This window comes from Anastrepha obliqua, chromosome 5 (genome assembly GCF_027943255.1).
Source record: "Anastrepha obliqua isolate idAnaObli1 chromosome 5, idAnaObli1_1.0, whole genome shotgun sequence".
Classification (NCBI taxonomy): Eukaryota; Metazoa; Arthropoda; class Insecta; order Diptera; family Tephritidae; genus Anastrepha; species Anastrepha obliqua.
Genome location: NC_072896.1, coordinates 56,470,842 through 56,612,386, shown reverse-complemented (window position 1 = coordinate 56,612,386; position 141,545 = coordinate 56,470,842). Strand labels below are relative to the sequence as shown.

Sequence of the window (141,545 nt, the reverse complement as noted above, 5' to 3'; positions counted from 1 at the left end):
GAACAAGGACTGTCACTTCAGCAGCATTCCCTACATAATATATATGTATTGGGAATTTGTATGCTGCTGTAGTTGTTGTTGCCACCGATTTAATAAGGTCACAATACTTGATCGGTATCCAATAACGCATTTGCGAAATTTTACATTCCAGCCACACGCTTCCTCAGTATTCACAACACTCGACCTTAATCGCGCGTACTACCAGATTCCAGTCGCACCAGAAGATCGACCAAAATTTCTAACCGCAAGGGCTCCATACAATTACCATAAGCTCAACAAAACAGAGAAGAACTATAGCGCATACAACTGCGAGCTTCTTGCCATATACAAAAGCATACAATTTTTTAGACATCTGCTAACGTCGAAAAATTACAATTACCACCACCAGAAATGGCAATTGCAGTTCCTTAGCCAGTGTACGACCCAAATAAGTTATGAAACTAAAATATCGTCGACGATGCTTTCTCCAGAGTCAACTAAATCAGGCTACCAGAGGATATATCCCCGAAAGAAACCGCCGAAGATCGGTCTGCAAATGAAGCGTTGCAACACCTCCTTCAATTAGCTACCATATCAGTAGCGCTAAGACAATTGGACCAAGGTACAAAAATAGTTTGTGGCACCCCAACCGGTGCCTTCAGGACTACGCCGCATGATTTTCGACCAACTGCACAACGTTTTCCACTTAAATGGACGCAAAGATCCCTATTACTCTCTACATCGGCATTACATTAACATCCCAAGCAAGCGATTCAAATACGTTGATATCATTGTCATGCCCAAATGCGATGAGTAGAGATATTGACCATTATATACGATGGTCGAAAGTAATACCATTGAGAAACAAATAACCGAAACTGTAGTCAAGCATTTTTCAACGGCTGGGTAAGTAGGTTCGGAGCAGCAGCCACTTTAATCAACGACCGGAGAACGTAATTTGAGTCCAAAGTCTGCCCAGCATTTACAAAACTTATTGGGTGCAACTGAATAAGAACAACGTCGTGTGGTCCAGCTTCAAAAGGTTTAGTGGAACCGTGGTATCGATCAGTTAAATCTGCTATTATGTGTCATTCTACACCACACTGGATTAACACACTCCTGACCGTTCTTCTCGAGCTACGAACCAGTTTTAAAGAGGGCATAAAAGCTAACGCGGCTGAAATGCGGTATGACACAAAATTACATACGTCTTCACTTTGTCGATGATGAAAAACTTCAAGCGCACCATCCGCTCTGCAGCTATCCATATCATAACAAATTCCGAACATTCACTTGCAAGGCATTCAATACCTCGACACACGTTTTCGTGAAAACGGGCGAAATAAAGAAGCTATTTTCCAAAAAAGGGCCATACAGACCATATGAACGTTGAAAGATGTCCGATTACAATCTCGACTGAACGCTTTCACCAAAACCCCGCAAGCAAACAATAGTTTTCCAAAGCCGGACGATTCCCTACCGCGTAAGCGCCAGGAACGTAATCAGTAGCTTGAAATATAACTCTAACCCCCTTCCAAGGGAATGCTGATGCAACCTCAAAAACAGCTGACACGATGTTGCTGAATTTATACTGAATTCGTTCTGATCTAGAATAAATTTTGTAAAAGAAAAAACTAACCTCTCTCTCTAATTTTTGACATCGACACGAAGCAACAGAACTTATAGATTTTCAATAAAATTTTTGTAGCCATTAGACATAAGATAATGAAAAATATTTATATCATTTTACCATTAACTTTTATTCGTCCGCCACAGATGTTTGTAGTTTAAGAACTTCGGCTGTTGAAAATATGGAGAGAAGTGCTTGTTATAATAATTTAAAATTTTTGAACATAAGTTAGGAAAATATGTTCTGCTGAAGAAGAAGGAAAAACAATAAAACAAGTTGGACTCTAGGTTCAGAGGCCAAATTGTCGTGACAAAAGTTTTAGATGAAGACAGTTATGTTTTGAAATCGTTTCCAAATAAGAGGGCATACAAAATAGTTGAGCGTAAAACCAACAAGCATCCTCATAACATCATTTCTTTTCTAAAGGATGCAATTAATATCGTTATGGTCATATGAATGAGGATAATTTGATTTGTGCATGCAATCGTTTCCGGACCCTGATCAAGGAGGTTATTGCAGCTGAAGCAAATTAAGTTGATGTGTAAAAAATTCATGAAGTTTCATTACATTTAAATAAAAGCTAATTAGTTTTACTCTGAAGTTGGCTTCAAATAACGTACTGTAAAGAAAAAACTAACCTCTCTCTCTAATTTTTGACATCGACACGAAGCAACAGAACTTATAGATTTTCAATAAAATTTTTGTAGCCATTAGACATAAGATAATGAAAAATATTTATATCATTTTACCATTAACTTTTATTCGTCCGCCACAGATGTTTGTAGTTTAAGAACTTCGGCTGTTGAAAATATGGAGAGAAGTGCTTGTTATAATAATTTAAAATTTTTGAACATAAGTTAGGAAAATATGTTCTGCTGAAGAAGAAGGAAAAACAATAAAACAAGTTGGACTCTAGGTTCAGAGGCCAAATTGTCGTGACAAAAGTTTTAGATGAAGACAGTTATGTTTTGAAATCGTTTCCAAATAAGAGGGCATACAAAATAGTTGAGCGTAAAACCAACAAGCATCCTCATAACATCATTTCTTTTCTAAAGGATGCAATTAATATCGTTATGGTCATATGAATGAGGATAATTTGATTTGTGCATGCAATCGTTTCCGGACCCTGATCAAGGAGGTTATTGCAGCTGAAGCAAATTAAGTTGATGTGTAAAAAATTCATGAAGTTTCATTACATTTAAATAAAAGCTAATTAGTTTTACTCTGAAGTTGTCTTCAAATAACGTACTGTAATATGTAAATATATGTATGTGATCTCTTTAGTTTGAGATATTTTACAAACATACTTTTGTTAACTACATACTTTTAAGTTACAAAGTTACAAGTTATTTCTTTATAATTTGTTTTTTTCTTTTTTTGTGTTTCATTTTTATTAATCTCATTTAAATCTTAATTGTTGAAGTGTGTTTTTATTTATGTATTTTATACTGATTGTGCTTATTTTTATTGTATGAACTATATGTGTATATGGGTAATATATGTACATGGTGAAATGATTTTTAAAGGTGTGCCTGACCCTTATTGGGCTCTGAGAGAATTTGACAGAATCAGATGTCACTTGGGATGTGTTTACAAAAAACCTGAGATTGTATTGATGATATACGAAAATCATTAAACAATGACACTTCGTTGCCGTCTGAACATCGACTGATTGGACAAGTGTGTGAACACATGGGAAATTAGTTCGGAGAGTTCGGCTGCCGAATCTCCCAAGTGACGTCTAAAGTTCCCCTAACAATTTTCTTTTTCACCACAGCTAAATAGCAAACCTGGTTCCTTGGGTGATATGAACGGAGCTCTCAATACTAACTTCAACTGATGTGGAAACTGAAAATTCCCAATTTTTCCCCATTTAATATTTATTTGTTTCCATTTGTGGAACGCACACCACAAGCACCCAATGAAGGATTTTAGCATCAATTATATGTATCTATACATATATAATGTAGGCGCCAACAAAGTAACATGGAGAAAGCTAGCGTTGACTTTTTTCGTATATCACCAACGCAATCTCAGCTTTTTCGTAAACAAACCACTGTCATAACGGCGATTACGTCAGAAAATTAGATGATTTCGCTGTCATAATCCCGGTTACGTCAGCCAATCAATTGATTCCTACAAAACCGCTGAGAACCGGTTAACGGTCTGATGTTAGCCACACCTCTACATTCTGTTCATCGCGCAGCCTAATACCACACAAATATTTATATTCTTACATTTCAGATGATGGAGCCCGCTGATGGTAAGGTACGTGGGTGATATTGAGCACATTTGGATCTCCATAAGCGCGCAAAAATATCATATGAAGGTATATTTTTGTGTTATGACGAGCAAAACAGCCCAACAACAAAGTTGTTAACACCGGCGTAGGCAACGTCATTAACAACAAAAAGCGGATGGTCGTGTACAGTGCGATGAAAATTGTGGAACTTTGTGCACATGTTATATTGGGAAGTGACGTAGTGGGCTTTACCGGCAACTCGAATGGCAGAGCAAGGTGGCAGCATGTACAGAGGTATGCGTTTGCCAATAGAAACCACAATAGCAATCAATTTTAATCTATTTTGCATATACTATCAGTATACACTTTCGTGACGATCCATGAAAAAATGGAACAACCTAGTAAGGCCAAGCCCTGAAAAAATACCGGAATGACCCAGATTTATATGGGAGGTTCATGCTACTACAAAAACAACAACAGCAGGGCAGGAGAATAATGATGTTAATTTGAGAGAATAGCAATCAGATCCAATTATTGAGGCAGTGTGCCTATTTTAATACGAGTATGAACTATTTTCATGTAAAACTACTTACTCTAAGATTTATGGTATGTTAATATGTACAAGTATATTGTGTACAAAAAGAGTTTATGATTTTTGATACCGCAAATTTATATATAAATAATGGTTAATGGTAGTAAAGGGTTAAGGTATGGGCCTTTAGCACTGCGACCATATTGATATATTGTGCACCCTATGCTGTCTATTGACTGTTAAGTATGCTTACGAATTGTACCAGCTCCTTCTGAGGTATGATTGAAGGTCTTCATCTATAAGCATGAACTTGTTTAAAAACTTTTTCATTCTATGCGTCAACCCCGGACATTCGATGATGAGATGTTCTATAGACTCCTCATCTTCGCGGCAAAATCTGCAGGTGCTGGTGTTAGTTAGTTATGCCTAATTTATGTAAGTGTTTGTTGCAGGTGAAGTGACCCGTGAGGGCGCCTGTGAGAGTGTGAATGCTCTTTTTGTTTAACGTGAGGGCCATGTTAGCTCTTTTAGCATTGAAACTTAGAAACTTTTTGGAGTGTCTAAGACCCTCTACGTTGGTCCAATGCTGATTTATTAGAGTTTTGGCCCAGTATTTTACTTTTTGTTTTAGGCTGTTTTTGTTAAATCCAAACATGGGACTAGGTCCGATGAAATTTACATCTGCCCCTTTTTTGGCTTGAAAGTCTGCCTTTTCGTATCCCTCATGTCCTGGTACCCAAATTAATGAGACATTGTTTTTGGATGCCAAGTTATTGGGTGCCTTGTGGCATTCTAAGATAGTTTTTGAGTTGTAGGTATAGCTATATAAAGCTTTTAGAACTGATTGGCTATCCGACAGTATTTACTCTCTTGTGGTTTCTACGTTGCATGATGTTTGCTGCTTCCATTATTGCGTATAATTCCGCTTGGAAGATGGTGGTGTCCCTGGTGAGAGTGAATAATTTGTGGATTCTGGGCCCCACTACTCCTGCCTTTTGTACTTTTCCCACTTAGGTTATCACTGTTTTTTGAATATATTTGCTCCACCATACTAGTGCCCCATACAGTATGATTGGTCTAACCATTTGGGTGTGTATCCAGAGGGCTATACTAGGGCTGAGGCCCCAGGATCTCCCTAGTAATTGTTTGGTTGTCCACAAAGATTTCGTGGCTTTTTTTGTTATATTATTTATATGTGATTCCCAAGTGAGTTTTTTATCTAAGGTTAAACCTAGATACTTGACCTCTTCCTTTAGTTCTATCACTGTTTCATTTATTTTCAGTATAGGAAACTCCAACTTTCTTTTTCTTGTCGACAGCCCCTCCTTTTTCCACCATTCCCATGTTGCGTTCAAGGCATTTTGCATTAAGTCTGTTAGTGTCCTTTCATGATTGCCTTTTATTATAACAGATATGTCATCTGCATAACCAATGGTTATAAATCCCTTATTGTTTAGGTGCTGCACCAAGTCATCAACTAGTAGGGAACATAGCAGTGGAGAAAAAACTCCTCCTTGCGGACATCCCTTTATTGTTGTTACATTAAGTTCAGCTTGGCCTAACGAGGCTTTAATAGTCCTCTGATTGAGCATTTGGCTTATCCAATGTGTTAGTATAAGGTTTGCACCTCTTTTCTCGAGCGCTGTTTCCATGGATTTGCAATTTGCGTTGTCGAAGGCTCCCTCTATGTCCATAAAGGAACAGAGGGCTACTTCTTTTTCATTTAGAGCCTTTTCTATATTGACAACGAGTGTGTGCAGTGCTGTGACTGTGGATTTCCCTTTTGGTAAGCAAATTGCAGCTTATGGAGGAGTTTTTTGAAGATTACTTCTTCTCTTAGATGGTATTCAAGTAGTTTTTCCATTGTCTTTAACATAAACGACGATAGACTGATTGGTCTGTAAGATTTTGGAGAATCAGGGGGTTTGTTACCTCCCCTATGAAAAAATATTACCTTCACTTTCCTTCATATCTCTGGAATGTATTCCAATATTAGACTAGCCCTGAAGATTTTCACCATAACTCGGATCAGTTTCACAGTGCCTTTGGATATAATTGCTGGGAATATTCCATCCGGGCCTGGTGATTTAAAGGGTTTAAAGGAGTTAATTGCCCACTCCACCCTTTCAAAATTTATGATTTTGTTGACAAATGAGACCGTCGATCTCCTTTGGTGGTGAGTTACCAGTCTAGACTATTGTCGATTGATAAGTCATGACTTTTACAATCTGGGAAGTGAGTCTTTAGAAGAAGCTCTAGTGTTTTTAAGAATGTGTTGGTAATAGTTGCGTTTGGACCTTTTAGTGTGCCTATGGGACTTGAGTCACCTTTGGATAGTGATTTTTGAATTCTGGCTGTTGCTGGAGTATCTTTTAGATCCTCGCAGAAGTTTTTCCAAGAGTTTCGTTTGGACTTCCTTAGTTCTTTGTTATAGTTAGTCAGAGATTTCCTATACTCGTCCTTATTAGTTTGAGGCATGGTCGCCTCTTCCTGTTGAGGTATGACCGCCTCTGTTTTTTGAGGTTTATTGTTAGCCTCTTGGTTGAAGCCTTCTTGACCGCTTCCGCCATTTTTTGTTTTATTGGTATTCATTTTTGTTCCCACGAGTAAAGGGGTATATCGGTCACCTACACCAGTGCCCCGGTAGCGCAGGAAGGCATTTTTGAAATGGGGCCTCGCCAGGGCGCCACAAGTCCGCATACTAGCGACTCACCCTCTAGCCAATCATCCCTTGGCGTATGCTGTTCCACCTTTGATTGGGGATTTATACTTACCCAAGGAAGTTTACTCTTCCCGCCCGACTATATTAGCCAGGACCCCAACAGAGACGTGACCGTGCTGGGGTATCCTGTTTCCAGTGGCCACCACGAGGAGGAATAGTCGCACTTCCGACAGTCTTGCAGTTACGACACAAAGTCCACGAAGGCCTCTGCGTTGTTCCCCCTAGAAAGACTGCCAGCAATGACCCCCCATATATATAAATATCTATATTTCTTAAATAAAAGGCATATTATTAAAGCCAAGGTAACTGGTTGAGATGGGTAGAGTTATCGACACAGACGGTCAAAGGAACAAAAAGGTAACGAGGACGGTAGTCACTTTCTACAGGTGATGTAGCCGGTATGCCGGTTTGTAGAAACCAGCAAGTAGCCGGGAGGATAATTATGAAATCTATTAGTATAAGAGCGAAAGAACCAACTTTATATATAGGATAGAGTGAGTAAGATGTATTTGTGAGCACATGAACCCACACATGTACGTGTGTAGGTGAGTACATGTAGGTGTAGCAAGGCGGGGAAACAAGTGATTTTTTCCCACGGCCAAAGCAAAAGCAACGTGTAAAATAACATCCAAACCAAGACAAGATGACTAGTTGAACACACGTTTACTAACGGGTTCCTGTCTTACAGGGTTGTTTCATTTATCGTTATTATAGGCCTCTTTGTTTCGCCAAGCGTTAGCAAGTGGCGAATAGATCAAGTAACTGGTATAAATAAAAGCGTGGAAAAAAGCTGCCAAAAATTACATTTGTTTGTGAAAATAATAAAAAAAATACCAGTTTTATGAGACATACGGCCTTTTCTTTTCGCCCAGCGTTAGCTAGTGGCAAATAGATGAAGCAACGGTGTAAATAAAAATATCGTAGAAATGAGTTATACCAGTTTTATGAGGTATAAGCCGAATTCGCATTGCCGTAAAAGCCCATGAATAAACAAACAAAAGGAAGGGGAATTACTTATTTCTGAAGAAGAAGCGTAGACGAAAGCAATGGAAACAACCAAACACAAGAAACTATATGTACACACACACACACACTTCCTTGCCACGGCGTCTTCCGCATAAAAAACGCAAAGCAACTATATTTAATGGCTTTATATTAATTTTTGCTTTCACTATTTAACACACAGCACTTCGCTTTCAATAATTTGATTAGTTGAAATTTTACAAATCATAATGCTCCAAGTTATTTCCTGAATTTTCACAAGCATATTATTTCTCCTCCTTTTGTTTGTTTTGTTCATTTGTTTTGTATTGCGAAGGGAGTTAACGTCAGACGAGAAGTGGCGAATAGACGAGGAATATTAATATTAAAAGCGTTAATACAAACTTTACTACAATAAAAAGTACAATCAATATGTATTGCATGTATGTATGTATGTAGTACATATTACACGTGTGTACAATATTAATTATTCTTTATATTAAGTCTTCCGTAGTATTTTGAGCAGTCTCGAGGAATTTAAGAGTCGAAATTCTTTCATTGTTTTTCGAGTTGCGTACCAAACGCAAAGCATCGGTTGGTTTGGCTTGTCCTAACAGAACATCGTTTATGGTCTAAAGGAGATAGATGCATTTCTTTGACTATGATTCATCAAAATAAATACAATATAGGTATATATTTTTGTATTTACATCATACGCACATATTCTATTCAACATATCGAGGGCTATTTGTGAGAGAGTTGCATAAACATTGGAATGCGAAGCCAAAAAAGAGCAATCAATTTCGATACCCTGCAGCGAAAAGTGAAACTAAAAGTATAGAAACATTCTAATTTAATAGAAGGAGTCATCTGGTGCGTCAATGATTACAATTGGCAACAATTATATATGCAATTTATATGTAGCCTCGCACCATAAGTCAGGTTAGTGAAACGGATTTAAATGTATTGTTACACCTGCTCAGTTTTAAGTTTAAAACGTTAAAAGAAAAACTATTTCAGGCTGTACATAGTATTTACGTATAAATTATTTCCAGGCACTTACGTAATAAGTATTCGTATTCGTAGGTTTTCTACGACGGATTCTATGATAGGGCCGAATACTTTGTTTGATTGTGGGATATATAGCTCACAAAATTCAAAGTGAAAGCACTTGTTCCTTTCAACGCAGTGTAGGATTTCCTCTACAACCACTTGTTGGCATCTACTACCACATCTTTTAGGGTATGTGGGCTTGTGTCCCTCCCTGACCTAGTCCGCGAAGCCGCTGAATCTTAATTCTCTTCACTTTGTCCATGTCTATGCACCTCTCATACAGCTCATCATTACATCTCCTTGTTGTTTTTGTTGTAGCAGTAACTTTGCCCTGTCAGTGTAGTGTAATCACAGGTTGTTCGTCTAGCTCATCTACCGGTAGGCCCAGGAAACTTGCTGTTTCGACAGGTTGTGTCCAGAGGGAGCGGGGTGTTAGATAGGTGGGTTTGATGGGGCATGTGAAAAGGTGGTTAGTGTCGTGCGGGGTGCCTTCACAGGAGAGTAACCTGTCTGTCTGTACACTTTCCGATCCAGTAGTTGTCGGTCTGTTTTGTCCTGAATCTCGTCCGCGTAATTAAGGAAGTGCCTCCTGACATGCCTGGGATCTCGCAAGAACTGCTTGCTGAGCAGTTTATTATGCTCCTTCATAAGTAGCATATGGGCCTCGTAATGAAGATGTTGTATTGGGGACAACACTAGACATCCTGTCGCAGTGTTTTGACAGGTCTGTAGCTTCGTCCACTGCAAATCACTGGTTCCATGTTACCAGACAGGCACAGCATAGTTTAGAACCTGTCGGCCTATTGCCTTGAAAGTCGAAAGCAACATTTCTTCGTCTTTGCTCCAAGTGCTGCCGGAAAACGATTTGAGGACCTTGTTGCGATTCTGTAGTTTAGTGGCAATGCGCTGGGAAGGAGAGCAAACTGTCGAAGGTAACTCCCAATATTCTGGGTTTGTTTACAGTCGAATTTGGCGTGTCATCGACTTTTACCTTAAGTTGCAGCTGGACCTTCTTTGTTCGGGGGTGAAGACGGTCGCCGTGGATTTAGTGGGGAAAGTTGTAGGTTCCTCGCAGTGAAGAAGCGAGAAAGACGCCAGAGTGTAGACCCCATACCAGACTCCGGGCGGGAGTGTCGACCGTAAAATGTCATTTAGTAGCGTGGCATGGCTAACTCTGTCGAAAGGCTTTTTTAGGTCCAACGCTACTAGGACAGTCCTCTCGCAGGGGCGATTTTTGTTGAGCCCGCGGCTTACCTGAGTGTTAATGACGGTGAGTGCCATGGTGGTGCTGCGTACTCTTCGGAAGTCATACTGGCGAAAGGAGAGTTATCGGACGATAAGAATCCCCTTAGTTGGCGGGTTTTCAAGGTTTCAGTAGTGAGAACCCTCTCCCTGTTTTCCACTTGTCGGAAATAATGAAATTTGGTAGGCTTGAGTTCCAAAGATCGTGATGCGCATTAAAGTCACCTACTACCAATCGGTTTTCACCACTAATGAGTGCACCTATATCAGGGTGATACCTTGCTGGGCAGCAGGTGACAGGAGTATGTATATATTGAAAATTTCGAGCTCGGCATCGCCTGACCGAACAGCTATACCTTGACATTCTAGGGTAATGTCCCTGCGGTCGATGCCTTCGTCGATGAGACGATTCTGCACTGTATGGTGGACTATGAACGCTAGGATCCTTTCCCTGTACGTTGTAGCCATCCCTGGTGATCAAGGAGGAGTTAGTTTGCAGTTTTGTCTTTTGGACCGCCGCTATCTTGATTACGTGACGGCTCATGAACGCGACTATTTTGTCTATCTTGCTCATGAGTCCGTTGCAATTCAGTTGGAGGAGCCTGAAACTCCTCGGGAGTATGATCGTAACACGGGGGGTTAGGGTCGCGTGATGTTGTGTGCGTTGGTCCTGCTATGCGTTCCGCAATAGTTGTTGCGGCCTAATATTGACGAGCGGCCGCGCCAGGGGGAGCGGTTGCGAGAGCAGAGCTCTGCAGCAGGGGGCAACGTATTCGCGTGTCCACTCACGGGTGGTGCGCAGGCCAGAGCACCTCCAAAAGGACCATTGCAAGAATTGCACTTGAAGGTTGTCAAGTTCCGAGGAACTCTGGTCTGACACTCGGAACAGACTATACGCGGGACCAAGAGCTGCTGGTTTGTCCCCGCACTGGGATAGGAGCAAGAGGGTTGTGGGTCGATGAGAGACAGGGCTAGTTTACTGGGGCGGCACCCCTTGGTCGGGCAAAAAACCCGAGTCATTCCGGTATCGTAGAATAGGCTGCCATGGGAATAATTCCATCTCCTTCGATATACGCCGTTATTAACACGCAAAGGCCCGCATACTCTTTCGCTCAAGCACTACAAGGGCCGTTGTTGCTGTTGCAGCAGTTAAGTGGGCCCTGCCGGCGCAGTGTAATCACCGATCGCCATCATTTAACATTAGGTCCAGGAAACGCTCCGCCACATCAGTTATTGTCTAAACTTCTAGACCATGCAATAGGATTACGAGGGACTTATAAAGTGTGATTTTTGTGTGTCGAGAGAGATCTTTACGACTAAATTGCCTACCTTGTTCTAAGTAGCATTTGTAAGCAAAAGATATTCTCTGTTGGATTTCATTGTTAGCATTGTTGGTGCTGGTTGCCAAGTCGATGAAGTCCTCTACAATTCTAAATTTATAACTGCCAACAGTGACGTGATTGTTAAGATTTTAAAGCGATGACAAGATATACTTCCCACTATACCCACTCGTCCCGTTTTTGTATTTTTTTTTTTTTTGTTTTTAGTGAAACTGCTGTAAATTATTGTACCGTGTTGTCACACTAAATATGTCACCAACACAGTAAAGCTCGGAAGTGCCAAAGTAAACTGTGGGGCTCCTTCTGCTACTACTACGTACTGTTCCATTATATTAGATAAAAGAAAATATGGAAGGCACCGAGATAATGCTACGCAGTGCTGTTGTTGTTGTAGCAGCATTAACATTCCCCATACTTACATACGGGGAATGCTGCTAGAGAGACAGTCCTTGGCCGCATATAAATGCGGGTTGTTTCAGTAACGTAGAACCGGTCGTCGTGGAAACGCTTAACAGTGCTCGTCAACAAGAGCTGAAATGATATCCGGCCAAGGGTTGTTTATGGAAAATGCTAATAACAGCGATTATACTACTCTCGCGTGTTTGTGTAGGCATTTATTCGCGTATATACCAAAATAAACAAAAAACTTCCAAAAAATTGAAAATTTATTTCATCAAGTTCATATCGCAATTTTTATTAAATAAATTTCATACCATTAATACAGGATATGAGAAACGTTATAACCTCTGATGCTGTCTTCCTTTTATTATCTGGATCAAAGAAACAAATAAAGAAAGATATAAATTTCAAAAACACAAATAAAACTATACCTGTTTGTTATGTAAATTGAATCAACTACATGCAGTGTGAATTGTTTTTTGAGGTTTTTGAATTGGTAAAAATAGCTTAAATTCCGGTGGAAGTTCCTCTTCTGAATACAGTCTATCAGAAAAATAAACTCGTCTTATTCGGCAATTCGCATGTATTTGTACTCGCAAGGTTTCCACATAATTTGTTCCATATGCACGTCGTGTAAAATCGGACAGGTTAAATTGTATTTGATTCCAACCTTCATCAAGCCGCATTGGCATGGTGCAAATAAAAGGTTTAACACGGGTTGTCGATTGGTAATTACTTGCTCGGAACCGACGGCGCACATTTTTATCGTCCAAAACCTAGTTTCGAAATTGAAATAATAAAGTTCTCTACATGTTTAAATGTTTATCAGTACTTACTTGCACTTCGAAGGTGAAATACTTCTTTAAATTTTTTATTATCATAACCAAAAAAGGAAGTTTTATCCCCAAAGTCTTTTTAGGATCAGCCGGGCATGTCACAAAAGTTGTGCTTACATTTGTCCCTACAATTTCTAATACCAAGCTCTGAATATCATTATCTGTAATACGCTTTATGTGCCCATTCCGAACTTTTTTATCCCATATCTGCAACGGCTTACTACCGATGCTGTACAAAATCGAAAGAAAACCCGATTGAAATGTATTTTTGAACATTTTCTTAATATATAATATAATTTAAAGTACAAATTTCTCTATTATTATTTTATCTAAGTACTAAGTCAAGAAAGGCCGTAAACAAATTTAAAACAAAAAAATTAGAGATGCAACATATATCTACACAGGCGAGAGCACAACAACAAAAACTATCGATATTTATCAACCCACGAAAGTCTCCAAACCTAAAAGTATGTTTACATTGTTGGAGAAGTACATGCAACCATTACATGTGGCAGCTCAGCAATGTACTCAGAAGCATAGAATTCATCTTAAATTAACGCATCAATGTACAACAAGCAAACACCAATCCTGTTAATTTTTCCTTAGTTTTAAGTTGTAAGTTTTGATTGAATGAAACTCTAATGTGGGCTTTGGTTACCCCACAACATACATATAAGCAACTTTATTTTTACACGCCAATTAATATATCATGTATAAGAAGTCGAAGCTAAAAAGTGCAACAGTACATTTTGTTACACAGCTTGGGGCTGAAAATTAACACTTGATGAAAATTCGGAAGAAGCAACAGCTGAGACCAATACAAATCCTCATGCTGACCCGCTTGTGAAATGCATTTCGTAATGTAATCATATACAATAATTTTTTTAGAGCAAATGCTGGCGGCCGTCGTAAGCGAATGTTTTGGTGCGTGACGACCATTCGTAATACACAGAGATAACGTCGGTTTGAATCTCGGTGAAACACCAAAATTAAGAAAAACATTTTTCTAATAGGGGTCGCCCCTCGGCAGGCAATGACAAACCTCCAAGTGTATATCTGCCATGAGAAAGCTCCTCATAAGGAGGAGCTCGGCCAAACACCCAAAAGGGGTATATATATATATATATTATTATTATTACAATTATATATATACATATATTCTAACGCTTTTCTCTAAACAAAAGTTCCCAAATTAAAGGCAGCACCTGGACAGCCTACAACGATGGAGGATGCCATCAAGCGAATAATTCTAGAGCCTTTATTTCAACCTGCACGTCCCACAAACTTGGATATTAAGTGGTACAGCTGCGACATATTGCACGCAATTGTAGTAAACCAAACAGTCAACCGGACACGAACCTGGAACGAAGCGAGGAGTTGAGACTAACAAAGGCACTCCCGATACGCAATAGCCATTGAACTTAAACGAACCAGCTCTAAGGCGTGAATATTGGTTCCTACAACTGAATGCCCCAGACACTCCGTCTTCCAAGTTGGACGCAAACCAAAAAACTTGACAGTAAGGGGAACTGTATATCGTAGATCATAGCTGCTTAATCTAGAAACCGGTGTAACGAACTCGATCATGCGGTCAGACTTGGTAAACGGTAACGTGAGACCATTAATTGGCGACAAACTTCAAACAGATACAGGAGAGAGAGCTACGATTTCCAGAAAGGAAGTTTGCAAGGTTGTTATTGCAGCTTTGTCAGTAGTTCACATATCTTAACTGGTTGAAATCAAACGCGAAGTTATAATTGATGTGGACTTCATGCATCGATTTACCCTGGATTTGTGTAAAATAGTTCTGCCGAGTCAGAATATGGATATACCTCTGAGTACCGAGTATGAATATAGCGTACAGTTCAAAAATGTTATCCTAAGTCACTGTCAACAGATTCTGTCAAACTCAGAGGCAGTCATATGGGCTAATGTCGAATCAGGCTGTATGACAGTTGACGTGTGGGTTCCAAAGGACTTGAGGCTTTGCTTCGACCGTATCTATTCAATATTTTACTTTGATAACTTTCCCAAATTTTTCACTGCACACCGTCGAATATATAACCGTATTTCTCCAACAATTTTATAGCTTTCGTCTTCTCTAGCCCTCTTACTTCATTCAACCGACTCCACTTGAAGTCAGGTGCTTTTCTTCTTTTTTCTGTAATTTTTCTCTTCTATTTTGAGCCGTTTACTATGGCTTCTACAGCTCGGCATTTTTCAATCACAGGTCCTTTATCGAAAATATAATAACTGGTGACTTGAAATCATTTAGAACCCCTATTGGAACCCTTTTGTCTTCTCCCATTTTTAACTAGTGTTCCTCCAGAGATTATATTTGCCGTCTCTGCAGAAGATTCTATATGCCACGCTTCAATTGTCCCAAAGCCACCTTCCACAGACCATATGACTGTTCCAGGCTTTGACGGAATCCGTTGACGGTGACTTATGAATACCATACTGAGCTGTAGATTGTATCTCCATATTTTTACACAAATCAAAGCTAAATCTGTGCAGCTACATGAAATCCACACTAATTATTACTTCATCTATGATTTTAACCAGTAAAAATTTGTGAACAAAGTTCCAATAAAGACCTAACAAACTTCTTTCCGGATGATAGAACTTTCTTTCCTGTGCCCGTCTGAAGCTTGTAGACAGCCAATGGTTTCACAATACCGTTTACAAAGTCTGACCGGACGATCGAGTTTTCAACACCTGTTTCCAGAGTAAGCACCTGGGATATGCTGTTTACAGTTCCTCTTATCGTCAAGTTGTTGCTTTTCCGTCCAATTTGCGAGACGGAAACTGTAGGGCATTCAGTTGTGGGAACCTCTTTATCAAAGTCTGCAGTTTGTTTCCAGTTTCCTTCACATTTTCCAGTCCTCTATCTGCGATTTTTCAGTTCCATATGGAACATCTGCTGCCTGTGGTCACCCCTGCCATCAGATTGTCATGTCTACCCCGATAGGCTTCTGGAACTGCCTGCAGTACTTCGGCAGTGGAGCCATTAAGTGAGACAACCAATGCAGCAACTTTATCTGCGGTGCTCCAGTGATTTGTTGTTGGTGGTGTTTTGAACCGGAGCTTGAAGACTAGTTCTTGGGAGAAGGCAGAACTCTTTCTTCCACTTTGGTCGAGGACTTATCAGTTTCCAGTTGGATCACATATTCGTCTGTATCGACGTCTACTATTATATTATCTGAGAAGATCGTATCTAATGAGTTGATGGATTTCATGGCGAAGTGAAGGGACAATGAATGACTCCACGTCAGGATCTTCTGTATTTCAAGCCTATACGATTTTGTAATCATAGATTTAATAATAGAAAAATATGTTTAGTTTTGTATGATAAACTTGAAAACTATCCTGCGTATTAGAATTTAATTTTCGAAGTCTTCAGTTCCTTTGCGACGTGTAAATTTAGCCTAATCCAGATTGTAAATATCGATACGGAGTGGCAATACTTAGCTCAATATAGATTCCACATGTTCCATTAAGACAGTGCGCAGAAGACGTGCTTTTGTTATTGCATATAATTTGTATATTTTTTTATATCTATTTGATGTTTTTATAGGCGTTGATAAAATAGTTCTGCTTAATAATAATATTTATTTTTGAAATAATTTCGCCTCTATACATGTGTGTACAAATTGGTACGTATATAACTTGTTTTGAGTTTAACCCACTGGTCTATCTGGCGAATCGGATATCTGGATGTGTAAAAGATATTTTAGCATAATTCATAATTTTGTTATAAAATTAATTATAGATCAACTTTTACAAAGTATAAAGGAATAACCTTTTGATTCGTGCTTACGCATTTTCTAGCAAGAATAATTACTCTTTTTTAAACAGATGGTTGTATTCAGATTATTTATTACCAAATTGTAAATAATGGTGATTTTTTTAATGTATTTATAATGAAACGCCATTGAGTATCATAAACTTTTCCCAAATACTGCCGATTGATATATACGAATATTTTTCATCTACTTTGAGGATTCAGAAATAAGTAAAGTAATTCCTACGTGTGGAAAATGTTATGCACATATACGAGTTACGTTACTTGTACCTGATTGTATGATCGAATAAAAAAATCATATACAGAATCAACTTATTACTCTTCCTCTAAAGAAGTATTACAATGTAGTGTCAACTAATTGGCACAAAATATGTTAATCCCCTAAATCCTGACTTTTTATGTTCTTTGGGACCGAGTAAAGTTTGAATTAAAAAAGTAAATTGTTCAAGCAAGAGATATTCCGACAAAATTATGTGAAAAAAATCCTTCCAAAGACAACGAATAGTTCCGAGTTTTAACAATTAAGTTCCGGGAATTTAGTTTTAATTCTAGAACTGGAAACACTGTGGTTCGTAAACGTAAACATATGCGATGGCTTTAGAAATACATTTTTGTGGCGTCGTTAAAATAAGTGACGCGATTGATTAAATACAAGATAACGCAGATTGAAGTGGTAAAATTAATGTAACTGCGCGACGTAATTCAAGATGTATGGGAGAGAATTAAGAAGTGCGACGGTTTATTAACAAAGATGGAAAGTAAGGTTATATTAATATAAACAAAGAAGATAATACAAAGGAGAAATAAGATGTTTGTAAAAAAAAAATGTAGATCTACATGTGTCAGCTCAGCATCCGAATCTATCAATGATCAATCGTTCCCACGACAGTCGGTTCTGCGTTACCGGAACGACCCGTATTTATATCCGGCCAAGGACTGTCACTTCAGCAACATTCCCCATATATGTACATATGTATGGGGAATGTTTATGCTGCTACAACAACAACAACAATGATCAATGGATAATTCAGTCCCTAAGTCAGTCTCAACATATTCATAGGAATATGTGGTCCTTTCTCAAACTGTTGTGTTTTGAACGGGCGAGTGGGTGGAAATTTCAACCCGTTTACAACAAGATTATTAGATGGCATATATCTCGTTTAGTTTCATATGATTTTAGTTCATCTTTGTAAACAAATTCATGAATTGGTTGTGTAAAGACTTTAACTGTTACAAGAAATGGAGGTAAAACGTTATATTTTATTATATTCAGTATATAAATATAATATATGTATATATATCCGTGACTACCATTCGGGGCTCGAACGCCAAAATGATACAAACTTTCTTTTTCAAGTGGGTCGCCCCTCGGCAGGCAATGGCAAGTCTCCGAGTGTATCTCTGCCATGAAAAAACTCCTCATAACAATTAACTGCCGTTCGTAGTCGGCTTAAAACTATTATACAGCCATAGTCATATAAATAGCACATTTAGACTTTGAAAGCAAAGAGTTGAATATGTTTTTAAATAATTATTTTTTATTGAAATAAGCAAAATAAAAACAAAAAAAATTAAAAAACTTATTTACTTTCACTTTAAAACAAAAAAAATGGTAGAAAAGAATTTCAGTTCTGATTAATTTTCGAGAACGTTGATGATAACAAATCAGATAGTTAAGTAACAATATTGTTTTACCAGATTAGTCTTTTGTACTATATCCACCTTTTTTGATAACTTCTTCAAGCCGTCGCTCCATGCTTTCTATAAGCCTGTGGCATCTTTCCTTTGGAATCGAGTATCAAGCCTCCTTAACTGCGGCTCACAAATCATCAAAATTTCAAGTTACAATGTTGTAAAGGAAGCTGTCGTCATTTCTCGCTTCTTTAATGAATTTTTTGGTGCTCAGTTAACTTGTGCGGAATGAAACGTGCACAGACCTTTTGTAAGCCCAAATGATCAGGTAAAATGCGATAAATTGATGTTTTGGAGATATTCAACTCCGTTTCCATGAATTTCAACGATGATTTCGGTTCATTTTTCATAAATTTATGAGCAATTTCGATGGAGTTTTCGGGATCATTACTGATTTTGGGCGGCCCGTATGTTCATTGTCATTTATGTCCTCACAACCATCTCTGAAACGTGCAAACCACTCATGAAATCTGGCACGAGAGAGATAATGATCGCCATAAATTGTTTCATCAATTCAAATTTTTCGGTAAACGTTTTACCGTTTTTAAAACAAAATTTGATATTAGCTCTTTGTTCGAAACTCATTTTTGTACCGATGACACAAACATACTGACACTTTAGACTGACTGGCTTCCACTGAACCGAATGTCACCAAGCTTTCACTGGAAATCAGCTAGGTATGTAACTTCCAACGCACGAACTCATTAAAAAGATAGCGCCATCAAAAACATTTGTATGCCCCCAGTCTTGTTTATTTTGGACTTCACCTTGTACATTGTTTGTCAATACTGGCGTTTTTCATAACGTAATCAATAATATTGCCCGGCGAAACTGTTCGCAGAAAGGATAATATACAGAGGCCCAAACGCTTATGCTGAAAACAGTGACCGACGTACGTAGTCCCTTACCGCAGCCCCTAACGAGCACAAAACTGAGCGAAACTCATCCCGTGGGGAACAACTTTTCGACTCTAAGCTGAATTTCACCATCCATGTTAACCACGTCATAAGACGATCATATGCGATGCTAGCATTCGTACGCCGAAATTGTTCTCCATTTACTAACCCATACACTCTCAAAACATTGTATTGTGCTTTTGTTAGATCAAGATTAGAGTATGCCGCTATTATTTGGAGACCGTACCAAATAGGTCTGTCTAATCGGATTGAGAGAGTTCAGAAAGTCTTTCTTCGTTTTGCGCTCCGATCTTTAAACTTTTCTGAACCTGTACCATCGTACCGCTCTCGATGTTTATTGATTGACTTAAAACCACTTGATAGCAGACGATCTAATCTATCGTGCTCATTTATTATTCGTATCATTTCTGGATCTATTGATTGTCCTTCCCTTTTAAGTAAAATTCAATTTAATATACCCAATATGAGGCTCCGACAGTACGAAACCTTTAAAATTGGCTTCTCGAGAACCAACTATGGGGTGAATGCTCCGATTCCTAGGGCATGTGCAGATTTAAATATGTTTTTCAATTCTTCCGGTGCTGATTTTACATGGCCGTATGGCATCTTAGTCAATCATCTTAAATCGTTCTTTTCTTAGTAACTACTAAACTATTGTACATTAGCTTAATATAGTCTGTAAGAATGTATCCATTTAAAGACAATAAATAAATAAATAAAAATAAATACTCTCGTCTATACCTATAACTATCCCCTGGAAGTCTTTTTGTGTCAGCTCAGCTGGCTCAAACCGTGTTGCCGTTAATGTAAATGTACTTGTTTTGAAACCTCTTGTTGGACAATGGCTTTCATCGAATTTGAAAGAATCAGATGATTGGCTGACGTAATCGGGGTTATGACAACGGTTTTTTATGAATAAACTGAGATTGGACGGGTGTGTGAGGTAACCGAGATTATTCACTCAATTTCGTTTTTCACCGTAGCTGAAGGCCCAAACACGGTCTATCATCTTTGGGCACGATGTTCGGGATGCAGGGGTGTGACAGAGTAAGAACGTTAAACGTTTCACAGCGATTTTGAAGGAATCAGCTGAATTGCTTACGTAACCGAGGTTATGACAGTAGCTTGTTTTAGATGCCAGTTTAGTATTTAGCATTGTCACTGGCGCGGAATTGCTAGGTACTAACATTTTACCCAATATAACAGGCGACTTATTTGTTGTCATTTGTGCTACTATGGAGTCCTTTCACTTTTAGCTTAAACCATATTCTATAAGCTCTGTATTATATTGCAATATTTACTACTAAAATAAATAAATAAAAACTTTTGTTCTTCTCTTCTAGGTTAAAATGTCAAAACCTATAGACGTAAATTCAGATGACGGTGTAGTTCTATCTGGATACCAAAAAAAATTAAATACGATGAAAAAAAAGTTTTTTGTGTTATATAAGGACACATCGCGAGGATGTGCTCGTTTGGAATACTTCGATAGCATGAAAAAGTTTAAATCTGGCACATCTCCAAAACGTGTTGTGAAATTGGAAAATTGCTTTAATATAAATCGAAGATTAGACACAAAGTATGACTATGTCATAGCACTTGCAACAAAAGATGGCGGTTTTGGAATAGTACTAGAAACCGAAAATGAGATGCTAAATTGGTTACAAACTTTACTTTCACTTCAACGTAGCATTACTAATAAAGAAGATTCCTATCCTCTTAATTTTGGTAAGTATAAACCAAAGACAGTGTGTAAGATGCAATCAGTTTATAACAATATTAATTAATAATGCCAAATAATTTTTTATAACGCTGTGTGAAATAGCTTGTTAACAAACAAGAGTTGAATTCAAAGTTCTGTTTTAAATTAGGATAGAAATGTCCTAATCTAATTCTAAGTTTAATTCCTACAGAACATTATTAGGCTTTACTTGGCCTGTGCATGTTATTGTTACAAAAATATTATCGTATTAGAAATTCTAAAAAAAAAGTTGTATTGATATTTTTCCTTTACCTTTGGTAAAGGTCTTCGTGTGTTACGGAAAATTAAATATACAATTTTTGCAATGCTCCTTCCGTCATAAAGTCTTCCACCTACTTTTTGTTACCTGCCTCAACAAAATATATAAAAGTTGCAGTGTGGGAATAACTATGATGAAATTCCTATTGCTGATATAATAATATGGGTTGAATTTGGTGTAACATCATAAAATATTCCTCATACACTATTAGGGAATGCTGCTGAAGTGACACCTTGGTCGGATATAAATCTGGTTCAGAACGATAATAATCGGGATCTAATGCTCTCTGTTGTTACGTACCATCAGAAATAAACTTAAACTTGGATTCTTTTGAGATCATAATTTTTATTCAATCCATTGTAGTTGAATTCTTGTGTCTTTTGGAGACCTTTTTAACATATTTTCATTGCAAAATTTGGTTTCGTGATAAACGAAATGCACTTTTGTTTATATGTATATTGGTGAATCTTATACTCACTAGACTAGAGAGGGCTCCGACAAAATGCCCATACTGAGAAGACGTCAGTCCATTTGGAAACAATTTGTTCTAGCAGCGTACTAAACCCTGTCAGTGCAATGTAGTTACCGGTCGTCATTGTCTAGCTCATCTAACGGTAGACCCAGGAAACTTGCTATTCGACAGGTTGGGTCCAGAGGGAAAGGGGTGTTAGGTGAGTCGGTTATAGAGGGCATGTGAAAAGGTGTTTAGCATCGTGCGGAGTGCCTTCTGTGTACCAGTAATAGGTGGTACATACTCTTAAGCGCAAAAAATTTTTTCCAAATATTTATGTAGCTTTGCGCAAATCTAAAGTACGAGTATATTAAAGAAAGTATTATATAGCATTAAAATTAATACAGCATCGTTGTGTGTCTTATGCATGGTCACTTATGTACATGTGTCACTAATTTAAACTTTTTTGAATAGTTAGGCGTTTTTAAGAGATATATGTTTGTTAGAAGTATTTTGAGCTTTCGGCAGACAAGGGCAAACCTCCTAGTATATTTCTGGCATGAAAGAGCTCGCCAAAAAACCTCTGGTGTTCGGAGGCGGCGTAAAAGTGTAGGTCCCTCCATTTGTGGAAAACACCACCACAAATAGGAGGAGGAGCTCGGGCAATTACTCGAAGAGGGTGTAAGCATCAAATATATAGTATACTAGCTTATACCCGTGGGTTTCACCCCACATTTCTATCAAAAAGTATGCAATGTAAATAAAACAACTTTAACTTTTTTAAGTCAGTTAAAAAAAAAAAAGGATCGGATATACGACATTTTTTGTTATATTATTGTATTTTGAGTATAAATAAAAAGGTTTTTCGGTGCGCCAACTCTGGAGCAGGCTACATATAATTGGCCATGGGTAAAACATGAGTTGGTTAAATTGACTCCTGCTACAGCTAATGATTGCCCCTGAGCTTTATTTATGGACATTGCGAAAGCCAGTCTAATAGGAAATTGGAAGCGTTTAAAATTGGAAGGTATATCCGTCGGTATAATTGGAATTCTTGGTATGAAAACTTTGTGGTTTTCAAAATTTCCTGATAAAACCATAGCTTCTATAACATACGATAAAAGTTTCGTGATGATTAGCCTTGTGCCATTGCATAAACGTGGAGGATCCAAATTACGCAGCATAATTATCATGACCCTCTTTCTAAAAGCTTTTTGCGAATATAGATATTACAATGCATAGAATGCATCAGCTGTTTTTTGTTTACATATTTACAGTGATGGCAATTAAACGATGATTTTATAACTTGTGGTGTACACTGTCAATATTTTCCGCTAGTTAAACTTGCACTTCAATTTAATATGTGTTGTTTGCTATTTTATTAATTCGGATTATTTCATATTTAATTTCAAAATAAAACTATTTTAGCTTACATACGTAATCATATAGCTTTGAGTGTAATATTTATGTAGCTAAACCGGCATTATTGTTTAGGCATGGCGTAGTTTTTAAAGCATTTTTTTTAAATAAAATTGATATTTCGCTTAGATTGCTGGACTGTTTACTTACCGATAAAGCTTTCCCAATAAGAGAATGCATTCAATTCATCAATACCTCTATCGTTGATAATATAAATTCGTATCTATATCAAATGGTCTAACCCCCATTTTTCTCTAAGCTCATATTTTTTCTAGGAGTACTAAATACTAACTTCATTAAACTTTTTACCAATTTTTGGTATTCTACCATAAATGCGTCCAGTAATATGCAGTATGAAAAACCCCATTTGTATAGGAGGTGTCACGCCCCATTTCTAGCTATCACCAGTTTTCATGCAGGTGTTAGGTATTAACCTTATATAATCTCATGCCAAATTTCAGTTGTCTAGCCCAAATACTTCCGGAGATATAGACAATGAAAAATTGCATTTATATGGGAGGTGCCAAGCCCCCTTTTTCGTTTCTCTCAGTTTTCTTGGAGGTGTTAGGAATTAACCTCATATAACCCCTTCCCAAATTTCATTGGTCTAGCCTAAATACTTCCAGAGATATGGACTATAAAAAATTCCAGTTGTATGGGAGGTGCCATGCCCCCTTTTTCGTTATACGCAATTTTTCTGGATGTGGTAAGGATTAATGTCATATAACCCCTTAACAAATTTCAGTAGTCTAACGTAAATACTTCCAGAAATACGGACTGGTAAAAATTCCATTTGTATGGGCGGTGCCACGCCCCCTATATATATCAAAATATTTTTTAGCCTATGACCATCCCGGTAAGGTATCCAGTTCGTGTTTCAAATTTGGTTACGATCGGTTTATGCGTTTAGGACGCAAGTCGATCTATAGATACATACATAATTTGAATTTTATATATATAGTATATACATATGTACATATGTTATATGTATATACATAAGTAAATGGCAGGCCTTGCAAATAAAGTTTATTAAGATATTGCCATGCATACATATATATAATACTTTCATTCGTCATCTACATACGTATATAACATATATTAGCTAACTCACGGAATTCCCGTAACTTCACTTTTCGATCATTCAAAATGATTTTGTGAATTTTTTTGGTGTTATGGTTGCGGTGGTGACCTCCACTGCGTTGTGCATCATCGGTGTCTCTACGACCACATTTGAAGTCAGCAAATTATCGTTTTATTGTTGTTTCTGATGGAGCGGAGTCCCCGTAACACTTTTCAAGCCATTGCCTCGCTTGAACAGTATTTTTTCCCATCAAGAGGGAGTGTAAAATTAAAACACGATTTTTTTTGTCCATTGATTTGAAAATAACAAAAGTAGCGTCTCTTAGCACAATAACTCACGAACTAATGAATAGAATATCATGAAATTTTAACAGCTGTCTGTTTAAGGTTAGTACTAACTGAAAAAGAGGTGAATGCAATAAAAATGGTGCCATCTATGTGTTAGGCCCTGGACTTTTCAGTCCACATGTTATTTATAGCAGTATATATGTAGAGATATGTCACAGGATATAAGATATGTCATTCAGGCAAGATACGACTATTTAAAGAATCCAGAGGCATTACCAAATCTTTATGTATGCGTACGGCATGTCTTACTTGCAGAGGAATATGCAATAGAATAGGTAACTTTACTCTAACAACCTTGGTTATTATGACCTAAAATTGGAGTAAATTTTGTTAAGGTTATCCACGTATCAAAAGATAAGAATGTTAGCAATGAAAGATGTGTTGACTTTGCCAACGCTTTTGAGAGTGTGTTTCACAGCACGCTTCTCCATTGTCTATCACGATTGTATTTTATTAATGGTATAACAAGTATTATACACTGAATTCTTCGATTTTCAACAAATATTGTAGTAATAAGAATGTACCATACTTTCACTTTTACTTTTTTAGATCATGTTTGGCAAGTGGTTGTGCAAAAGAAAAACTTAGCAGAGGAAAGAAGAATTATTGGAAACTATCACGTGTGCTTATCTCCGAAGTCCGTCACATTTATAAGGATTGGTCCTGAAAGAGCATCATCAGGCTTTTTAAGAGCAACGGATATTCAAATTCTCTTAAACTCTATCAGAAGGTACGAGAAGTAAAATAAATACGCTTTGTTCATATTAGATTTGTTATTGTCAGATTTATTATTATTAGATTTTATGTTACAATATGAATATATAATTTATATATTTATTTAGCAACTCGAAAATACCCCCAACAACCGAACTTTTTATAGATAGAAACAACCATGGGTCCAATTATGTGTTCCGTGAACGATACGCCAATCGAAACCAAAATTTTTAAGTGACTGATCGTATGCATCATAATATTGGAATTACAACATACATTTACAGATGTATCGTAATTTATTACAGTGTGTAATAGATTCAAAGCGAATTGTAATAGAAATTTTAACAAGTAAGCCCAAACAAGTGACTGCTGATCTAGTTCAACGTCGATTTATTATCTATGACCTCGTGAACTTCAAAAAATGTTACAGGTCACATCCACTATTTTTGCGTAAATTTTTTTTTTTCTTTTATGACCGATTTTAAGCTCCTGGGCGATGCTACAACGACTCACATGCCAGTCAACATCGATTATTTCTGTGATTTTATCGACATTTTCTTTAACATTAGAAATACCTCAACGGAATCGACGAAACCAAAATTACACGTTATTAGCTGTTATAGAATCGGCTCAATAAACACTATTCGCAATTTCAGCGGCTTGGCTTGAATCTTCGCCTTTATCAAAGAAAAACTGTAAATTGTACCGAGTTTTCTCTTTGTTGACTTACAAATTCACAACTGAATGGAACAAACAAAAAATAGCGAAATATTTTTTTTTAATGTGAAATGTCACCTTGACAACGAGCATAAGATTTAAATTGTTTGATCGATACTTTACGAAATAACGACCACTACGGCCATCTACCGAGCAAATAATAATCAAATTATTTTGGAGTATTTGTATTAGATTACACACATTAAACATAAAATTTAAAGGGTCTTTCATAAAACGGGCCTAGATATTGCTTTAAAATACAAAAATGTATAAATTTGGGTTCTTTCGGGTTTCACTACTTTTATATTGCTTTAAATATGGCTCTTAACAATTATATATGAATAGTGACATCATTTAAAAGCCAACGATGAGGAGGTGTACAGGTAAAATCGACAGTCGATTCATGAATGTCTAATTGTTGAAAACGTCGAGATATCAATGTCCAGTTTTTGATCTGCCAGTCATTTTCTATCCTCGACAGAGCCAGTTTTTTGAAAAGTGTTCACCACCCTTTCAATTGTCGGATCATTATTTCCAACAATTACAAATTTTGTGATATGTTGTTTTTAAATATCGGCCATTTTCATAATAAGTTTCAATAATTTCTACATGTTCTAATCGTGTAAATAAATGTTGTATCTGTCTAGTTGACACATGTCAAGGATGGCATAAAAAAGATACCGTCTAGGAATTATTCACTACTGACATCTGGGGCGTCACTTTTGAACGACCCTTTATATTTTTGGAACAAGATGTTCAAGTTGTCAAAGTAAAATTTGTCCATACTTGCGGACAAGCACTGCTTATTTATGAGTATCTTTCAAGAAATTAATGTGCTACTGGCTATCGGAAGTAAATGCAGATTAGAAGTAGAAGTTGCATGATAGACTATTTAAAAAGTATGGTAACAAAGAGTTCTTAAAGTCCAATTATAATATGGAATGATGGGTGCTGTTACCATAATAGGAATTCGATTAAGGCTCCAAATATAGTACAAATTTATCGAATGTCCTGATACTTAGATGGAGGTGCATAGTTATAGACCTTAATGGAATGACTGCATTGTAAGAAAATAGGTATAACATATATATACATATACATAAATACCGGCAATGATGTAGGGGGAGTTAACTACAATTATTAATAAACGCATTTCTATGCTGTGCAAAAAGTCACAAAAGAAATTGTTAAAAGGCATGGTCCCAACAGTACGTTGATATAACAAGGAACTCGAGAAGGGATTCACATGAGGTAAAAGTACTCGAATACTATTACGAAGAAATACAGTATGAAAATGTCAGATCTAGAAAGAAAAAAGGCGAATCGTGCGATAATTCCTATACGTTTTTGTCTCCCAGACCAAAACATTATTCATTTCCTGTAGCAGACGTTCATAAATAATTGGGTGCATGGGTATGCCGAAAATTGTAAAGGTTTTAAATAAGCGTTTGACAGAATCAATCGAAAACATATTGAACATCATCTTAAGATGTTAGGCATACTTTTAAACTGGTATGTCTGATCAGCATAACTTTAACAAACATTTGGGCAAAAGTGAGAATTCAAGATAATGACACCAATCGTTTCGAAGTGATCTCAGGTGTAAAACCGGGAAATGCGTTCTCATTCTTACTTTTCAATCTAGTACTCCACGCTGTTATAACTAGTATAGATTCAGCAGGCACGATTTGTACAAATCTACACAAATTTGTGTCTATGCGGATGACATCATAATATAGCCAGAAACAAACCAGCTTTGAAAGCAACATTTATGCTCCTATAATCATCTGCTAAGATTGTAGAACTTGCTATCAATGAAGAAAACACCAAATATATGGAAGGTAGTGCACGCAACGCACCACATATCTTACAAATCAGCGGTTAGATTTATAGTTTTGAGAAATGCAATAAATTTAAGTACCTTGGAGTACTGAGTGCGCAGAAAGATACATCAATTACCATACAAGACAGGAACAAGCGTAAATAAGTCAAATTTCATGCATACAAAACTGATGAAGTCGAAACTATTTTCCAGAAACCTCAAGCTTTGAATATAGAAAACCGTCATAAGACCTGGTGACGTGAAGGCAAATTGTAACGAACAAACATTGGAAAGCGGCTTTGTTCAGTCTATAGTAACTTTTCAACCTGCAAAGATGTAAAATTAATGGCCACTTTAATATAATATACGAGGGGTGCTTTTTATATTTTGCATCCAATAATGAAAGCACCGTAAAATAATAATGGAAATGGCTTTATTGTTTTTTTTTTTTAATACTCTCCTTGGAAGCCACCTTTTATGATGAAGATTAATTAAACTATAAAACTAAAATGCAATTACCAGTAGTATTTTGCTTAAGAGGCAATGTTCTACTTGAATTTATTGATTAAATTTCTACATATGTTTAGTTATATATTGATTAATTGTTGTTTTATGTAATCACTTACATTTAGTTTGGATTATTTTTAGATGCGGTGATTCACATTGCCTTTTCTACATGGAAGTGGGTCGGAAGTGTACCATTGGTCCTGGAGAACTGTGGATGGAAACAGAAGACCCATTAGTAGCTCAGAGTATGCATAAGATGATTTCAAGGTAAGAGGGGTGGTTTTTCAATAGAGGGGTACAAATAACTAATTGCTAAATCTTTTTATCTCTTAACTCTGCCGGGGGAAGCAAAAGGAGAATGAAATAGTCTCTCACGCTCGAAATATTTAAAAATGTGTTTAAAATATGTGTTTTTAACTAAACAAGGTTTTTGAAATATAAAATTTTCTGATATCGCCATTAACATACACATAGCCCAAAAAGTCTGCGTCCACCTTACAAAATATTTTTAAGTTCTTTAAAAACACAATATAAATTTGTACTTGAAAACATATATTACTTTACTTATTTATTTCTTCACTACATTCTCTAGTTACAAAATCAAAAGAAAATAACGAGATTCGACAGTTTTTTTTTATATAAAGGTAAGTAATTGCAGTAAAATGCAAATAAAGTAACCAAAAAGTGTGCGTTCAGTTTTAAAACATGGAGGAAAAGCTTTGTAAATAATTTCAAAAACGAAAATTAATATTTTATTGGAAAGCTACGATGTTTTAAGATTTTTCTCAACCACTTTGGCATTGAGTTTTTACTTCTCTGTTTCCTCAGTTGTAATCTTCGCCCATTTTGACCGCATAACACTTCGCAAAGCCACCTTACTTGTTATTACATGCTGTCGAATTCTTTTTTCTACAGATACTCAATGAGATTGAGATGGAGTGGCTGTGAGAGTGTTTTGAGCAGTTTTGGAGCGTTGTACAAGCGCTAAAGCTTAGCGATCTTGGCTGTGTCTTTTTGGTCGTCTTTTTGGAACCAAAACGTTCTTAATAAACCAAGATTTTCGGCACTGTTTCAAATTCCTTTTTAAAATGTTCAAAATTCTAACTGACCCACACCATAACTTCACCACCGACGTGTACATTCAAATTGATCTTGTGTTTTTAATCAACCTAAAATATTTGTAAGGCAAACGTTTTATAGGCTATGCGAGTTGAAGAGCAAATCTGGAACAATTACTTAGTCTTGCTATAAATTTTGTGACAAATTTTACTATGCATATGGCGAGAACAAATTCGCAGAAAAATGATCCGTTATTTTTGCTTTTGTTCGTATAAATTATACTCAGTTTCGTGGCAAATTTCGCTTATTAACAATGGAGTGGGGAGCTAAGGAAAATCACAGTGATTGCATTACATAAGTGTGGTAAAAGTGCAAGTGAGATTTACGAATTGCTGAAAAAACTTAATGCAGAGTCCGGCACTCGAAGTGTAACCAATTAAAAAATCCATAAATTTAGTTTGAAAAATTGCTTTTATTCAATTCTAAGTAAAAAAATTATGAAAACAACACAAAATTAAGAATCAATTTACTTTTGCTCGATATGACCACCTTTTGCCTTGACTGTGGTCTTGAGACGGTCCAGAATCGAATCGTAAGCTGAATGTGACTTGCAGGTATTTTGACCCATTCGCGGATAATGGCTTTTTTCAGCGCCTCGAGGTTGGTGAATCTTTTAGTTCGGACCTTGCTCTCCAAAATGGCCCAAAGAGAATAATCCATCGGATTCGCGTCTGGCGAATTTGAGAGCCATTGTGGGGACGTTATGAAGTTCGGAACGTTGTTTTTTTAGCCATTCTAGGATCACTTTGTGAGACGGTGCCGAGTCCTGTTGAAACGTCCATGGTCTGCCACGGAAATGTTTGTCTACTCACGGCTTCAAAGCAACCTCCAGAATACTTTCCCAATAATATTTCGCATTTACCTCTGCGGTTACAGTGGCCCAAACAATTACCTGTGGCGGGTGTTGCCTCCTGGTGTCCAATTAACGACTCAAATTCTCGTATGAACGGTCGGTCAAATAAACCCTATCGGTTTAGGAGTTCACGAATTGCTCAATTTGAAAAATTTTCTCGGCAGAAAACACAATGTTTGTAAATTGACTGCTTTTGGCCAAGCGAAGCAACTCCTTCGCTCTCTCAAGTCTGACTTGTTGCTGCTTTGGTATGAGATCATGCACCTTTTGGATCTTGTAAGGCTTGACTTTAAGATCATTTTTCAGTATGCGGCTAATCTTACGGTCAGATATTTTCAGTGCTTTCACCATTTGTTTCGCACTTCGTCGGGGATTTCGCTCAAGTCGCTTCTTAACTCTTTGAACCATTTCACGTGACATTGCAGTCTTTTTTGGTGACCACCTCCATGACGTTTCGCGATGCTTCCCAGTATCATTGTAACGAGTAATGGTGGGATAAACAAAAACACAATTTACTTTAAGGTGCTCGATCTCACGAACAATCGCTGGTTGTGATTTTCAAGCCAAATGCAATCATACTATTATGTTTGAAATCCATTACTGGTTTTCTTTTTTCGCGTTTACTCTCGGCAAAATGCTTCCGCTTGTGTGCTTGTAAACGATACTCTGGACTGTCATTTAGCTAACTAACAGACATCCGATGCCCGTACATGAGCTGCGCGAGCGGTCTGAAATTGGTTACACTTCGAGTGCCGGACCCTGTATTGCGGAAATGTGTGTTTACCGCACGATCAATCGTTTTTCCCAAATGTCTGAAGTGACAGACAGAAAAAGAAGTGATCGTCTTCGCGTGGTTCGAACCAGTGCAGCCATAAAAGATCTCCAGATGATCTTCACATGAAAGCCTTCCGTCGCTAAACTGGCCATCTTTTGACAACGCGCTTGAAGAAAATTAGACTCGACCGATGCAAACAGCTTCTTCGATGGCACGTGGTCAATGGCCATGAAAATATTCTTTTCACAGATGAGAAAATTTTCTCTATTGAAGTTTTTATAAGCAAAAAGATGAAATCTATGCTAAAAGTTCTAAAGACGCAAAAAATGTTGTTCCAAGGGTTCAGCGTGACCACCATCCAACCTCCGTAATTGTTTGGATGGGAGTGACTTGTAAAGGCGTTACACCCCTTCATTTCAGCAGGACATGGGTTAAGGCCGGGGCAACAGTGTACCAGGAGGATGTTTTAGAAGGGGTGATGAAACAGTTAAGCAGTACTCGCTTCTCTCTGCATTGTTGGATCCCATAAGGCAAAAACCACCCAGCAGTGGCTAAAAAACGATATTCGTGGGTTCGTAGCCGAAGAAGATTGGCTTTCTGGAAGTCTAGATGTGAATCCATTGGGCCTACAATTTGTGTTCAGAATTAGTGAACATGGCCTTTCAAGCTCTTTAAGTCGGCGGTGCATGCTTTGATAAATTTTTTTTAATGAAATGTGTGTTATTTAGTGCCAATCTTCTTGACCACGTTCCCAAAGCTCTTGGATGCCTTTAGATGGATTAGCGTAATTTGCCAATTACCATTTCAAAAGACTCGAAGAGTTTTCAATCAGATACATTCGCATTAATTTTGACTACTGTTTTTTCTTATTGCCCTACTGAAAAATAACCCGATCTTCTCCCATGCGGCGCATATCCACGGCAATGGGCAAACCCGTTTGCAAAATACTTTGATACTGGTCCTTGTACATTTTGTCGTGTTGCTATCGTCTAAGTTTCTGCGTCACACAATAGGCTGATGAAATCCACAAAGAGGTAGTTTGTGTCGAGTCTTTCGTCGCGGATTTTTTTCCAAAATTTGGCACCCTGAGAATATTTCGTCAATAGTTGATTTACCAGGTTTAAAATTGCACTGATCAGGTTTAATCACTTCACAGGTCTTTCACACAGTACGGTTGATAGAACCGTATATACCGTAAGAAGACTGATCCTTCGGTAGTTGGCGCATATTGCAGGATCACCGTTTTTGTGGATTGGGCATAATACACTTAATCAGCAGGCATGCTGTCATCCCAACAAATTTAGCAAATGAGGTCCGCATGCAACTTACCAGCTCAACACTGCCGTGCTTGAATAGCTCAACTCGTCTAAGCCGCCGGCGTCGGCTCTAGCTGCTTTGTTATTTTCTAATCGTAAAGCTGCCTCGAAACCTGGAAAATTAAATGAAATTTCAATTTCTGTGTGTGCTCAGAGTATTTAAGTTGTGATTTTGATTAAAACAAGAGTGAATATGTACTATTTTGAAGAAATAGATATATTATAATTGATACACGAGTATTAAAATTCCTAACATATAATATATAGGGATTGATTTGATCCGTTCGATTTAGAGGAAGAAGACTTCAATAACAACGCTTATAGGCTAGACAAAGTCATCGAAAAAATATGTCTGTACATTGGACTATACCACCTTACAAAAGAATAGTACTACAACGGGGTAATTAATGTCAATGAACTTTGAAACAAACAAAAATTGATAATCGATGTATCATGTTTTAAGATCTGTCTGTAAATGCCATATCTTCGGTATATCTTCTACTGGTATAACCGAAAAACTTCCTTAGTAAAAGATTAATGATTGGTAGTCCGGATCGAAATTAGCCTTCCTTAAACATTTTTTTAGGAGTTATACATAATCCCAAAGGTAGTGAAAGATGAAATTTATTCCTTTGTGAAAGCAAAGATTGATCAGCATCAACACGGCTTTGTATGTGGGCGTTCTACGGTGGCTGAATTCTCGCAATTACCGGCATCTCGGATATTTTGTTTACAAATTGAGATTAAAACAATACATATATCCAAATTTAGTAACAGAAACAAATTATCGCTTAATATGTTATCAGTAAATCTTTCCACATGATCTTCGCCAAAGCTTTAAATCCTGTTGTATCTACTTATAGCAATTCTAATGCTCGGCTTTCAGTTGAAATTATAGTAAACTAGCACACCCGGCCCGCTTCGCTGGGCACACTAAAATAGAATAGATATGGTTTAGAACAGAAAAGATATGGTTTTCATATTATTTATTTCTTTATTCTTTATTCAAGCGCTTTGGCATAAACAATATTTTTTGATTTTCTATTTGTTTTTGAGTAAATATAAAATATAAATTGAAAATCAGGAAAAAAGAAGATTGTTTTTGAATTTCAAATCAACGCAAATGAATAACTAAGAAACAATCGTCTTTTTTCCCGATCATCCATGAATTTTTCGTTTCAATTTATATGTTTTATTAAGCATTGGAGCTTTTTTAACCATTTAACCATTTCAAAAAAAAAAAACGAAAAAATTTTTTTTTTCCACGAACACATAATTTCATTTGAACATTCGAATTTCAAATTAAATTCTCAAATTTCGTAAGAAATTTTTCACTGTTCCAAAATCCAATCCAAAAAAATTCACAAAGAATTTTTACACTTTGCACTTACGTCTTCTCCTTATGGCATCCAAATCAAACAGAAATATTGACACATTGTAACTCACGCTGTCAATTTGACAGTTCAGTTCCGCCCCAAGCGTTAAAAAAGTAAACGACATTATGGCTGGTTCAAAAGAACGCTGTACCCGTTGCCAGTGTTCCGAATTACAACCAAACTTTACGAAACCAATTTTCAATACTTATTTAACAATGTGTGTAACTTTGATTTAATTCGGTGCAAAGACACAGCGGGTCCACGTTTTGGCATATATTTCGAGACCCTAGTCATCAATAGGTATGAAAATTACCCCGTATTAAAGCACTTATCAACAGCTTTCATTTGATACCCATATTGTACATACACAACCAAAGGTTGCCCGGGTCCACGTTTTGTCCTATATCTCGAGACCCCAGTCACGGAGCGGCATGAAAAATACTCTGTACTAAAGCATTCATCAACAGCTTCAATTTGATATCCATATTGTACAAACACACTCTAGGGTCCACGTTTTGGTCTCTATCTCGAGACCCTAGTCACGGAGCGGCATGAAAAATACTCTGAACTAAAGCATTAACTAACAGCTTTCATTTGATACCCATATTGTACATACACATCCGAAAGTTACCCGGGTCCACGTTTTGACCTGTATCTCGAGACCCTATCTACCAATTGATATCCAAACTATACGGAAACCATTTTCAATACCTACTTAACAATGTGTGTAAGTTTAGTTTAATTCGGTTCGAAGGCACGGCGGGTCCACGTTGTGGCATATATTTCGAGACCCCAGTCATCAATAGGTATCAAAATTACCCCGTATTAAAGCACTTATCAACAGCTTTCATTTGATAACCATATTGTACATACACAACCAAAGGTTACCCGGGTCCACGTTTTGACCTATATCTTGAGACCCCAGTCACGGAGCGGCATGAAAAATACTCTGTACTAAAGCATTCACCAACAGCTTCAATTTGATATCCATATTGTACAAACACATTCTAGGGTCCACGTTTTGGTCTCTATCTCGAGACCCTAGTCACGGAGCGGCATGAAGAATACTCTGAACTAAAGCATTCACCAACAGCTTCCATTTGATACCCATATTGTACATACACATCCGAAGGTTACCTGGGTCCACGTTTTGACCTATATCTCAAACCCTATCCACCAATAGGTACCCTATGTTACTTCTATCCAAAAACATGTGTACAAAGTTTCGTAATAATCGGTTAAGTAGTTTTGGCGTGAAAGCGTAACAAACAAACTTACATTCACATTTATAATATTAATATAGTAGCGATAAATGATAGTCACAGTTATAAATGTGAATCACATTAGCTTCATTATTCCTAAGTACTGTTCTCTCTTGGGTTTTCTGCAACGTTATGCGCGAGACTTGAAAAATTTTTGCACTAGGAAAGCACTTTATAATTCTCTAATGCGATCAAAGTTGAAGTACGCCTCAGTAGTTTGGAATCCAATTTATGCTGTTTATTCCCAAAGAATCGAAAAGGTTCAACGGAGTTTTGTCACTCATCAATCATTGATTGTTGAGATATACTGTAGCAGATAAACTTCAATATTCCCCAAAGAGTTTTGCACTTTCCTTTGCATGTTAAAATTTTAAAATCAAATTATATAAATTGCGCACCCATTACTGTGTCTCTTAATGAAATTAAAATATGGTAATTTTTAATAGTATCGATCTCTCGAAAAAATAAATTAGGAAATAATCACATGCGATTGGACTATAATTTATTCACAACAATCAAAATTCTCTTTATATTCCCTTATATTATATAATTAGAAGCAGTGATTATGTTTCTTAAAGTCTCTTCTGCTTGCTTAATTTATCTTCATTCAATCGGACCCGTTTCTTCGTAAAGCAGCGCTCTGCTGCTTAAGAGAGCAGAGAATTGGATACAGCTATTGCAATCTATAAGGCAGCTGAATGCCGTTTCTCTGTATAATTGCACCATAGTTAAAACCGAAAATATGTTTAGATTGTTTCTTTTGTTAACCTGTCCTATGCAGATATAATATAATTTGCTAAATTTTCAAAATATTTATTTTCAGTGCTATGTCAGTCAGAAGTACAGTTAATGAGGGTAGCATGAGAAAGAGATCTTCTTCGGTAACAGAAACATCTAAACCAATTAGCTTCATGGATATAGGAAGCATGCGTCCGGAGAACAAAAATTATAACATAAATCAGTCAGGTAAATTTAATGTTATTCAGCTGCATATGTATCAAAACCTTTCTACAGTATATAAATAGTACAAATTGTTTACTAAAAAGTTAGTATCTGGGTATTCGCCTAGGCATGGTGTATCGGCTATTAGTAGGATAAACCCTAATTTAGGTAGTAAAACCAAAACGGTAGAAGACGTTAATTTTTAAGGAGTTAGGGGTAGTCAGAGGCCCGAAAAAATGATGATTTTCAATAATTTTTTTTGCTAGTCAATTGCTTTATTTTACAAAAATAGCAAACTTTAGCAAAATTTCAAACAAAAAAATGTATAATTGTTGTTTTTGTTATTGTTGTTTTAACAGTAATAGAAGCCCCGTCAGTGTAGGGTGTATCACCGGTCGTCTTTCGTCTGGCTCATCTAAAGGTAGGCCCAGGAAACATGCTGTTTCGACAGGTTGAGTGCAGAGGGAGGAGGTGTATTAGATGAGTAGGTTTTAAAGGGCATGTGAAAAGGTGTTTAGTGTCGTGCGGGGTGCCTTCACATGCCGGACATATGCTTGGTATGTCGGGGTCGATTCTGGATCCGTATTTGGACAATCCAGTTTTTATAAATATAAATTAGTTTTTAAAAATATATTTTCTTAAAAATAACTTCTGATAATGTGAAAATGTTAAAAATTAAAAATGCTATATTTGAAATTTTTAATAACTCAGCAAATTCTTGACATATTTAGACTTCTATAATAAGATATCATTGCAAAGGTATTTTCTCGCCATTTTCATACCATTATTATAATTTATAATGATAAGAAAGTGTAAGTGTTACGTAAATTGAAAATAACAAGTTGCCCATGTAAACCCCAACTTACTTATCAAGTACGATATCTTTATTAATTTTAATTTGCAGCAAACAATAATCTTGGACGAGGCAGATGTGACAGTTTCCCTACGAGAAGTCGAGAATCAAGTGATCGCTTGAATCAGACTTTCAAATCGTCACATATTCTAAATATTCCAAACTGTTCAATGCCAATGACACCCCGTCCTTTACCACTTCCGCAACACAGTACAAGTCCGCCATTAGCTTCGCCATACATTTGTACTGAAAGAAAAGAGTCAATCAAACTAGACGACCAAGAAGATACCGGGAGCTACTTACCTTTTCGTTTCAAGTAAGTGTTTAATGATAAACTACTATTTAACTTATAGATACATACGATATATATGTATTAGTTTATATATATAATATATATAGATGAGAGTAAATTTTTGTAACGCGCCTTTAAAACTCTTGCATTGGTATGCAGCCGTTTAAACTGCTGCATGAATTTTTAAGTTTATCTTTTAATTGCCTTCGTAAGCGCTAGAACATGATCGTTTGAATATACGCATTCAATAGCAAAGTCAATTTTTTCTCGTTTTAGTAGCAACTTTTTTCTATTCTGTGGCTTTATTTACTAAATCGCTTAGGAGTAAAGTTAAGCTTGACAATAAGTTTTTGGATCTTAGTTTAACTGCTTGTTAGTCTATTGGTTGAGCTCGTTTTTGGATACGTATCTCCAACTGATTGAGTGTGCGATATGAATAAGCCACAAAACGTAATTAAACAAAACTTGAGATATAATGCAGAATAATTAATTCTTCCGGCAATACTCAAATTGCGCAATCCTTTTTAGTGAAGAAAAATTATTTTTATTTCAAGGTAACAACGACCAAATGATCGCGCATATGTATGTATGTAGTACGTGTGGACGATATCCTCACATATAAAATAGCAGGGAAACGGTATCACCCGTTATGGTAAGGGACTATTTAACAAAACGGCAAGCTTCCTCTCCTTTTATTGAAAAAGGCGTTAAAATCAAAGTTATTAAGTATTTGCCTATACTAATATTATAAAGAGGAAAACTTTGTTTGTTTGTTTGTTTGTTTGTTTGTTTGTTTGTTTGTTTGTTTGTAAGAAGTATAAGTAGAATTGGCGAGTAGCACGAAGGTGTTTGATAATGCGTGATTTTACCCCCAGCGAAATTCCGTTCCTGCTCATAAACAAAAAATTGTTCATAGTTATTGTAAAATTTGTATGTGTGATCGCAAACCTTATAAAAACATAGTAATAAATACCGGATTTATCTGATTTATTTGTCATCAATGCAATCAATCACTGAAAAAAAACTATCGTAATTAACCCTCCGTTAGACATTTTTTTTAAAACCTTCGGTTGGGCACCCGGGTCTGGCTTTTTTCTGTCCTATTCAAGGTTCCTTTTTAAAAGATTATTCAATAAGTAGTTAGTCAGCTATAATAGTAATATGTTAAATTCACGTCCAAAGTTGAAAAGTCTGGCCAGAAAAGTGTGGAAGCCACTCTTTGGATCTGGTCGAATCTTCTGGCGCGAATAGTATATGTTGTGAATCCAACTAAGTAGTCTGCAATAAAACTTTTTTTTTTTTGTTTATATCTCCCCTTTATTTATTAGAGTCTGTTATATACTAACAATATGTAATTTTTGTACAATTAGGGTCTATTATGTTCTTTTACCAATGTAAGAAGAATCTGTTATTATTATTATGGTTTTTTGTAACTACACTGTAAATCTTATAGTTAGATCAGTCGGTGTGAGTCGCTTTAATCTTCGTTTGATATTTTCTGCCGGTACTATTTTACGCATTTCTTCGTTTTGGTGGACTGACAGTCGCTGTATATGCTTAGTGCTACATTTTGTGATTGTTTCATGGATAGTGTCTACGTTTAAGTCACGATGTATGGCATAATTGGAAATAAACCGACCAGCATTTGTTATATTTCGTAATATTTTGGATTGTGTTCGCTGTATGAGCTGAATATTTGTGTTTTTAGCCGTTCCCCATATTTATATTCCGTATCTCCAGATAGGAGTATTAATTGTTTTGTATATAGTCACCTTATTATAAAGTGATAGTTTTGATGCTCGTCCGATTAGCCAACTTAATTGCCGGTACTTATTCTTAATTTGGTTTCTTTTGTTAATGATATGCTGCTTCCATGTTAGTTTTTCGTCAATAGTTATTCCAATATATTTTGCTGCTGGGCAGATTTTTATTTTGTTGTTTTTTAAGGTAAGATTATATTTTGATGTCTTTTTGTTTGTATATACAACTTGTATAGTTTTGTCTTTATTAACTTCTATACCCCATTCGTCAAACCTATTTACTGTATTGTCTATTAATTTTTGAAGTATAAAGGTCACCAGTTTTTCGTCATTGTTTGATGCCATTAATACAGTATCATCCGCGAACGTTGCTATCATTGTATTATCTGTTGTCGGAGTTGGCACATCTGCGGTGTATATTAGATATAAAACAGGACCTAATACACTGCCTTGTGGTACTCCAGCTGTCATTGGTAGAATATCGGAATATTCGTCTTCATATCTAATATCAAATTTTCGATCAGTTATGTAGCTCTTCAAAAGTTCAAAGTAGTTTTGTGGAAAGATTCGTTTGAGCTTATGCAAAAGTCCTTTATGCCAAACTTTATCAAAGGCTTTTGCAATGTCCAGGTATACAGCTACACAGTATTTTTTGTCATTCATATCGTTAAGTATTTTGTTAGCAACCCTGTGGATTTGTTGGACTGTTGAGTGTTGCCGTCTAAATCCGAATTGATGGCTTGGTATCACTTTTTTTGCTGCCAAAACTGGTTCTAGTCGGTCGAACAATATTTTTTCAAACACTTTTGAAAGAATTGGCAATAGGCTGATGGGTCGATATGAGTCAGTTTTGGTGACATCTTTTCCTGGTTTTGGTATGGCGGTAATTTGAGCAATTTTCCATAGTCGTGAGAAGTATTTAGTCTCTAACATGCAATTAAATATATTTCTTATGTATTGCAATGCTATTTCAGGTAACTCTTAAAATTTTTCCATTTATTTGATCATATCCTGGAGCTTTTTTATCGTTTAGCGGTCTTATTTGATTTTTAATTTCGCTTATGGTGGTCTTTCTTGTTTTGATTTGCGGAACGTTTATTATGTTATCAGATTTAATGTTAATGTTTTGATTATCCATTTTGCATGTAAATGTGTCTAAGAAGTGTCTGGCTAGGGTGTTGGCTTTTTCTTTGCTTGTTTTTGCACGGCTTCTGTTTTGATGGGAGGTTTATGTATTACAACGCCATTAATGTGTTTTGTTGCTTTCCATAAAGAGTAATTTGTAGATGCTGCTGTTCCCAGGTTTGCCATATAATTTCGAAGTTTACTCTCCTTGTGTTTTGTAAGTAGTGCTTTTAGCTCATTTGTCGCGTTATTAAGTTTGGTTTTATCTGCTGGATGTCTGGTGGTTTGCCATGTTTTGCGGAGTTTTCTTTTTTCGCCGATTTTCTCTTTAATGTAAGTTGGGATATTTTCTTTATTTGTCATTTTCGGTGTGGGTGTAGAGGAAGCAACTGCTTGTATTACGCTATCATTGAAATATACAATAGCGGAGTCAATTTCATCTTAAGTTTTCAGTGATATATTTATTTTGAGTTTTTGCTCTAATATATATTTGGCAAGCATTAGTCCAATTCGTTCTAGAACTATATAGGCCCAGATATTGTTTTATTTCAATAGGTCCAAGTAAGGTCATAATTAATGGTGAATGGTCTGAGGATAGCTCTAAACATGATTTTATTGTCAGATTTTCATATGGCATATTTTTAATTATGCAGAAGTCAATTAAGTCCGGTTGTTTTTTCGTATCTGTTGGCCAGTAGGTTGGCTCACCTGTGCTAATAAACCGACTATTATTTTTTCTAATGGATTCAATTAATTGCCTCCCTTTTTTATTTGTTAACCCTGACCCCCAAAGTACATTTTTAGCATTGTAGTCTCCTCCGGCTAAGTATCGATTCCCTAGCGATTTTAGATAATGCAGGTATTGTTCTTTTGAGTTGTTATATTTGGGGGGACAGTAGACTGCAGATATTGCTAATTGCCCTTTTGTGTCTTCTATGGCTATTGTGGTGGCTTGGATGTTTTTTTCTCTGTATACCTCCAGTTCAATGTATTTAATATTTCATTTGATAATAATTGCTGTCCCACCGTGGGCTTTGTTGTCGGGTTCATTTGTGTAATGTATATTATAGTTCGGTATGTTAACAAAAGTTTTGTCAGTGGCATGAGATTCAGAGATCAACATTATATCGATTGATTTATTTATTAAGAATAATTTAAGTTCCAGAACGTGGCGAGCAAGTCCATTCGCATTCCATATAGCTAAATTAATTCTATTCCTTTCGTTCATCTAGTTTGGTAACGAGCAGTGTTAATATGTTCATCATACTTGTCATTTGGGTTATTAATTGTCTCATCATTTCTTTTAGTTCGATCATATCGTCGTTATTTTTTGGAACATGTTCGATGTTATTTTTTGTTTGATTCTGTTCTTTTGGTTTTGTGTTGATTGTTGTTTCCTGGGCGTATGTTATGCCTGGCACCACTCGTGTTGTATTTGCGTTTGTTTCGATTGCCTCGTTATTCATTTGTTCTTTTTCGTTTTGTATACTTTTTTTGCGTAGTGCCGGGTATCTCTGGACTTGTATTGCTTTATATATCGCACATCCGCGGTAATTTGCTGTGTGATTTTCCCCACAATGTATGCTATTTTTATTATTGTCTTTAATTGGATATATAATTGTTTTGTGTTTACCTGCACATTTTACGCACGCTGGGTCTATTTGGCAATAATTTTTCGTATGGCTGTATCTTTGGCAGTTTGTACATTGTGGTACTATTCTTTTTTGTCGGGGTGGTTCAAAACTAATTTTGCAATGTAGAAGATTAGTTATACTATATATTTCTTTGTTATTATCCTTTGTTTTTAATTCAAGTGAACATAGGGAAAGTGGTTGTTTTTTGCGTTCTGAGTTGGTTATTTGTATGCTATGAATGTTTGTTATTTCGTGACCTAACTCAGCTAGCTCTTGTTTAATTTCTTCGGTGTCAGTTGAATAGTGCATATTACGTAGTATTACTTTAAATCCTCGTTCATCGTTTGGTCTAAACGTGTAGTATTTTGTTAGCTTTTGTTCAAGTAGTTCTATCATTTTTTTATAGTGTAAAGACTCTTTTGCTTGTAATTTTATTTCGTTTTTGCTAAGTACTTTAATTTCGTAAAATATATTTGGTATCGAATTCAACGCGTCAGCTAGAGATTTTATATTTTCGACATTCTGAACGTATATAGGTGGAGGTTTTTGCATGCGTGGAGTTCGTTGGCTGGTATTCGGAACTATCCCACTGTCGCTTTGTTCTTCTAGTATATCGTCGTCCGCTAGGAGAGCAAACTTGTTTGAAGACGCTGGATTGCCCAGCCAGTACTCTTTTAGTGTTGTCTGTGTTGTATTTTGTGCTTTGGTTTTATGTTTTTTGCTGCTCTTTAGCTCTTCTGTTTGAGCAGTCCAAGGGAGCGCATCTGCCGGGTTCACAGATGATGCGGCGTTTTTCGTTTGTTGACTGCCTATTAGAGCGGTAAGAGAGGAGTAATTTTTACTCTCACTTGATATTTTTTGACTACGCGCACTGAGCAAACACGTTTGAGAGAGTGCAATGAGATTATTTTTATCCGGTGGGAGTTTGTTGTCACTACGAGCATAACTCGGTGTAGGTGGTGTTCGCTCTACTGGCATAACAGGATAGACTTTACTTATTTTTTGTTTTTGTTTTTATTATTATTTGTTTTTTGTTTTATTTATTTCTTTAGTTTAATTGTTTTTGTTGATCCAAACTGTATTGCGATCTGCAATATTTTGGTTAAAGCGTCTATTTCGCTGGTTTTTGTATTTTGATTATTTCTTTAAACACAGATATTTGATATATATTGGAGCGTAAGAAAAAACACGTCCGCACTGATGAAGAAACACAACATCATATTTAATTTATTTGAAAAACTTCATTTCTTATATGCTTACGCTTAGTTCGGTATAGCCAAAGGATTGCTTCTATCTCTAAGCTGCCTCCGTACTACTTTTGCGTCCTCCTCACTTTCACTGGAGCTCATAAAATAATAAATTCGGATCCATATTTAAAGTTGGGATAAACATTTTGGACACAATTTTTAATATTTTGACAGTTCCACAACTCTTGTGACTTAAAAATATGATCCAAAACAAACTTAAAAACTATTGTGCACTGAAAATTAATTACGATCCCTTCACTTTCGTATTGTTTTCGATCCGTGAACGCATGTTACGAATGTCTAGCCAATTTTACGTTTGAGAGAAAGACGGATCTACAGTTTCGCATACATGCAATCAAAAATATAACTTTTTACATAAATATTAGTAGAAAGAGGGCATCTGAATTAGTCTAAAATAATTAATAAATTCATAGACACAAAAGCACACATTAATTTCTCTGTTTGACTTCGAAAGCAGATACTTATATTTTAAATCAGGATAGCAGCATATCTCTCTAACTTTTCCTTTACACAATTTAAGCTGGACCATTTTTTAAAATTTTGATCCCTTTATATCACCCAAAATACTATATTACTTAATTAACTTTAATTGTTTTGCTTTACATTCAATCTAATTATAGATCTGCCGAAAGAGCAATACCAGAGGAGAACTCAGAGGACTTGATGATTTCAGATAGTGAGTACAGAGTAAAAATATATTATTTTATTCGAACAGTTATTAAAACTTAAAACGTTCCCATAGGCATCAGTTTTCAAAAAGAAGCGTATATTTCTATGGCGCCAGTTGTTAAACTTTTGGATTCAACTGAGAACAATAATGCGCAACAAGCTAAGCCAATCACTTTGGATGATGCGGCTTTTTTGCCTTCCGTAAATATTAAAAATTGCGTGGGGACATCGGATTTAGCTTCTCAGACGCATTCTATTATTATTTCAACAGCGCAGCCCTCTGATTTGGAAAAGTAAGTAAATACATATGTATTTTTTGAATTTCTGTTTATTACTCCTAAATGTCTACGAAACGGTTTCTTATAAAGCTAGTGACAAAGTGAGTTGTTAAATTGATATTTTCAGATATTCCATTAGCTCGTTATTCATGCTGGTTATTTAGTCACTATGTCGCAGGTGACGGGTGCGTTCGCGAAACGTATTTCAATTCGTGATTCGTGTGCAACTGCTCATCGTAGGTTTTGTTCACGTTACAATATTGGACGTTTACGTGATGTCCCAAGTGAAGATTTGATTCTTTCATGGGTGCGAAAGTGCCGGGCAATAAATTCACAAACAGCTCCCGGCCATGGTCCACCCGGGCATGGAGAGCAAATGAAAATATTGAACTCGTCGCTACAAGTTCGCACGTTCAAGGTTAGGTTAGGTTATGGTGGTTGCCGCTCTCCATGAGGGCGTAGAAGGGCTTACTTCGGTCTGGAAGCCCAATGTGATGCCTGTAGATTGGGCTCGAATTAATCCTCTAATTCGCAATATGGAACTCCTTCGTCTCCCTAATAAATGGTGAAATATTACGGATGGCTGCAGATTCTAAAGATATGCCAGATATCCAAAGAAGTAAGAATTTATACAGGAAGTCGCGTTCTGGAAATAGGAGGTGTACAACCCTCTCCACCTTCTACTCATTCCCGCAGCTACTACAGAAGTCATTTAAGAGAAGCCACATACGTTTTCCATATTTAGAGTAGGTAGTGTCCCAATTACTGTACAAATAAAAGTCAAGATTTATGATTGATCTAGTTCTGTGTTCATTCCTTTCTGTCTAGTTACCACTAAAAAGATGCCCACGTAATGAGCAGAATTGACTGATTTTAGATAAGTTCCCCTTCTAGTCAGTTTATAGTGTAAAATAATCCCGAAGTGTAAATGCCACTCGATTTACTGAGTCTGATGGGCCTTTGAAAGCAGATATTTTATATTTTTTTGTGAATTTCGACATTTAGTCCACTCTTCCTTTACCAGTATCCATACTGTAGAGAGCGTCTTGTAATAGTTCAATCAGAATTTGAAGATGCTTTCCTGTCACTGTAAATGCAATATTGTCCACATAAGTTATGACATTACAACCAGACTTTGCTATTTGAAGAGCATAGTATTTACATTGAGATTTACATGCGTGCCTAGTAGTTAGTTTTCAGAAGAAAAAATTCTACCAATAGCTTATCCATACCCGTCTGACGGGAGGGCCAGCATCTGGACAGATCTTGTTGAAAAACCTTTCTATATCAAGAAATATACCTAGCGTAAATTTTGTGTAGAGCTGTGTTCACGGACTTGCCTTTGCAATTTGCGTGCTGATACGGTGGGGTGTGATTTGGGTGAAATTGTCTTCGAATATGGCCAGCAATCTTCTAAATTTAGCTAAGGAGGTGAGACTTATTGATCTAAAATTCTTCATGATAGAAAAAATTCTTCCCTTATAGATATTTGTAATTTAGCAGGACAGCTGTCATCTAGTCCTAGAGATTTATACAGTTAGAAGCACTTAATTGCTCATTTCGTCTTCTTATAACTTATCATGCTGCCGCAGAAGCTCTAGGTCCACAATTTGAGGGTTCTCGAACAAGGGAGTCCCACGCACCCGAGAAAATAGGAAATTAGTACATCTCGCACGAATAGTTCTAGTCACCATTTGTCTTCTGGACGTAATTTGGAGAAATCGGATTTTTTGATAAATTTTCCGTAATCAATTTCCTTTAAAGCTTTTTTCAATGCTTTCGCAGAAATCTTTCCAGAATCCTTCTGATCTATTTTGTTTTTGTTAATTTGAGGGTATCCTTAAAGGGTTGTTAAGATCAAATGTTTGCTAAGTCGAATATCTTCCTGGTGCCCATCCTCACGGCAGAGATCTTCTTCTTCCCCCATGGTACCCTTTTCTTACCATTAGCATGCGATGAGAGAGATACATATTTTATTTACCGCTTGAGCAAATTAAGACGATGGATCAACCTCATTGAGAGAAACAGATTTTGCTTAGAAGCCAATGCGAAATGTTGTACATGTGGACATTGCAGGCAAAACTTTCACTGAACGTACCGTAGTCAAACTGAGAGGCTCGCTCTACAGACTTGACATCACTTACGGTCATTCAAGTATCATCAGAAACTTTGATCTTATCCCCCTGGTGACTGATCAATGCACAACGCCTTGTTTCCGCACTGCCCTTGAGGGAAAGCTCCAAAATACCGGTTAGAATTTTAAAGTGATCGCAATTACTGTTTCACCAAAGATGGGCGCCTTGAACTTTGTCCTTTGATCACCTCTACTACATGCTTGCTAGGCAGGTGAAAGCTTATTGCAGATTTTTCCTCCGATGTGTGTACCCAGCAATCGCTTTGGATCTTTTAGCCGCCCTTATGGCATACTTAAATCTGCTTGGTCAGAGCGGAAAGGGTTGCTGAAATTTATTCCGAGATTAAACTGAAAATGCCGCTTCATTGTGTTGATCATTTTGAAAGCGTGTCTAAAATGATATTTGTACATATTTTATTTATATATATATATGAAATATTTGCAAATTATAAAAAATGTAACTAAATAATCATAAATTTAGTTTGAAAATTACTTTTATTCAATTCTAAGTAAAAAATGTTTGAAAATAATACAAAATTAAGAATCAATTTACTTTTGCTTGATATTACCACCTTTTGCCTCGACTATTTCCTTGCGACGGTCCAGAAACGAATCACAAGCTGAATGTGGCTTGCAGGTATTTTGACCCACTCGCGGATAATGGCTTTTTTCGGCGCCTCGAGATTGGTGAATCTTTTAGTTCGGACCTTGCTCTCCAAAATGGCCCAAAGAGAATAATTCATCGGATTCGTGTTTGGTGAATTTGAGAGCTATTGTGTGAACGTTATGAAGTTCGGAACATGGTTTTTTAGCCGTTCTTGGTTTACTCGAGTTTTGTGGGAATGTGCCAAGTTCTGTCACCGAAATCTTTGTCTGCCCACGGCTTCAAAGCAACGTCCAGAATACTTTCCCAATAATATTTCGCATTTACCTTGAAGCCAAGTGCGATGAAAACAATTTGAGAGCGCCTATCCGCGGTTACAACGGCCCAAACCATTACCTGTGGCGGGTGTTGCCTCCTGGTGTCCAATCGGCGACTCAAATTCTCGTATGAACGGTCGGTCAAATAAAACCTATCGGTTTGGGAGTTCACGAATTGTTCAATTTGAAAAATTTTCTCGGCAGAAAACACAATGTTCGGAAATTGACCACTTCGTCGGGGATTTCGCTGAAGTCGCTTCTTAATTCTTTGAACCATTTCACGTGACGTTGCAGTCTTTTTTGATGACCACCTCCATGACGTTTCGCGATGCTACCAGTATCATTGTAACGAGTAATGGTGGGATAAACAAAAACATAATTTACTTTAAGGTGCTCGAGCTTACGAACAATCGCTGGTTGTGATTTTCCAGCCAAATATAATGTAATCACACTATTAGGTCTCAAATCCATTACTGATTTTCTTTTTTCGCGTTTACTCTTGGCAAAATGCTTCCGTGCGCTTGTAAACAATACTCTGGATTGTCATTTAGTCAACTAACGGACAGCTGATGTCCGTGCAGGTTCTTGGTAGCTATGTATAGCAGTAAAACTATTTGTCTATATTGAATTAAAGTAAGTGATTCAAGGCTGATAGTATAATCGGTGCTTATGATAAACAAAGTTCCTTATTATAGAATACTGCTCCTTAAAAATTTAATATTATATTAAATAAAATCAATATTTTAATTTTATTTGAAATTTAATTTTTTTTTATAAGTTTAAGCCAGTATTTCTGATCACAAACATTTTGGAAATTGGAAAACAACTCCTAATTATATCAAATTATTCTTACATATTCTCATCTCCCAAAATAATTATTTTTTATTGTATATTGCAGGGAAGAACGCCCTAAACGGTCATACTCAATTGGAAGTAAAATAGACAAGAACAAAGTTAAACGTTTAGGTAATTCGAATGAGATTTTACATGACACGAATGCAGTCCGAGTCCGAGCATTTTCTGTTGGATCCCGAGCGAAAATTCCAAAATGTGACCTACAACGCGCTGTTTTATTTCCCAGATCGCGCTTCAATCAAAGTTGTATTAGCAATAACAGTTTGAATTTTGGTACTGACGAAGCTGGATATAAATCGGACTTAAACACTAATTGTGATAAAAAGTCTACGAGTGCTCCTATTTTGATTCAAAATGGTCAAGTTCCAATGGATTGTATGAGCGATTTAATGGAGATAGATTTTTCAAAAAGTTCAAGCCATAAAACACATGGTAAAGCTGTACCTGAAAGAGATACCAACAGCTGTTTAAATGATTCGGCTTCAAAATCCGAATTTGATTATACCCGGCCTTTTTCTTCTAAAATAACAGACCATGGGGAAAGTGGGTATTTGGAAATGAAGCCAGTGGATTGTTTAATCAATAAACCAACGTCGCCTGTTTCTAACGAATGCTTTGTAAAAATACCAAAGACGAATGATAGTTTAACAGCGACAAATGTAAAAATAAAAGAAGTTAAAAATGCAGCCCAAGGAAAATACATTCCTGTAGAAAATGTCTTGAAAAAACAAAAAGATCCTCTTTGTCTTCGCCCTAAAGAGCTGGATCATACATTTAATGAAGGAAATTGTGCTAATCAGATAACAACACACTTGGAAGAGCCTGATTACTTACAGTGTGAAAACATTGCATACCTTTCGTCCATTTACTCCAACCTTTCAATGCAAACATCTTCAAATAGTAGTGCCGAAGAGAAATTGAGTTTTTCTATTTTAGATGCCGAAAAAAGTATCAAACCCTCAAAGAAGTCTCAGATCTGCAATAAGGAATATAATTTGAAAAACACATTATCAGAAAGCCTTCCGGTTAAAAGTGAAGAATCTACGGAAGCAGTATCTTCGTCAGATAAAGAACAAAAGTTGCCATCGCCTGGAATTAGCGAAAAGTGTCCTGTGTTTTCAAATGCGTCTTCGTTGTCATCTGATCCGGTACCAAGCCGATGTAAATCCTTGGCAAACACGCGATTTAATGAGCCACAAACATTAACGAGTTTCGGTAACAGAGCAAACGAAAGTTTACTTGGGAACTGTAAGGCACAGCAAACTAACACACCTATAGCTTCATCAGTTTGTTCTAGTTATGAATTGTATTACGCGAAGTTAGATTTGCCTCAAAGCAGTACCAAAGAAAACATAAACTTCCATAAAACCGAAGCTGATCTTTCAACAATTATAAATACGGTAAATAATTCATATGCTAAAATAGATTTTGAGCATTCTTCCGATTCGTCGTCATCTTCTAAAACCTTAAATAATTGAAGCATCGAAGAAAAATATGTAAATAAATTATTCACAAGTCTCAGTTGTATTTCTTTTTTAATTTCAAAAATTTTGGCGAAAATCGTTCCAGAAGATATACGCCAATATACGGAAAGAAAAAATATTTAACCTTATTTACCTACCTATTGTTGCAGATAAAGTGGGCAGGGACAGCTGGAAAAAAGTGGGTAGGGGGATGTAAACTAGAATAATACACTGGCAGGTGTCCAATTCCCTACTATCGCGTAGTACTTACAGCACGGTTCCATGCTCTTGAGTAAGAGGCAAGTTTTAAAAATATAGCCAAGTTCAGAACCTCGCGGTAATTCGACTGAAAGTGGCCAAAGATAAATTGCCAAAGTTTCCGAACCGGTTGAGTTCGCATTACCGACCAAAACTTTCACCAAAGTGTTTGCAATACCCTACCTTCAAGAGAGGAGCTGAAAAGAGACGCCGAATTTATAAATGTATCCACCGATGCATAGAGGGAGATTTTTTACATCTAGCTGGAATTAATTTATGAAATCTACAATGATTATATTTTGATTGGGTTGTCTTACATTTTATTCAAATATTAGGATTTCGCTACAAAATCCTTATTAATATTTTATTTAATTTTTTACGTCGTCTCACTCTCAGCTCGGCAGTAGAGTGACCGTGCTTATTACAGGTACGCAGCATATCTTGCAATCTACTTATATATATTATTTAGGCATCGGATAATTGAAGTAATATTTAGTTAAATCGCGACCAACCTACTAAATCTATTGAACTGGTGGGGATGACTAAATGAGATGATTGCGTTCGTCAGTAGATGAAAGTCATTTCCAAATTTGTATAGTTTTAACAATGCCATCGTAAGGCAAATGTGTCAACTATCAATGATATATGTCCCTATTTAAGTAGCGGTTGCTTGGTAGGTTTTTACGTGTTACATACATTCGGCATTTTTGCATGAGATTTGTTCTAGCCGAGGTATCGACATGTTTAATCACCACAAATTCACCTAATGAGTACATGTTGGCAGGCACATTATTCTCGAGGAAGTATTGTAGACTATATTCTTTTGACTTTTTTATATTCCTCAAAGCGCTGTCCAGCATTCCAACTAAGACTCTAGGTATCTCATCTTCCAGAAATTCGGTAGGTTCGTATACTATACTCCCCTTTTAATTACACCAAAAATTAGTTCGGTGGGACTGAAAAGTAATGAGCCTTCCCGCGCGGAGCGTCTGCCAAGCGATCAACCGAATCGGCTGGTGGGGGAAAATGATCGTTGGACCTTCCACTAGAAACCGGTCCCAGTTCGCTGGCAACAGCGGTGCAGTCAACATCGCTCCGCGCGTGAAAGCTGTTTTAAAAGTGTGTTAGGATTTTGCAGCGGCGAAAATGCAGCGATCGTTGGAGTAACGTTACTCGATCAAAATTTGCGTAAAGCTAAACAAAACGAGTACCGAAAACATTGGGCTACTCAAGGAGGCTTACGGGGACCAATCTGTGTCCAGTGCCCAGGTAAAACGGTGACACAAGTCGTTGAAGGAAGGCCGGGAGGACGTCGAAGACAAACAGCGATCTGGAAGGCCTTCGACGCCGCAAACAGACGAAGATGTGAACCGGGTTCGTGAATTTTTGAACATTGACCGTCGTACTAGTCTACGTGAGATCAGTGAGGAATTAAATTTAACTTATTACAATGTGAGGGAAATCGTGACCGGAAAACTTGAAATGCGCAAAGTGTGTGCGAAATTGGTTCCAAAGATTTTGACTGATAAACAAAAGCAATTGCGTGTGGAAAAGAGTCGTGAAGTATTGGAAAGTGACGAACAGGATAATACTTTAGACAATTGTCCCCTCCGGACTTCTTGTTCCCGCGCCTGAAAAGAAAGCTGAAGGGGAGGCGTTTCGACTCCATCGAGCCGATCCAAAAAACTGTGACAGCCGAATTGAACGCGATTCCGACGGATGAGTTTAAAAAATGTTTCCTGCAGTAGAAGGACCGCTACCAGCGGTGTATTGACGCTCAAGGGTCCTATTTTGAATAATATTAGTTGTATAAGCCAAAAATTTTAATAAAACTGCTTAAAAAATTAAGGCTTATTACTTTTCAATCAAACCCTGTAATTCTACTTGTGTAAGTTTAGTCTAGTCTGAATGTTCTATTGATTCGATTAACTTCCTTAGGACGCTCTTTACACTCTAGACTTGGTAATACCACTGCAACGTGGCTTATACTTTTTTTTAAGAAAAAAATGTTAAAGACGAGAGAAGTAAAGCACGTACCTCTGTGATAATACGGTAGCTGGGTAGCTGTAGTAACCAAAGTACTTCTCTAACGCACAAAAAACTTCTCGTAGAATTGAGCGGGTGCAGCTTACGGATTTCGTGAAGACATCCACAATATTACCACTCGCATATGCTTACGTTGACCCAAAAGCACGTGTCGCAAACAAAACAAAGAAAATCTCGATCAGTTCAGATCTAACAAGCAAGCTTGGTCTGATTTCAGATTTTTTCTCTTGAAAATATTGTAATTTTCTGGGATGTTTTGCGCGTAAGTGGTGTATACAATTCGAACTTACGCGGAGCGACCCTTTAACTTTCTTAAAGCATACTTGGCAGACAGCGATTATACCAATCATTTTGGTTTGGTATGGAGTCGTAGTATATAAGTAGATGATCCACTTTTCGTGCTTAACTCCCAATCTGTAATTAAAAAGCGAGATTTCCCACACAAATTTTCTCTCCCAAACTCTTTTTTTCTGTGTAATAGATCATTATTTTTAAGAGTGTAAAGAAAACCGTCAAAGTAAAATAAAATGGATGCCGGCAAAGAAAACAGGTTTGCAGACATAATTCTAACAAAATTTTTGTTAGATATTATTAACTATGAATTCATATTACAGAAAAAAGCGTGTATCCATAAACGTGTGCCCTCTTATTACTTATTATAAAATATAATATCGAATTTCGGTAAACGTCGTTTGCGGATTTCCTCCAACTATTTATTATTAGCAGCCAATTGCGCAATTAAATTAGCTATTCCTTCTCCTTGTCTTTTCTTCATATCGTTAATAATAATTAAACAAACCAAAAACACCGAAATAGTCCACCAAAATAATTTCTATGAAGAAAAACCTTTCAAAGCAGTATTGACAGCTGATTATCAACTTTGGAAATAATCTGCCATATGTGAACCAGTGGAATAATTTTGTGGATTTATTCCTAATTGCTGCATATGTGAACGAACTGTAAGAGTGAACAATTAGCTGAAGCCAAATTTTGTGAAATCTGCCATATGTGAACCAGTGGAATAATTTTGTGGATTTATTCCTAATTGCTGCATATGTGAACGAACTGTAAGAGTGAACAATTAGCTGAAGCCACGTATCAAATGTTCAACGGTTTCATCTAATTTCTGCTAGACTTTCGTTCACAATAATTTAATCTTCAGAAGGATAAGATTCTAGTTTAGCTTTTCTAATACTAAAGGGTGATCAATTTAGAGGTATCAGATTTTAAATTAAATTAATTGGGCAATCTTTATTATTTTTACAACAAATCTATTTTTCAATGATAATCCCTTTCAAATGTTGGCAGACTATGTCGTAATTTGGCCATCCGAAATCACCACTTTTCAATGACTCGTTGGAGGACTTCGGTCGGTATCTTGTGAATAACTTGTGCTTCCAATGCCTCAATCAAAGATGGTTTATCCACAATTTAGACTTAACATACCCCCCCCAAATAAAAGTCTAAAGGTGTGATATCACACGACTTTGGTAACCAATCTCCTGGTCCAAAACGAGAGATAAATTGCTCACCGAAACGACGACACCGTAAGTCCATTGTTTCACGGTCTGTATGGCAGGTAGCGCCCTCTGTCGTCTTGGTGGAACCAAATGTTGTGAAGATCACGGGTTTCAATTTCCGGCATTAAAACGTGATACATTAGCTCCAGCCCCGTCTTTGAAGAAATATGGACCTATGATTCCTCCATCCTATAGGCTGGACCAAACGGTTATTTTGAATGCATGTAATGGCTGTTTTTGAATAGCTCCGGGTTGCTCTTCAGCCCGAATACTGCAATTTTGCTATCTTATCACTTTTTCGGACTGTCACTAATACTTTTGATAACTTAAGCTAGATGCCTATGTTCAGATATTCGATGGCTGAATCAAAAGTGACGTAAATGGCAGCTAGATCGGTAGTACATAGATTCACTCTCTGTATTTTTGTATGTCCCAAGCATCTTGCTTTGTTTTCGTTTTCCCAATTATTGCAACGTCTTTCAAGCTGAACTAGGCGACCGAACTGTAACCAGCTGTGATGCGATGGCCGGTAACAGTTAAAGCTTTTGTACAACTTTGACAAACTTGTGTACATAAACAATAATTAGCTGAACACCCCTTGCCCTCACTTTTTGTAGAGACTAGAAAATTCCACACATTCCACTGGTCAGAGTACAACAGTTTAAAAAACTTTATTTGACAGCGCTGGCCCAGGGCGGAATAAATGCGATATTATTGCGAGAAAATAAAACACCATTAGTGTGCCCATAACAGGATAACCAAATAGTTGAATTAAGTTGAGAGGAATATACGTGTAATAAAGGGCGTTGCATCGAAGTTCAAAATATTTATTTGAAAATACTCACTATACTCTTACATTTTTTGTATAAATTCAAGCAAATTTAGCTAGCAGAAAAGTTGACTCGCTTGATAGTTGCGACTTGTGTACAATGTTGCTAAGAATGTTTGAATAGTACTGTGTTTTTTTTGTAGTGAATTTACTAACCAAATGTTTAACATTACATGCCTCTACCCATGCGGTATAAAATCGTTTATTTGTATTCCCTATTACGTCTACATGTATAAAAAACATAAATACATCGTTATTTATATCGTAACATAATTTTGTTAGATCAATTGATTTTTTGAATTTAAACTTCTTAGGCGTCCATGGACGAGCGAGAATGGAGAGTAAAATTGTAAGGCCATAAAACGTTTTGGGCATTTCCGCGAGAGAGAAAAAAGATATAGCGTAGAGGAAAAGGAGAGAGAGAGAGAGCTATACCTGAAATATATCTAATAAATATAGCTAAGGCTCTAGTCAAATCGTACGACATTACTCGTATTGTAGGAGCTAGAGAGCCACGTATCCATTATATACAAGGCGTTAGAATATAACAGAGAGAAAGAGAGTGACGCGTAAACGTACAGCACTAACGCCATATTACTATAGTAGAGCGAAAGAGAGCAACATATTTTTGTGAATTTTGTATTTGCATTCTCTGAAAGTGTTGTGAATTTATTTAGATATATATTCTTTCTCTTCTCCCTCTCTCATTCCCTCTCGGGTCCCACTCTCTTTCTTTGTCTGCCTTGAAAGTTTCACTTCTGTTATGTGTACAACGCTACACGCTAATACATTCACGCAATAGGAATGTATATATAATAAATATGTAAGTGATTTTTAGTAATAAAATTACAAAGGTTTCCAATTTTTAACTTTTTTGTTTATTTTAGATAAAGTTAAAATACTTTTATTGGGATAAAATAAAAGTATAATTCCTATTTCCTACATTGTACTTTTAAATTTATTGTACCGAAATATACACAGGTAAGTCTAGTTCTTGCCCCATAAAAGGGCAAATTGGTTTAAGTTATTACAAACTTCTTTGTAATTATTAAGTATCGTATATAATATTTTTTTATAGCCATTTACTTTTAAATTGTATTGAAATTGATAAAATGTATTTAATTTTCACAAAATGGTTTGCATAATAATGCTTAGTTATATTTAAGTAAAAAATATTTAATACATAGATGCTACCTACATAGTTATGATCAAATTAATTTCCACTCTTTCAGTCAGTGAACGATCATGGTTCAACACCTTTATGAAAGATGTGATTAACAACGCAACACTGTGTATTGCAATTGGAGGCAACTTAAAAACTCAGAAAACTATAGTAAAGCACTTAAGTTAAGAAAACTACAATATTATTAATATATTAATATTAGCATCAGTTCATTATGGCGGTTAGTTCAAAGCAGACGTGGATAAGAATTCATGAGATCGGGACTGTCTACAAAAAACATTCTGTCTCTGATTCAGTTAATGTAAATGTGTTAAATGAGTAATTTATATAATACAATACGTTTGCCGAATTCTATGAGTAATACAAGTTGTGACAGTAAATGTTCTAATACAAATGTTGTGATGTTCAGTTTTTGTTTCAAATATGTCGATGATCAAATCGAATGCGGATAAACTAAATACTCCATTTATCCAAAGATTCTCAAATAATTACTACCAAAAATCTTACCAAATCTTATAATACGTTCACATATAAGTAGATGATCTATTTTTTCATGACCGACTTTGACGTGTTTTTTTGGGTTTCAGCTCATGTGGATAGCGCCATTCAGTCGCTTGTCGACTGGTTTGTATGTTAAACTCATATACCCACGTCTGATCACCTGATAGATGCGCTGGATAAACATTGGGTCCGAATGCACTTGCTCAAGCATCTCTTCAGCCACCTTGTTCCGATGAATTTTTTGGAAGAAATTCAACTCTCTTGGAACGAGTCGAGTAACCACGCGTCTCATGCCCAATTGATGGTGTAAAATGTTGCGAATTGATTCGTGAGACACGCTAAGATCACGAGCTACATCCCTCAAACTTAAATGATGGTTTGATGGTTTTCGAGCACCATTTCCATGACTTTGTCGACGTTTTCATCCGTTGAAGACGTTGATGGGCGACCAAATCGGGGCAAATCTTCCAGGACTTCTCGGCCCTCTGCAAAAGCCTTATACCACTCGTAGACCCGTGTTTTTTATAAAACACACTCGCCATAAGTTTTCTGCAACATTTTCAACGATTCGGCATACGAAATTCCGTTCAAAACACAAAATTTAAGAAAAATTCTTTGTTCGATATTTTTATCCATAGTGAAAATCGCAGAGCACATCAGGGGTTGACTGATATAATTAAATGCCAAAAACAAGCTGATTGACAGATCACATTCAAACTCTGCGACACTATAGAGAACAGTTGCGCCAACGTTCCAACAAAAAAAAATTTAGTAAATACATATATGTCCACATTTTGTCTTGAGCTTTTTAAATGAACGATTCCCGATATTTTTTTGACAGAGTATAAATTAAGAGAAGTATTATACTATTTATTAATTATTTATAAGTACTTATGAAAGTTCTGTTAGCGAGTTGGTTTGATGGGAATATGTCCAGTTCACAAAACTGCAGATGTGCCTAGTCTATTAGACGAATGTTTAGTGATCCAGGGTTAATAGAACTTTGGATTGGAGTAACCTGATTTTTAGCGCTATCGGAAAATTATTTGTATGCTCTGAAATTTATAGATTACTCAACACTTTACACCAATTAAAAATCGACAGCTTCTAGCTAAAAGCTGAGCTGTATAGTAATTGTGATAGTGTGTGTCGTAGTAAACTTAAACAAACCTCATGGCCACATTTCTGTGTTAACGAGGAAAATTGTGTCTGTATCAGACTACTGTGAAGGCCAAACCTATTTTGCTGTTTCCAGTCTAAACATTTTTGACTTCGATGTTTTGGATCGTTGTCTTCTTGTAAAATCCAAGGTTGGACAGTTCTTCCAAACATCTTCGCTCAAAACTGCATTCAAATTGAAGGTCAACACAAATAAATGGTAAAATTCTTTTACAGAGAAACAGTCCCAAAAAAGAACCTTAACTGGATGCTTCACAGTTCGTTAAAGTTGTCGATTATCAGCATTACACCAGTACCGCTATATGCAAGTATTCTCCCAAAAAGAAGATTTACCCGTTAATATTACATTTACCCAGTTTGGTTTTGAATTTGCCTTAACTCATATAAGTATTTTTTCAATGTGCTTCGGAATTTGAGGTCTTCTGTACACAAACGTTTACGAATCGTGTCTTTGGATACATTAACACCACTTTCCCTTAAAACTGCAGCAGCTTTACGCAATGATCAGTCTTCAGGTATTTTTGGGTCTCATCTGAGGTAGTCGTCAACATTTTTAACTTCGGTATACTGTTGCACCCATTTATTTATAAACGTCTTTGACTTCTTCAACTACTTTGCTGCAGATGCAGGGGACATTTAGGGTGTGTACGTGGGAACACTGCTTCAAATTGTTTTTCATACGCGGAACTCCTTATTTAAAAACACCAACACTTCCTAAATTTTTTATAACTGTACTTGCTTATGCCTACATGTTTTAATTGTAATTCTTTATTATGTTTTTAATACGAGGGGTGTCTTTTATATGTCGGGATTAGAGAACAAAAACAAATTTTAATCATCTAAAATCACTTTATTGTTTTTCAAAATATTCTCCATGAAGATCTATACACTTTTGCATGCGTTTGAACCAATTGTCGAGGCACTTTTGCCACTCTAAATGAGGTACCTCCAAAACATGCATTCTGAATGCCGCAACCGCTTCTTCAGGTGTCGAAAAACGTTGACCTCTCAGTTTGTTTTTTACGTACGGGAATAAAAAGAAGTCATTCAGTGCCAAGTCAGGACTATGCGGCGGATGATCCATTAATTCGATGTTTTGGGTGCTCAAATTTGCAGTTGTTTGGGCCGATGTGTGAGAGTTCGCATTGTCCTGGTGAAGAGTAATCCGTCTTTGGCGATTGGTTTTCCTAATTTCTTGGAAGACAACTGGCAAACAAATGGCAACTGGCGAACAACTTTTGTTGGATTTGGCTCATCTTGAAATACCCATACAGTCGACTGCTGTTTACTTTCGGGCTCATACGCGTAAATCCATGATTCATCACCTGTCACGATGTCATAGACGTGTTTCGAAGCCCCGCGATCGTATTTTTCGAGCATTTCCTTCGACCAATCGGCACGAGCCTTTTTTTGAGCGATTGACAAATTGTGTGGGATCCAACGCGAAGAAATTTTTTTGACAGTGAAATATTTATGCAATATTTAATGTATGCTGGTCCCACTAATGCCTAAGATTGTCTCAACCTCACGATAGGTCACATGACGATCTTGAAATATCAGTTCGCGCACAGCATCAATGGTTTTCGGAACAACAACTGATTTTGCACGACCTTCACGAAATTCGTCTTGGAGTGAACTACGACCACGATTGATCCATGTCGAAAGTTGTAAAAAATAATCGCACGAAAATGTTCACGATTTAATTCCATTTTTGGACCGAGATGAATCTTTTAAGTTACTGTAAACAACACAAATAGCGCTGGTATTTCAAAACTTTCTGAGCACGTAAAAGCTAAAAAATGTCAAACTTTGCGATACAGCTGTCAGTTGCCAGATTGCAACACCAGGGTTGCCAAATTCCGACATATAAAAGGCACCCCTCGTATAATGCATTTATATCATTTTATTCAACATAATTTCAAATAGTTAACAATTCAATAATATTGTTACGTTTTCAAAGTCAGGTTACTTTAATTAATTTCAACACATAATCGCTTGACTTTACGTTTCCACATTCACACGTTTAACTTACGACTGAATACCCTATTCGTGCGCATCTCTGCTTATATACATGTGCTTAATAACTATGGTAATTTCTAGATGTGGCTACTGGTATCTTCTGGAAACTTGTGTTTTGTCATGTGGTGTCAAGGCGAGTTCATGTTTTTGTTTTAGTATCACATTCGCTCAGTTCTTGTTGACAGTCGGAGACGAAAAAATAAGTTGGCTCAATAATACCACCCCCTCGACAGGCCTGTATGTATGTATTTTTTTCAGATATTATACTTACAAATAATGAAATGGAAAAGGGGGTTAATCTAGGGAAAAATTCCTATTTACTCAAATGTATAAGGATGTGCGTAAGTATATGTATTTAAAAATCATGCAAATAGAAAACTCAGAAGTATCATGTTTTATTTTCTATGGTCCTTGCTTTTGCAATTAGGTGCAATCATTGTTGCGTTTACTATACGAGTATACGTTTCGGGTGTAATTAAACGATCTACCAATGACAGTCAAAGAGTGAAACAGCAATGGTTTTGTCTGCACTCTTTTGCTTAAACAACAATTCATCAATTTGATCGTAAGTTTTGTGTTTTTGGATGCACCAGGTGCTACACTGAAATCATCCCGCCACATTATTGGTAGCTATATATATAAGTACATATGTATATAATGTAAATATAATTGGCGCAAACATCCATTGTTAGGTTAGGATTTTTTGTATGATAAGCTTTTTCATGATGGAAATATGTATATTCAGAGGGGTAATCTCCAAAAGAAAAACCCTTTATAATTTCGAACTTGGATTAGCCGAATGGTCATCAGGCAGAACTTATTCGGTTACGGTGGCCGACGATATTAAAATGCTACTTATTACCGATTTGGATTCTTAGAATAATCGGATATTCATGATTTTTAAAAGTTACAAAATTTATTAAACAAGTGCTAATTTTTATATTATATTCTTGATTGGCGGATTAAAAAAATAATTGAAACTTGAATTGTAGTTGGTAGTTTTTAAGGTAAAACTGTACAACCACTACTGTCCATTTGGTAGATTTGTGAAACTTAAAGCTCGAGTATTAAGTATTATAACAGGTGTATAAGTATTATAACATGTAAAAAGTTCCGAAAAATTTGTTTGCTTTATTTCGAACGATGAAATTAAAATAGTTAGTATTACCCTATTCAAATAATATATATGCTTTTATTTAATAACTTTAGCTTATTTTCCACGATTGAAGAAGTCCTGTCCGTATTGGTAAAAAAAAAACTTGACCAGGTCATTATCGCCAGCCTCTCTTGAAGTAAATTTGGTACCATTAAAAAAATGCAAATGATTAAAAATTTGGAAAACGTTCATAATTTTTTTAATTGTAATTTCTTTCAGTTCATAGAAAAAATGTGTGTTAAAACCTAAGTGAGAATTCGAAAAAATAAGGAAAAGTATACATATAATAAAGATCTAAAATTATATAAGATTTACTAAGAACTTGTTAGGACATGAGTGGTGTTTACCCCACCACTATTATTGACTTCCTTAGCTATTTCAGCCAATATGTTAAATAGTTCCACTTCAGATTTTGCAGTCGACTTCCGAAGGTTATCCGTACAACGGTTTGAGGCCTGAAAAAGTAAAGTAAAATAACACATTGGGTGTTAATAAATTATTATAGAAGCAAAAGGTACTACTAGCGAATTTTAAACAAGCGAAAAGAGTGAATGAAATACAATATAATAGAGAAAAAATACAATTATTTGGTTTTTGCTCGGAATTGATTGAGCCTACATCCTTCACTTTGAAGTGAAAATATGTAGATACATTATATATAGTGGCGCCTTTTGTTGGGTTTTGGTCGAGGTTCTGCTCAATTTTGTGGTGTAGGGCTTAAGGTTTTCTCACAAATGGAGCGATGTTCTCGTTACCGATTATTTTTCTTGCAATGGGTTTTTCATCATTTAACAGAATATACATATGAATGGCTTTTATCGAGCATATAACATAAGCAATATTTACAATTTCTCTTTTAAGATTTCTATTTTGTATTTAAATTGTAGAAAAGATTCAACACACACAAGTATCACTTCCAAGGATTTTAACTATATTATTTGTTACATATGAATATCCATAAGTTCATAAATGATTCTGCTCATGGCTGTTCTCTATTATTTTTATCTATTTTAAAATTATTCAAATGTGCTTTAATCTGCTATATTGTTAGGGATATGCAAGGAAAATGTGAATTTATACCAAACTTTCGTGTCCGAGTAATCATTTCAATTTTTGCTAACGTTTATTTCGTGTATTGTTTTAAAATTTTCTGTCTCTAATCTTGCGGTTGCTTTTCCTATTGTTTCCAGTTGAGAGTTTGAGTAGTTCGAAATTCGTCCGTCCACGATACGATGTGATGTGTGGTATGAAAAATTATGTAATAGTTAATACCGAATTCTACTTTAATGTACTACTTGGCCCTTTCAGTTAATATAGCTATTTTTGTTTTCCTTAACTACTTTCACACAATATTGAAATAATTTATTATATTAAATAAGACTTAATAACGCTTTGTTACGATATTCAATATCCTTTCTCTGTTTTCCGCTGGTTCGATTAAATTACTTCGTTATGTTTTCTCGAATACTATTTAAAATAAACTAATAAATAAATATTATTGTATTTATTTTATAATTTTACACTCGTTTGCAAATTTGTCTATCATTTGGATAATTATTGCATTTGTATATGACTTTGACATTTCTTTACCTCCTATTGGTACCGTTTCGTTTCTGACCTCACATCAAGTTTCAGGGCGCAATACGCAATACTTCATCTGAGGTCTATTCTATCATTCTACAAGGTGAAGTCCAAAATAAACAAGACTGAGCTAAAATGGAAACGGCAGGAGCTTTGTTCTGATAACTTCGAGATAATTTTTTCAAAATAATCCCCTCTGACGATCTGTGTTGCACGATCTAAAAGCTTTTCAAAAAAGTGTTTCGGGTCATTGACCGGAATATCCTTCAGGATGTCGGTACAAGCTTTTTGGATGACCTCTACGGACGTAAAATTTTCCCTTCATTGCCAATGCAATTTTCCGAATAGGTAGAAGTCACAGCCCTATCAGGCGAATACGGAGAGTTATTGATGGTTAAAATGCGATATCTAGTCAAAAAATCAGTTACAAGAATGGACCGGTGAGATGGTGCATTATCATGCAATAAGCGCCAGCTTCCTCCTTCGCGGTATTCAGGGCGAATTCGACGAATACGATGGAACAAACGCTTCAAAACGCCAAAATAGAAAATTGCATTGACGGGTTGGCCCACTGGCACAAACTCCATGTGGACAATCCCCTTGGAATCATAAAAACAAATGAGTATCAACTTGATTTTTGACTGCTCCAAACGCGATTTTTTGGGTGGTGGCTCATCTGGGGCCTTCTATTCGGCACTTTGACGCTTTCAGGTTCATGTTGTAAACACCACGTTTCATCACCAGTTACAATATTGTAAAGAAAGTTCTCGTATTTTCTCACTTCTTTAATGAAGTCTTTCGAATGTTAAATTATGATCAATTTTTTATCCTTAGTTAACTTGTGCGGAATGAAACGTGCACAGATTTTTCGTAAGCCCAAATGATCAGTTAAAATGTGATAAATCGATGTTTTGGAGATATTCAACTTCGATTTCATGAATTTCAACGATGAGACAGATAATCATCGCCATAAACTTTTTTCATCAATTCAAATGTTTCGGTAAACGTTTTACCGATTTTAAAACAAAATTTGATGTTAGCTCTTTGTTCGAAACTCATTTTTGTACCGATGACACAAACATCCTGACACTTTAGACGCAATAGCTTGGCTTCCACTGAACCGAATGTCACCAAGCTTTTACTGGAAATCAGCTAGGTATGTAACTTCCAACGCACTAACTCATTAACACTAGATTTACCAGCTATTTAAATATACCTATTTCTACCAAAACCAGTCAAAATGACTGGTGTATAAGAAAAACTGCTTATTGTGACTTCCGGTCTTTCTCCACTCGTAAAAAAATACAAAAAAAGTTGAACAATATTAGTTGTAATAGATAATTGAATTTATAGACATCGTCAAATAGCAAAATACAAGTTTGTCGGTCACAATTTCTACATACGTAGATTTTCATGTGTGTACACTCTCCGCATATATTTGTTTTGCATGTATTACAAATATATGTAGTCTGATCATTATTGCAATACTCTATTTGGCATCATTTGCGTAAAGAAACCGTGAGACTTGTAATTGGAAAATTATATTCGTGTAGTTTTTGCCGTGACGTCTGAAATTTTGAAGCAAGTTCTTTTACTAATCTAAATACGTGCCCCCGACAGTCGGTTCTACGTTACGGGAACGACCCAGATTTACTATATATCCGGTCAAGGACTGTCACTTCAGCAGCACTCCTCGTATATGTATGGTGAATGTTTTTGCTGCCACAACAACAACAACTAATCTAAACAGATAGTTTATGAGAATGTGAAATATTTTCTCCTGTTATGTTTTTGTACAATATATTCAGCTGTTTATTCCGGCTACATTATAAAACGATACAGTTTCAGGTAATTTCTTAGCAGCTTTATCAATTTTCATGTGTTTAAGCTTTGTACTTAGTATAAGCACTTTTTTATTTGGTATGTTTTTATAAACGGTTAGCGTGCATCTATCGGATTGGTACAACAAGGTTGAGAAATGTGGAAGTTTTCGAAAATTCCCTTTTGTTTGCATGTATTGTTCCAAGCAACGAAGTATTTTTACAACTTAATTTTGACGCCAAAGGAATACTTTGGTATACGTTTCAAGAAGTTTCTTTACGACAAACTTGCTTAGGAGGTTGGTGCATTTCGAGACTCGTCTTTTTCTAAATACGGCAATATGAGCTCCCGGTTTGAAGCAGTTTTGACTGTTTTCAATAACTTTGTCCCGAACTGCTGAAACTAGAGCATCCGTATGTTTGCAAACGTTGACTCCTCTGACTTCTTTTGTCGAAACGAGTGTATCGCAGAATCCGAATAAAATCTCGTATACACATGGTTGGTTGGTTTAAGTGGTGATTTTTCCATAATTCAACTAGCGCTTCCGCATCATTTTTTTATCAGTTATTTACAGCATGACTATATCCAGTCTGTGCGGTTCAGGAACCTTATCAGGTCGTTGACATCTAAGCCAGACAGCTGTTCTAGACTCTCGAACAGCGGTTTACCCAGGGTTAACATTCTGTCCTTCCATAGGGCAGGGCATTCGCAGAGGAAGTGGAAGATTGTTTCCTTTTTTTCTGGTTGTTTACAACTGTGACAGTATGTGTTGTGAGGGATGCCCATTCTCCCACAGACCAAAAGCCAGTTATGACTGCCGTTAGTCTCCAGGCGTCCCGTCGTTTCATGTTTATCAATGTTGACGATTGCTTAAGGTTGTAGGTGGGCCATAACGTTCTGCTAATTTTGCATTTTGTCTGGTCTCTCCATCTACAATCTGCGATTCGGAGGTATTTTAGGGAAATTGCAATCTTGTCTGCACCTAGTGGTATAAATACCGATTCTGCAAGAGCGTTATTCATGGCAGATCCCCTTCTGGCCAGTTCCCCGCTTTTTCATTACCTTCAATGCTCCGATGTCCTGGGACCCAGATTAAGGTAACTTTATGGTTTTCGCTCAAGGTGGTAAGGCTAGTCCAGCTTTGTTCCACCACTTTAGAGGTTGTTGTAGCTGAACCCAGTGCCTGGATTGCAGCTTTGCTATCCGAAAAATTAGCGATATTATACATGGATTTGGAGAAAAATGATGGTCCCCACTTGTTGTTCTACAAATATTGAAGCCAGAAAGTATTTCCTCCGGACGCCCCACGTGCGAACAATATTGCAATAAATACCTTCAATTTTGCTTGCGTAATTAGCCAGTTTTCCCCAAAACTCGAGAGGCTTCTAACTCAGTATAAATACTTATATGTCCCAAAATATGGTTGTAATAGGAACACAATAGCAACGGCTCAATGCTGATAACGAAACGAACGAAGCCACTTGGCGATATATTCCTCATGATTCCTCCGAAATCACACGTTTCTGCATAGAAGCATGCACCAGTCATTTTGTCTGGTATACCAGTATCAAATATCAATAGCAAAAAAAAAATATCTTTGCTATTAATATACTATATAGGTATAAAGTAACATTAAGGTCATAAAATGTATTATCCACTTAGAGCTAACAAAAGTAATAGCATCATTTCGAAAAGCAAATGTTATATGTAGTAGGAATTTTGAATTGAAATCGCACAACCAGTCAAAATGACTGCTCTGGTAAATCTAGTGTTAAAAAGATGTCGCCATCAAAAATATTTTTATGACGCCAGTCTTGTTTATTTTGGACTTCACTTTGTAGATTCTATTCTATTTATTTTACTCTCGAAACATGAATAACGAATATCGACTCCATAGGTGGTTCGTGGACAAACTCTTTCGGCGAGAGGGTCGACCGTTGAATAGCGTTCGATACGTCCAACGCTACTTAAGACAGTCCTCTCGCAGAGATAGTTTTGGTTAAGCCCACCATTTATCCGTGTATTTATGGCGGTAAGGTCTGTAGTCGTACTGTGGTCAGGTATTTCGAGAAGTCTTGCATTCGTCACTTTAGCTCAGATTTCACTGATCTCTATATGTTTAAACTACTGTTCACTTCCGAGAGGAATTAGAATAAGCCCTCTTCATATGGAGACCGTATTTTTTCTGTCATATAAAACGGCTTTAGAATGTTCAAAGAACTTCTATGCACTTTGATCTTCGGTCGCTACGATTTCAACAACCGGTACCTTCCTATATTGCTAAGCGTGTGTTAATTAATTTAAAATCTCTAAATAGTAGAAGAACTACGAGTATTCTATCATTGACATTTATTTTTGATATAATACGTGGTGCGTTTGATTCGCCATATTTACTTTAATATTTCATCTAGCAACCTCCGAAAGCATGATATTTATTAGATCGAACAAGATATATGCTTCTTATTCACCAATTGCTAGAGTGAAAATGAAATATAAGAAGAAGAAATTAATTTTACGATGGCTTACTGAAACAAGTTAGCATTCCTTATTTAAATGTATAGAAAAATGAATGTTATGATGGTTTACTGCAACAAGCTAGCATAAAAATCGATTCTACTAAGCTACCAGCTTACTAAAAGAATTTAAAAAATCAATGAGATCGATATAATTTTATTCACAGGGGATTCGCCTCTAACACTTTTAAGCTGAAAATTTAAAAGGTTTTACACCATTGTATTTAGTGTCCTAGAACTGAAAGGTACAAATATCTATGTATATATAATATAAGGTTGTCAAAAAAGTCTTGCGGTATTTCCGCAAGCTTGTCTTTGCAAGCGCGTAGTTCTAGTTGTATTCGTCGCATCGGTTCACGCTAGAGCTTTTTGGAAAGCTCTTTTCACGTGCTAACACGTGTTTGATTAATTGTTGTTTGCTTTTAGTCGTTCGTGAGTTATAGCGTCGCAATCATGGAGCAAAATAAAGAGAAAATACGGCATATTTTACAGTACTACTACGATAAAGGCAAAAATGCATCTCATGCTGCCAATAAAATTTGTGCAGTTTATGGACCCGATACAGTTTCCATTTCCACCGCACAACGATGGTTTCAACGTTTTCGTTCTGGTGCAGAGGTGATCGAAGATGCGCCACGGTCCGCAAGGCCTGTCGTCAAAAATTGCGATAAAATCGCTGAATTGATCGAAAGAGACCGGCATAGTAGCAGCCGTAGCATCGACCAAGAGCTGGGCATGAGTCATCAAACCGTTATAAACCATTTGAAGAAGCTTGGATTGAAAAAGAAGCTCGATGTATGGGTGCCACAAGACTTGACGCAAAAAAACATTTTTGCCCGTATGGATGCATGCGAATCGCTTCTGAATCGCAACAAAATCGACCCGTTTTTGAAGCGGATGGTGACTGGCGATGAAAAGTGGGTCACTTACGACAACGTGAAGCGCAAACGGTCATGGTCGAAAAGCGGTGAAGCTGCCCAGACGGTGACCAAGCCTGGATTGACGGCCAGGAAGGTTCTTCTGTGTGTTTGGTGGGATTGGCAGGGAATCATCCACTATGAGCTGCTCCCCTATGGCCAAACGCTCAATTCGGACCTGTACTGCCAACAACTGGACCGCTTGAATGCAGCACTCATGCAGAAGAGGCCATCTTTGATCAACAGAGACCGAATTGTCTTCCATCAGGACAACGCCAGGCCACACACATCTTTGGTGACGCGCCAGAAGCTCCGGGAGCTCGGATGGGAGGTTCTTTTGCATCCACCGTATAGTCCGGATCTCGCATCAAGTGATTACCACCTATTTCTGTCCATGGCGAACGAGCTTGGTAGTCGGAAGTTGTCCTCAAGAGAGTCCTGTGACAATTGGCTCTCCGAGTTTTTTGACAATAGGGAAGCGAGCTTCTATAAGAGGGGCATTATGAAGTTGGCATCTCGTTGGGAACTCGTCATCGAACAAAACGGCGCATATTTGACTTAAATCGCATTATTATAACCAATTTTATGAACAATTGAAAATTCAATAAAAATACCGCAAGACTTTTTTGACAACCTTATATTATTGGCTCGTACATCGTTTGCTGGGTGTTTGGCCGAGCTACTTCTCCAATTTGTGCTATGTATTGTTCCACAAATGGAGGGACCCACATTTTTATACCCCGAACGTCATAACGGTTTTGACGTGATAACGTCTTATAACTCGATTTAGCCGGCTGCACGCACGAAAAAATGTGTCGTTATCTTGCTCATGCGCCATTACCTTGCTTAAAATATCTATCAAACAAAAAAAAATTTTTGTTTTGAAAATTGCAACCATTACGTCAGTATTTTCTTATGACGTTATCACGTTAAACTATCGTCAGTAAACCGACTTTACAGACAACCTCTTTTTTTAAAAGGAGTTTTTTCTTGGCAGAAATACCCTCGGGTGGCGACCTCTACTAGAAACCCATTCGGTGCAAAGCTTATCGCAACAAAGTCTTATAATCAAGCACATATAAATGTATAAAATAATGAAAAGAATAACACAAATTTTTTTAAAGCCAATATTCTTAAAGTAAAAATAATACTACTTCGACATATTTACCTGCATGCATATTGCCTTAGTTAGTTTAATTTCGTGTAGGGCCGTGGGTAGGTTTAATTGCAATGCACGGGATGAACGAGATAAAGTGACTACCATTAAGTATATATCGATGGCCGCATTTGATAACCGAGTCAAGATATACTGTTCATGGACAATATTTTTACCATATTTCAACAGAAGTTCTTCAACAGTTTTCCCAAACATTTCAATGCACTGAGCGGTTTTTTGAGCATGAGTATGTAATTCTGGCGCTACAAAAGGTGTTAAGTCAACTACACTAAATCCGATCGTTGATGAAACTCTCTTCGATATCTCACTCGATAAAATTCCAAAATTAGCGGCAGGATTTTTAAAAGCTTTCTGCAGAAGTTTTAGATTGGATGCGGCATACTGAATGCCTGTGAGCGATACGAAAAGTCTCAAAATATCGTTAGTACCTTCAAATATACGGAAAATTCTGAGATCTCGTAGTACGCGTTCTAATCCGGTCTCCTTCATGTAGCCCATACCTCCTAATATTTGAATAGCTTCGTCGCAAACATACCAAGCAGACTCAGATGCAAAAATTTTCGATATCGCAGCTTCCAAATGATATTCTTTACTTCCTCTATCCATATTTTGCGATATAGCATAAGCCATTGACTCGGTTGCATATTGAAGCATTGTCATTTGGGACAATTTTTCCTGTATTGAACCATATTCTTTTATTTTATTTCCAAACTGCACCCGATTATTTGCATGTTCGACAGCTTTTTGTATGCAAAATTTCATTGTACCGGCTAATGTTGCGCCCATTCCAAATCTGCCGTTGTTCAATATGGTCATGGCCACTTTAAAACCTTCGCCTTCCTCTCCCAAAACATTCTCGACAGGAACTTTAACATTCTCAAAATATACTTCCGTTGTATTCGACGCTTTTATACCCATTTTCTTTTCTGGTGGTCCACTAGTTACACCTCCAAATGATCTCTCTACGATAAAAGCTGTCACCTGAAAACCAGATTCATAGATTTTTAAACTCTGTTCATAAACTAATTTTCAAATACGCCTTAAATATGGATCAAACATATTGATAGTAATGAAAATTTAAAGTTTTATTATATTAATAAATGTAACATTTTTCAGATATTTATATAACCATTGAATTGATAATTCAAACTTTTTAGACAGGCAGAATCCATCTATTTTATTGCATCTGCTGGAAAGAAAGTCACTGCATTTTAGTAATGATTTGTTGTCTTTTTCATTATTTCACTGCATTCATTGCGGTTTAATAATAAAGAAAAGCTACAAAAATTAAATGCCTTGCTGCTGATTGAAGATTAAAGTTGCGCTTCTGAATATGAAGTATTTGTAAACGGATTACATTTTACAGCGATTACCTTCGACCGAAGTATCTCGAAAATAATTTATAAATCAAAAAGTACTGAGTTGTCCCTTCGAATAACAACCAAACCAACCTGAAAAAATACCCCTTTAAAGATAACTGCGAATTTCCTTACTGACTGCATTTTTTTAAATCTTGAATTACATACTTATAAATACATTCAGTCAAATGGGAGTGCATGCTGTAAATATGGCATAATACACTTCGTACCGAAAACAACTACTCTAAAGTATTCTCTCCCCTGCTGTCCAATCATACAATATTTTTCAATAAATTTTGTTCACTCTTTTCCATACCGTTTTAGAAGCTAATGGCAGTAGAGTAGTCAAGAATGAATAGGAGATTTGGCCATTCAAGGCAGAATTGTGAGTGACTTTGACTGCTACGTAACAGAGGAGTTGACTTGAATTTCCCCATTCACACGTATTGTTACGCTCACACCATGGATAACTAAATGCGGGACTCTCTCTCTTTCTATGTGAGAGCGCTCAGGAACTTGATTGAGTATATAGCAACATTCCCTGGGCTAATAAACAGCTGATGCACGAAATAGCGAGCTTTCAGAAAGGCGCCAAAAATAACTGACGTCAATTGTCCATTTATGCGTTAATAACTCGATGCACATATTTTACATGATTTTATATTCAAATAACAGAGAAAAATGAAATGGATGAAATCAAATATTAAAATTAGTGAAAGGTTGATATTTTAAGCTAATAAAATAGTTTAAAGCGTTACCATAATTAAAAAACTACCATTTTTCATATTTAAAATCATTTGTTTTCAAATAAACTCAATTAAAACAAAATAAATTAAGCCCTTATTTTTAGAATTTTCACAAAGTATCTTATATTCTTTTCGGATTCTACTTTTAATTAATTTACATACATATTCTCGTGTCACCTGTGTACTGCGAAAATTTGTGGCTCCTTGAATAACATTGCATTATAAAAATTTCGATTAGAACTAGTTGTCTGCAAATGCGTATTTGATTAGTAATTAAAAGCCAATAATGATTTTTTAAGTCCATAACCCACAAAGCAGCCTCTTTTATATTCATGAGTTCATCTTCAAAGACACAGTGGTCAGATAGCCCTAGACTGAGATTTAGTTCTCTATGTAATCCAGGAACAGTTTTCAGAATTGATTTGTTTATTTTCATAAGCCGAATTTATCGTTGCGTAAAGCAGAAGCAATTATAAGGAAATATGGTGTTAATTTATCCAAAGACACGATTTGAGGACGTGCAGAAGCCCTCAAATTCGGAGCACATTAAAAAAGCCGCTGCTCTCATTATCACACAATTGAAAAAGACTTGCATTGGCTAAAGCGAATTCACAGAGTTCATGTTTGGGTCTGCTTCTCCGAAAAATAATTTGGTCGTTTATTTGAGTTTACCGCTAATTTGAATGCTGTTTTGATGAATAAAGTTTACCAAAAATCATTATTACTGTCAGCTGCGAAGAGGTTTAGAGCAAGTGGCCAACCTTGGATTTTACAAGAAGACAACGATCACAAGCATCGAATCCTAAGGTGTATAGAGTGGAAACAGAAAAATGGGATTGAAATGTTGGAGTGTTCTTCAGAGTCGCCTGATGTCAACTCTATTGAAAATGTTTGGGCAAAAGTTAAGCCAAAATTCAGAGGAAAACAAATATGAACGGTCAAACAGTTATCAAGGCATATTCGGCTGATTTGCGCAGAAATTAACACAAAGTATGACTCGAAAATGTGAAGTCATTATTGGTAATATTGGTGAATATACATTTTATCGAATATACATATAGCGTATAATAAATATTATCAGCCCATGCAATGCAGTTTGTTAGAATCGAATTGGTGAAATAGTTTCTAAGTTATGACGGTTACGTTTCTATTAGACAAACTGTATAAGCTCCAGATATATATATATATATAATTGGCGCGTACACCCTTTTTGGGTGTTTGGCCGAGCTCCTCCTCCTATTTGTGGTGTGCGTCTTGATGTTGTTCCACTAATGGAGGGACCTACAGTTTCAAGCCGACTCCGAACGGCAGATATTTTTATGAGGAGCTTTTTCATGGCAGAAATACACCGGAGGTTTGCCATTGCCTGCCGAGGGGCGACCGCTATTAGAAAAATATTATTATTAATTTTGGTTTCACCGAGATTCGAACCAACGTCCTCTTTGTGAATTCCCAATGGTACTCACGCACCAACCTATTCGACTACGGCGATCGCCCCTTCACTAAAAAGAGTTATTACATTACTATGGAAACTAATGGTAACGCAAGTTATGGAAAAAAAAACCAACTAAACCTTTCCCTGTTTCGGATAAATTTATGCTCAGTTTTTAAATGTAAGTTAATGCTTTTCTTTATTAAGGTCAAGTTTAAGGTTTAAGCAGTCAACGTACCTTATCTTTTTTTTCTCCAGTTTTCGAATCGACTTGCTCTGTTTGTGCAAATACTGTCATAACTTCAGCAATTCCCCCATTTGATATCCAGATTTTAGACCCATTTAAGATAAAATGTTTCCCGTCCTCACTTTTTACAGCACGTGTCTTTATCGAACCAGCATCAGAACCAGAACTGGGTTCAGTAAGAGCGAATGCTGCATACACTTTTCCGGCCGCTAATTTGGATAGGTATTTATCTTTCTGTTGCTGAGTACCAAATAATAAGATTCCTTTATATCCAATACTTTGATGAGCCCCAATAGTTATTCCAACGCCAAGATCAGAAGCACCCAATATCTCACACAGACGTCCATATTGTGTATTACAAAGTCCCAAGCCACCATATTCTTCGGGAACTTGAATGCCAAATGCTCCAAGTTCCCATAATTGATCAAGTACGGATTCATCTATCGATGAGTTTTCGTCATTTCGTGCAGCGTTATTCACTTCCTGAAAGGAAAATGATATTTTGTTTATTATAGTATCGAAAAATGACATTAAGTAGTAACGAACTTAAATTTTGGCCTTTTTTACAAAATAAGTAGGTAATGTCTCTGGTGGGCCAGCGACTTGAGGAGCTTGTTGAGGTTTTCGAACTCAGTGACAAGCGGTTATATGCGCGGAGATGGAGAGCAAAAACTATCGAAATGAACACCCAGTAGCTTGGCATTGTTTACTTCCAATGATAGTTTAACCTCCTTCGTCAGTGTTTACCACCTTCGCCCAGGTCATCGTAGATTTAGTGGGGTGCAGTAAAAAAGTAATCAAGGTCTATTTTAGGCAATTGCGTACATAAGACTACATTAAGACTCACACCACAAATGGTGAAAATCTTCTCCAAACACTTAACAAATATATGTACTTTTCAATTATACGAATATATATTTCGCAAGCGGTTCTTTTTTATTTCTGTTAAGGATTCTGATTAGCAAAAAAAATTGGTTTAAATGTTTCTTAAAAATGGAAATATAGGACTTTAAAAATCTTATAGAAAGTGCCGTTGCTAGCAAACGCGCATCTAACTTATACTCACACATTTATGTTGTCTCTATTGTTCTTGGATGAGAGGTTATCAAAAGTGATACGGTCATTGCGTTAGTCCGTTCAAGTGAGTTGCTCTGCAAAAGTCGTCCAATAGGAGATTGAGCGAATTCAAACAAAAGTTGCTACTTGGCGGGCACTATACAACAAAATAATTTGCAACGAAGTTTATGTTTTTGTTATTCCGTTGTACGGTTGGGCGATAAATCTTTGTGTGCATACAAAAATATTCAAATGAAACACAAGCATTTTAAAAAATGTGTTGTTTCGAATTCGGTACGTTAAATTCCAAATAAATGTCTCACAATAATTCCTTTGAGTGCGATCACTAGATTGTCCAATAAAAGTCAAAAATTAATGGCAACATAATTTGCTTTACTTTACATGTATACGTTCAAGTATAGTGCCCAATCTGAAATCTTCCCAGGATAGGTATGCATAAGTCTGATTGCGTTGCCACTAGCCCGAAATTTGTAAATTCTTTTTCAACGTTAGCCACCGTTAGAAAAAGAGGGTGGACCTTACAACCAATTTATTATGGACGGTTTTAAACCCCATCTTTTACATACAGCTATTTTGCATCCATATAGGGCAGTGACCGTTTTTTGATTTCTCTTGATTTAACGATATGCAGAATATAAAACTTGTAGAATTTTCTTTTGCGCTTCACCCACATAAATTTTATTTTATTTATTATAAGCTCGAATTTACAAACTTTCAATAAAGACGTCCTCATTAAGCGGAATTCCCATGAACACGCCTTAGAATATGCATTACATTCGCGACTCCATTTTTGTCAACACATTTCTTTTTATTATTTAATGTGTTCCTAGTATGAAGTAAAACAAACCATAATTCGATTAACTTCGGTGTTAAGGCTTATTTATTATATTGTTACATTTTTATCCAAATAAACCGTCTCACAATAATTCCTCTGAGTTCGATCACGGGATTGCTAAATAGAAGTCACAAAATAATGGCAACTCAACTTGCTTTATTTAATTTCAACACTTATTCGCTTTACTTTACGTTTACACATTCGCACGTTTAACTTACGATTGAATGATTTGTGCGCATGCACCTCTGCTGATATACATATGCCTAATAACTATCATAATTTTTAGATGTGACAACTCGTATTTTCTGGAAACTTTTTTTCGTGTAGCATTCATGTTATTGCTTTAGTATCTCATTTCTTCGATATTGGTGCCAGTTGTTTCGCGAATATTCGTGATTGGCCACAACGTATATGATTGGTGTCTACATCCGTTGTTTATTGCTCCGCTGAGCTCTTCCTGCAATTTGCGGAGGACGGCTTGATGGAGCTGTAGCAAGGCAACTATTTGTTTGTATTTCGCTTCCACAGTGGGTTTCTAACCCGTGCACTACCTAAAGATAACGACACACCAATCCATTTGGCTGCGGCATCCGCCGTTACACTTATTATTACTCTTAAAATTAATTAATTGGAAAACTACAATATTCAATGATGTTATTACCGCTCAGAAATTAGAAAACAAAACGAAGTCAAAATACCCTGTTGACAGCTAATATGTATGATAATAAAATATATACATATGTGCCGGCAGTGCTACCACGGTACTATCCTTTCAGGATTGTGTGTGGAGTATACGAAGTCATCCCTCCTGTCTGGGATTATGTTTATTTTTACTGTCAACACTTTAACACTGGAACGATCTATAACGCCATAAGAACCAGTGTAAGATGCTTCCCTAAGCTGACGGACTGTGGCTGTCCTTACGAGTGCATGTAAACAATTTTTAATAAAATGCTCGACGCAACCCAAGAAATATTTATAAGAGGATGAAGTGATATTGTGAAATGTTGTTACATTTCAAATATATAAGTCTACTAGCGTACCCTCGCCCGCTTCGCTACTCGATAAATTCAATGATTTGCTAAAAGAGAATAAAATTACTACGAAACAAAGCAAATTCTTTAATACAATTTCATTCGAACTTTATTGTAACACTTTTTGGTAGACAACGTTTTTGGTTTTTCCATCTTTCGCGTAAATGCATAATGACCATGGTTTGCCTACTCGTGAGCAAGCTACATACATACAATTGTCCATGAGAAAAAATTGGGTATTCTAAATTAATACCGCACATTTGTAGAGACTGCCCTTGCGCCTTATTAATTGTCATAGCGAAGGCAAGGCGAATAGGGAACTGCAAACGTTTGAAATCAAATGGTAAATCCGTCGGAATCAGTGGAATTCTGGGAATCAAAACGTCTCCTCCTTTGTACTTTCCTTTCAAAATTGTTGCTTCGATAACGTTACCCATTAGCTTCTTCACAGCGAGTCTGGTACCGTTGCATCGTGGCACATTAATGTTGCGCAGCATAATAATCGGTGCTCCAATTTTTAATCGTAAATTATGAGGTGGTAGGCCTGGCAAATGGAGTGAGTTTAAGAATTCAGTTGGATAATTTACGACATCATCTTGATCAGTAATAGTGTCCATTGACTTACTTATATGCAACTATGTCACCAGGTATTTGATCCAAAATAGCTACATTTATATCATTGATGTCCTTATTTTTCCCAGCTAAAATTGCTCTTTCGCTGAGCCAATCATGGTTTTTGTAATGTTGAACTATGTTTGGAAATACACTCTGTATCAATGCCTCTTTGGACTGTGCAAAGTGCAGAATTTGTTAGGCAATGTAATCATTCCTGTTGGACCGACAGACATTTGGCCATTTCCGATTTTCAGTAATTGGTGTAAAAATTCAGCTGCTGACGGATCGTTCTGTAGTTGAACACGTACGTTTGTAGCAAGTGTAAGCGTGTTTGCATGTCTCCATAAATACGATGGTTTTAAGCATGCATTGATTTCATCTGCAGCCGTAGATTTTGGGATCACAGGTAAGGTTTACCTGAAATCTCCAGCCAATAAAATCATGGCACCTCCAAAGACTGTTTGACTTCCTCGTAGATCTTTCAAAGTTCTATCAAGTGCTTCCAATATTTTCTTGTGTGCCATAGTACACTCGTCCCATACGATGAGCTTACATACTTTAAGAACTTTTGCCATTCCAGATGTTTTCGAAATATTACATGTTGGTATTTCATTTACCTGCATATTCAAAGGCAACTTTAATGCAGAATGTGCTGTGCGACCGCCTTCCAGTAATGTAGCCGCAATTCCGGAAATAGCGAGTGCCAATGCAACGTTATTATCTGATCCAATTGTTGCTAATATCAATGAAATCAAAAAGGTCTTTCCTGTTCCCCCAGGAGCATCCAAGAAAAACAATCCACCAGTTCCATGGCTAACATTATTCATGATTGTTTCACCAACAACAACATGGGTCATTAAATTTCGTTAAATTTGATGTTACAAATGTGTTTAGTTCATTACAATCATAATGGTATTCACGCTCCAGTTCTCGATTGAGAACTTCGGATTGTGTTTTCGTTTCGTGATGAACAATTTCCGTCTTTGACTCGTTGTTCGTTGAATTTTCGTCTGAAACAACAATCACATTGTCCTCATCGATCTGAATTCCCATGTCTTCAAACACGCTCATATCGTTGGAGTTATCTGAACTTTGTGTATTCATGTGTTCATCCTCTTCGGTAAATAAATCCACAACTTTATTTAAATCTGCCATTCCGAAAATGTAATGTTATTATTTTTCAATTCGTATCAATCCGGGAACAATGTATTCTATTGTAATCTTATCGATGTGAATACCCAAAGAAAACTGTCAACACACAAGGCCTATAGATTTACCAGGTCTGCTTGAAACTGCAAAAACAAAAAAAAAAACAAATTTTTTCTGCCACATCACATGGGGAAATGTATAAAGTGGTGGTCTCTGGTGTGCGGTATTCGTAAACAAACCGTTTGAACATTTCCTTTGTTCTTACAAAATGTATATCTCGTTTGACGTAAACCCAAAAAAACTTCTGTCAAATTCTCTGAGAGCCGAATAACTGTTTCTTGTCTGGCAAACCTTGGTAAATCTATTATCCTTGGTCAACACACTTGTTGCTCTCACAAATGAACTGCACACAAAACACAAATCAGTAGTTCGGCGTTCGTGTATGTGTACTAAAGCATTTCTCTTCATAAAGAGCCTACAAACCTCTGTGTTTATGTTTACTCTCCGTCGAAAAAAATTTGGAACTTAGCAAAACGACACAAATCGTTTCACAATAACGAAAAATTCGTATATTTATTCAAAAAAAGTTGTACACATAAAATTAATGTTAATTCGAAACTCAATTTGTACAATATTTTGATTTTTTCTTTTTTTTATATGAAGAAAATATTAAAAAAAAAAAAAAAATTTTTTTTTGTTAAAAACCTTCCCCTAGTGGATCCCTATAATATGAAAAAAGAACGAATAAAATTGGCCTCGTATCGGCCCAAAAAAATGCGTACAAACGAACATCATTTCATTTTTATATATGTATGTATATAGATAGATATATGCTACATTGTGCACTAACCAATGGTAAACAAATCTTCTAAAAATGGTTCGTCAGATGGTTGATTGAACAGAATAAAGATGCATTATTGCCCGTGTTAGAAGCGGCGTTCAAACAAAACCTGCAAGATTTACGCGTAAGTGTTTTAAAAATTGTTTATCCAAGATTCTTGTCTTAGGTGCTTAAATTTATATTTCAACTACTGCATCCTACACGAAAAGTTCCCTTTGAGTACCAATAAATGTTCACACACGTCCTCCAATCAATTTTTGAACGTCAGAATACGGACACTCACTAAATAAACAACATTGAAGAAGATTATAGTATTATAGGCGATCTCATACTCAACCCTAGCTTTGGTACACTAAGGCATTTGGTTAGCTACTCTTAATTGTTGGAAACAAATTCAGTTGCTTGTTTTTTGCTTTTGTATCCCAATTTTGTTGTAGCTATTTCACAAATGGCACCCGATAGATGGATAAAATCGGCGAGCATGATGTAAGTACAGAATTATGTGCCAATACTGTATGTAAAACGATCAATCATAATCAAAGAAATGCATCTATCTCCTTTAGAATATAATCGACAAGGTAAAGAAATCCATTGTTTACGTTTGACACGCAACTGGAGAAGCAGTAAAACAATTTTGACTGCTTAAAATGGTCCTTTATACGTGGAACTCATATTGTAAAAACAACGAACGCTTTCTAAATTCCCCACAAAACTAACAAATTGCGCAACGCAAATTGCGAAAAGGATGCACCTATTTAGCAGAACCTAATCGAGGGCTATTTGTGAAATTTATACAGTGTCCTCTTATAATATACCGTTACAAGTTTTGGCCATCTCCAGAAAAATTGTGGCTTGTAGAATTTTAACTTTAGCTGCCACATCATAGGACATTCAGCAGCAGAATTGTGTCCGGCAACGAACACGTTACATTTTTTCTTATATCACCAACACAATCTCAGTTTTGTTGTAAACAGTCATTTTTTTAATCTGTCTTGGTTCTGCTGGTTTGCATACTTTGTATTATTGCACTATGAATAAACCCAGCAATTATTTTGTGAAATGTTCAGCGGACGCATCAATCAATATGCGTGGGCTTTCACACTCAATTTCTTTACATGGCGCCATAGAACTAATTATTTGAGACATATAGGCGGGTGCTGAATGTGGTATATGCAATTTCATTCCCTAATAGTTTGGTTGCCAAAATCAGAAAAATTGTGCCTATACCTCCAGGTGTACAATCCGGAACTTTGATTTCCGATTGTTTGCATTATTATATGGAACATTATTTTCAACAATTATATTTTTCTGTTATGTTTCTGATTATATTTTTTCCAGTAAAACAATGTTTAATGCAATACATACTATATAATTTTTATATGTGATTCAATTGAGTGGACTATAAATAAATACAAAAGATGGTGTTTTCGAAATAAAATTAGTATGTCGTTGCAAAAATCTGTTTGAAAGTTAAACGGTGAATGTGTACAATTAGGCGTTTGAGCCAGTGTATATTCTCAATCGAAACCAACGCTTTTTATACACGATTAGTGTAAATTGTAGGCTCGGACTCGTAATCTTGTAATTTTTATATTTCTCACAAAGATGTTTCAGATTGGATGGGAAAACACGTTATGAATAATATCGCAAATAACGTGCACATGTGCTTTGGTTGAGCAGAATTCGATACAACAGTCTCCTCATGTGCATCACTTGCAAGGTTTATTTCTTGTTAAGCTTCTCGATACGTCACACATAGTTAACCATTTACTGTTCTTGGAAGTTTTTCGTACCTTCACTAACAGTGGTGAGTAAAAACATGCTTGATTGGTTGGTTGAACTGTGTACAGACGACCTAATTCGTCGGCCGAATATAACTTCGGGTATCCTGCAACTGATTTGTCTTATTTACGGCGTTGAGACTTTCGCTGATGAATGTGTATTATTTTGGTACTTCTAACTAAATAGCATTGCGCGAAAAAATCATCTGTGTACAAATTGAAGAACGCATACTTTCGTGGATGTTCTTCTAATGTTGGTTTTTTTTCTCCTCCCGGAACTTTGCCGTTAAGTAATACGTCGGGAGGTTCGCCTTTCGGACTCGTTCTTCATCACGCAGCGTTTTCATTATACGTGCTGCTACACCACTTAATGCTCGCCATTTTCCAGGTTTATCGCACATTTGCATCGTAAGGTTTGCGTCTGTGGGATGCTCACCAAAAACCCTGCAAAGGACTTCTCTTTCGGTGTCGAAACGGGGGCACTCTCTGGTTCGTCAGGGCAGATCAGGGCCAAAAGGAACGTTTTCCTAATTAAAGCGTAAGCATTCGGAACTAATATAAATAATCTATATGGCTACTTAATGTGAGTTTAGAGTCGAAAAATACCCCTAGATCTTTAATTTGGTCCATAGTTTTCAGTTTAGACCCCGAAATATTATAGGTATAATCCATGGTATTTAATTTTCTTGTATGTGCCATCCCATTTGAATGTAAACATAAATCAGATGATTGACAGCTTTGAAATATATGCGATGAAAGTCTGTTATTAGGGTACGAAGTCAAACGGGAACGCTACCATGAAGGGAATGTTTCACTTGAAAATATACCCAGAATTGTTAGCGCTTTGTCTAATTCCTTTAGCCAAGATATTGAGGTATTGCGCTTTGTCTAATTCCTTTAGCCAAGAAATAGGACTTTAACTGAGCGCCTCTATTCAAGTGAACTAATAAATCAAGCACAATATTACAGCTGCTGAAGTTTTACTACTGCGAAATACCGTTTGATGGAATAATATTTTGATGCATATTTATTTTCGCTTGAATTATTAGAAGCCCTTATGTTACTAGATCAAATATGGTTGCTTTAATAACCATTATATTCCAAAAAAATTATTGCCTCTAATCAAGTGAACGGACTGTATTTACGATGAAATACTTAAAATACATATAAAATCTGTATGTATTTTATTCTATTCTAGAAAAATACCAAACAATCAAAAAATACCAGTCTAACGGTTAGACGCGATAGAAGTGAAACCTTCCGTAAAACAAACTGAGAGAGAATGAGACGAAAGCAGCATTAGGGGCGGGATAATTATAGGTTCATTATAATATTGCTATAAAGTTCATATTTTATTTTCTTCATTTTATTATTATTCATCCTCAATGTTTTCAATTTCAACAAATGATACGAGTGGCTTATGATAGCTAAAATATGATACAAATGCTTTGGTTTCGATGTTGTCAACATATCTTTGAAATACCGCGTCAATTGTTGATTTTGATCGTGTTGTCGGTTCAGTGCGATTGTTACACATTTTTAAATTGAATGTTGTATTGAGAAAGCCAATTGAAGGAACCGCTGTGTCTAATGCAAAATTTACGTTAAAATCGCCACTTAAAATCATTGGAACTTTATCGTAATCTTTTCTAAGTATCCGCGATACTTCTGGTGTATACTTCATTAAATTTTCGTGAATGAATTCCGTGATGCTATTTATTGATTTTTTTTTCTGTCGATATTCACGACACTTTTCTGCATTATTTTTCGGCATAATTGCGGTAAATATTTAAAAATGAAAATATTTACGAATATAAAAATACACACGCGGTTGCTATTATGAGCGTCCCCAGCAAAACCTGCGTGATCGAAACTCTAACACAATTACATTTTTTTGAATGTTACAAACACATATGCACGCAGGTTTTGCTGGGGCGTTACCGAAACTCTAACACAATTACACATATGCACTCGTATTTGTTTGAAAATCGACTTTTTTTTTTGGTTCTCCGTCACCTTTGGAAAATGTGTAAACAGTAAGCAAACTTTATTCAAATATTTTCCCTCATTTTTGCATCAGTAAAATTAAACAAACGCCGTAGCCGAATGGGTTGGTGCGTGACTACTATTCAGAATTCACAGAGAGAACGTCAGTTCGAATCTCGGTGAAAACACCAAAATTAAGGAAAACTATTTTTCTAATAGCGCTCACCCCTCAGCAGGCAATGGCAAAACACCGAGTGTATTTCTGCCATGAAAAAAAGCTCCTCATAAACATATCATAAAATAAAATAAAATAACTGTATAAAAAAAATTTTTTTCTTGTGATTCGAACCAAGGATTTTGGATCGGAAGCTCACATTGCTAGTCGCTCGGCTATCGCGCCATGCTGTCGGCGCTGGCCTAAAAGTTATTTAGTTCGTCGCTAAGTTTATATCAACATATAATATAACGCTTCGTAACTAAATAACTTTTAGGCCAGCGCCGACAACATGGCGCGGTAGCCGAGCGACTAGCAATGTGAGCTTCCGATCCAAAATCCTTGGTTCGAATCACAAGAAAAAATAAAAGTTATTTAGTTCGTCGCTACGTTTATATCAACATATAATATAACGCTTCGTAGCGAAACTGGTCGCTTTTTTCGTTTCACTTTTTCTCAAATCACTCCCAACGATTCTAAAGAAGTTTTCACTTCAAAAATGTATTGCTATTAACAAAAAAGATACGAGGTGTTTTCAAAAAGTATCGCGAATTTTGAATTTTCGCAGGTTACGTATATTCGAATTGCGATTTTTTGGCGATATGTTGGTACTCATGTCTCTCACTCATGCCGACGAGTTCGGGCAAAGATGGATCAAGAACCTGTTTCACATTTTGTGTGAAAAACGAAATTAAGTGCGCGGATGCATTCCGAATGTTGACTGTGTCGCACGGAGATGCTACTTTAAACCAAAGCAACGTTTATCGGTGGTACAAAATGTTTTTAGAAGGCCGAGAAGATGTAAATCACTAAAAGCGTGCCGGACGCCCGAGCACTTCAACAACAGACAAAAAAATGATGAAGTGAAGAAAATGGTATTTGCCAATCGCCGAATCCCCGTTAGAAAAGTTGCTGAGGACCTAGACATATCGACTGGCTCGTGCCATTCGATTTTTTTCATTAATTTGGCCATGACACGGGTTGTCGCAAAATTCGTACCAAAACTGCTCAATTTCGACCAAAAGCAGCATTGCCTGAACATTGCTAATGAGATGTTGGACTCTATCCGCGACGACCCTAATTTGCTCCAGAGGGTCATAACCAAAGCTCAATCATTTCAATGGAAGCTGCTGCACGAACCAAGACCGAATAAAGCGCACCAAGTTCGGTCGAATGTAAAAATTTTGCTTACCTTTTTCTTCGATTGCAGGGGCGTTGTGCATCATGAGTTCTTGCCTGAGGGTAAAACGGTCAATAAGTAATATTACCTGCAAGTTATGCGCAATTTGCGCCAAGCAATCCGCCAGAAACGCCCGGATTTGTGGAAGAACAAAAATTGGCTCTTGCATCACAATAACTCCCCTGCTCACACATCGTGGCTTGTGCGCGACTTTTTGGCCAAAAACAACACACTAATGATGCCACAGCCAGCGTATTCCCCAGATCTGCCCCCTGTGACTTTTTCATGGACTGAAGAGGTCCATGAAAGGACGATGCTACACTACGATTGACGAGATAAAGACGGCATCGAAGGAGAAGCTGAACAAGATAAAAAAAATATTTTTGGAGGGGCTTCGAAGATTGGAAAAAACAAGTGCGTAATATCTCATGGGGATTACTTTGAAGGGGACAAAATAGATATTGATGAATAAACAAATAATTTTTCAAAAAAACACACAATTCGCGATACTTTTTGAACACACCTCGTATAACGCTCTTTATAGCTGTGGATTCACCAAAAGACCAACTTAGCTCGAAAATTGCTAATAAATAAAAAGAATACCTTCATGCTGGGCCGGCGTTAATTAAAACTGCAGAACGTACGCCCAAGCCGAGAAGACCGAAAGCAAGATACACAAAAGTGCTGTTGATTGACCAGCAGGTAAAAATACAAAAAGAAATCCTGCGAATTCACAGAGTAATAATTTGGTCAGAGAGATAATTTGGTCGTTTATTTGAGTTTACCGCTAATTTGAATGCTGTTTTGATGAATAAAGTTTACCAAAAATCATTATTACTGTCAGCTGCGAAGAGGTTTAGAGCAAGTGGCCAACCTTGGATTTTACAAGAAGACAACGATCACAAGCATCGAAGCCTAAGGTGTATAGAGTGGAAACAGAAAAATGGGATTGAAATGTTGGAGTGTTCTTCAGAGTCGCCTGATGTCAACTCTATTGAAAATGTTTGGGCAAAAGTTAAGCCAAAATTCAGAGGAAAACAAATATGAACGGTCAAACAGTTATCAAGGCATATTCGGCTGATTTACGCAGAAATTAACAGAAAGTATGACTCGAAAATGTGAAGTGATTATTGGTAATGTTGGTGAATATACATTTTATCGAATATACATATAGCGTATAATAAATATTATCAGCCCATGCAATGCAGTTTGTTAGAATCGAATTGGTCAAATAGTTTCTAAGTTATGACGGTTACGTTTCTATTAGACAAACTGTATAAGCTCCAGATATATATATATATATAATTGGCGCGTACACCCTTTTTGGGTGTTTGGCCGAGCTCCTCCACCTATTTGTGGTGTGCGTCTTGATGTTGTTCCACAAATGGAGGGACCTACAGTTTCAAGACGGCGGCCTGCATACTTTAATAAATTGAAAATTGTCATTGCAAAAAGTATGACATGAGAAAAATTAGAATTTTTAGAGAAGCAAGGAGCAAGAGAGACCTAATAATTGAAATAGCAAATGAGAAGATAAAGGGACTTAACAAAAGAATTTGTGTTAATATGGTATATGTAAATACAATATTATTATCTTTGTTATTAGTTAAGTTATTTTAGTCAGAATAAGTGAAGTTTGTTATTATTATATATAAGTATTACATATATATTGTGATATATATCTATATATAATTGGCACTGTTAGTTGTTTGACTGAGCTCCTCCTCCCATTTGTTGTGTACACCTTGACGCTGTTCCGCAAATAGATACTTAGAGATTTATGCCGAGTCCGAACGGTAGATAGTTTTTTTCTATTTTTTATTGCCTGTCAAAGGCGCCACTACTAAAAAACAGTTTCTATCATTTTAGAGTTTCGTGTCCACGGTGGGTTTCCAACCCGGTCAGTACCGAATGGTAGTCATGCTCCCATTCGGCTACGGCGGCCTCCATTGTGAGCAAAGAAACGTTACCAAATTCTAGTGCACTAGTGAAGGATCGGGTATAATAATATGTACATTACTATCAATTGTACTTACTGAAAAAAATTTTTCAAACGGACTAGCTAAACTCATAATGAGTTCTTTCTGTTCCTCGTGTAAGACATCAGGATATGGGAAAACTTCCTTTGAAACCAGCTTTCCGCGAAAAATATTCATCATAAACGAAGAACTGTTTGCTAACTGCTCCTTTTTCATTTCCTTTAAATCCACTTTAGTTTGAGCTGAAAAATATCTGATAATAAACAATTAATTGGTTTTAATACGTATGCATTTACCCTATATCTTAAAAATTTAGGTACAGAAAAGAAACTTAAATAATAAAAAATTTTATCAGTAGAAATACCCTTTGCTAAAGTTCGAAAGAGTAACAATTTTTGAAAGAATGGTGTAATATACTGAGACCCACAACTTATTTCGTGCAGTTGTCAAATAAAACTTGAAAATCATTTAGAAACAAAACTCAAAATATTATTAAAAAATATGTAATCCTACATCTTGGATTAATTATTTTCTTAATATAATACGAAATAAAGAAAACCTGAAAAATGTAGCTTCCTTTTTAAAAACGTCAAAAAAATATTTCTGATCAAAAAATCGTAGGTTATATAGTCTGACAAATAGAACCATGACCGCCATAACTTAGAAACTATTTGACCGATTCGATTGTAAGTAACTGCATTGTATGGGCTTCTAATATTTATTATACACAATAGGTATATTAAATCAAATGTATAGTCACCACCATTAGCTATAATGGCTTCACATCTTCGAGTCATACTTTGTGTTAATTTCTGCGCAAGTTCTTATTTTTTCCATTTAGTTTTTGCTTAATTATTGCGCAATGGATTTATATCCGGCTAAGGACTGTCACTTCAACAGCATTCCCCATATATGTATGGGGAATCCAATCCATCATTTCACTCCCATTTTGCATTTTCCACTATACACACTTTCGACTTCGGTGCTTGGATAAGTTATTTTCTTGTAAAATTCAAGGTTGGCCAGTTATTCCAAACATCTTTGCAGACGGTAATAATGTCTTTTATTAAATTGTATTCATCAAAACTGCATCCAAATTTGTGGTAAATACAAATAAACCACCTAGTACTTTTTCGGAGAAGCAGATGTACACATGAACCTTAACTGGATGCTTAAGGGGGAAGTCTACTGTGACAAGGGAAAAAAAAGGCTTATTTTCCGGATTTTATTTCTAACAAAATATTGCTCGTACATAAAATCTATTTAAACTCTTATCTTTATTATATATTTAAGTTTTTGAAAAAAAAATTTTAAGTCAAAATATTCAAAATGGCCGCTGTGGCACTTCTGCAAGCGCAGGTCCGCTTTTCTTAGGTGCCTAAACGGTGTACATGAAATCTTACGTTTCGGTGATCTAAAACAAAAAAACAAAATATTGTTATCATATACATAGTATTGACTCTCGTCTGACGTAGGATTATGTCGATAAAAAATTTTGGCGTTGAAAAAAAAATTCTTGAAATTTTTTTCTTTTTTTTTGCCTAAAATTGATGTTACTATTGTTTATAACAATTTAACAAATAACGATATCAAAAAAATCCTATGTCAGACGAGAGACACTATTACAGAGAATATATAATTCAATTTTTAAGCTGATTAATTTATCAGAACTCGAGATATCGTGTACACCGTATACAAAAACTTAGTTTCGAGAAAAATGCGTTTAAAGTTTCAGGTGCCGCAGGTACGCGCTTTGGAGCGCTTCGGGAAAAGGTCGAAATTTCAACGAAGAAAAATTTAGCCAGCTGTAACACATATTGTACCTTATTTAAGAGGGTTCAAAGTATTTTTTAAGCTAAGACTTCCCCCTTAACAGATCGTTGAAGTTAATAATGTTTCTGTGTGAGGACATGCACCATATATGATCATTACTTATTTTAAATTAATTTGTCATATTTTCGGCTAATTATTTTTCTTTAGTCGAAAAGAGGAACGTCAAATCCAACATCAAAACCAGTTTTGGCCAATCCGCTATGGTGAAAAACAAAGTTGTGCGAGCTACTTCGGCTGCCTCGACACCGAAAGCCCGACTCTGCACGATCATTTCACATGTATTCACACCAACGTTACCGTTTAGCTCGGTTCCGACCAAATCTGGTCGGTTTTTTTTCCGTTGGTCGGATGGTCGGACGACTTGAATTTTGGTCGGTTTTAAGCTTACCCAAAATTACAGGCTTGATGTGAAAATCTATTGATGTAAAGTAACCTTGAGCTTTATACTTAGAAATCATATATGATTTGCTGCATTTCGTCACTTTAGTAACACTGCTCACAGAAACATTTAAATATTCATGTATGTATCATTGTATCTTTCTGTTAGCTGACTGGCAAACCACATAAATTGCTTAGTCAAATACGATAACAATAATTGCGCTGATTCAACGTTATTTTTCTCAATTTGTATATGCATATGTAAAAAGTTTCCATCAGTAGCTTTAATAAAAACTTAACTAAGAAACAGATTAGAGATTGATAATATAACATAAACCACATGTAAAAAACTAATAAACAGAAACAACGACCCCCACTATGTGTGGTCAAGTTAAAAAGATTTGAGTCAAGTAAAATATTTTGATTAATCAACTTTAGAAAAAATAGTTTTGATATCATTACATGAGTACCTGCAAAAATAGACTGACTTATGATCATTATTCACAAACGAGAAACATTTTATAAACAATTGTCAGCCATAATATATATATATATATATATATATCTGTACCTTATAACTATAAACAAAAACGACATGTATCATATAAGTATGTAACCAGTGTATGTACGTACATATCTTTACCAGTGAAATAAATATGAACATGAACTGTTTAAATTTTCTCACTTATCGAATTCTGTAAAAAAAAATTTTGGTCGGTTGGAAGCCGTTTTGATCGATTTTTGAGATGGATTTGGTCGGGAAAAAAAATCTTGAGTGACAACGATGATTCACACACTCGTCCAATCAGTCGTTGTTCAAACGACAATGAAGCAACATAGATATGGGCTCTGTTAATTTTTTCGTATATCACCAACACAATCTCAGTTTTTTGCAAACAAATTGTTACTGGCCGCGCCTTCTGAATTCATTCCATCACCACGGAAAAGTGATAATTGGAATTACTCATTTAAGAACGTTCACATGCATATATTATATTTATGATTTTATTCGCGAACGTGTACATTTCAAAATTTCCCGTGTCGTTCATGCTCGCTAATGCGAATAAAGTTCTTCCCTTCCGTTTTATCTTACCTGTAAGAACATACGCCTTTTTTATTTGATTTAGCTTTCTGCAAATCTGCACACGCGAACAAACCATATAGTAAAAATGTCGACCGGTTTTTGAACTCGCCCCTGCTAAATTGAAGAAACGTATGTCAATTTTCTGGCGTGCACAATGTCTTTATGGGCTAATTGTGGTTCGCAAATGACTTCATATTTTGTTTAATTTGCGCGCCTATATTTCATTTAAAGCATACCAAATTAAACTCAAGTTACCTAAAACTCATCAACGTAGGCAAGAATATGCTGACTCGTTTCTCGATCAAATTTGCCGTCGGATCAAAGGCTCTGAAGCATTCCGCCAAAATAGCCAGCTCGAAGTTATATAAGGATCATACTGGCTGTAGATATTTTAAAGGGTAATCATTATTATGTGTTACGTGATTTAAATTTATATAACATTAGATGGTGTAAAAATTCCAATAATTCAGGTCTCACAACCAGTAATACTTTTCTAAGGCATTTTATAGTGTCGCAAAGGATTCTAATAAATAAATTATCATACTCGCGCATTCACTTCGCCTGCAATTGTCTGAATCATATTTGACGGAAAAATGTGTGTGGTAGCAATCGGAATTTTGTCGAAGCACTTTGTTGCTCCTTTAAGTGTTCCCCAAGGAATCATTCTAGATCCCCTTTGTCCTTTTTATCAATGACACTACCAAATGTTTTTCTTCTTAAAATTTGTTGTTCTATTCTGATGATTTCACTCAGAAGCTGCTCTAAAGCATTAAGTTGATTTGGACAACCTTCACAACTTAACCGAATCTATTTTAATGTTCCACCAAGAAGTCTTCGCCACAATATTAAGAAATGAGTGCGCCAAACAAATTAAAACCATACACATTTTCCTCGAAGAGCTCAATTTTGATATATTCATGGCAATTTTGATAAATTCCTGGCAAATCATAAAGTTATTTGAACGACCTATGAGTCTTCTACATATATCATCGGAAAACGGAAGAGCGTACGCATGTCAAAGATTTTATGGATGTGATCCACTCGTATACCGAGCGGTAATACCTTTTTGTTAAGGGATAATTAGAAGAAATTGTTGGTATTTTTCTTGTTTTCAATTTTGCAGTTTAAGAAACACATTAGGTTGAATCATGAAAGTTCAAACTATTTAATACTCAAGCAGCTGTTTTCACTTGTAAAGAACGCACAAAGGTAGCAGAGTGGAATTCACTCTTGAAACTCAAATTTAAATGTTTCTGTAGTAAATGCCTTTTTTTGTTAACAAAGTCCAACAACAACATGTCGTTTTTTTGTCTATACAAACTTTTCAATCTAGCCTTAAATTTTATGGTTGATGGTATTGCTGCAGATGAGTTTCGCTTTCTGCGAAATACTGCTGCCAGAGAAGAAGTTTCCAAACAATTTAAAAGGATTTGTGGATTCCCAAATATGTAGGGACGCATCGGTGGAAGCTACATAGCAACGAAAGTTCCTAACCACAAAATAAGATTTCACATCAATAACTATGCAAGGCATTTGTGATGCTAATCTGAGATTTTTGGATGTGTTTACGAGTGTTCACAGTAAAATGCATGATTCGCGTGTGTTAAAACTTTCATTTATTAGTAAGGAGCTGTCTGAATTGTGTTTAACGGATTACCATATCCTGAAAAACAGACACTTTAACTGAGTCTGAAAGAGAATAAAATTCAAAAAAGTTTTGTTAAGCTCGCGAAATAAAAATTTCATTTATATATATATTGCTTCCATATCTTTTGAGGACTTGCAAACCTAAGCAAATGTTTAGTTTTACTCCAGATCATAAACACTCAGGAACCCAGATACCTCAAAGCTCGACTTATGTTTTCAAAGTCCTGCCGTTCGTTAAACATAGTCCCGATGAAATACAGTTGTTTGGTGACTGAACGTCAATACTTTGTGTTCTCTGTCCGTCTCTGGAATACCTTACCTTAAAAAATTAAACGTATAAAAGAAAGCTCGTTCTTCAAAAATAAATTGTTTCGCTACCTTGGCGAAAATTGCTGAATGACCTCAAAAGGTTTCGCATTATACAAATCTCTTCCAATTAATCGCTACTCCTACTAATACTATTCTTACCTTACTTTCCTTTTTTAATACTTTCTCCAACTTCAACTTCTTTACCACTAGCTGTAATTTTAATTTTAATTTTGATTTTACTGTTAATCCTTTTATGTAAACTATTCCTAAGGTCAATCATTGTTAAAATAACCTATAGTTGTATGTTTGACTTTAATAATAAATAAATAAATAAATAAATAAATATATATAAATAAATATATATATATATATATATATATATATATATATTTCTGCATTCTCTCCGTATTCCGAATGTAGTCACGCACCAACTCTTTCGGCTACGGCGGCAGCTTAAATAACTTATAATTTGAATATATATGTATATATTATAATTTGCAAGATAGATTTATGTATATCAAAAACACTCATAATGGTCTCCATTCCAAGTCTTTGTCAGACAAGCACTGAGTAAGCTGTACAAAGCTTTTTGACGTACAAAGCAAATTGACGCAAACTTCCCACATGCAGCGGTTCATTTTAAATATATGAACAACTTTTTCATGGCAGAAATACAGTCGGAGGTTTGCCATTGCCTGCCGCAACTTTTTCTATTATTTGATGTTCATGCACAAAAATTCGAGCCTGTGCATTACCAAATGATAGTCACGCACAACCATTCGGCTACGGTGGCAACTTAAATAACTTAAGGGGGGAAGCTGGTCTAGAATTTTGAAAAAATCGAAAATTTTTTTTTTGTCTTAAAAGGTGCTTTAGGGTCTTAGAAATAATATACCAAATGAGGGATGCCAGCAAAAATGTCTAAATGCCCAAATTTTTCATTCGACGGCAGTGCCTCGCAGGTATGCCCGGAACGCTACTTACAACTTTAAACGCGTTTTTCTCGAAATCACTTTTTTTAAACTGGCCGAAGACATAACTCGAACAAATCTTTACCGATTCTTACGAAATTTTGACAATACATTCGAAATACCTTTCTCCGGAGACGTACGTAGGATTTTTTATTTATATTACATAGTTTTTTTTTTAATCAACAACTTTATGTCGTTCTTTATAGTGAAGATTGTAACTTTTTGTTCAAACGTGCACCATTTCGCGAAAAAACAAAATATCGAAAAAATCCTACGTAGGTCTCTTTCTGTTGTTATATAGAAACTAAAAAAATTTTATTTTTTGATCCAGGACAAAAATTAAGGAGTTTACGTCTTCGGCAATGGACCCACTAGAAAAAAAGGCGCCTTAGGAGAACTGCTGGACAGCGGCCATTTTGAAATTAATTCAGACGAAAAATTTTGTATTTGTACCATGAAAGCTATATTATTAAACCTATTTCACAGATTTTCGATTGATTCCTTTGTTGAGTCAAAATAAATTCATAAAATATGCCCATTTTTTGCGCTCTAGACCAGCTTCCCCCCTTAACATCATATTCGGAAATCAAGCAAAACAGCAGACGCGATGGAATCTCATCACTTCAAGAAAACGCTTTTTAGTAATCTTTACCAAAATCATATTTAACTTACTGACGATAGTTTAACGTGACAACGTCATAAGAAAATACTGATGTAATGGTTGCAATTTTCAAAACAAATTTTTTTTTGTTTGATAGATATTTTGTATGGATATAGAGAAGGAGGTAAATGGAATCGCCATGGAATAGGTCAAGTTACCTTTACACATACGTGAAAAATGACGAAACATTTATCAAATTCTTGAAAGATATGTTCAATTTCGATCGTGCATCAGACGTTAATAAGTCAACAACACTAAGAGCCAACATCATCGATTTGCCTTTATCAAGACACATTACATTCGAAACACCCCCTTTCATTTCCTACTTTTCCTATCATCGTCCTATTCTCAACAGCGAAATGGTTCATTACCATGCACACAGGAAGAAGGCATATGCAAATACAAATATGTGAATTTATATACATATGCGCATATACATACATATATTTGTGCTCTTTGTCGTTCGTTCCGTGCTCTCACTTGCAGTTCAAGCAAGGTACATTAGCTTACATTTGCTTGCGTACAGAATAGATTCGTACATTTGATATGTCCATATGATTTGTATGCATCTTTACATATAGATTTGTTCTTTTTGTTTGAAAATTGCACGAAATTGTATATGTATATGCATGTTTATATGTTTTGGCATAGGACATATGTACATTAGACTATGAAAATTGCACCAAAGTATATGTTTGTATGCATGTTTATATACATATATTAGTATACAACATATCTTATAAGGTATGTGGTAATAATAAATTAATAATAAAAACATTAAAACAACAGGTATTATTAACAACTAGTCGTTACTAATTATAAATTCGGTAAGGATGATGATGATCCACTTGGTTTTATTTTAAATTCTTCAAGTAAATCAAATTAATAATAATCAATAAGAAGGCATATGCAAATAGAAATATGTGAATTTATATACATATGCGCATATACATACATACAGGGTGAACGATATGAAGTGTAACCTATTCAAAACACCATAAGTTTTTGGTGTGAAATTAGTTTTTATTGATTTCAAAGACAAACTTGTTCAAAAATGATTACAATTTTAACATATGTATATTCACTTTAGCTCGACTTTGCCTTGACTATAGCCTTCAAACGGTCAAAAAATGAGTTGCATGCTGCACGAATGTGATCTTGAGTCCTGTTGGAACGTCCATGGTCTACGACTGAAATGTTTGCGTGTCCACGGCTCTAAAGCAGCTTCTAAAACATTTTCCAGATAATAAGTCGCATTTACTTTGACACCAGTCTCGATAAAAACGTTTGGAGAGCGTCCATCAGCGGTCATTGCGGCCCAAACCATTACTTGCGATGGGAAATTGCTTCGAGTGGCCATACGTAGGCTTAAACTCTCGTATGAGCGTTTTAAGTGTTTATGAACTGCTCAATTGGGAAATTTTTTTCATCAGAAAACACAATGTTAGGAAACTCGCCACGTTCCTGCAAGCGCAACAACTCCTTTGCTCTTTCGCACCGAACTTTTTTTTGCTGGGGTGAAAGATCGTGTGCTTTTTGGAACTTGTAAGCCTTGACCTTGAGCTCATTTTTCAATATGCGTCGAATGCTGTCTTGCGATATTTTCAGTTCTTTGGCCATTTTTCTTGCACTTCGACGTGGATTTCGTTCAAGTCGAGCCTTCACTTTCCGAACCATTTCTGGCGTGGTTGCAGCTTTTTTTTTTGGTCCACCTCCATAGCGTTTTGCAATGCTACCAGTATCATTGTAACGTTTTACAGTACGATACACATACATTTTATTCACTTTGAGGTGACTGAGCTCACGAACAATGGCTGGTTGTGATTTTCCAGCCAAATATAACGCAATCACACTATTACGTTTGAATTCCATCACAGAAAAAAAAATTCAACAAAACTGAGACGCAAATGCTTTTGATGGCTTATAAACAATATATTGAACTGTCATTAGAACAATTTTGACGCTGATGTCATGAGCTGTTTTACAGATACAAGCAGTGTGAAGTTGGTAACCTTCATATCGTTCACCCTGTATATATGCTCACTCAAGTAGTTGCAGTTCAAGCAAGGTATTATTATTATTATTATTATTATTATTATCTTCCCACGCCACTCTCCCCCCCGCATACCGCGCGAGGCGGGGTCCATTTTCACCGAGCATGACGGCAGTTTCGTGCTGCAAGTCGTGTCGGCACTTTTTTTTTTTTTTTTTTCGTGTTATGTTTTGTATTATTTTATTAATATTTATGTCAGTGTTTATTTATTCATGTCAATGTTTTTCTAATAATGTTGCATGTTTTTAAAATGACTGCTTTTTGTATCTTATGATGTATAATTGGGTTGATGTTGAGTTCTTTTAAGTTTTTAATAAATGTTTTGTGGAGTATTCCAGTTGCTGAAATCACAAATGGAATTGTTTTTACAGTTTTTTGTTTCCATATTCGTTTTATTTCTTGCGTTAGTTCACTATATTTTTCAATTTTTTCTACATATTTTCTGTGTATGTTGGTATCATTTGGGGTGCTGATTTCTATGAAGTATGTTATTTTGTTTATTTTATTTATTAAAGTAATATCCGGTCTATTGCTTGTTATAGTTTTATCGGTGTGTATTGTAGTGTCCCAGTAAAGGGTATGTTCTTCATTGTCTAAGATGTTTGAAGGGATATATTTGTAATATGGATCTTTGTTTTCTTGTAAATGTTGTTTATTGGCTATTTCTTGATGTATTATTTTTGCAACTATGTTGTGTCTAAGTGTATATTCTGTGCCTGCTAAAATTTGACATCCTGCGGTTATGTGGTCTATTGTTTCTGGGTGTATTTGGCATCTTCGACATTTGTCGTTAGTTATACTTGGGTCTTTGATTATGTATTTTTGATAGTTATTATTATTATTATTATTATTATTATTATCCCACGCCACTCTCCCCCCCGCATACCGCGCGAGGCGGGGTCCATTTTCACCGAGCATGACGGCAGTTTCGTGCTGCAAGTCGTGTCGGTACTTTTTTTTTTTGTGTTATGTTTTGTATTATTTTATTAATATTTATGTCAGTGTTTATTTATTCATGTCAATGTTTTTCTAATAATGTTGCATGTTTTTAAAATGACTCCTTTTTGTATTTTATGATGTATAATTGGGTTGATGTTGAGTTCTTTTAAGTTTTTAATAAATGTTTTGTGGAGTATTCCAGTTGCTGAAATCACAAATGGAATTGTTTTTACAGTTTTTTGTTTCCATATTCGTTTTATTTCTTGCGTTAGTTCACTATATTTTTCAATTTTTTCTACATATTTTCTGTGTATGTTGGTATCATTTGGGGTGCTGATTTCTATGAAGTATGTTATTTTGTTTATTTTATTTATTAAAGTAATATCCGGTCTATTGCTTGTTATAGTTTTATCGGTGTGTATTGTAGTGTCCCAGTATAGGGTATGTTCTTCATTGTCTAAGATGTTTGAAGGGATATATTTGTAATATGGATCTTTGTTTTCTTGTAAATGTTGTTTATTGGCTATTTCTTGATGTATTATTTTTGCAACTATGTTGTGTCGAAGTGTATATTCTGTGCCTGCTAAAATTTGACATCCTGCGGTTATGTGGTCTATTGTTTCTGGGTGTATTTGGCATCTTCGACATTTGTCGTTAGTTATACTTGGGTCTTTGATTATGTATTTTTGATAGTTTTTGGTGAGAATTACTTGGTCTTGAACGGCAATTATAAACCCTTCCGTTTCAGGATGAAGCTCTCCTCTCTGAAGCCAAGTGTAGCTATTTATTTTGTCAATATTTGGGTCTTCCATAAGATGTAAGTGTTTTCCGTGTAACTGTTTCTGTGCCCAAATTGTTTTCTTTTCGTCAACAGTTGTTTGGGTGATTGTTATTTCAGTGTTTTGTAGGTTTAGTGGGGTGTAGTGCTTATCTGCAAGGACTATTGCTTTGTGTAGATCAGATGTGTGGGTGTGGAAAAATTGTCTTAATGTTGAGATTTGGCTATTGTGAAGGTTTTGGATATCAATCAATCCTCTTCCTCCTTGTAGTCTTGGTATTGTAAGTCTTTGTGTGCATGAGTTGGGGTGAAGTTTTCTATGTTTGGTAAGTTGTCTTCTCGTTGTTCTTTCCAGGTTGTCAATGTCAGTTTTGGTCCAGTTTATTATTCCAAAGGAGTAAGTGAGTATTGGTATGGCATAGGTGTTGATTGCCTTACAGAGGTTTTTGGAATTTAGTTGTGTTTTAAGTATCTGGTTAAGGCGTTTTTTGTATTGCAGTGAAAGGTGGTTTTTAATAGAGGTGTGGTCTATTTTTGTACTTTGTTGGAATCCAAGATACTTGTACGTTTCATGTTCTTCCATGTTTTCAAGGATTTGATCGTTTAACGTTTCAGTCAGTGCGTTAGTCCATTTTCCTTTCTCTATGTGTTGTGCTTTACATTTACTGATGCCATTATTTATTATTATTATTATTATCCACGCCACTCTCCCCCCCGCATACCGCGCGAGGCGGGGTCCATTTTCACCGAGCACAACGGCAGTTTCGGACCGCAAGTCGTGTCGGCACTTTTATATATTTTGTTAGTTTTGGTTTAAGAATTTTCGAGTTATCCGTGTCGTTTGCATGATTATCGCTCTTTGAATTGTATGGTGGATGTTTTGTTCTAGTTCTATTGTTTTTATGTGGTTTGTAAATGTATTTGCGGTTAAGCCAGTTGCAGATATTATTATTGGTACTATATTAACTTTTCGTTGCTTCCATAGTTGTTTTATTTCAATTGCGATTGGAGTATATTTAGAAATTTTTTCTTGTTCTTTTTGGATTAAATTATTGTCATTAGGGACTGCAATATCAATCAGATATGTTTCTTTTTGTTTTTTGTTTATAAGTGTGATGTCTGGTCTATTGCTTGTAACTGTTAAATCCGTAAGGATCGCTCTGTCCCAGTAAAGCTTTATTTCTTCGTTTTCCATTACGTTTTGAGGTACATATTTGTAGTAAGGTTCATCGGTGTTGTTTGTTAACTTATATTTGATGGCCAGTTGTTGATGGATTATTTTGGCTGCTATATTGTGTCTCTCAGTGTAATCGGTTCCTGCAAGTATTGAGCATCCACTTACGATGTGTTCTATAGTCTCTTTTTGCTGATAGCATTTTCTGCAAATATCGGAATCTAAGCGCTCTTTGAGGATGTATTTCCTGTAGTTCTTCGTTGCGATTACTCCGTCTTGAATTGCTAGCAGAAACCCTTCAGTTTCCGGAAACAGACGACCTTGTGTTAACCATTTGTAGGAGAGTTCTGTGTTTATTCTACTATTAAGCATTATGTTGATATGTTTTCCATGTATTGGTTTTTGTTTCCACGTTTGTTTCTTTGACTCAGTTGTTATTATTTGTGTGGTGATGTTTTCCTGTTTTAAGTTTAGTGGGGTGAAATCATCATCTGCCTTGGCTATTGCTTTGTGTAGTTGTGTTTGTTGGTTGTGAAAGTATTCTCTTAGATTATTATTATTATTATTATTATTATTATTATTATTATTATTATTATTATTATTATTATTATTATTATTATTATTATTATTATTTATTAGAGTAATATAAAAAATATTACACTAGCTAAAAAACAAAAAAAGAGCACACTAGCTGCTTGGGCCTTCGGTGAAGCAAGGTAACGACGCATGAGCAAGATGACGACACATTTTTTCGTGCGTGCAACCGGCTAAATCGAATTATAAGACGTTATCACATCAAAAAAAAACTAGATTTGTGGGGCAGATGTTAAGACATATTAATTTGACCGAGAAATTAATGCACTTAATAATACCATAAATTCTGTGACAAATTTTACAATGCATACGGCGAAGACAAATTCGCAGAAAACATTTCCGTTATTTTTGCTTTTGTTCGTGTGACTTGTCTACTCATAAATTATATTCAGTTTCGTGGCAAATTTCGCTTGGTCACAGTGGAATGGGGAGTTAAGGAAAATCGCATTGAAATGATTGCATTACATAAGTGTGGTAAAAGTGCAAGTGAGATTTAAGAATTGCTGAAAAAACTTAATATTTCGAGAATGTTTGTTTAGCGCACGATCAACCGTTTTCCCAAATGTCTGAAGTGCCAGACAGAAAAAGAAGTGGTTCGAACCAGTGCAGCCATAAAAGCCGTTCGAAAAAGAATTCGTAGAAATCCCCGGAAAAAGCAGAAAATCATGTATAGGGAAGTGAATATATCGACAAGTGTTCAGGAATTGTCTGAAATGTTTTCGGTAACACGTGAATAAACTGTTTTTACATTTTACTTCTTCAATTTCTTTGTTGTATCTTCGCCCTGTCAGTGTAGTGTAATTACCGGTCGTCTTCGTCTAGCTCATCTAACGGTAGGTCCAGGAAACTGGCTGTTTCGACGGGTTGGGTCCAGAGGGAGAGAGGTGTTAGATGAGTGGGTTTGATGGGGCATGTGAAAAGATGGTTAGTGTCGTGCGGGGTGCCTTCTTATGCTGGACATATGTTTAGTATGTCGGGGTCGATTCTGGATAGGTAGGAGTTTAACCTGCTACAGTATCCAGAACGTAATTGTACCAAGGTTACGAGGAACTCTCGGGGAAGCTGGAGCTCTTCGTCTGCAATAGGTGGTGGTTGGACTCCGATAACGGCATTCGGAGGTCGGGAGCTTAAGAAGGTGGTAAGGGTCTCCCGATGAATGTCGTTAATGGCCTGTCTGTACACTGTCTGATCCTGGAGTGGTCTGTCTGTTTTGTCCTGGATCTCGTCCACGTAGTTGAGGAAGTGTCTCCTGATGTGCCTGGGAGGTGGCTCAGGCTCGAGCAGGTGTCTGCATGGGTGAGGCCTACGGTGACACCCTAGCAGAAACTGCTTGCTGAGCATTTTGTTGTGCTCCTTAACAGGGAGCATGTGGGCCTCGTCATGCAAGTGTTGAATTGGGGACATCAGGAGACATCCTGTTGCGGTCCTAATGGCAGTATTTTGGCAGGTCTGGAGCTTGGTCCACTGCGTATCACTGGTTCCAGGCGACCAGACAGGCGCGGCATAGTTGAGAACCGGTCGGCCTATTGCTTTGAAAGTCGACAGCAACATTTCTTTGTCTTTGCCCCAAGTGCTCCCGGCGAGCGACTTGAGGACCTTGTTGCGATTCTGTACTCTCGTTGCAATAGCGGTTGTGTGCGCTGAGAAGGAGAGCAAGCTGTCAAAGAGGACTCCCAAAATTCTGGGGTTATTAACCGTCGGTATTGGGATATCATCGACGTGCACCTGAAGTTGCAGCTTGACCTCCTTTGTCCAGGTGGTAAAAAGGGTCGCCGTAGATTTAGTGGGAGAAAGTTTTAAGTTTCTGGCAGTGAAGAAGCGAGAAAGGCGGGCGAGGTAGTCGTTTACTTTAGAGCATAGGCCATCAATGTCATTGCCCGACGCCATTATCGTGCAGTCGTCGGCGTATGAGACCAGTGAAACTCCCTCTGGTGGCTGGGGGAGTTTCGAAATATAGAAATTAAAAAACAAGGGTGAAAGGACACCACCCTGCGATACTCCTTGCTTTATTTTTCTCTGTTTTGTAGTTTGCACTCGAAATGTCACCGACGAGTGACGACCACTCAGGTAGTTCGCGGTCCACCTCTTCAGCCCTGGCGGGAGAGTCGACTGTAAAATATCATCTAGTAGCGTGGCATGGCTGACTGTATCGAAAGCCTTTTGTAGGTCCAACGCTACTAGGACAGTCCTCTCGCAGCGACGGTTTTGGTTTAGCCCGCGGTTTACCTGGGTGTTTATGACGGTGAGTGCCGTAGAGGTGCTGTGTACTCTACGAAAACCATGCTGGTGTGGGGCTGGAGTCAGGTGTTCTGTGAGGAGTGGGAGTAGAAGGGCTGCAAGCGTCTTCACTACTGGGGAAAGGAGAGTTATCGGACGATAAGACGCCGAATTTCTTTAGAATGTGTTGCTTTCGTTTTATCATTCAGAGAAAATTGTTTACTTTATTCAGACTTCAACTTTAAATGTTGTGTTTTTAAAATGCCTGCCAAAGATTATCCTTTGATATTACGCAATTATTATATTATGATTACCACTTGGGTAAAAGTGTTCAGGGATTGTATGAAATGCTTTCGGTAACATGTGACTGAGCTGTTTTTACGTTCTGCTTCTTCAATTTCTTTAGAATTTGTTGCTTCGCTTTATCGTCAGGAATTGTCTGAAATGTTTTCGGTAACACGTCAGACGTATTACATATAATGTTAAAAATCGAGCAGAAAACAGAGATTAGAGCAAAAACGGGCAGGTGGGGTTAAAAAACTAAAACTAAAATTGCTGGACGTGCAGAACGCTTTATGATCCGAAAATTGGATCAGAACCCGAGAATTTCCATGAAAACATTTGCAAAGGAGCCTAACGTGGAATGTAGTATTGTCGTCTATAATGAAGCAGTGCAACAACGATATGGTTTGGGGATGCATTTCAAGTAAAGGAGTAGGAGACTTGGTGTTTATTGATGGTACAATGGACGCCAAACTATTTAAATATATTGAAAAAAAACTTAGCCGGCTGTGCTAAAAACTTTGAGCTTATCACTGAAAATAAACCAAATTTTGAATTTTACCAAGATAACGCTCCAAAGCATAACGAGAATTATGAGCAAATGTGGCTTCTCTACAATTGTGGTAAAGTTATAAATGACCGCCCAGAGTCCCCACATATATTTGTGAGCCTTTTTGAAGAAAGTACGCTCTTAAAAACATGCAAAGAATGCAGCAGGATTAAAAACTGCAATAATGGAGTAATAACAGAATATACCGAACGTATACGTCGTAAAAAAATTGGTACATTCCAAGAAAAACACCTGCAAAATGTTATTGAAATTAACATATATTAAATGCATCAAAAAATTATGTATTCACATATGTACTACTGTGTCCAAAAAATAAGGTGACATTGTATTTATTTTGAAAATTCTTTATTTATTCTTCCAAATCAATTTCATCCCCTTCAAAGTAATCCCCTCCCGACACAATGCACTTATGCCAACGTTTTTTCCAATTTTCGAAACACTGGTTGTAGTCACTTTCCGGGATGGCCTTCAGTTCCGTCTTCGTTGCGGCTTGAATCTCCTCTATCGTGTCAAAACGGTGTCCCCGGAGCGGTCTTTTGAGCCTGCTGAACAGCCAGAAGTCGCACGGTGCCAGATCAGGTGAATACGGTGGTTGCGGAACGATATGGGTTGAGTTTTTGATGAAATGATCACGAATTACGAGTCCAAAAAATTCAATGTTTTCGGTACCAGTCGAGATTTGACGCGCTTGAGGCCCAAAACATCCTTCAAAATGGTATTGACTGAGCCTTTCGATATGCCAACATCATCAGCAAGGTCTCTAATCGTTAATCGACGGTTTTTCAACACCAAATCTTTGATTTGTTGGACGTGAGCTTCGTCAGTTGAGGTTGATGGTCGCCCAGGACGCTCTTCGTCTTCGACACGTTCACGACCGGCTTGGAACTCACTATACCACTTGTAAACATTTTTTTTAGACATAGCCTCATCACCAAAGGCTTTCTGCACCATCCTCAACGTATCCGAAAATTGATTCCGCAAACAAAATTTAATGCAAATTCTTTGCTCAACAAATTTCGACATTGCAAAAAACGAGAAACTCACTTTTAGCAGCTCACAAAACGACGCGTATCTCAAACAGTAAATGAATATTTCACATGAAATTTGACATAGATGTCACTCACAGTACTACCAACCTAAAAAAAAAAAGAATTCTCCTAATCCTTCAAAGCGCGCAGTTTAAAATCAAATGTCACCTTATTTTTTGGACACAGTAGTATGTATGTATTTAGTCGAAATAGTGTTTCATTTGTTTTTCTTGTTTTAGTTCTTTTTTTTTTGCAAAGAATTTGAATTTTTTTTATTAGTTCCCTTTAAATGCTGTGAATAAACGTGAATCAGTACAGAAAAGAAGTTAAAGATTAATAAAGAGTGCTATTTTTTGCTATTGAAATTGCAAAATTTAATTTATTTTCTATGTCACAAGTCAAGCTTAACATACTGGATTTGAACAACCAGACAAACGAAATCCATATATTCAAAATGCAGGAAATCAAAATAGGCGCTCTTCTGGAACAAAAGCGTAATAATGTTGGCAATAGGTCGGGTTTTTTTCGGAAAAAATCTCCACTCTACAAAAACTATATCATGCATGACCGAGAGTTAACAACTCTCTACTAAGCAATAAAATCAAGCAGCTCAAACGGAATCTCCACGACACCTCGAACCTCGCCGTAGCACCCCTCTTCTCTTTAAGCTTCTACAATTTAACTGCAACGTGTATTGTCGAGATAGATGATTTCATGAACTGGCATGAAATTTTGATAGCTGCGGTCCAAGAAAGAAAAGTGCACGGAAGTTACAAACTGATTACCAGTGAAAGCTTCAATGTGCACCGTAAGGAACGCTATCGAGGAAGTGGTGGTGACCCGGCGTTTATAGTTCACCATAATGTGCAATGTTGTCTTGTCGATGTAGACATCGACCGCAAGGACAACACCTTAGAATGCCAAGGTCCAGAAGTCCAGTGAGGTTTTATGAGTCCGCAATATTCAGTCAATTAAAAAATGTTGCCCCTTTGCCCGGCAGGATATAACCCTGAGATTGGTGCGCTTGTCCGAGGTAAAAACCGTTTAATAGTTTGCGACTTTAATACGCACCACGATTTCTGGCATTATAGCCTGCCGAACGATCGTGGGGCGACTATTTTTGGCAGAGCAGATAGACGATTCCGACATTCAGCACATTAAATGACGACGCCCCACCCGTTCTCACGACAGTCGATTCTACGTTACCGGAACGACCCGGATTTATATCCGGCCAAGGACTGTCACTTCAGCAGCATATACGTATGGGGACTGTTTATGCCATTAAAACAACAACAACAACGACGCCCCACCAGGATAATGGGTAACTGCAGCAGCCCGCGTGACCTAACAATTGTTAACACTGTTCTGATTAATAGCATAACTTGGCAAAGTATCTCTTGCATCAGACTATTTACTCGTTATCGTTTCGGTCGAAAAAACTGTATTTCCGGGAATCACAACTCCTAAATTGACATTAGCCAAAACACAAGATCCACGGATAAAGATCTTAATTTGGAGATTCGACAACTGGTAATCGAACATAAGCGGATTTAAAGGAGAGGGTGCCTGACGACCTGCAACTTCACCTCTTATGTGAGCCGGCTCTTGGCCAGCGTAAAAACAGTACAATTACATTTGGAGTACATTTGGATAATTTCTTAAATTTCCCAGAGCGCTGTATTTTAAAGTTCACCTTTCACTTATCTCAGGGAGCAATTTTCCTTGATGACAATAAGTGAAAATTGAGACAAATCTAGCAATCCATCATTCTTGCGTTGGAGCCACTGTATTTCTTCCATATAGAATTTCACTGGCCAGTGCACCGAGTACATCTACACACATACTTTCGATCACTGTCTGGTCTGTCCAAAGTCCTACTAACCAACACTACTATACAAATCTTTTAAAAACAATTATCACAATTGTTGATCACCAGCTTATCTACTTACTTAATACCAAACGTGGGTAAACGTAGTATTTTAGAGGTAGAACGATTTAATATCATTTTGGAAACGCTGTTAAAAACTAAACGGTGACTTTACGAATATAACAAAAATTAGTTCAAAAACGATGCAAGACAATGGTTGTTTACGTGAGAGATTTTTTCATTCAACTTTTAAGGGGAGCTTACATGGTACAACTTTCACATGCAATAAGTTCAGTCAAAGTTGAACACTTTTTTGAATACCTAATGTTTACACGAGGCAACTTTCTTGGAACAGAAGTTCATTTTTAATAATAGATTCACATAAACTAGATTAAAACCTGTAATACCCCATGATCGCGCGATTTTTTATTCCAAATTTTCACTATATTATGAATATATATATATATTATTTTTTAGATATTAAATATCTATATATAAAAAAGAATAATTTAAAAATTTTGCGTAAAACTTTTTCTGCGTAGGCGGCCCTCGGCCGCACTTCAAAAAAAATAACCCTTAATAGTCCAACACCGTCTGCGCAACTGAAAAAACTGAATATATGATATATATTATTTTTTATATATTAAATATCTATATATAAAAAAGAAAAATTTAAAAATTTTCCGTAAAACTTTGTTCTGCGTAGGCGGCCTTCGGCCGCACTTCAAAAAAAATAACCCTTAATAGTCCAACACCTTCTGCGCAATTGAAAAAACGAGATATACGTATATCCAAGATAGAAGCTGAGAAAACACATATGAGGTCGCAGCTGTAAACGTTGAGGCTGGCGTTGATGCAGTGAAGACTCGGTTCTGTGAATTGAAATTGAATCGTCCGAATATGTGAACTAGTGGTTCGAAAGTTAAAGCACTATCATTCAACGGCAGTGTGCTATTCCCTATATTTAAGCTCCAGCTCGAAACAACAGCAACTACAAATCACTGGAGTGTTGCAGACAAAGTTGGTTGTCTCACTCAAGGGCTCCACCGTTGAAGTATTGCAGGCAGTTCAAGAAGCCGAGCGGGGTAACTACGAGAGTGTGATGGCGGCAATAGAGAAACGTTACGAGAGTAACCACAGGCAACAAATATTCCAGATGGAACTGACGAAGACAAATGAGGGCTTGCAGAGGTACGCAACAGAGATTGGGCGGTTGGCATATTTGGCGTATGTGAAAGAAACAGCAGACTTCTTTGACAAGATGAAGCGCCATGCTTTGATCAGAGGTATACGAGATCCGTATACGAAGCGGACAATATATTTAACACCGAGGGAGACATAACTAAAAACATTGTACTACACCAAGCTATTATTGATTTGATCTTAGACCTCTCGAGTTTATAGCAGTTAACGCGATATTTGAGCTTTTTCAATTAGAGATATCGCGTGTTGCGGCCGACCGAAATCATGGTATGCTACGACGTTCACTACGGTGGCGTGGTGGCACTCGGCGTCGTACCAGGTGTTCCGCTGCTGTTGGTATAAGCCACCCACCGTACGCTTGTATCGGGAGATCATTGTCCCTTTACGTCGTTGAGTTGGTCAGTGCTCTGATTGGCTGGAGTAAGAGTTGAGCTGCAAAGCTCCTGACTGTCTCTGGTGACTGCAGCTTTCCGACGTCTAGCTTTCGCTTTTTGCGTTCTGTCGCGTTTTTTCCACACATAAGCGTTTCGAGCCATGTTGGCTACTCAGATTGTGTGCATGTCTAGCGCAATGTAGCAATGCCGTCAATCTGTTATTGCGTGGATTGATCTGAAGATAGTCAGGTAGTTTTGCGTATGTGTCTGTTGGATGCTGGAATCTGGTGCTACTCACTACCATGTTACGCGTCACGGCGAAGTCGATCAGTCTCATATCGTTGTCGGTAGTTTCGTCGTGTAGGTTGTATTTTCCGCCTGTTGAACCAAACACATTAAAGACGTCAAGCACAACATTCATTCCGCGGCGGTGGAAGTGGTGGTAGACTTCTGCCAAACTTCCGTAGGAGCGTTCTTTTCGGCGTGCACCCAACTTAGGCTGTAATCTGGCTTTGACATGGAATATGGCAATACTTTCAACTGAGAAACGAGATGGTGCAGTCTCCGGCTTACCGCAAAACCTACTTTAAATTCGTGCTTCGCGTCAAGACATCTGTAATAAATGTCAAGGGAAGGCTCTTTAGAGCATCCCTGCCCACTTCATCGCCTTTCCTGCAGTGTGATGATGCCAGCCTGATATTCGTTGGGCGTATCAACTACCAATCTCAAATCGTTGTCCGTATATCGTAAGAGATGGTCTTCATCATAAGGGAGAGACTTTCATTGGAGAGACTATTTTACATGGTTGGTTCCAAGCCCAACGCAAATCCCTTAAAGCATGGAGGCTCCCGGCACACATTAGTGCATTGCGGACGGATGTTCGTATCTTAACCAATGGACGCCGCGCAGAGGCAGTGTGTCAACATGAACGAAAAAGAAACAAAGATCGTTCGTGACATAAGCCATGTTAAATGTATTCACATACTTTGCTTTATATTTATGCTTACTGGATGCCCAACAAATTTTTATTTTGCATGGCCAATATTTTGCATTATTTAAATTTTAGGCTGCATGAAATAAATCACTAAGCACAACGACTGAGTTGAAAGCAGTATAGTCATTTGGCAACAAAAGTTCTCTGTTGCCTTACTTCCTCAACTAATATTAGCGCTGTAAGAGGTATTAATAAGCCATTTAACAAGCTTTACTTTCAATATTTCCCAAATGTGACAAGATGACTGTACATAAACCTGCCATAATGGACCTGTTCCGGCAAACCATTTCACTGACGTGATTGCGCGGTACCGCAATGTTCCTGACGTGAAAGCAAATATTATAATTCTTTATGTATGGAGAGGGTTTTTCTGGTTGTGAAATACATGTGCATCCATATTATAAAATTAATTTTTATTTAAGCTAGAGAGGGTTTTAATAGAATTTATGGTAGTCGTAGACGGTGATTGCGAGTACCACTTGAGATCGGAACGTACATTAATTCTACAGGACAACTTGATTAAACTTCATTTATATAAATTCCATTTATTTTTTGTATATAATTTAATATGATAAATGTGCGACAAGAAGGTGTGCGATACAAATTTGAAACAGTTGTCAATTGCGCCGACCATGCTATACGATTAGAGTAGAAAATTGCAAAGTTTTGTGTATTCGTATTTGTCACTTTCGATTCAAAAATGCATGATCAATTTAATTGTCAGTCAAATTCGTTAATGCAAGTTTTCCATTTTGAGCGCCTTTGAATATGATTGCATGTCTATCTTATAATACATATATATATAATTGTCGCGTACACCCTTTTTGGGTGCTTGGCCGAGCTCCTCCTCCTATTTGTGGTGTGAGTCTTGATGTGGTTCCACAAATGGAGGGACCTACAGTTTCAAGCCGACTCCGAACGGCAGATATTTTTTTGAGGAGCTTTTTCATGGCAGAAGTACACTCGGCGGTTTTCCATTGCCTGCCGAGGGGCGACCGCTATTAGAAAACTGTTTTTCTTAATTTTTACGTTCTCTCTATGAATTGCGAATTGTAGTCACGCACCAACCCATTCGGCTACGTCGGCCGCACGTTCACATATAAGTAGATGATCTACTTTTTCGCGCTTAACTCAAAGTCCGTAATCAGAAATCGCGATTTCCCATACAAAATTTCTCTCCTAAAATCTGAGATTATAAAATAATCCTAAATAATAACGACACTGTGTTTTCTGCGTTGTCGATAAATATTATTACGAATGTATGGAGAAACAGCAAAATAAAAACTAAATGAAGTGGATTTCGGCAAAGAAAACAGGTCTGTAAACATAATTCTAATAAAAATTTGTGTTAAATATTATTAGTTAGGGATTCAGTTTACAGAAAAAAGCGTGTGTCCATAAACGTTTTTTCCTCTTATTACTTATTATAAAATGTAATATAGAATAGCCCATGCTCATTGCTGTCATAAGTTATTGCAACCTCAGTGAACGTCGCATACGAATTTACTCCAACTGTTTATTATTAGCAGCCATTGCGCAATTAAATTAGCTATTCCTTCTCCTTGTATTTTCTTCATATCGTTCATAATAATTAAAGAAACCAAAAACCCAAAGCAGTACTTGCATCTGTTTGTCTCTTTTGCGGGGGTAGATTAATTTCGTGGATTTATAAGTGATTAATGCATATGTGAACGTATTTTTACTTTTGGTTGAATTCCTTTAACATAGATTAGCAATTCAGTGGAATATATCGATAGTTTTATCAAGAATTTTAAAGTCGATCGCACAAGTTGGTGCATCTCTACTTGGAATGTATCCATAAATATGGCAATGTTTTGTTAATAGATATTTACATTTTTTTGAATACAGCTTTTTATTTTTAATTTGTTTATCAAATTAAATAATTATGGGAAATTCACGGTCATCGCGAAGTCCTTCAAAACGTCGTCACCATAAAAGTAAGCATAAAAAACATGGGAGACATCGCGATGGGCGAAGAAATAGTGTAGTTGATATGGATCGGACTGAAGACCAATCGCGAAGTATTAATGTGGTAAATAAGAAAAACAAATCGTATGACTCCGTTAGTCATAATGAATTTGAAAGAGATGGCCGGGGATCTAGCTATTCAAAATACAGGTTGTAGTAGTTGATATAACTTTTCCAAAATACATATTTAAATATTGATTTTAGGAAACATTCGCAAGCGGTTAGTAGTTCTACTGACAGTCCATTATCAGATGACTGTTACAATAGTGAAAAAAACCGAAAGCGCCGCAAGAAAATTGAATCAGATCGTGCAGATGTTGTTAAGCAACGCCGACAGGAAGAGAAAGAGCAGCAGGTGAGTTTAGATTAGTATATAGGGATTTTATAGATATCGTTTTTGTAACATTATTGCAAGAAAAAATAATAAAATGAAAATGCTCCGACTAGGAGCGATAATATGTGTAGAGAGATGTTTTTAAAGTAATTGTTTAGTTGTTAAAAATGTCATCTAACAGTATATATTATCAAGGAATATAAAAATGCTTATTGCTGAAGGTGGTACCATACATTAATTTGAATTAAAATTGACCATGTGTTAAAGACAAATACACCCACTTTTAACTACAGTGAACTTATAGTTCGAGTTTTTTGTAGTTAAATGTTTTAAATTCGTTGGCCACACAACACCATTTCTCTATGAGGTTAGACAGTGTTATGGTGCTGAGCGGACCAGCGGCCGAGGCGATGGTGACTTCTCTAGAGCAGCAACAACCTTTATATGTTTTCATTGTTGCAATTTGGTCATAAAACAAATACGGCAACAACAAAAAAGCATGACAATGAGTTTTAAACCAGCAAATAGTAAAAAAAAAACGAATAAATTGCTATGCCCCTATGATAGAAAAACGAAATGTACTGACGAAATAAGCTTGCGTGAACACTAAATGCTCAATATTTATGACAAAGATTGATCTCATTTACTTATAGAATGGAAGAAGCCATAATGTTGATAATGTAATATAAAAATTCAAATACCGCTCAGACAGTATTATAAATGGTTTCTTGGCATCAATAGTGCTGAGATAATCTAATAATATGTTTAGATGTTATGATTTTTTATTATTTGACCAACTTGATTTAAATGATAATGATAATAAAGCACGCCAATCGTTTCTTTGTCGTGATAACCGGCGCGTGCTTTCTTTTGTTTTTCATTGGGGGAGGTTTTTTACGTGGCGGGTCCGAACCCCAGCGCACAACCAAACATCCTGAGCTGTTTCGCCTTCTCACATAAGCTCGCTCTCAAGTGAATGTTTGGAAGCTACCCAGAGGATACTAAGGCGAGACCCGGAAGTTATGAGTTGTTTGGACCATATGCAGAAGAATCGTTCTGGCCACTCCTAGGTAAATGACAATCAGGGACTTTCCCCAATTGCGTGGAACAATGAGACATATTTATAATGCATCTCGTCAATGCTGAATAATTTAGAATGGTTAAATGTCAAACAGTTGATTTTTTCCTTGAAATACTAAATAAATAAATAATAAATTAATTAATAATAAATAAACAACAACGATACCCTCTCCAGAAAGTGGGTATCTGCAAAAGGTTCGCCTGGTAGTTGCCGCTTTCAATTGACCACTTATTTTTTCGCTAAGAGAAAAATTTGTATGCGAAAGCAACAACAAATACTTTGTTAGTAACAACAAATTAAGGATAATCTAGCGAGTTTCTTTATAGCTCACAACTGATATGCTCAGGAATTAGAAGTAAAGACATTTTCTATTATGTTTTGCGTACTTTAGGCGCAATCCACTATGGGTAATTTTACTAATTTTTGATACTTTTCGTACTTAAAAAACTAAATTTTTATTCTTGGCAATTGATAAAGACAACTTCAAAGTAAGTAACGGTGTACTTCGTTTTCGTAAAAAATGATCGACTACTGATAAACAGATAGTCAAAGTAGTTGTACCTGAGAAACGTGCCGAAAGCAGTATATGCAGCCAATTTTGAAAACTTCGACGAAAGTGTTTTAAATAACAAACATTAGTTAAAAAAAAGTTTTGTTGAGAAATACAAATATTTCTTTTATGAATTGTTTTTAGAGAAAAAAAAAATTAATATTTCTAGCATAGCCTGTAATCATTATTTTTTCTTTAAAATGAAGTTTAAATAAACTTTTAAAAAAAGGCCATATTTGGCCGTGTATATACTACAAAAAATACTGAAAGGAAGAATTTCAATTTTAACCTGTAAAATTCATGTTGTAGTTTTTTGCGTTTAGGCAGCCTCCGTTTTCAAAAAATGAAGAAAATAACCCTGAATTTTACAAAAGATAGAAGAAAAAGAATATCTGAATGTAAGACGTGAAAATAAAATTAAAGATAATGGTATATTTTCGTTTTATAATGACGTCGCAGTATGTGAAATAAAATGCAGAACATATTATATTAAAATAAGTGATAGAAAAACATGCTTAAGCTTCACATATGAAAATGATTTAAATGAAATCAGTTAAGGCAAAGAAATTAAAAAAAGAGAAAAAGTTGTTAATAAAGAAATAAAAAATGTTGTATCCGCTTGGGACCGTGGCAGGAGGGAACAACTCAATAAAGAGGCGAAACAACTTTTCAGAGAGGTAGTAAAAATGTAAGCAATTCGCGTTTTAAAACTAATTCGTTTGATATATGTAAATGTTTTATTTTCTATTTATAGGTGGAAAACAAGCAAGCTACGATTAAAAATTTGATGAACCTTAATGGAAGTCAAACCTGATATAGCTGTCGATTTTATTCCCGCGAATCACGGCTCTTTTATTAACCTTATTAAAGCTGGTTAGGTCGGCTTAGCGGGACTCGCTGAGGAAACTTTCACCGCTCTTGCATTTTACCTAATGTACACATAAACGAACGCGAAATCCGCAAGGTGATCACTATTGCGCGGCCTGCTTCGTATCCGCGACATACATTCCAATTTCCCGGCTGTCCTAGCGAACGAGAGTGGAAACTGGTGTAGGTTCGGGAGATTTTTCGAATCTGAGCAGGTGCCAATTTTAGGACCAAGTGCAGCGGAAACAGTCGGGTACATCAAGGCTCTCAGTAATAAGTCTCCTGAGAACGGTTGGTGCAGTACTGACTCATGCGAAAAAAAAAAACAATTATTTCCTGAAAAGGCCCGACAGGACGGTAGCAAAACCCCTTCTCCTTTAGAGGAGTAAGCTATGCGCTCTTATAGGACTGATTACGGGACACAATCCTTGGGGACGACATATGGTCACTATAGGTACGGGTACTGTATACATCTTGTTTGGATGATGCAGATAGTGCAGAACATTTTTTCTGTGGCTGTCCGGTTTTTACCAGACTTAGATGTTTCATTTTTCGGATGTACTGAGAATGGACGAGCTACATTTTCTTTCCCTTCGGCAAAGAGATAAGATTCATACAAAATCTGGGAAGTTTGTTGCGAAGTTATGAACGGGCGGCAATATTGCCCATTGCAATATTGACTGCTTGAAAATAAAAAAAAATTCCGACCATCCACAATTCCATTCCATTCCAAGATAGCGCGTGTAAAATAATAACTGTCGCACAAAAAACACTTTGCTTATTTCTTCAGAATCACTTTCCCATAAAATGTTAGTTATGCCGTTGCATTGCCTACTTATTGCCAACTATTAGATGTAATATTCACATTTCATTTGGTAGTAAAGTTTTGTTTGCATCAACTTTGTTCTAGAACTGCATTGGCAAGACAGGGCAACTTATGAAATTCTATAGTCTATGAAAAGAGTTAATGTGAACAGAAGATTTGTTCAACCAACGGTTTGCTAAGAAGACATTACAGGTGTACGTGAACGGATTCGTAAAAATTAGCCACCAGACCGCGCATTTTATAATTAAGGCGTCAAAATAAAAGCGGAATATGATATAAACAATGTTTAAATAGATCATTTGAAACGTCACGCAATGGAGTTGTTTGGAAATATTGTAGATAATTCTGCTGTGTCGCGAAAATTTTTCAAGTTTCATATAAGCTGAAAAATGATCTTTGTCTTCTTTAGACTTAAACACAATCGATTGTAGCAATTGGTGCTATATTCTTAGCAAACTTGAGAACTTAAACAACATAACTTTGAATAGTTTCAAAAATCAATTTTTAAAAATTTGGAAAAATGCCGCCTGTGAAAGTTTTCTCAACAGTTTGAGTCAAAAAACCAAAGGTAAAAGAATTGAGTCAAATTTGTCTTAAATAATATATATATTTATTAATGATGTACTGTTTTATAAAATAAAGCTATTAATACCGTTGTTATAAAAAAAGGTGCGACAGTTATTTTTTTACACGCATATAATTAATAATTAAAATATAATACTATAAAAATGTAAAGAAGTAATAATAGTAATAGAACAAATATAAGCCCTTAGTTTTGATTTAACCAATTTTTTTTTGACACGGGTTCCTGATTCTTATTTAAAGTAGATGCGCCTGTATATTTTGATGTTGAGAAAATGAAATTTGCAAAGATTTATCGTTTCATTGTTTTTCTAGAACGTTAACATCTGTTACGCCCTTATTTTACTTAGTTTAAGAATTCGCTTTTAATTTTTGAACTCGTTCATCAACACCACACGGGGAACGATATGCTTATAAATAAGTTTAATAGGATATTTCGAAATACGGTTAATGCTTCTACGTGTTTTTTGTTTTTTTAGATAATTAAAGACGAAACCAGTAAGCGCATTGAGCTACTGGTAAAAAAACGAGTAGAAGCTGAGTTAATAAGGCGTAAGGATGAAATTGAAAAGGAGGTACTGCGCCGTGTAGAAGTAGCGAAATCCGAAATGGAGCTGGAGTTAATGTACGAATTGGAAAAGCAACGCGAACAGATTCGTGAGGAAGCCCGACACCGTGAGGTACATGCATTTTACATAATATATCCTTAACTTCTCAAATTTTGGTAGGTCTATAGAGTTCTGTTGTTGTTGTTGTTGTAGCAGAATAAACATTCCCGTGCATATACAGGAATACCGCTGAAGTGACAGTCCTTGGTCGGATATAAATCCGGGTCGTTCCGGTTACGTAGAACCGACTGTCGTGGGAACGAGCCCTAAAGTACTAAATGTCTTTTATTAATTTATGACCTCAGGTGGTCTTGAACCCAGTACCTAATATCGGTAGGTCACGAGCAGCAACAGCTACTGTCTTACGAAAATAGAAAAAAGTAGATTTTAAGATTAAAGATTGAGGTAATGGAAATGCTGCAGCTATTTTAGCCTGTATTTACTTTATTGTCTTTCACTTATAGGTTTTTATAGAAATCACAAATCGAACAGAATGTATAAGAACTAATATAGTTTCTAATTTCCTGAATAAATTCAGGAGGCCACTTTCGATCTTTCCTTCTTACAAAAAATTAACCTCATCTAGTTTTCAATAAAAGCATTTTCATAACATTTTCTAGAGAACTCCATTGTTTCATCCAGTCAACGCATTACTAACAACTATTTCACTCTTAATATCTTTTAATATTTAATTCTATGAAAGCCTTCTTAAGTTTTCTGCGAGTCCGGGTTACATACAGAAAAAGTGTGGTCGTGGCCGCTCCAGGACAGCGTTGTCTGCAGTTTGTGACATCCCCGTCTTTGTTAAGCTGTCCCCACCTTTTCCGGTCACCGTTGGCTTTGCTTACGGGTCTCATCTCCAGTGACTACCCTATATAAAATATAATATACAATACGGCGGCCGCCATAGCCGAATGGGTTGGTGCGTGACTACCATTCGGAATTCACAGAGCGAACCTTGGTTCGAATCTCGGTGAAACACCAAAATTAAGAAAAACATTTTTCTAATAGCGGTCGCCTCTCGGCAGGCAATGGCAAACCTCCGAGTGTATTTCTGCCATGAAAAAGCTCCTCATAAAAATATCTGCCGTTCGGAGTCGGCTTGAAACTGTAGGTCCCTACATTTGTGGAAGAACATCAAGACGCACACCACAAATAGAAGGAGAAGCTCGGCCAAACACCCAAAAAGGGTGTACGCGCCAATTATATATATATATATATATATAATATAAATTTGACTTATTATGAGTTGTACGGGAAATGCAACTTTTTATAACAAAAGTTAAATCCAAGTTGAATATACTTCCACTAAAATTCTCAACTTCTTGCAAGCAAGAGGACGACATATTATGTTCTCCACATGGACCATGCACCATATTTTCAAGAAAAATCAAATAACAACGGATCATGATCTTTATCAGATAGTTCTGCCCAAATTATGTCGTCAATTTCTTGTGGTTGAACTTTGGTTGTTAGCCATAAAAGAATGTGGCAATGTGGTAACGCCGTTTTTGCAATCTACTGTGAGAATGTGACATGTAATATCGCCAAAAAAATTTTTTGTAATTATGTGCACAAACCTTTTCATTTTAAGATGAATAACTCTTAATTCATGGCGATCATAAGACTTTTGCTTATCAAAAAGCTCCTTTTTAATTTCTTGCCAGAGATTGCAGATAAATCTCATAATATCCTGAGTTTTTCCTCACATATATCGAGATGATCCGGTAAATGTCGAAGGAATTATAACTTTCTGTCCAAAGTTTTTAGCATTTTTGTTACTGTCGTAGTTTAATGCATTCTTAGATGTATGTACTCATCCGCGCGTAAATCTCTTTTTACACCGGATGTTTTTTAACTTTCGGTTATCATATTTGCTATCATATTAATAGAACATTGAGCAAATTTTTAAAGAAATGCAGATGATTCAAACTATTTGCTCTAACCATAAAATGATAAGAATAGTATTGCATACACGATATGATTAGAAATGTTTTGATGTGTAATATTGAGGTCGATTATCTCGTGAAGGAAACATCAGGCGATACTGAAGAGGATCGGACGTTCGATGTAATTCAGAAATTCGAAGTTCACCACTGTGGCAAAGCAAATAGTCTCTTGCTCCCTTATCCTCATCAACCAAAAGAACCTCATTCACAGCAGGAATGTTATAATATATCGTCCGATATGATCATTATTAGCTAGATGATCAGCGTTATATATAGAAGTCATAATTTTCATTTAAAAAGTTGTGCTCTAAATTATATTGTACTTGAAACTCATAAGTTTTGTCCTTAAAAGCACTGCGGCTTTATATGAAGGATTTATAAATAGATGGAGCCGTTTAGCTATGGTAATTTTTGCTGCAAGCATCATAAGTAGTTGCGAAAGGGAAATGCTCAATGCTATTGGTATTATACTTGTTCCAATCAGCTTAGTCAGCTTTGAATTTCGCCGATATTGAACTGTTCTCAATTTTGAAGTGAGTCTGTAAGATAGTGGTTATCGAGTTATCGGTTATGATATAACGATATCGTGTGTGAACCATTATTTAGTACTTAAAGTATACATCGTGCAAGTTGCGGGAGGTGAAGATGCTAGTCATTATACTTGGGCGTATACAGGGTGAACGATATGAAGTGTTACCTATTAAACACACCATAACTTACTTTTTTGTGTAAAATTAGTTTTTATTGATTTCAAAGACAAAAGTGTTCAAAAATGATTACAATTTTAACATATATTCACTTTAGCTCGATATGACCGCCGTTTGCCTTGACTATAGCCTTCAAACGGTCAAAAAATGAGTTGCATGCTGCACGAAAGTGATCTTGAAGTATTTTGGCCCATTCTCGTATAATCGCTTTTTTCAGCGCATCTATACTGGCATATTTTTTAGTCCTCACCTTACTCTCCAAAATGGACCAGATGGAATAGTCCATCGGATTTGCGTCTGTCGAATTCGAAAGCCATTGTGTGGACGAAATGAAGTGTGGAACATTCTTGGGTCACACGAGCTTTATGAGACGGTGTCGAGTCCTGTTGGAACGTCCATGGTCTACGACTGAAATGTTTGCGTGTCCACGGCTCTAAGGCAACTTCTAAAACATTTTCCCGGTAATAAGTCGCATTCACTTTGACACCAGGCTCGATAAAAACGTTTGGAGAGCGTCCATCAACGGTCATTGCGGCCCAAACCATTACTTGCGATGGGAAATTGCTCGAGTGGCCATACGTAGGCTCAAATTCTCGTATGAGCGTTCGGTCAAGTAAACACGATCGTTTTGAATGTTTATGAACTGCTTAACTGGGAAATTTTTTTCATCAGAAAACACAATGTTAGGAAACTCGCCACGTTCGTGCAAGCGCAACAACTCCTTTGCTCTTTCGCACCGAACTTTTTTTTTGCTGGGGTGAAAGATCGTGTGCTTTTTGGAACTTGAGCTTATTTTTCAATATGCGTCGAATGCTGTCTTGCGATATTTCAGTTCTTTGGCCATTTTTTTTCCACTTCGACGTCGATTTCGTTCAAGTCGAGCCTTCACTTTCCGAACCATTTCTGGCGTTGTGGCGGTTTTTTTTGGTCCACCTCCATAGCGTTTTGCAATGCTACCAGTATCATTGTGTAACGTTTTATATTCGTTTAACTGTGACGAGTTGTGTATTATTCTGTTTATTGTGATCATTGGTTTGTGATGTTAGTAATACTGAGTATAATGGAGTAATTATGGTGAGGAGAGAACTGATAAATTCATTTACGGTATTCTTCTTCAGTGGCATGTGGATCGTTTGTCACAATCTCCATGCGTTTATTTAACACTAACCGCACCGGTGTATCACCGCAACCGGTCAATTGACCGGTTCTGAAATAATTGATTTTTTTTTAAACAAATTTTTAATTTTTTCTAATACATACATAAATCAAACACAAAGAAAGGGAAAATTGCTAAATTTGGTAATATATGAATCTATATAAAGTTAAATTAACCAAGGAACAAATAGTCAGTTTATATCTTTAAATTCAATTTTGTAACCGGTCAATTGACCGGGCGCGGTACGGTTAGTGTTAATAACGTCATAATATCCGTCCTCCTCAAATTAGGCGTATTCATCGAAAACTTGAGCAAAAGCACGCACTGTGTTAACTGTTTGTATTGCCTCCTCATAAATATCGGGTGCGCGATCAAGCAGACCCGAAGGCACGCAGTAATCAGCCCAAGGATTCCAAAGATGTCAAGCTGGTCCAAATAACTAAATTTAAAAACATATGTACAGCAAAAAATTTAAATTTGAACATAAAATTATATAATGAATAACAAAAAGCTCATACAACTCATCGCTCCATCCCCTGCGATATTCGCCGTTGCCAACGTGCAAAGGTGAAAAATCTTTCGTAGAATCTTTCCCTCAAACACTCCAAACGACGCTTCATCGGATATTGTCTTCGTCTACGCTTCTGCGTCATACGTTAGTTAGTGTTAGTTTTGTTCATCGAGAGAGAACTTTCCTACTTAGTTCAAAGTAGCACTTGTTGGCAAGAGAGATTCGTCGTCGGATTTCCAGGCTGACATTGTTATCGGTATTAATGCTGGTTCCTAAATAAACGTAGTCTTTTATAAACTCGAAACCATATCTGTCAACAGTGACGTGGGTGCCGACAAGCGAGTGCGCGGGTGTTGACAGTCACTTTTACAAAAACAAGATACAACAAGCTCAAATGCTATCACGTTTAGTTCATTCGCCTTGGCATATGTCCTATGTTATTGAAAAGAGAGAAGTTTCAGTAGTAGTTCTGATGAGTATTACTCGTAATATGGTTTTATTTTGTGTATTACCTTAGCTGTGACTTGGGTGTTTTTGTGTGTCAACAGCAATAGAAGAGCAACAATGGGATTTTTTTATCTAAAAATTGGTTTTGCTTGACGCAAACCACGGTTTTTTTTTGCTGTTTGGAGTGTTAGGGCTTGCTTCTGGCAATGTGGTGTGAGCAGTTGACAAATTTAGCTATAAAGTTTCTTGTCCTTTGTAAAAATAAATTCATATTTGTTATTTTTATAAACAGGAGTAGGCATACATATGTTATGAGCTGAAATTAATGTGATTGAGACTGAGGTTGCTTGTTTATTACTTAGTCGCTTTAAAAAAATCGGTTTGGCCTTAAAAATCGATGTTCGGTCGTTCTTTACAAATTATTATAAGTTCTCTTCCTGCACTTGTAGGACGATATCAGGACGCGCATCACAAATTGGAGGACCCCTAATAAAGGAAACACACGCCAATTGTAATAATACTATTCATTACTATGGCACATGACTAAAAACCGACTATATAATGTTTGATTTCGCCTGAATTTATACACTTATTTGTATGCTGCCAAATTCAGTTATAGACATGGTCTTTCATGTCTACTTCACGCTATAAATTGAAAAGAAAAAAATTGCAGGATCTGTTTTTATTTATTGTAGTATGTCTGTCACATAAATGATTTAAGAAAGTGAAAAGTTAGTCATTAAGGCTACTATATATGAGTTATAAAAAATTTATTCCATGTACTAACTAAAAAATTCTATTTCTTAATAGGAATTTGAGAAAAAGAAGCGAGAGGAGCTGGAAGGTATATTTGCGGAAAACAATCGAAGAATCGAAGAGGCTCAACGAAAATTGGTATGGAAATTTCAAATTAACCTTAAACATCGTTGTGTAATTAGTAAGTTATATATATGATAAAAAGAACGCTTAGTTTAGTCGGTCACAGCAATATGGCTGAAGCGTAATTTTTATTTCAATTATAAACGGAAGCGAGAAGCTTGCCTTAAGCGCCTCACTTATACACATACTTATTGTGGCAAACACGAAAGATTAACTGGCCACAAAAACCGAGCGAATGAGATACTAAAAAAAAAACATGAATATGCCTTGACATCGGAGGACAATACAGAACAAGGCCAGAAGAACAAGTAGCCAAATCTGGAAGTTACGATAGATATTAAGGACAGGTATATAAGCAGAGGTACATACGCACAAAGTAATCAGACGTGAGCTAAACATGTGAACGTGTAAACGTAAATTACAGCGATAAAGTGTTGATATTAAATAAAACAAGTTGTGTTGGATACACACGTAACAATTTCGTAACAATTAGTGTCAGAAGCGGCATTGTTGAATAAAGTCCTATAAAACTGCATCCTCAAAATAAACATGGCAAAGTTGACAGAACTTATGATTCAGCGCGGCTTATCAACTTCAGGAAACAAAGCAGAGTTACAACCACTGCTGCGCGAGGCTATAGAAATACAGAGCGTCGATGTAGATCGATATGTGCTCCAGCTGGAAGCTGAGGAATCATTGACCAAAGTGGAAGAGAAGACAGATAATGTAGGACCTTCCCCAGGAATAGACAACTATCTTCGCAAATGCCATTGAATTGTCCGAATATTTCAACCAGTGGTAACAAAGTAAAAGTTCCATTCTTCGACGGCACTGTATCATTCCCAATATATAAGTTCCAGTTCGAAACAACTGCAGATAAAGTTGCTGCATTGGTTGTCTCGGTCAGGGTTTTCGCCGTCGAAGTACTGCAGACAGACGGAACTGACGAATCGCTAACAGTGGACAAATGAGACCTTGCCGGGATATGCGACAGAGATTGAGTGTGTAGGACATTTGACGTATGCGGTACGATGGGAGGGGCATATGTAGCCAAAAGCAGGAGCTCAGGTAGAAAGAAGTATAAGATCTTAGGAGAGAAAGCATCTCAAACATCGTATGAGGGGCCATCATAGAAATACTGATGCACTATCTCGGCGAACTTGTTCTATTGAGATTAACATGAGATCAATGCAGTTGCAGTTGATGAGTGAGAACCAAGTGCGATAAGAAGTCAATTGACTGGTGTTGACCTGGAAAACATCATGAAAGCGAAAGACACTAGAGAGAGACATCTAAAATTGAAATAGCGATAGAAAGTCCTGTGGTTAAGGCATATTAAAGGCAATGAAATAGTCTTAACGTAATGAATGGGAAATTAATTAGGAAAGCGAAAAAGGAAATCATTAGCGTAATCTGATCAGAGTTCCTAAATCCTGAAGTGCATCCGTGTTAGAGGAATTCCACAATGGGCGAAATGGAGGTCATCTGGAGAAGATTATGCAGCGGTTTTACTGGGTAGATTGTAGAGAATCAGTTGCCAAATAAATTCGAAATTGCTCGCAGTGTATGGTAGCGAAAGGTCCAAAGAAGAGAAGTTTTGGAAGACTACAGCAATATAACTCGGGTTCACCATTTGAGCGAGGAGCCATAGATGTAACGGGTCCGTTTCCAACTAGTGACTCCGGTAACAAATATGTGCTCGTTGGACTACTTCAGTAAGTGGCTAGAAATGAACGCTCTAGCAAACCATTGCAGAGGTTTTTATCCAGAACTGGGTGACTAGGCTTGGAGTATCTATTGAGTTGCATTCGCTACATATTTGAAAATTGAAATTTCGAGCATTCGTTATATGGAAAAACACCCAACTTCTCAGCAAAAAAAATTTTAAAAAATCAACGTAATTTTTGGGCCTCTTGAAACTTGCGCTTTCCTAATACTAACACTGCACTAATAAAATTCAATGCATACTCGCAAATTTTCCCGAAATTCTGATTAAAAAGTTTAAAATTTTTATGAAAATTCGCCGATCTTGTATAAATTTTGTACAAAGTTTGAAACTTTGCGTTATATGGTTTTTGCTGTAGTATAAATTATAGTTCTATAAAAAAATAATTGAAATTAAAAAAATAATAAAAATTTGTCAATATTTGGAGTACACATTATTTTGACGCTGACTGTATATACATATAAAGAATTTTTAGCTTATTTTAGATGTCGTATATAAAATTTTAATATACTTGAGCTATACGAATAAATTACTTTAGCCCGTAACTTTAACTTACACATTTCTCAAAAATTGCTTTCTTTACTTTGTAGGCAGAGGAACGTTTAGCTATGATTGAAGAGCAACGGCTAATGGAAGAAAAACGTCAGCGAATGCGCAAGGAAGAGGAAAAACGGGTCAAAGAAGAACAAAAAATGATACTAGGAAAAAATAATTCAAGACCGAAACTGTCTTTCTCGCTGAAACCTGGCATTTCGTGATTGTTTTATTTTTATTTTTTACGTAAGCTCTAACTTATTAAAATAGTATAAATAAAATAAAAATACTCAATACAGAGTAAAAGCTGTACAAGAATGTACAAGAAAAAAATATCAAAAGCAAATATATTGGCTGCTTCATAGGGAGTTTAACATCATAATTGTACTGGCTTATTTGTCACGTATTCTTGCTCTCTTCCGGTCATTCCTTAAGACGACGAAGAAACATAAGCAGTGGCTGCGTTGATTTTTTCGTACATGATCAATAGTTTTTGTCGACCCTGTTGTAAACAAACCACTGTCATATCCCTTATTACGTGAGGAATTGAGTTGATTCCTTCAAATTCGCTGGAGCCGGTTAACCTTTGCATCCTAGACATCACGAGTCAATGCCAGGTATCGTTGTAAAAACATTGCAAAACTTTACTGACGTGTCCAGATCTTTTTTCTTTCCATCAATTTAGCTATTTTGGAATTTAGTTGTTATAGAATCAGACCTATTGTAACAATTACATATGTGTTTCATTTAAAACAAAAATAAATATCCACATGTCTGAACCACCTAACGTTGGGTGCCCCTTATGCGTATTTTGTTAAGTACTTATTATAATAAATAATATATTTTGGCTTTTCTAATTGTCACTCAAAAAATCTATCTGATTTTCATTTTCTCTTTTAACTCTATTTTTCAAATGAAGTCTTTCGATGTTTGGTTAGCTTGATCTGAATATAGCAACAGTGTGAGTTAATTAACAATCATATTTAATGATTTCCTTCTTCACCAAGGAAGTTCTGAAAACGTGATATAACTGCATGGAACACCAAATTATAGAAAAAGTTTTTTCTAGCGGTCGCCCCTCGACAGGCAATGGCAAGCTTCCGAGTGCATTTCTGCTATGAAAAAGCGTTTCACAAAAAAACCGAGCTTCTTCGAGCTGCAACCACAACCGCTGTGTTGCACGATTTTTTAAATTATCACGTTCAATGTGAAATTCTGACAAAATCGACATCATAAAAACTTTGCAACACAATTGCATCATTATTTTCTTTGTCATTTTCAATATAAAATAACCGTCGAAATTATAAAGGAAAATATTCATATAAAACTCCATTATTTTTATTTACGTATTCTAGTTATACAAAATAAGAGCGTATGCAAGAGCATATGCATGTGAATGGCGTGTTAAGTAGGTCACAAGAGTTTTTGTATTGGAGCGAACAGTTTACGCAATTGATTTTTTGTGGGCTGTTTAGAGACTGTTGGAATAAAAAGACGAGCCGTTCACCTCAATCGCTCATAACGCTCTGTTTTATTTCATACTTTTTACAATAAGTTATACTCTCTTACGAACTAGCATACAAGCAAAATGAGAAGCTTATCTGTACATAAAATAGCACTTTTCAATCAATTTTAATCTGCAAATTCAATCAATTTAAAAAAGGTTGTGGGTTAGCTCCTCATTTTACTGATCAACTTTGTCCTTAATACATCCGGTATTTAATTTAAATATTTTTTTTTATATATTGTTCTCCAATAATATTTGACTGACAATTTATGAGTTTAAAATTTTTGGGTTTTTCTCACGTTTTTTCTTGAATAGCTGTCAAACATATTTTTGCTCCAATTGCCCCGCGTTTGGCGCCAATTAACAAAATAAACCGAGATTTTTTTATAATTTTATTATGACGTGCAATTCGGCTGCACGAGGTTTGGGTTTTAGAATCACAAATTCCCTTTGGTATCCCTGATGTCCAGTTTTGTAGCAAGGGAACTGTTTGTTAGCGGATGCACTGCATACATTATGATCCGTTTTTGTCTGCTGATGCTAGATATTATAGTCTGAGACACAATATTGCCGAAACAAGCTATAAATATTATATTTTGTACTTTCGTTTAACACTATGATAACCCTTTTAACTAATTTTATATCTTTGAATTTTAAGATAGACATTAGAATTATTTTATTCAGGATGTATTAATTTACCGGCTCCTGAATATACTTCTATTTCCAATTGATTATAATTTTATTGAAATGAAATAAATACTTATATATTCCTTACAATTTTATTGAGTATTTGAGCTCAGGGACCCTTATACACAGACACATATGGTTCAAAGATCTACGTAAACTAAAATTCAAATTAAAAAATAACTTATTGGTTTTGTCTTCCCATTCCTGCTTATAACAGCATTTTGGCCTGGAAAATAGATACATAAAAAAATTGGATTATTGAACAGTGCTATAAATACCTTCGTTATCTGAGACATTTGCAACGCCCATTACTTCCAATGATTTCATAAGAGAGCCAAGATTAGAACGATTATCGAGATATTTGCTATTGATTCTTAGAGTGCTGCGCTCACGGCTTTTCGTTTGCGTATGCCAAACAAGTATTTCAGTGCAATTACGTGCTTTTGGTTCAATTACACTCAATTCCAACCTAATGCTACGTAAAAAAAGATCCTCTTCGTAACCCGGTTTGTAAGGCATGCTAGCGTTCGGGTGTTCGGCCATATATGCCAGATTTGTTGCAAAGCCGGCCATATCTACTGGCCATCGCCTTTCCGCTACCCAAGAATCGAGAAATCCAACTACTTTACCCTATTAAACAACCCCATAAATAATTAAGAAACAAGCAATACTATTAAATACTTACGCTTCGAACAACTGGTCCACTAACGGAATACTCTTCAATTAAGCCCACTGGAAACATGGAAACACGTTGTGTGCTTCGTATTTCAGAAAATAATTTCAAATCATATGTATTGTCATCATCACCAAAATACAGAATCCCATTCGTGATACTCCGCTGTCGTAACCAGTGAATTGCTGCTCTGCGATTTGCCACACCACGTGGCAATGGTTTTTTTCTGCGGTAGAACTCAGGCATAGGACTCGCTAAGTGCGTAAACGGCAAACCTAATATGGAATATTCATAATTAACTGCAATTAAATTTCACGTACTTTTTTATGTTAAGTTTTCTCTGGTAAATGAACCATAAGTTCGAAACAACTGCACTCTAAATTGAGGCTTATATAATATTATTAATTATATGATAAGGTTAGCAAATGTCCGAGATGATTACTTTTAGTCAAATGTAAAGTTATGATGAGAGGAGTCAATTTAGCCATCTCTCCGTCCGTCCGTGCGTACGATAACTCGAACAAAAATGAATATGCTTAAATGAAACTTGGTACACGTATTAGATTTTGTTTAAAGTAGTTTTGTTTTGTTGTTGTAGCAGCATAAACATTCCCCATACATGTACGGGGAATGCTGCTGGAGTGACAGTCCTTGGCCGGAAATAAAGCCGGGTCGTTTAGGTAACGTAGAACCGATTGTGGGAATGGTTGGTGTTGCAGCAGCATAAACAAGTAGTTTGGTATTGGTATGTTGTTTAAAAAACAAAAAACCTTATATCTCTGTTGTAAATGGTACAAATGAAGAAAAAAAATTCGACGCAAGCGAAAAGCATACCGTTAAGAACTTAACAACGCTCGCCTAAACTTGGTATACGTTACTTCTGACCTCATTTAGTTCCGACATAAATATTATCGAAATTCGATATAAATCTAGCATACTCTTTATATTTTAAGGCTAAATTTCCGACCGCCCGTCTGATGTTACAAGCTACATATATCTGTCATTGTCTATGAGTGTGTTGATTCCAAAAAGTAACGTGAGTACAAAAAGGTAGCACTGGAGGTGGAAAGATTGCCTCTATCAATCCAGTGAATAAATCGGGCAGCAGAAATTAAGTTACCAATACAGGCCCACCTACAACCTAAAACAAACATCAACATTGATAAACATGAAACAACGGGACGCCTGAAGACGAACGGCAGTCAGTGTCTCGAATGACTGTCTGGTTTGGACGACAACAGCCTAATACGGTTCTTAAACCGCACAGACTGGATACAGTCATGCTGGAAATAACCGTTAAACAAGTTGGTAGCGAGGATGTAGCAACAAAGTAGTGCGGAAGTGCTAGTTGGATTCTGGATAAATCACCACTTTAACCAACCCAAACAAGCCTACCTCTAAATTAACGGTTTGCTTTAAATTCTTCCAAAAGGTGGTAAAAGACAAGGTTGTCTTCAAAGGAATAACGAGTTATAACTAAAAATCTGCAAAAGTCAAAGAGGTACCAAGCGATGCGTATTGGCCGCAGGATTAAACATCGAAGGAGCCAACTATTTTTTTCCGTTCAAAAGTTACTAACAAACAACTCTTTTATAATATTTATCTTTTCAATCACTAAATACGCGAAAGTAAGTACACTTAGGGTTCAATTCATATTGTAATATATTTCAGCTGTATTTCAATGAAATAATAATTTATATTAGCTGAATATTGTATGTCAAACCACGTTAAAAGCACGAACAACAGTCTTAATTTTTCGCTGATGACCCAATAAAAACAAAAGATATTTCCGATTCTGCAAATGCAAAGTAGGTGGCGCGACGATATATGCCTATAGAGCAACAAAACACCACTAGATATGTGTACATTGGTTTTCATCTACAAATCACCGTGTTTACATGGAAATTTTACTCTAAACAAGACCTAATCAACGAATTGCGGACGTTTCGATCTTGAGGATTGAAATAATTAGTAGATTGGCAAAACCTGTTCCACCTCCGCAACTCCTTTCAAGGCATCATTAAGTCCGCTCCTGTGCCTTTTCTTATTATCATCTAATTTTTTATTCCGCTTAACCGCGCTCACAGTGATTAAGCTGTAGTAAGAGTAAGAGCAACTTTTGTAAATTATACTCTACAACAACAGTGAATGAATGAAGCCGGCACCTTAATAGCGCGAATGACTTTCATTGAGAAGGTAAGCGTGTGAGCATTTTACACATAGGACACCAAGTAACAGCAACTGTAGGTTCTACGGTAGCTAAACTACAGGAAATTTTTCTATTTGCTTTAGGCTTGGTAGTCTTAGCTTAAGTTTAAGAAATTGAATGGATGGAAGATACAGTAGGTTCTGTTTTTATTGCGGTTTTGAAATAGTGCGGTTTTTTTTTAAATTACAAAATGCATGTCGACCTATCGGGAATTGTACATATAAACAATATTCTAAACCAGCTAAGCAAAAACTCATCACAGATTACATCAGAAATGCTAACCCTACAAGTATGGAACCGCCTGCATAACTATCTAGATCAGACGTGTACATTTCCTAAAGTGACGAAAGTGATATTACGCCAAATCCTAAACGAACGTGCAACATGTGGGTATTGTCTGATTCTATTTCTGACTTAAATTTATTTTTCGATTCTGACGTTTCTTAAATAAAGATATAATTTTCAAAAATACAATATTTTGTTTATGCGATTTTATTTAATTATTTCAGATTCATGCGGTCTATGGAACGTATCTATAGTTATAATATGGGACTAGTGCCCTTTTTTATTACATTATTTCAGATTTATGCGGTTTTAGCATTTGAAACGTATCTATAGTTTTACTATAGAACTAGTAGCTTTTTTTATGCTGTTTCTTGCGGAACGTATCTACCGCATAAAAACAGAACCTACTGTATATGGTTTGCTGAAGCAAAAAGAAATCTGGCATATTAATTTGAGCATGACCAGCGCTTTGTATGTACATGTATATTGTTTTATACTGAGTAACTTTTCATGGGACACTTCTTTATTGCACAGCTTACGAAATTGAATTTTACCATCATTTTAGAGATCGTGGTATTCTGAAACGTTTTTGAACAACCTGGCAGATCTTTCCTGTTTAACTTTTGGCATATTCTAGAAAAAAATATGCATAGATATTTCTATAAATCAAAATTAATACTTTTTTACCTTGCATTTGAGCTTATCAGAAACTTGCCAAAGCAGTTTTTGCTAAATTACATTTGAAATGTCAAGTTATAAAGAACACCCTTAGGAACTTGGTTCATTAAAATTCCATTTTAATTCCCGTTTTTCACTTGTAACATAATAACAGGTGGCATATGCAAAACAGAGTTACCAATAAAACTAAAAAACAAAAACATATTCGACCAAATATGCAAAAATATGATGTAACAAATATGGCTCAAACTTCTTATTTCTGCAAAAAATATAACATACAGAGATAAAACTAAAAATATGTATTCAAATGCATAAAGTTGGTTGCACTAGTTATTGCCTATTCAATTATTTAACTTACTGTGGTTGTCGCGAGTACGCGAGCAACAAAGCCTATATACTTATATAACAACTTCTCGTACCAGACTGAAAAACTAAATGCCCGCTTTGAATTATACTTAAAGATTTGAAACTTAGACTTGTTGTTCTTAGGTATAAATAATAAGGGGCAAGCTCATAATATTCAGATTTAAATACATACATACACATGGTAAATTCATGAATCTGGTAAGTAAAAATGCAAGATAGCTGATGTTCAAAATTCATTGTGTTATTGATTTTGGGTTGGAGAACACCAGGGTGGTTCATCAACATATCGTTTCTAACTCCATTGGAGAAACAAGTAATTCGCTCGAAGCCAACGGAGAATACTGACCTTCCCGCGACAGTCGATTCGGATTTATATTCGGCCAAGAGCTGTTATTCAGCACATTCCCCATAAAGAAATAGTGTACAAAAATTGGAGCGACTGCACAAGGAATAGTTACAGAAGAAATATATGCGCATTTAGAAGGGCCAAATACAATCTCCAACCAGACAGTAGAATCAGAAAATTATGAAATAGGACAGATTTGGAGAATTACATGGCTGCTTGATGGTATTCGTTTCATTCTTGGTCAAAAATTGACGGATAATGATGGCACTGCACGTATGTGCAACGGTGCGTTATAATGTTCGCCATCTTTGTTCATTCGGAGCTCTCCGCTCACTCGCATGAATTGAATGTAGTACTCATAAACCCACGTCTCATCCACAGGAATGATGCGTTTGATGGATGTTGAGTCGTATTCACCCTTGGAAATCATGTCTTTGGCGATATCGACGCGGTCTCTTTTTTGGATGAAATTCAGATCCTTTAGGACCAACATTCATATTCATCATTAAATACAACGTCCTGAACGGATCCATAACCACCCTTCTTTCACTTTGTCGATGTTTTCATCTATTTTATACGGCGATGGCCCGCCCCTACGTTCGCCATCCTCGATGAACTCATGATTTCTAAAGGTTTTGCAATATTTGATTCATTTGGAACGCAAAATTCAATGCAAACTCGTTGTTGCAAATTCAAATTCATTTTTAGAATGTCAAGCAATGACGATAAAATTCTGGTAGGATTGTTTATCACAGTTGTGACAACCTAACAAAAAACAGAATTCAAATCTGTTGACTTAGACGTAACTTTACGGTTTTCCGTATCACCGTATTTTTCTTGCAATATACCTCGATCATTTAGATGACTAAAACCATTACATTTTGTAGGCTATACTTATACCGAACAAGCAAACAAAACATATTAGAAGCAATAGTGGAGTTCGGTAGTCTGTGAGATGTAACTCCCACACCACTGAATAATCGGATATCAGCAAAATGGGGATATATCTTATAGAGCACTGATCATGATAGCTTTTTCGCTATCAAAATGACTGATTAAACGATTATCGAACTTAGTCTGCAAAATATCGATGTTGGATAAGGTGTGTTGTGCATAGTGATATACTGCTGAGCCAATAACTCACACACATCCAAAGTGCACTATTGCGGGCTTCATTTTTGAAGAAAAATTAGCTAAACTTACCGCTGCTCCAAAAATCATAGCAAAGCGTGGAATTTATTACAAGAGGTTTTTTCGAACCAAAACACGGCAATTTTGTTAACAGTCTTAACGTATCCACAAACAATATCGAGGCGTTCTTATATGAATTCAATTTCCGAATTTTTTGATTCTTTTAATAATCGAATAAGACCACCTATTATGCAGAAATCTGCTCAGATTAGTGCGGTTTGAGGCTTGTAGCGAGTTAATGTTGCCAAACTTGGTGACTATGCCAAATTAACTTTTATAAACCATTAACATTTTTACTTTGGATATGTGGACCTTATTATGCATATGAAGATATTTATATTGATAAGCGCTTATATTGTCTGATTTGGTAATTTGCATTGACCAATTTATATATATTTCGTTTGGTTGCGGTGTTACCACAAACGTAAATTTGAGAAGACTATTGAAACAGTAAGCCTCATATAAAAAAAAGTTATAAGTTAAAGACGTTTAAAAATATAATATTACATTTCAGCAATAAGATCAGCAAACTAATAATGATTTATTTACTAGAGTATGTATTTGTCTTACCTAATTCGATGAGTAAACCATCAAGATAACCATTGCACTCATCGTGATCATTTGCAAGTATCCAATGAATGCGTGGAACATGTAAAAGCGTGTACGCCAACCGAAGGAGTTCAGGTACCTGTTCCCGGCGTGGATATGTTGGTGTAACAAAATATATTATAGGCAAGGATTCGTAGTCGCCCAGAGGCCGGTTTTGAATATACACACGATTATCCGTAAATACTTCGCTGCAAACCAGTTGTGATTCATTGACCCGACTACGTACTGACTCATCTTAAAGAAAAAATATTATTCATAATAAATTTTATTTTTTTCCTTATCTAAATGTTACAGAAACCTGGTTCTGTTAAAAAGGGTAGACGAACAATTTACAACAGCAGGTACTATCAAGGTTCTAATTCTAGTTCAAAAGTATTTCAGATGAACTTACAGCACAGTACACCAAAAACAGATATGAATGAAAAATGCAATTTTTTTTTTAGTAGAAAAATAGGTTGGTGCGAAACTACCATTCGGAAGTGCACAAGTTTGACACTCCGGGCACGAAACACAAAATCAGGGCAAACGTTTTTTCTAATAGCGGTAACTACTCGGCAGAAAATGACAAACATCCGATACTATTTCTGCCATGAAAAAGCTCCTCATAAACATCAATCAGCTGTTCAAAAACAATATAAAACTGTAGGTCCCTGAATTTGTGTAAAAATATCAAGACACACACCATTATTTGGAGGAGGAGTTCGGCCAAATATCAAATAAAGGGTGTAAGCGTCAATTATATATAGTATATATATTATATATGAATATGTTTTTCAAACATTTTTTATTTTTGTGAAAGAAATATTTAATTAAGAACAATGCTTCTCTTGATTAATTTAAATCTCTCCCGGAATTTAAAGGAGATTAAACAACATCTTGTCTGGCCCTCTGTCGCACATTTTGCACTGAACTAATATACAAGAGTTGGAAAGAAACTTCGTAGCAGTGGGGATATTTAGAAATATTACAAAGGAATCTGCTAATACCACTTCGTCCGCCTTTAGTACAGTTTTAAGCTTTCGAGCAATTATTACTGGGCTGGATAAAGCAGTGGATAGAAAACTAACATTGACAATAAATAAACAACATTTTAGGCGTATTTATTTCTGGCCTTCGCCTCCCTCTATGCAATATTAGGTTTGCATCTAAGCCACCTGATCTCCCCACTGCTTTGGCAATTGCGCAGATATATTTTGGAGACAAGATGTTGTTCCGGTTATGGACAAAATGTCAATCTGTCCGTTGAAAATACATAGTCTGTTTCAGAATATATATATATATGTATATATATAATTGCCACGTACACGCTTTTTGGGAGTTTGGCCGAGCTCCTCCTCCTATTTTGTGGCGTGCGTCTTGATGTTTTTCCACAAATGGAGGGACCTACAGTTTCAAGAAAACTCCGAACGGCAGATATTTTTGGAAATATGGAAACAACCCCTAGTAGGGAACTAATACTACCTGAGCTAAACGGCATCACACCTCGTACATACAAAAAGACACCGCCGAAATATACTGAAAAGAAACTGATTCATTCTTTTAATACCGCAAATGGATTTTGTCTTAAATTCAGGAATATTCAGGGATTTATTAATAATAAATTTGGACTGGAATACCAACAATTACATCACCTACCAAACTATCAAATTTTTCACAACAAAGTCAGGAATAGCAATCTATATATTAATACGGAGAGCAAAATTTTGTCGTACCTTTTTTTAGTATTTATAGTCAGAGAAAAAAGTTGAAACATATACCCATGGATAGCATATGTGAAGATGGTTTGCACAATGTATTAAAATAGATACATAAGTGAATAGGTGCAGGTAAAATTAATCACACTATTTACCTGTATTATAGTATATCATGCTATAATATGTATCATGATATTATATATTTGTAGCATAATATAAAAGTTTATGAAACAACTGGAAACTTATATATTGTGAATCAATACTATTATAAATTTGATTCAGAAATTATGATGGTCATGGATTAATTAATGATTGTTTTTTATTATGCTTTTTCAAACAAAATTAATTTTTTTTCATAATACATGAAATTAAATGTTTCCAATTCATGAATAAAAAAATTATAATATTGTATTTGAAATACACAAAAATAGGATCGTTTAATGTAGGTAAAATGGGATATTTTTCACATTTAATTTTACTACATCTATTCACATATATCATGTAAAAAGTTTTAACATAAGCTATCCATTTATATATGTTTCAACTTTTTGTCTGACTATAATTACTAAAAAAAGGTATGACTAAATTTTGCTCTCCGTATTTATATTATATAACGTTGAATAACGTCAAAATTTTGACGTATGGGCGATCCTAGTATTAGTTAAAAATGCAATAAACGCTTCAAATCATAAGACATCCACTAACCAACTTTTGCACCGAAGCATAACCATACACGGACTAAAAGACTTATATATTACAAATATCTACAAAGAAAAGGACATAAACTCAACACAACAGCTGCTGCAAGACTTACCACAAATGAACTCAGGACATCATATAGTCGCAGGGGACGTAAATGCTCAAAATACTCCAACACTTCTGAACACAAGGAACATACTTCAGTAGATGTAAAGGGTTTTTCAATAATGGAGGGTAGATGTTGAAATAGAATAAAATGGCATTTGCTGTGTGGATCGTAGCGCCGTCCTGCTGGAACCACATGTCGTCTAGGTCCATATGGTTCAATATGGGCCATAAGAAATTGGAAGGGCCACCACGTCTACCGAAAAATGGGCGCAATGCGCGCAACGTTTACGTTAATGAACACTCATTTTGATAATAAAGTTTTATCATTTGAACGTGCTGTTCAATCGTATAACTTGCCATGATGATTTAGCATAAACAACTGAACAATTGAAAAACCCTTTATCTATGGCTTCAAGTGATTTGGCAGGTTGCTTTTTCTGGAGTTGTCTATCCCAGTTTTTATATAAAATGGAAGCACCAAGATCGAGAAAGCAGCCCTTGGTCGGGAAAAACCCGAGTCATTCCGGTAACGTAGAACCGGTTGCCATGTTTGTTTGTTTGGTTGTTAACAGTAATAGCTAAAGGTAGGCCCAGGAAACATGGTGTTTCGACGGGTTGGGTCCAGAGGGAGAGGGGTGTTAGATGAGTCGGTTTTAGAGGGCATGTGAAAAGGTGGTTAGTGTCGTGCGGGGTGCCTTCACATGCCGGGCATATGTTTGGTATGTCGGCGTCGATTCTGGATAAGTAGGAGTTTAACCTGCTACAGTATCCAGAACGTAATTGTGCCAGTGTTACACGTGTCTCACGGGGAAGCTCGAGCTCTTCATCTGCTATGGCTGGTGGTTGGACTCCGATTACGGCATTCACAGGACGGGAGCTTAAGAAGGTGGTGACGGTCTCCCGGTGAATGTCGTTTATTGACTGTCTAAACACTGTCTGGTGTTTAGCCATGTTCTATTACTGTTAACAAACAAGCAAGAAAAAATTCATAGGAAGATTTAAGGAAAACAAAGCAAACTGGGAACTTTTCCGAAATAAAAGAAAACCAACCGATGTCCGAAACAAAAAAACTTCCCAGTATAGTTTAATGCAGGGATCAGAACCCTTAAATGATAAAAGAAAGCTTGGAGAAAGGTTAGGAAAAGAAAAACAAGAATTATTAATTTAAAAATATTGTGTGCACAGGTTAGAAGAGCTTGCAAAAAGGGAAAAGGAGAAACGTGGAAATGTTTCGTAGATTCCCTAAGCTCAGCGATAGATGCTAAAACATTATCTCACATCCGGAACAAAAAGCGAATCACCTAGCAAGAGTATAGAGCTCAGTAGGGGCAAACTCCAAATTCGATAGAAGCCTTATTCAACACCTAGCAGGAGTATGGAGCAAGAGCTACAATAGTATAGAGCTCAGTAGGGGCAAACGCTAAATTCGATAGAAACCTTATACAACAAAAATTAAATATGAACATTGACGGCTTATAATGTGTTGGAAACAACCTAAATCTTATTGTAGGCACAGTAACACTCTCAGAATTACATTTTGCACTCTAAAGAAACATCGCCCGGCAAGGACAAAATTACTTATGCTATAATAAAAAATTCGTCAAGTGTCTTCAAAACAAGATTGAGGCAACTTTATAGCAATATTTTAAAAACAGGTATTTATCCACATGACTGGGTAAGAACCAAACGGTGGATACCGGCACATTTCCTTGCTTCCTGTACTATCGAAAATTTTTGACAAAATAGTGTCAAGAAGATTGGGGGAGGCATGTGATGAAAAATACTCAAAATTCAACATGCATACATGGGAAACCACGGAGCACACACACTTTTTCATCTATTAGAATCAAAAATAAAGAACAACTTAAATCATCAAAAACAGCGCATAATTGTGTGAAGGCCTCGAAAAAGCATTCGACAGGGTAGTATCAACGGTAGAAATAAAGAAATTACACGATTGCGGCATACCCAAACTATTTTTGAAATTAGCATCATCTTTCTCTCGAAGAATCTCCGTGAATGTTATCTATCTCAGAATTACATACTAGATAATGGAATTCCGCAAGGTTTCCCGTTCTCAGTATTTATTTTCAATGCTTACACGAATACATTGTCAAAAACATTAAAAGAGAAACACGGAATTGATTTTATTTCATTTCTTCGCATTGTACTCAAGAAAACGTATCGCAAAGCTTAAACGCCATTGATAAAAAATATACGAATGGTCGAAAAAAGTGGGCCAGAGAAACTGTATCCATTACACTGAGAAACAAAAGCATCGAACTGAAAACAAAATGAGAACCTTGGGTATAACGCCGAACTAGCAGCAATTAATATTGCCGTTCACGACGCATTCAAAATCAACAAACGGGCCGTCATTTTCTCGGACAGCACCGATATGTAATGGGAAGAATAAAGGAACAGAGCGAAATTAAACTAATATGGATACCAGGTCATATGGGAATAACAGGCAATGAGCTAGCTGACAAATCTGCGAAGCAAACTTTTAACATACCACTCGTAGCAGAGACTCCTTGCTTAGCCACTGCCTTGACAAACTTTCATAGATCGTATCTCAGAACATTAAGAGATAGCTTGTGGGACTCGTCGACCTGTTTCTTAGGGACGCACTACCCCAAAGATCTCTCACGCGAAAAATGCATCACAATAGCCAGAATAAGAGTAGGTGTATCAAAATCTATATCTGCGCGCTACTACAGCCACCTAACCCCACGAGAAAGCAGGCGGTGTAATACACCTCTTAATATAGAACACATTCTAAAGAACTGCCCCATCTACGGTACCCTAGACAGGGGCTGAAGAGGTGCACCGCAAAGTACCTGAGTGGTCGTCATTCGTCCATGCTATTTCAAGACCAAGCATCAAAACAGAGAAAAATAAAGCAAGGAGTTCCGCAGGGCGCTCTCGCCCTTGCTTTTTAACTTCTATATTTCGAAACTCTCCCAGCCACCAGAGGGAGTCTCCCTGGTCTCATACGCCGACGACTGCACGATAATGGCGTCGGGCAATGACACAGATGGTCTGTACGCCAAAGTAAATGTCTACCTCGCCTGGCTTTCTCGCTTCTTCACTGCCGAGAACCTACAATTTTCCCCCAATATGACCTCTTCACCCCCTGGGCAAAGGAGGTCAAACTGCAACTTAAGGTAGAAGTTGATGACACGCCAATTCCGACTGTAAACAAACCCAGCATATTGGGAGTTACCTTCAACAGTTTGCTCTCCTTCTCAGCGCATACAACCGCTATTGCCTAACACCCTAAAGATGAGCTAGACGAAGACGACCGGTGATTATACTACACTGACAGAGCAAAGTTTCTGCTACAACAACAACTGCCCTATCTCTACAGCAGCAATCTAAGTACGAAGAAAGTAAATATGAAGCGTCGACGAAATATAAGAAAAATTGTTAAAAATCGTAGTAGACTAAAGCAGCTTGATTATTTACGATCCATTTGTCATACCATTTCTCTTGCTACTTATTTTTTTTATTAAATTATATATGTATTGAAATCTCTTATTCGAACTTTTGTTCTAATTATACATATACATATGTGCTTACATATGTATGCAAGTATCCACCTCGATTTAGACGTAATCTAAACGCCTTCCAATCAAACCATGAGGATTTCATGTTTGGGCCATATTGGCCTTTAAAGTTTTTTTTAGTCTTGAACAATTGCCTTTTTTAAGAGACTGATCGATGTAAATAAGACGCTGCCGTCGTCAAAAATTTAAATATATAAACAGAAGAATGAAACAGACAAATTTCAGTTTAACCAATTAATTTCCGTTAAAGACGTCGAACGTTGAAAATAATCAGAACCTCTTTGGAGACACGATATTGGTGGATGGTGCCGATTATTCCAAGATCAACAGGTTCTGATGAAATAAAAGCTTGCTTGAAATAGTCGAATTTGTGGAGATAGATTAAAACTCCCAAGTTGACCACAAATATACGAGTTGCTTTAAAAAACGGCCAAATGGTGTATGTATTTTCCAAACAATTATTATATTGGGAACGACAATTAAAATGTTAAATCTCGGCCTAATTGCATTTGAATAAATCGATCGATTACGTTATTGATGAAGTAAACTATCCAACTGAATTAATATTTCATTTACCAGGAATGCCACCACACAATTTACAGTGTCAAGGTAGGCTCGGTTATAATCATATTGCGTATCCTGAACGAGCCAAAACTGTGCAATGGTACAAGACTCCATGTTAAGAAGTTCATGAACATGATTAAATCAACGATAACAGTAAGAATGGAGAAAGGTAATAGGTTTTTTATTCCGAGAATACCTATGATTCCAACCGGTTTGACATTGTAATTTAAACGTATCTAGTTTCCGTGTTGCAAGCATTCGCAATAAAGATTAATAAATCGCAAGGCCAATCTGTGGAAGTTGCGTGGAGAAGCCTAAATAAGACCTTTATATGTAAGGTGCTCGAGAGTCACTCCGAACGGAGAGCAAAATGTATAATTTATCATTAAATGTAACTATAAAAGTATTTTAATCGCAAATTGCAAATCGCAAACGAGACAACATAACGTAAGCGTAATCGGTAATTTATCTTTACATTCAATGTTAAAGCTTGCACGGGAGACACCGGACATAAGCGTCGATATTTATATATATATAATTGACGTTTACACCCTTTGTTGGATGTTTGACTGAGCTACTCCTCCTATTTGCCTTGTGCGTCTAAATACTTTTCCACAAATGGAAAGACCTTCAGTTTTACATATATGACCTGCGGTTATTGAGTTATGAAAAGCATTTTTTCGCAGAAATTTACCCGGAAGTTTGCCTGACAAGGGGCGACCACTATTAGAAAAAGCTTTTCTATCATTCGGTGTTTCATACCCCGGCACTTCCGAATGGTAGTCACGCACCACCTCCTTTGAATTACGGCGTTCACAGCATATAATACACAAAAAAAATTGTGATACTTATGTATAATTATTAATTATTCATATTCTAAAAAACGGCGCATGATTATTTAAAACCGTTCATAACTTTTTAATAAAAAAAACCATTCCGTTAAAGTGGCATTCTGTATCATTAATTACTCATTCAGTACCGCACCTACCGGCCGTGTTACACAACATTAACACAATTCTACTGCATTTTTGACATTTCCACCAAGATATTTTGCTAGATAATGTTAATTATTGTAATAATTCACTAACAAAAATGCAAGCACAAATAAACCTCGGAAAATAGTGTCAGTCTATATGTAGTTTTTTGAAGTTTATTTGATACATTTTTTTATTTCCATCAAATTAATTTAAAACCTTGGTATTCTAAATACATATGTATATGCCTAACGTATTTTATATGCGGAACTGAAACAATATGAATAATGTAGATAACAAAATATAATTACCTGACGGAGTGTTCACAGAGTGATCCGACACGTTTGTAGTAAACGTACCCCAAAGAATATACAAAAGAAAGCAGATCACGAGAAATATTACACCAATCTTTCGAATCGTATTACTTCTAGACCATGCATATGTTGTCGAAAATCTGTTTCCAACGACTGGTTGTTCTCCATTTAATACTTTAGAATAATATACATTTTGCTTCTGTGCATCCTCTTTATACCGAATCGGTACGTTAAACATAATTGGTCCTAAATTAATTTACACAAATATTTCAATAACAGGATTTGGTTTAGATCCCATATCGTCAAAGTTTTCATTTGTTTTGAAAAAAAATTATTCAATTATATTATTTGTCGTATGGACGAGATAAATAAAAATCGATAGTCATATCGACCATTGTACCGGCAAATTTTTCAACAGCTTTCAGGCACAAATATATTAGTTAAGGACTGTTTACATACATGACGATTTATGCTTAAGTTTAGTTGAGCGTTCCAGCTGATGTGTATTGTAACTACTACATTTCAGTAATTCTGAAATTTTAATTGCTTTCTTGCATTCATGGACATTTTTGGATGATACACTGTGTAATTTTATCGTACAGCCATACAGCAAATATCTCAGCTTGAAACACACAGTACATTGATGGTGTTACTACATGGAACCAAGCTTTTGCGCCATTCATCGTCTTCAATAACGGTCTTTAGTGGTTTTCCAAAACTCATAACTGGAACCATATACATAGTGTGAATTTACTGGGACATTCGCAGTAATAGAGCTGTGTGCGAAAGTTCTAGAGGTAATGTGTTCGGTTGTTTGTAGCCTCACATCGTAGTTTGCAGCCCGATTTTCAGCATAGAGATCAATCGGTGTTAGGTTGAGAATAGCCTCGAGAACTGCCGTAGGAGTTGATTTCATAGCTCCCATAATGCAAAGCGCAGCATTGCTGGTCCAGGTGTGTATTGTTTTAAGAGCGTCGCTCATTAGAGCGCTTAGTGTAGATAGAACTTTCCTGTAATAACTATAGCAATATCATCTGCATATGCAATCAGTCTGGGAGCTCTACCTTCCAATCGAGCGAGTATTTGGTTTACGACTAGCAACCAGAGAAGTGAAGTGGCGAGAAGGCACCCCCTTGAGGAGTGCTTACCTCGTTAAAATAGTCTCATTCCATTCTACCACATTAAGGCATTTCAACACCATTAAGGCTTTCTAAAATAGCGTAAGTTAATGCATTGTTGAATGCCCCACCAATGTCCAGAAATACTCCCAAAGTATTCCTTATATTCCAAAGCCCTTTCAACATTAACGACCTGAATATGTAGTGCGATGGATCTGTCCTTAATGTACGCGTGTTGTAATTTTGACAGACTTTAGGACCTAACTTGTCCCCTATACAGTTTGCCAAAAGTTTTTCAAAGATTGTGAGAATGAACGGCGTAAGACTAATCGGCCTACAATCTTTTGAGTACAGATGGCCACTTTTAATTCCCTTGAGTATAAAGATGACCCACGCGACTCTCCAATTTGCCGGTATATAGTTTAACCTCAAACATCCCTTTTGTGTCAAGGCCGGAATGATACCATCTGGTCCAGGCGATTTGAAAGATTCAAATTAATTGATTGCCCAATCCAGTCTTTCAAATTAATTGAAGGTGTAAGGAGAAACTCGGCTGAGGTTAGTTCACTGCGGTGAAGATTATTTGCAGAACCTTCAGCATTTGCCTTTGGTTCTACCGCGAGGTAGAAGATTTAGAGAAGAAATAAGGATTTCCTCAAATCCGAGGTCCTTGTCCTTTGCCTTTTTGAGACGAAGGTTCACAATCCCCAGGCCCCACGACATTTTTCCGAAGCGTGGGTAGACAATATTCTCGTCCAACTTGTTGATTTGGAGGATTTAAATTTGTCCCTCGCCTTTAACGGGCTTTAAGACAACACTCTTCAATGACCCCTTGGTGCATCAGGATTTTGCCGTTGTAGCAGGCGTAGCGTATTTTCTCGCTTTACCACTCGAGGGATAAGGGCCTTCGCTTTGGGCAGAGCCGGAATGCTGTTACGATCCACTACTTCCAGTGATGCACCTTTCCATAGGCCTTTGAGCGTTTTATAATCTTAACTCCTTTAGGGTCGGCTCATCCATACATTTTAGTATATTTACTCCGCTGAACTAGCCAGCGCCATCGAATGATGGCATTGGAGAGTCTGTTCAGCATCCATTTTTGCGATCATGGCGTGTATTAGTTTTATCTCTACTACCTTTCAATTGTCTTGCAACATCTGTCCCAGAGCATTGCTATGGCCGACAAGTGTCACGATCAAGTGTCGTTTAGCCACCATCTCTGCCATAGCTGCTTTTATGTGAACACTTTCGGCTCTTTGGTATTTCTAGCCGTCATCTTTGGTTTTATGTTGTAGGTAGCATCATCTTCTTGCTTCTCTTACCTGAAGGACCTTCGCATTTCGTTGATCGCTGCCGTTTGCTTGTTAGTTCCGTCTCGATAAGGTTTGCAAGTTTCGTTTCGCCCTTTTCCTTTATCGAACTCCAGCATGGTTTTTCTTCTGGTAAACCAACCGTTACATTATATGCCTTCTGCCAGGCACCCCAAAGCTATGACTTGAGAAAGGCCTTATATAGCATAGGCCGCGCAATGATCATGGACACGCTAAGATCACAGCATGGCCCGACAGGGGAAGGATGATGGCCATTGTGTGAAACAACCGACCAATTGCTTTAAATGTCGCCAGCAACATTTCTTTGTGCTTGACTCAAATGCTGGCGGATAGCGATTTGAGGACTTTGTTGCCGTTTTGGATATTAGTAGCAATTGCGGTTATATGAGCCCCAAAGCAACCAAAATTTTGGGATTGTTAACGGTTGGTATTGGTATATCATCGACTTTCACTATTAGCTGCAGTTTGATCTCATTCGCCCAGGTGGTAAAGGGGGTCGCCGTGGATTTAGTGGTGAAAAGCAAAAAAATCCCTCGCAGTGAAAAAGCGATAAAGGCTGGTGAGGTAAACGTTCACTTGGAATCTTTAGCATGTTATTGTCGGACACCACTATGGAGCAATGATCAGCATATGAAATCAGTGAAATTTCCTCTGGTGGTAGGGGGAGCCACCCTGCGGCATTCCTTGCTTTATCCCCCTCTATTTTGAATTGTGGTCTCGAAAGATGACAGATAATTGCCAACAACCTCTTCAGACCAGGCGGAAAGGTCAACTTTTGGATATTAGTTAGTAGCGTGGAATGACTGACTGTGTCGAAAACCTTCAACATAGGCCGACTATAGCAAAAGCTTTCAGTATGTCCAACGCTACTTGGACAGTCCTCTCGCAGAGGCGCTGTTGCTTAACCCACGATTAACTTGAGTGTTTTTGGCGGTGAATACTGTACTGATACTGTGCATTCCACGGACACCATGTTGATGTATACCTGGAGTCTGTCCTTTCAAGGGTCAAGTGTCTTCAGTATAGGTGAAAGGAGAGCTATCGGGTGATAAGGCTCCCCTTGGTTGGCGGGTATACCAGCTTTCAATAGTGAGGCTACTCTCCTTGTTTCTACTAGTCAGGAATTATGAGTAACCAAGGATCTATCGACTGGAGGATGCAAAAAATTTCCAGCTCAAAAACCTCACGCACAACCACCGAAAGTGATTGGCACCCTGTCAACGTCCTTCGTAATGTTCGATAGGAACCAGAGTTTACTCACACCAGATTGCAGGTCTTCCGAACATCGAAATTTAGATCCTTTATTCGGAGATTTCCGGGATCGGCTTAGGTGGTTACGCTCGTTTGCTTTCGAACACCTGCTTCAGCTGGGATATTGGGAAGTATTCCCATTGGACGCAGGATATAAACACGGCTCTACCCAGATATTTTACGTCTGTGGTCCCAGAGTAGAATTAGCCGATTTGGGAGGATTGTTATGTTATAGTGTATTGGTGGGAGCGTGCCCTACATATCATTGTTGTGACGCTACCTTTGAGATGTTTCTGACATTTTGAATGTAAAAAAAACAACTGCCTGCTTTTCGCCTCTTGATTGATTGAGACGCCGTTTTTGCTGAGTTCGGCATCTATTGGTTCTCTCGCAATTATAAACAGATGCACTTTGTCATTTGCTGCGGCGAATTATGCCTCTGCACTTTCATCAAGCTCATAAGCTCTCTTATCCTCTATCCCATTAAACGTAGCGGCTCTCCGTCAGATTATCGTTTTGCCTCTTACACACTTTCGCATTACTTCAGATGCTGTGTAACACTCTTTATTATGCCTGGAGTTGTACACCCGCGTTGGTTTCGGCGTGCCTTTGTTCAGAAGTGAGTATTTGCTCGTATCAGCAACATACAGGGCCCGGCACCCGAAATGTAACTGATTTCAGACCGCTCACGCAGCTGGTGCACGGGCATAAGCTGTCTGTTAGTTGGCTAAATGGCAGTCCAGAATATTGTTTACAAGCGCGCGGAAGCATTTTGCCGAGAGTAAACGTGAAAAAAAATCAGTAATGGATTTCAAACGTAATAGTATGATTGCATTATAGTTGGCTGGAGAATCACAAGCAGCGAAACCAGCGATTGTTGGTGAGGTCGAGCACCTTAAAGTAAATAAAGTATTTGTTCATCGCACCATTACTCGATACAATGATACTGGTAGCATCGCGAAACGTCATGGAGGTGGTCATCAAAAGGCTGTAACGTTACGTGAAATGGTTCAAAAAGTGAAGAAGTGACTTGAGCGAAATCCCCGATGAAGTGCCAATCAAATGGCGAAAGAATTGAAAATATCTGACCGTAATATTAGCCGCATACTGAAAAATGATCTTAAAGTCAAGCCTTACAAGATCCAAAAGGT

The 141,545-nt window shown here is 36.6% G+C and overlaps 5 protein-coding genes across 5 annotated transcripts; 2 read left to right on the top strand and 3 right to left on the bottom strand.

The window, feature by feature from the left end:
* Positions 1-12,368: 12,368 nt before the first annotated feature.
* Positions 12,369-13,333, bottom strand: LOC129247632 (cilia- and flagella-associated protein 20). The gene is made up of 3 exons (XM_054886832.1): positions 12,957-13,333; positions 12,552-12,896; positions 12,369-12,491 (listed from the first exon to the last, which is right to left on the bottom strand). The coding sequence occupies exons 1-2, from the start codon at positions 13,230-13,232 to the stop codon at positions 12,573-12,575; spliced, it is 600 nt and encodes a 199-aa protein (XP_054742807.1). The 5' UTR covers positions 13,233-13,333; the 3' UTR covers positions 12,369-12,491; positions 12,552-12,572.
* A 3,128-nt stretch (positions 13,334-16,461) lies between these two features.
* LOC129247903 (insulin receptor substrate 1) lies at positions 16,462-49,402 on the top strand. Its single transcript, XM_054887263.1, has 9 exons — positions 16,462-16,612; positions 20,714-21,098; positions 25,239-25,419; positions 28,591-28,716; positions 35,974-36,116; positions 36,997-37,261; positions 43,645-43,700; positions 43,767-43,986; positions 47,925-49,402. The coding sequence occupies exons 2-9, from the start codon at positions 20,720-20,722 to the stop codon at positions 49,357-49,359; spliced, it is 2,805 nt and encodes a 934-aa protein (XP_054743238.1). The 5' UTR covers positions 16,462-16,612; positions 20,714-20,719; the 3' UTR covers positions 49,360-49,402.
* Positions 49,403-60,204: 10,802 nt separating this feature from the next.
* LOC129247130 (very long-chain specific acyl-CoA dehydrogenase, mitochondrial) lies at positions 60,205-103,158 on the bottom strand. Its single transcript, XM_054886076.1, has 5 exons — positions 102,987-103,158; positions 84,576-84,771; positions 71,819-72,310; positions 68,036-69,025; positions 60,205-60,490 (listed from the first exon to the last, which is right to left on the bottom strand). Exons 1-5 carry the CDS (start codon positions 103,040-103,042, stop codon positions 60,350-60,352), a joined length of 1,875 nt encoding a protein of 624 aa, XP_054742051.1. The 5' UTR covers positions 103,043-103,158; the 3' UTR covers positions 60,205-60,349.
* A 4,107-nt stretch (positions 103,159-107,265) lies between these two features.
* LOC129248585 (UPF0430 protein CG31712) lies at positions 107,266-120,603 on the top strand. The gene is made up of 5 exons (XM_054888198.1): positions 107,266-107,614; positions 107,669-107,819; positions 112,184-112,384; positions 117,893-117,976; positions 120,278-120,603. Exons 1-5 carry the CDS (start codon positions 107,382-107,384, stop codon positions 120,443-120,445), a joined length of 837 nt encoding a protein of 278 aa, XP_054744173.1. The 5' UTR covers positions 107,266-107,381; the 3' UTR covers positions 120,446-120,603.
* A 1,120-nt stretch (positions 120,604-121,723) lies between these two features.
* On the bottom strand, positions 121,724-137,078 carry LOC129247733 (galactosylgalactosylxylosylprotein 3-beta-glucuronosyltransferase S). Its single transcript, XM_054887010.1, has 5 exons — positions 136,692-137,078; positions 128,734-129,006; positions 123,101-123,363; positions 122,694-123,045; positions 121,724-122,641 (listed from the first exon to the last, which is right to left on the bottom strand). Exons 1-5 carry the CDS (start codon positions 136,930-136,932, stop codon positions 122,580-122,582), a joined length of 1,191 nt encoding a protein of 396 aa, XP_054742985.1. The 5' UTR covers positions 136,933-137,078; the 3' UTR covers positions 121,724-122,579.
* Positions 137,079-141,545: the final 4,467 nt, after the last annotated feature.

Coding starts and splice junctions, on each gene's coding strand:
- LOC129247733 (XM_054887010.1), bottom strand. CDS start 136,932: ATGTTTAACGTACCGATTCGGTATAAAGAGGATGCACAGAAGCAAAAT. Junction 129,007..136,691: donor CTCTGTGAACACTCCGTCAG/GTAATTATATTT, acceptor TTTTTCTTTAAG/ATGAGTCAGTACGTAGTCGG. Junction 122,642..122,693: donor AAATGTCTCAGATAACGAAG/GTATTTATAGCA, acceptor TCTATTTTCCAG/GCCAAAATGCTGTTATAAGC.
- LOC129247632 (XM_054886832.1), bottom strand. CDS start 13,232: ATGTTCAAAAATACATTTCAATCGGGTTTTCTTTCGATTTTGTACAGC. Junction 12,897..12,956: donor ATTTCACCTTCGAAGTGCAA/GTAAGTACTGAT, acceptor TTTCGAAACTAG/GTTTTGGACGATAAAAATGT.
- LOC129248585 (XM_054888198.1), top strand. CDS start 107,382: ATGGGAAATTCACGGTCATCGCGAAGTCCTTCAAAACGTCGTCACCAT. Junction 107,820..112,183: donor AGGAAGAGAAAGAGCAGCAG/GTGAGTTTAGAT, acceptor TTGTTTTTTTAG/ATAATTAAAGACGAAACCAG. Junction 112,385..117,892: donor AGGAAGCCCGACACCGTGAG/GTACATGCATTT, acceptor ATTTCTTAATAG/GAATTTGAGAAAAAGAAGCG.
- LOC129247130 (XM_054886076.1), bottom strand. CDS start 103,042: ATGATATTAAATCGTTCTACCTCTAAAATACTACGTTTACCCACGTTT. Junction 69,026..71,818: donor CTGGAGAAAAAAAAGATAAG/GTACGTTGACTG, acceptor TCTGGTTTTCAG/GTGACAGCTTTTATCGTAGA. Junction 60,491..68,035: donor CTAAGGCAATATGCATGCAG/GTAAATATGTCG, acceptor TTACTTTTTCAG/GCCTCAAACCGTTGTACGGA.
- LOC129247903 (XM_054887263.1), top strand. CDS start 20,720: ATGTCAAAACCTATAGACGTAAATTCAGATGACGGTGTAGTTCTATCT. Junction 28,717..35,973: donor ATGCATAAGATGATTTCAAG/GTAAGAGGGGTG, acceptor ATTTATTTTCAG/TGCTATGTCAGTCAGAAGTA. Junction 36,117..36,996: donor TTATAACATAAATCAGTCAG/GTAAATTTAATG, acceptor TTTAATTTGCAG/CAAACAATAATCTTGGACGA.